This window comes from Lichenostomus cassidix, chromosome 10 (assembly GCF_008360975.1).
Source record: "Lichenostomus cassidix isolate B80296 chromosome 10, HeHo_3.0, whole genome shotgun sequence".
Taxonomy (NCBI): domain Eukaryota; kingdom Metazoa; phylum Chordata; class Aves; order Passeriformes; family Meliphagidae; genus Lichenostomus; species Lichenostomus cassidix.
The window spans coordinates 8,485,483-8,595,366 of NC_139491.1; the positions used below are offsets into that span (position 1 = coordinate 8,485,483).

Genomic DNA, 109,884 nt, shown 5'->3' on the forward strand with positions numbered 1-109,884 from the left:
CAGCCCCGCCCTCAGCCCGCTCAGCCCCGCCTATAGCCCCGCCCCCAGCCCGCTCAGCCCCGCCCTCAGCCCGCTCAGCCCCGCCTATAGCTCGCTCAGCCCCGCCCCCAGCCCGCTCAGCCCCGCCCTCAGCCCCGCTCAGGCCCCGCCCACAGCCCCGCTCAGGCCCTCCCACAGTCCCGCTCAGGCCCCGCCCCCGTCCCGCCCACCCCGGCTGGCCAATCGCGGCTCAGCGCGGTTGCCATGGCGCCGCGGGACGCGCACCGGCCCGGCCATGGCCTCGTACCGCCTCGGGGTCCGCATCGGGAACTGGCTGGAGGACGAGATAGCGCATGAGGTACCGCGCCCCGGGGCCTCGCCCGCCGCCCCCGCACCGGGCTGCCCCCCGACTGCTTAAATCCAGTTTAGACGCGAGACTGTGGGTGCTGGATAACATCTCTGTCCCTCTCTGCTTTGCCGACAGGAACTCCTGAAGGATTTTATCCGTAAGAGAGAAGAAGGACAACTTTTAGTACAGAGATTAGCCAGACTTCAAGAGAATGTTTTCAAGAAGGTAATTTTTAAAGAGGGTTTTGTCCTCCCACCGTGACCCCTCATAGAGTGGCATAGATCTCATTATTGTTCTGCATGCACTAAGAACGCTACGGAATTTAAATGCTACAATACGTCTGCTATCAGGATCAGTTAATTCTGTAAAATAATTTATGCATTTTAATTTAGGTAGAGCTGTCAATATCTTCTGATGGATTTGTTCACTTCGGAGACATTGTGTTGCTTATGAACCCAGACAACAATTCCTCAGGGGACAGGGAACCTGAGCTCTGTGGCGATGTGACTCTGGCAGTTGACATGGAAGAAATATCCCTGTACTCGGATGAACCCCTGCAGCTCTCACGTGGACTTAGTGCAGTCAAGACTGTGGAGCCTCTGGGTCGAAATACTTTCTGTATTGTAAGGTCTGGTGCTTTATTCTGAGTTGTTTTCGACTGTTATTTTAGCTTTAGGTATCTTGTTTTGAGAAATATGCAACCAAGTTTGCTAATATAGAAAGGAATTTGAGTAAATTTAATTTATTTAAGGAAGAGTTTTCAGTAATGCATTAAGCTTGATTCTATGCTGCATATTACCCTGATTAATTCCAAGGACATTTAAGTCAGCTTAGGTGTGAAAACAGTATCGAGTTCACTGTATCATTTGGTAAATTCTGCAGCTGTTTCTATTACTCTCATATTCCAGTTGCAGATAAAACATGTCCAAATATCACTAGTATTAATGTTCACTCTCCTGTAAGCAGAAATACATGCCATTGCTTTTGCATGACACTTGAAGTGCACATTGTTCTGTTGTCCTAAAAAACCCATCATATTCTCTCTCTCAAACATCAATTTAATTGCTGCTGTTTGTTGGAGCTGAAACAGAACAGGGTCATTCTCAATAGTCAAAGGCTCTGCCTTCGATTAAGATATTTTACCTATTTTAAAAGGTAAATAATACAAAATGTTGCCAGAAAGCAACATATAACTAGACCAAAACAGACAAAAAACTTAAATAATAGAAAAACTGATTATTTGAATGTATCTTTTTTTTCCTTTTTACAATTTTAACAGCGCTGATGGAAGTGCAGTGGGCGAACCACTTAGATATGGGCAACACTTTCTTCTTGGGACAACAGGAGGGGTTGCTGACAGAATGGTAAGGCAATGGTAGCATATACTGATCATGTGCATTGAATAGCTCTCTAAATATAGATATATAAAGCTGTACAGTGGTTCAACATGTTAGCTTTACAGAACAGACTCAGAATCATGCATAGATCAAGATAAGTAATACCTGTTTAGAAGGTTTATGCAACTTGCCTGAGGTCAGGCATGCAGACCAAGGGAGCTGTTAGCCAGAAGGACTGAATAAAGGAAATCTAAAAAAGGAAAGAAAAAAGAAAATCACTATTAGATTGTAAATCATGAAAGAATTTATCAAGGATTTTTTTTTTTAACTTTTAATAACTCACTTTACAGTTGGACTTAATGATCCTTGTGGGTCCCTTCTAACTCAGAATAATCTGTGAAACTCCAAAATGTCAAGATTTCCTTTTTTATGAAGATAATCTATAGTAGGAATATAAAGTCATGTACTATTCTATCATTCTGAGGGAGCAGATTTCTATTAAATGGTAACATTCTTTCCTTCTGCAAATTAAAAGCAAATAAGACATTACATGTACATACACATTTAAAATAAATCACCACAACTTTGAAAAAGTTTTCCTTATCAACAACCACTTTGGTGAGATAAAAATATTTGGAATATAAGTTCAATTTTAGATTAATATTCAGTAATCTGCATATGGAATAATTACATAATGAGTTTATCAACAGTATGGAATCCATAGTATGGGTTTTGCCTGCATAGTTTTTGCTGTGCAGACTGACCTGTCAGGAGCCAAGAGGAAAGTTTTTGTGTTCAAAAATATCTTTTAAAATTACATACATCTTGTTTCTTTATATTAATCCTGTCCATAATCTGTATTTTTATTTACAGTCTTATCTGGCAAGTGACCACAAAACATTTCGAGACTTTGCCAAAAAATCTCGCCTTCAGAAAGTATATTTGACAGGTGAGGTTTCCTATTTGACTTGCTGGCAAGCTAAGGCCTTGGATCCGCAGATGCGTCTTGAGTATGAAGGATGTCCAGTTCAAGTAAGAAATTAAAACTGTTGGAAATGTTATGAAAATTTAATTGAAGCAGGGGGAGTACTTAGAAAAAAATGTTGTGTCCATTTTATTCACAGATTTCCCTTATGCCGGTTCTGACCTCTGCTTTTAGAAAGGGGGAGAGGGAAGGAACAATCTCTTTAATTAGGGAATCTGCTTACAGAAAGATTTGTTTCTGGTGTTCATTTTGAGATTAACTTGTTCAGTTTTTCCTCATTAGAAATTTTCAAAGGTTGACAGTATCATGTTGTAAGGGCTCAGTACTTACCTGTTTTTCAGGCTTTTTGAGACACTAAATTACATTTCCAATATTTAGAGATGTGATTAAATAAGAGCTCCTGTACATTAAATGTCTAACAAAATTATCAAGGCATCTGAATAAGTGGATGATTTTCCAAATGTTCTTAACCTTTTGTAAATACAGTATTTTACCATATACAGCAAAATATCACAAATATAACTGTTCCTCTACAGCCTTGAACTAGGACTCATTTACAAGAACCAGCTCACTAACAAACACACTCCAAATTATCTAATTATTACAGACCATCTTTATCCACAGTACTGGTTTAAAAATGTTTGTCAAGTGTCTTCCTTTGTTCTTTTTCTTCTAGGCAGACACTAAAATTATTATCAGTCATTGCTATACTGATCGCAACTTAGCTGTTCCAAGGACCTTCTGTGTCTGGTAAGAACAACTCATAACTGGCAGGAATATGCACAGGGATGTGCCAACATCAGGAATTACTGTAAGGAGCAAGAGAAGTGCTTTAGGAGCACACTGAGGAAATGGAAAAGTATCCAGAATGCCATTCTCCTTTCCCTTATTTTAATTCTTGGCTGTGTGTGCCACTGTGTTGCTGCAGACAATTGGCTGTCTTACTTGTTCGGGGCTTTTTTCATTTTTCATTATCATATCATGTTTTTAATTTTCTCTAGTTCCTTGGTGGTTCTCTCGTTGAATATCTTGAACAATGACAGTTGTTTGGGTTACTTTTGAAGGATTAAAAATATATTAAGAATTGTAAGGAACAAGGGAACTAAATGAAACCACACTGCATAAAACTGTATATGCTTATGTCCATCTGAATCAATGTCTCAACAAATTGAAATTAATCCAACAATTCCAGTTAATATACATGCATTAAGTTTATACTGATTAAGCACTGCTAAGGAGTTCACCAATATTTCCCATTAACTTCTTAACAAGACCTGACTGAGGATATGTATAAGGTTTTTGAGGATGAAGGAAGGTCTGAAAGTTTGAGTCTGAAGAAGTTATTAAGTAGGCAGAGTCTTCCTCAGTCACAGAGGAATGGGGATCAGGGCCTAACCAGCTTGTACATATCGAGTTGGTGTGTCAGGGCCTTATTCTGCTCCTTTTAGCTCTGAAGCTACAAAGGTGGCATTTCTCTTGGATTTCAAATTCCTAAATTATTCATAGGAAACAAAGTGGGTTATTGTGTTTCTTGTAAGGGTCTGAAAGTGCATGGTGATATTTCTGAGCAAGCCAAGAGAAAAATGAGAAAATCTCTTGAACAATTCACAAGTAATGAAGATTTGCTCAATTTGTATATATATTTATTCTTCCCGCCTATCTCCTCTCTTTTAACTTTGCAGGTCTCATTTTGGAAGAGAATTTGAAGTCATTTGTCACAATTATATGAACTCCCACAGAGTTGAAGAAGATAAGAATCACTGGGTGATAATTACAGGAAATCCTGGTCCCGAAGATGGTACGATGTTTGACAGACCCGAAGCTCTCCCAGAAGGATATAAGAGAGATGAGGCTCATGAAAAGACAAAGAATATAAAAGCCTAAGACTACAGCCAGGAGAGGTTGCTGGGGTTCTGATTCTTGTTTCTTTCTTCTTAGATTTTGGTTTTAGAGATGTTTATTTTAAAAATGGAAATGAAAATCTGCCATTAGTAATATTGCATAATCTCATTAACTCTGCAAGGTTATATTGGGGAAAAACTATTAAAATTTGATGAAACACATATCAAAAATTTGTAAATCAGGAAAAGGTTCATTTTCCCATTTTCAGCTTTCTGACAGCAAAAGTTATCAGAATCCAGGAAACCTAATAGATTTTCATTATATTACTGTCTCTCTGAGTATATTGAAGAAATTCTTCCAAAGCCAAACCAGTGTCACAACTTTTAAAAGGGTGAGTGGACAGTTTCCAAAACACTGAAAACCAAACACATGCAAAGCTATCATGGGATACTTTGACATTTAAAGTTCCTCTGAAAGAAAGTTGGTTGTTGAGCTTGTTCCATCCTCCATGTAGCACAATGTTGCCAATTATTAAATCACAAATGAGATTTTTTATGTTGAGATTATTTTCTAATTCATGGATATAAACTGAGGTTTTTGTGTTTGTCCATGTATTCTAAACACTTAAATATCAAGTAATCAACCTGAGCACAGTGATACAGGCTAGAGACTTATAGCAGCATTTTCCATGCATCACCATGTTCCATTTACCTCTCACCCACAGCATTTTCCAATCCACAGTCATTTCTAACAAGTTTGAGAGTAAGGTAAAATTGTCAAAGAAAATCAGGCACCCACAAGTTTCATGAAAGTGAATACCAAAGCAGAAAATGAATATGAGATGCTGTAAGTTTATCCCAGTAAGGAAAACATTGTCGTCTATGTTCTTGCCTAATTAGACAACAGACAATCCACATGAAAAAATATGGCCTTTGAGGGCAATAATTACATCTGAAACGCCCATTTTCTTAAGAAACATAATCAACCAAGCATAAAATGTAAAGACTTGGAAAACACGTGTCCTTACTTCATAGATTTACCTGTCTTGATATGGAAGCTGAAAAAGCATCACAGGGAATCTTTTAACATGACATTCTCTTATATCCATTTAATTGAATGTATATTGATTTCATCTCTTACTGTACCTCAAGCACAGGCTCTTTCTGCACAAAGTGAGTACCCGAGTAAAATACTATAGAGATCTCCATTCTTAGAAGATTCCAAAGATCTTCAAAGATTATAAAAGTAAATTAAAACTTTCTAAGTTTTACCAAAACAAACCCACTAAACTTTCACAAGAGAAGGGGCTGATCCAAACATATCTTTAAGTTCTATTCCTAGATAATCTGTTTGAAGCCCACTGACAAGGCTTACAAAATTCCTGCCTTTATTCAATGTAAATTACATCAGCAGACTGCAGCATCAGCTAACTGGCACTTGGCATAGAGGATTTCAGAGCAGCAGAAAGGTCATGGTGCTGTGACATGCAGGTTTGCTTTGAGGGAGTGTACTGCAGAGGACAGCTTTTGAATCACACTCCTAGTGTGCAGACCTTTACAGATCTATTAAAGATGGGCTATTATAGAGGAAATTATCTTCAGGAACTTTTGCTTTTTCTTTCATTTTCTATACAAGGATAAGTAACATGATGTGTGACATGTTTTTATGGAGGGTCTGTTAATACTCCAACATTCAGAGGTTAGAATTTGCAGATTTTCACAACAGATAGACATAAGTCTACTTATATTTTGTAGATATTAAACTAGTAAAACTTAAATTGCATGAATGCTCTGCAGTGTTTCTACCTTGGCCATTGGGGACTTTTACTGGGAGTAGATGCAGCAATTTCGACTCTTGAGTCTCTTTCCTCTGGGTCAAATGTAGGAATCAAGAAGAGGCCTTAAACCAAAACCATTTCTGAAACAAAGCTTCGTGTGAACTCATGCAGGAATGAGAAGTGTGGGCAGAGTGCCTGGGCTGGCTGATGTTTTGGGTAGGAGTGTTCGCATTTGTGTGGAAGGAAAGCAACGAGGGCTGGACAAAAACAAGTTTTGTAAAGACTGAGAGGAAAAGAAAGAGATAAACAGATATGAGTATGAAAGCAGGTAATGCTGGAACCAGGTGCTGATTAAAAGTGGCTTGGAGGCTTGTGTGTTTTGATCACTCTGCGCATTGGAAAGGATTTATTGAGCTGAAAATAAACAGAATTGAATCAATAATTCCTGATTCCATTAGCAGTGTTAAGCACACAGATTTGTGCAAAGCTCTTATATAATACATACTTATAATTCATCTAATTCACTATAACAAATACAGATACTTATCTATTTCCCAATTTTTCTTTTAAAAGCCGTTTCTTTTGCACTTCATAATATTGTCACACGATGGCAGCACATTTTTCTAAACAGCGCAGTTGTAGCTACATCTGTAAAACAACCTGAGAGATTTAAATCCAGGTGAGTCCTGGGTACAATGCCACAGAAGGAAACCAAGTTAAAACAGGCTCGAATTCTGGGCTAGGATATGTCATTAATGTTATATCATGTTTTTGGAAAATAAACTTAAGCAACAAAGACAGACAGAGCAACGCAGAACATTGTGTATTGCATACAATCAACATCTAAATTAATTACAGCACTAAGTAATTTGCAACCAGAGCATATGGAGGAAATTAGGAGCTTTTTGCTTCACTTTCTATGTAAAGATATGAAACTTGATGTGTGACAACCGATGTATATTTTTATAGGGGCACTGTCATTGCTTCCTCCAGTTTGCTGAAATTAAAATTAAGCACATTTTCACAACAGATTGACATAATTCTGCTTTGATTATGTAGGTATTACACTAGGAAAAAATCAGGCTGTGGACAGTGCACTGTAGGGTTTGTAACTTACCTGTTTGCTGGTATACATAGGATTTAACATAAAGAATTATGGGATTGAATATTACTGGGGAGTATGAACAATCCTTCAGTTGCATGTTAGAGTCACAACATTTTTAGTGGATGAGGCAATGGAGACCTGAACCATACTCCAGACCTGACCTTTGGGTTGCTTTTTCTTTTCCTGTTACTGCTTATCATGAAATATGGGCAGTGATGCTTCCCTTGTTTGCAATGCACTTTGCTTTTTGTTGGTGTATGGCACAGCCATGTATTAAGAAAGCTTTTAATGCTTCTTCCAAATTAGACCCAATATGGATTGCTCCACAAAGTACATTGTGGGAAGATAAAACTCACTTTGCCTCCATTCCACACAGCTCAAAAGCTGTTAGCATGAAGCTGATCCTGAGCTGTTAGTCCTTGCTGAGGGACAGGGTGCATTAGTTCAAATTTAGTGCTTTGTTGCAATAGCTTTTCACAGGCCTGAGGCACAGAAAGTGCTCATATCTGCACGTTTTGCTGTCCATTTGTGTGTTAGCAGCACGATATTGAAGTAAGGAAGAGAATTCAGAGTCAGCAAAGAAAAGCTCACTAGTTAACTCACACTTTGGTAACACTGGAAAATGAAAATCCAGTTTTAAATATGCATTTTCACTTCCCTCTCTTTCACATTCTTCCCCAGCTCATATTTCACATCACATCACTTCTCCTCTGCCATGTTGTCTAGCCTAAACTTACTGATTTACTGTGGTTATAAAGTGCTCTTCTAGCACTCAGCACAAGTTCTTGGCCTCACACCTAATCACATCAGTATCTTCAGAGGCTGCTTTTCTGTTCAGTAATTGTCATGAAGTGTTGTTTTAGCTCAGACAGCTGATAGGGGAGGAAGCCATATGCAGGTTTAGTAACTGGATAAAACATCTAAGGGGAAAAAAAAAGGCACAGAGAACATTACAATAAAATTCCACACAGCAGTGGAAGAAAATATCCAAGCACTGGAAAATTTGGTGGAGTTGGCAGGTAAGAGGGTGATTTTGATAACATCTGTGCCCACTCACCCTAAATTAATATTGCATGTCTGTTGTAATTTGAGTGGGGTGGGTGTGAAATGATCTTTTAAAACCATAGCTGTTGCTTTAGAAACACTTAAGATTTCAACATGAAAACAAAACTAAGGAGGCCACAAAAAAAACTTACAGATGTGAAATGCAAAATACATTAAATACAAGTGGAAATTATGAAATCTCTGTGTCATTTTGTCAGCTACACTTCCCTTCTAATATTGTTCTGTTTTAGGCTTTGTCCCAGGTCTTGCCTCCATTCTCTGCCTTACTTTCCTTGTTTCCTTGTCTGTATGCAGCACAGAGGGGCAAGCCTGGCTTTGTCAGCCTCTGCTTCCTGCTGGTTTGACCTTACCCTGGAAGCTGCAAAAGGGAATCTAATCCTCAACACTTGATTCTCTTGGCAAGGAGGAGGGAAACCTGTCACCTTGCTGGATGTGTGCTATTTTAGCAGGGATATGAGCAGCCGTAAGATTATCAACTGCAGAATTTGCATGATAAGTTAGCATTACTTATTGTAAGAGGGACAACTTGGCATAAAGACAGAGGAAGATCACTCTACTTTAGGGTTTTTCATTACATACCCTCTACAACACTGTGTGTATAGAGTATGTAGTGAAATGATACTTTTCCTAATTTTTTTCCACTGCTGGGCTTATACAAGGCAACATCTTTTGCTCCACAGAAGAGAATTGTCACTGCAGTGCTAGAAAGAATTGCTACAACAGAGGCACTTTCTCTCAAGATATGTCTATATTTTCTGGCAAAGAGGACTCAAAGTACAGTAAAATTGGCACAAACATTTAAAAATGCCTGATGACATTAATACCCACATTCAGTGATGAAATTAATTCGTACGCATGCATCTCTGCTGTAAGTTTATACGAGAAGCTCAGAGAGCTAATTTCCCAACATCTGTTAAATGCTGCTTCATACAATACGTCAAAACAAAACTAAACAGACCATCCAGTTAGAGGCCAGCTAGAATATATGTTTCTATAATGCTGGTCTTGTTTTAATTATAACCTCCTTGGGGCAGGGACCGTATCTTCATCTTCATAATTTTTTTTCCAAATACAAAGAATTACATCAGAGAAGCTCAGTAAGTTATAGCATAAAGCAGTTATTAAAAGTGTTTGTAGGATGACAAGAAACTGAAGTAAACCTGGTGCAACTAATCAGAGATATGGGCACATGAAACCTACACATAAAGCAATGCCAAATAGTAAACTCTTAGTGTGGGCTATGAAGATTCAGCTGCCCAAGTAATTCTGACGTTAATAGGAGTTGCTAGGAGAAGAGCCCACAAACCACAGTGCTGTCCCTGTGGGTCTGACAAACCCACAGAGGGGAATAAGAATTATCCATGGTAGTATTTATTTTTATACATGTATTTAGTTTTTTAATTATATGGCATTCTAGTTAAAAATACCTAACCAACTCTTAGCACGAGTCCCATTTGCAAAAGAGACACCCATCCTAAGAAATTGAAGAGCTGTTTCTTGAGTTTGTTCATGGCAAAACTGTCAGGAATTTTGTTGTAAATGCCTTGGGAGATCTTAGTCTAAGAAGATAATTTTCAAAAATGGTATTTAGATGTTTCTGAACATATTACCTGTACAATTGATAAAGAAATTAAAACCCGAAGCAAAAGGAAAGCAAGAAACTTGTGAATAAGCAGAGCGCTGAACTGAAGTTTGGACTACCTTTCCTTTATAGTAAAACCTCTTAAAACTCCTAAAATGCTGTGGATTATTGTTTTAGGGTCCCTGAAAGATTAAACACAGAAGTTTCTGAAATCCATGTCAGACAGAAACTTCTATCCTTCCTCTCTGGTTTCCTACCACTCCTCTTGCTTGGGCTTTCTGCCTCTTCCATATCCTGAAGAAACAACTGAGTAGTTGTTTGGGGAAAAGTTTAAGGTTCATCAGCTTTTCCGGTCTTTTTGCTGATAATTTTGGCAGCATGAGTTTAGCCAGAACACCCAAGATGTATTATAGTCTCAAAAATAACCAGTGACTGTAGCTTTGCCATGAAAATAAACATGCATAGAGAAATATAAATGAATTGCCGCTATATACACATACACACTGGGAACTTTAATGCTGACACAGAAATCACATTTAGTTCAGCATATGCAGGAGAACAATCTTTCCTCATGTAAGAGTATTAACTGGTTTCTTTTGAAACTCCCTGAACTGATTAGTTCTTTCAGTGTAATCTTTAGTGGTTGGGGACATATTCAGGTCTGATTATAAATGGTTCCATGGCATCCTATGGTAATGCAGAATAACACCCTAGCTATGCTGACTGCTTCACCATGCAGCCTTTTTGCTTATCTGTCTTCATTCCCCTTTCTGCTTTCTGCACATGTCCTCAAAACGAGCTGACCTCAGGTTCTACTCATAGCCTTACAGAGAAATGAAAAATTTGCCTAAAGATGGCCCAACACATGAGCTGTGCTCTCAGTTCTTCCCAAGCCAGGCAGCATGATAATTCTCTCCAGAGCATATCAAGTGGAGGACCTAGATCACTTTATGCTCAAAAATTCATAATTATAACAAAAACAACTTTTAACTTTATTGGCATAAGTTCTGTGATAAGCTCCTAATTTATTTTACAGCAGTTTTTCCAATTTGCTGCCAAAATGGCAGTTGAAATTTACTTTTAAGACTTTCTTACTGAAACACCAGCTTTGGATCAAACCAGAAATTCTGCCAGAAGTCACCATATTATAAGAAATATTTATTACCAATAAAACATTTTTAGTTTTTGAATCAAACTAACTAAGATTAATAATTCAACCAGGTTGCTGTGGTATTAGTTCAATGTATTTTGGGAGTCCCAAGCAGGCATAGTTGAAATCACCAGCATTCAAAATCTTGGACAGAATGGGCAGCTTGAAAGGCAACTAAAGAGTGCCTCCTGCTTTGTTGCCTTGGGAAGGGGAAGCCAATCAGGACAAAAGGGAAGGGCTGAGTATGAAATTGCAAATCTCAGGGACTTCATGCAGTTAACTCTGGCCTGGCAAGCCCTTGAAAAAAGCAGTCAGCTATGGCAAGCACCAAGACAAGCATTGGGGGATGAGGCAGCCACCCATAGCTGCATGGCATCACAAATTCATCTTTATTCCTACTGTGAAGTAGAATCTCTGATAGATCATAATCACTACAATGGGGCTGGGCTAATTTCTTACAGAGATGGTAAATTGCTGCAGCTCAGGTAAGGAGCAGTAGTTAACTTTGTCTTTTGTTTTTATGGCAGCACTGGAACTCAGTGACCATGGTTGAGGTAAAAAACAGAGACCAGCCAAGCCTAAAATCCCCCCTGTTTGAGCTTTCTATCTCTGGTCACTGTTTCAAAGAAAGACAAACCTCTTTTTGTTTCCCTATCTAATACAGGTCATTGTATTCTACTCTGCACTTTTTCTTGTGTTTACCACGAGCCCTTTATTCCTTCATTTACTATAGCTGTGCACCACTGTCCCTACCTGGCACAGCTCCTTCATAAAAGTAGTAAGAAGTTTATTATGGATGTTTATTAGGTGCTAATAGGAAAAACAAAGAAACATTACAAAGCAAATTTTTTCATTGTTCTTGAGTTTGTTGGCTTTTTAAGGTTTTTCATAAAATTTGTCTGCCATTTGCTCTCAAATGGCACCAAATTCCACAGGTTGAAATAATCAAATTAATAATTTTGGTTATCAATTTATCCAGACACAAGTTCCCTGGATCTATGGTTTTTCCTCCACATTCCTTTTTCAGAGACAAATGACAATTTGCTTATGTTAATGTTACATTAAAAGGAATGCATGTAGCTATCTCAATAATTACATGACCTTTGCATGGCATCACATGGATGACCTTTGATAAAACATAGTTTTATTGTTCTCATTGCTTATTGAAAATTCTGGTGCTTCCAGAAGTACTTGAAATTCAACATTTTTATCTGTCTCTTGCTAATTCATATCTAACTATATATCAACTGATTGTGCCGTGTTGGGTGGTTATGGAATTTTGTCCGTAAGTGCTAACTGATTTTAAACAGTGCCACACTTTGGGACTGCTGAATGGTTTCTTCTGAACACTGAGCTTTATACAGCATTCAGAAACACCAACACAAATTCCTGCTTCCTATGAAATTAGCTTAACAAGGATTTGGGGAGTAACCATTTGCACTCCATGGTTGATGTGAGTGACCTTTTCATCCAAGCAATTATTTCTGAGAACAGAATGTTCATTCATCACGGAAAGAATTGAGGCAAAGTCAATTTATACCACACATATGGCCTGTTACATGACACAACCATTTGCTGTTTGGTTTTAGAAGTTAAGCATTACATATAACCCAACAAGCAGTGAAGTTTTTTTGCTCAGCCCATATAACCTACAACAATCGTAGGTTTTCTGCAGTAATATCAGGTTTATCATATAAAAATGCCAGAATTGGTATAAATGCACAATAATAATTTTTCAAGTATATTTGAAGGTATTCTACAAAAGAGAACATATTATCATGCCAGGGTAGGTCAGCAATTTTTGCAAATGAGCAGTGTAATTAAGTGAGAACAATCCTCCTGTGTAACTGTATTCAAGTGAGTATTCATCACCTGGAATTCTATGTGCTTCACCATAACAGCATGCTTGGCAATGATGGACTTCCTGAGGGTGGGACAATGAAGGTGAAACTGAAATGATAAGCAATGAAAGGAGTTCTTAAATAGTTCAGGAAACACATCCATGAAAGAGAAGAACACAAACTAAAGCTCTTCAAAATATATTTAAACCTGCAGAACTATCTCTCCCTGTGGAGAATCCAATATGATATTAAGCTTCTGCAGGGGAACTTAGGATATTTTCCCCACAGAAACTAAAAATGAGCATTACATTTTAGTAGACAAATATAGCCACAGTTATATTCTTTAATAATAGTCTATAAAGTTTTGTGTTGATACATTTCTCCCCTGTTCATTGGAGTTAAAAAGTTTGCTTGAAAGAACATTTTAGAGATCAAAGAGAATTCACCTTTTGCACAGTTAAAAACAGTTTGTCTCATACTGTTATTGGTCCTACTAGTGCCTGATAAAGGCACTAGTTGTGGAATAAAACTTGTATTTGATTTAAGTCTCACGTTTCATTAAGCTATGTAATGTTTGCATGTTGACTACCATCAGGACAGCACATAGTAAATACAATTAATAGCTTCACTTAGGTAAAGAAAACAAACCATTAGTGAGGTGAACTCATTTCACCTGATCTGGCCAATTACTTCATTGCATTCTTCCAGTCCAGAACATTAATGAAAAATATGAGAGACTGAGCAGGCTTTTGAAAAAAAGAGCTAAACAGAAAAATAGCTCCCAAAATTGATTATGAGAGTTTAAATGTTGAGATGAGATTAGCCACTTTGCCAAAACCAGTACATCACTGCTGTGGTAAATTGCACAGAGCAGAATAAACATTCCAGGAAGTTCTAATTACCTTAATAATGAACTTTTATGTAAGCACATTTCTGATTCAAATGCATCTGCCTTCACATTCCAGTGCTGTGAGTTCTGTCTCCTGACGGTGTGTACACAGACAGCAAAGACATCACATTGCAACAATCTGCTGGAAGAAAATGAAACAAATTCTTTAGTCTCTTACTGCAAAACACACTCCTCAGACTCCTTATAATGGCATTCTGAACTCTTCCCACCTTGTTACCATCTGTGCTAAAATGAGTGGGTGCCAGAATTGGACATGGAATGCTCATTTAAGGCTTTATTCAGTAGTAAGGATCCTGTTCTTCCTTGATGCTTTTTGGCACATGCATCCCTTTTCAAGGCTGCATCCAAGACTTCAGTGAGGGTGGGTGGCCTGGGGATAGCTGGAGTTGCATCCTCAAGCCCCACTTCTGTTCTCATTTCTCTTTGCCTGAGCAGCTTGAGAGCAGCACAAGCTGTTCCACTGGGGCCAAGGAGCAGGGAAGGGAAGATGGAGAAGAGACATTTGGTGCATAGAACATGCTTGGGCTCAGAAGTTAGACTGTGAGCACCTGGGAGATGCTTTTCTGAATTCAGCTGTGAGAGAATTATTCCATGCTACTCTGGAGACATTGAAAGAGACTCTTGTGAATTGAGATTTCGATTTTCTCCATCCTGCCATTCTTCTGCTCTAGGTAAACTCTAGCTTTGCCTATAGCTACTCTGGCTGTACTTGCCCCTGTGGAGTTTTAACAGCCAATTGCCATTAAATTCTTTAATAAAGACATTAGAATAATGGATAAAAAGTATAATTTTAGGGGTGTAACCTAGGTGGTTTTTTTAAATGTCATAAAGTGTCTAAGGGTAAAGAATAGCAGAGGACTAAGAAATATATTATGACTCTGAAAGTTGTGAAGACTGAATAAAAAAATACAAGTCAGTGGTTAATTTGAGCTGGGAAAGATATTAACAAGTGGGGATCCTAAGACCTACACCAGAACTGGGGTTAATTTAATCTATTTGCTACTCATCTGGAAAGCAAGCATGCAGTAGCAGACACAGCATAATTGGGAATTATGTGATCATTTAGAAAAGCCATGACTTAAAAAAAAAAACCCAACAACAAACAAAACAAAACAAAAGCCTAAAAGATGGGGACCAAAAAGGATGGAAGCTAAAATTTAGTGTAGGCAAGTGTGAGGTAATGTGTACTAAAAGGAACAATTTGAACAACTCATATACACTTGATGGTTTGCAAAATCACTCAAGAAAAAGATCTAGGCGTTACTGCAGACAGCTTAATGGAAACTTCTACTCAGGGCACAGTAGTGGTCAAAAAAAGCAAACAAAATGTCAGGCTATATTAAAGATGGATTGAAGAATAATACTGGAAAGAGCAACAATACCATTGAATACATCAACAAAGTATTCTTCATCTTAAGATTAGGTTATTTTGCTTTCATTATGTGAAAAGAAATGGGAATCACCTGGAAAAATCTTCTGAAAAAAGAAATTAAATGGGATTTAGGGGCATTGATAAACTATAAAGTGAAAGATACTTAAAGGGTATCAGAATGGTTATGTCCTTCAAATCAAAGGTTTTTTTCTAAACAACTTCTTTGTTTCTCAGTCCTTGAATTTGCAAAAAAGGTTAGCAGGAGTGTATCTATCCCTTTATCCTGAGATAAGTGTGAATGAACTTCTTTTGAGCATGAGGTCTGAATGTAATTTCCCTGCTGCTCTAGAGAAAAATGGATCAGCCCAGTTCCTCACAGAACCTCCCTGCTCTCCAAGCCTAGCCTGCAGAGCCCAATCCAGTGCTGGGTCTTACCCAGTTTAGGCTCAGCTGATTCCTCTACCCAGCACCTTGTGTTCAGTCTTTACCCACCTGCTCAAATCCAGCCTAGCACCCTAACCTGAATTCTTTCCCCCTTTAATCCCTTCCTTTCCCTCAATCCCTTCACTTACACCCCCAAACTACCCTCTGGTGCTTCCACAGTTTCACATCAGTTACCTCCCTGCTCCCCACATGGCTTTTTCCCCTCATCTAGGCAGATTCCCCAGCTTAGTTCCCTCAATGTCAGGATTATCAGCACTGTCAGACCCCCAGGAATTCCCTCCCCTGCAGGACTTGCAGGTACTTCTCAGGCTTTGCAGACCCCCAACAGAAGCTCACGATGCTGTTAATGTTATCAGTTACTATTCACAGTAAACACAAAAAACTAAAATCAGAGGTTAATTTACAGCGGATGAACCTCCTCCTCATGCACACCACCCACCTTGGGGCTTTATCATGCCTCAGTGCACAAACATTAATTAAAGCAGGAGGTTTCTCTCCTAATTACTTGATATGCCAGGTTGAAAGCTGGCCTGTGGATTAAGGACAATGATATATGCCAACTTCTGTGGTTCTTAGGGTAGATTGCTTGCTATAAATACATGTTAGAATTGTAAATTTAACATTGTTTAGTCTGAGGACAAGTGAGGAAAATGGGAAACTCATTTGCTCAGCAGTAGCAGGGTGTGGAGTGTTGTTTTTTTGCTGAGGATTATTTTTATTTTTATTACTAAACTCTTGAGAGCCTAGAGATGTCACAAGGTCCTTTTGCTGTTCTGGGCTGTGAAACCAGGAGAGGAAAATATGAACTTATGCAGTTTTATATAACTTACAAATGTGTTTAGCATTTTCTGTGACAGTGAAGGCAGTCAGAAAATTTAACTGTTTCCTTTGTGAACTTTATTTTGTTTGTCTGGAAGTTTGATCTGTTTCAGAGCAGGGGCAGGACATTTTCCCACATGAGCAAAATAATGTCTAATTACAACAAAAAAAAGGGAGAAAGAAAGAAAAACTGAAGTTATGCTGTGAAATGGCATTATTACCTCCCTAACAGGAAGCATATGGAATAGTAGCATGCACGCAGGTCTGAGAGCCAGGAATAAATCAGTGCTAGTCTAGACATGCTGATTCCAGCTGTGGTCCTGAAACAAGCTGTCAGGGCTAGAACCTGATTAAGTCTAATGTCCATCTGGAGAGGACAATGAATGAAGGCAGAGTAACTATCCCATTTGAGCTGCTGGGAGAAGAAGGGTTACCCATTGTAATCCCTTCTCTCTAACAGACCCACAGGCAGTATCAGAAATCAGGGTGGTACATCCTATGGAATAGTGCCTTATCGCATAGCCCCATTCTGTGCATTAGAGAAAAAGAAGCAGAGGAAATGTCTTCATTTAATCCTGTTTTCCACTTCTTTGTATGGCCCTCATTTATTGTTTTGCTTGTGCTTTCCCCATTGTGGTTATAATTAATGTGGTCAACTCGTATTTATAAGCATCCAGAAGATGGAAAGCCTACGTATTATCTATTTAGGGTAATTACCTCACAAAAGGACCTAAATAAATGTTGATATAATTCCAGAGAGCAAGGCACTACCCTCACAAAAATACCTCCTCTCTCCTCCTGCCTCCACTCAAAACAATTACTCCATCTCAATCGATCAAATATGAACAAAAAACATTTGCACCTCCTTCACTATTACCTTATTTTCACACAGCAAAAGGATCCTAGTTTGTCTGCTTGCTGTAGCCTGAATTCTGCCATCCTCAGACAAAACTCTTCCCTCCACTACACAGACTTTATTCACCAAAGAAAAACCTCCCAAAGCCCTTACAGACCTTATGAAAGACGTTTTCACTCACTTGGGTTAAATGAGCACTGTGTGTTTTCTTTCTTCCTTTTTTTTTTCCTGGGGGTGGCGTAAAAAGTAATAAATGAATCATTTCAACTTTGGGCGAGAAGTTTAGGTGTTGTATTTGTACCATGCAACTACATAAACACAGAAGGAGCCAGTTAACCAATGAATTGCAGGAATGAGAAGCAACGAGATGATCTAAAATGTTTTAACACATTTTCCATATATTAGCACTTGGACTAGTTGTGTTTTACTTTCTTACAACAGACACAAGTCAGTAAAAGTCCAAAAGGAAAGTCTGAGGTTTTATATTTCTGTTTGTGGTACAGGAAAAGGGTTACGATCTCAGTGGTTGCTTCAGTGAAATAACATCTCTTTTATACACATCTGCCTAGCAAGTAGGGCGGTAGTTGGAAATACCCAATCTAAAGCATTAAAGATTTGCTGGCAAATAGCAAGGCATTTTCTGCAGAGGAAAAGTTGTTATATTGAGTAGTCACTTTGAATGCTTAGGAGTTACAGTCATATATCCAAACACTGTGGAGTTACACTGCGTTTATTATTTTCTCAAGTGTTTAACACGCTGGGAATGGACTCTGCTGCATATTTCATATCCAAGAAGGCATGATAATAGCAGATTTAAATAAGAAGATACTTGGCAATGGTAAGTGATATTTTTATAACAAATTATTTATGCATCATACAGTCAGCTCTTTTTACATGTGTGTATGTATTATTTTCAACTGTTTTAATTTCAGAATTTGAAAGAGAAGAATAAGCAGGTAAGAGGTATTTCACAAATTACGTTTTTGTCTGTCTATTCACTGTTATCACTGCTTTGTCTTTAAATGGTCTGAGAAATTTGAAGCAAATTATTATTGTTCAGTGATCAGCATTATGAATTACACAGAGATGCTCTACATGCTAGTACCTTATCTAGGACACTTTTAGTTTGCTGTAAAATATTTCTCCTGTTTCTCTTGATGTATATAAAAGCCTGCACAGTGGACCAGAGACTTTTGTGAGTTCACAGCTTTCTTCAGTTTTGAAGGCCTCTGCATACCTGCAAAATTATAAGAGGCAGAAAAGAAAAAAAGACACAGATCAAATGATTCATTACTCAGAAACATTTTAAGACTACAAAAATCTCACTGCAAATTAAAATTCATAAATAAGATTAATTAATTAATTTCAAAATCAGATGAAAATGAGAGGATATGGGATTTTAATTTTGTGGGGTTTTTTTTAGCTTTTGGGAAGTTTGTTTTTTTCCCAGAATATTCTCTAATCTTTCTTCTCATTTCCACTGTGCTGTGTAACTGAAGGCTATATTCTTTGAATATTTTATTTTTCTGTAAAGAAGCAATACAGAAAAATGTAGTCCTCAATGAGAACTGGATAGGGACAGTATCTAGCAATCTGAAAATACATTTTCAAACTATTTTAAAATGAAACATTAATATCTACTACAGTTTCAGAGCATAGATCCAAGCAAGACATTCAAAAGCAGTATTTACTCAAATCTCTGTATGATCTAGCCTATACAGGAAATCAGTAAATTGCTCCTGAGTTTCAGTCTCAAAGGGGATACGTATTTGTTTAGTCATGTATTATAAATAACATCTGTAGACTGGAAACCCTGCCAGCATTATTAATGCCGAGTTAATAGTGTCCTTTATTATGCGCCTCATTAGTAACTGATTCAAACAGCATGAGCCCTCAGAAAAAGGTGCAGGCTGGTACAGCACACAGAGATTGATGACTTGCTGTCCATACTGCCAGTGGAACCTGGGCTGGTGGAGCTGGTGTGCCCTGAATGAGGCACAAAACTCCTGGCCAGCAGTCCCTTGGGGACACAGTCAGTGCAGGGGCTTTGGAGCAGCCCTTGCTGCTCTCTGCAGGGGGATTGCTCCCAGGGTGGAGGTGGGGACAAAACACTCTCTTCTCCCCCCACTGTACCAGCCTGTGCCTGGGGGGATGTCAAATTGCCTCAGTTATGCTGAAGGACTGACCTGACAGACCATGTTACAGCTCCTTGCTGTTAGAGAGCACCAGCGATGTGATCTGCTGCTTTATTTGCCTCCTGCTGCTATAATATTTATGCTCTCTGTATTACAGTGTGGCACACAGTGCACCCTGTGAAGTAGCTTGCATGCCTTATCACAGGGAATAAGCTTTGTATGCAATAGATTCTGCTTAATAGGAGTGGGGCTGTTGTAGGATTGCATTACTTGACACCAGCAAATTCTTACTGTTCTCTAAGAGTAGTTATTAATTATTTTGTTTATTGTACCATTAAAAAAACCAACCCAACAATAAACATCTAATTATCTTCTAGTAGTTTTCATCTAATTATCTTCTAGTAGTTTTCATTAGAGAAATTCTCACCCCACACATCCAAGAAAGAAGATGACCACAAGGCCATAACCCTCTTTCTCTGATGAGGACAAGAATTCAGAAGTGAGGGAAAGCAAACCTTGGGTCAAACCAGCAGGTCTCCATCAGAGCTGGAAGGAGATTTCCAGGCTCAATCAGAGAGTTCAGTCAAAAATGAGCCGGGGCAGATTTTTACTCCTTAATAGTGCATTAGTTGTGGTTGGTAAGGTTCAGTTATAGGTATTTACTTCTTTGCCCAAGATTAATGCTGAGCCTAAATGGATATTTCAAAGTCTTAACATTTTCCTGATACCAATTTTATACATTTTGTGTCCTTTCTTTTAGCCAGAAATGAGAAAAAAAAACCCCTCAACTTACACAAGCCCCAAAGGTCTGGGTATTCTTGAATGTTTAGTTGAGTCGAGTCTTTAAAGATTCACTCCACGAATAAAAAGACAAGATTTATAATCAGTTTAAAAGGTGTTGAAATAAAAAGGAAAGAACCAGAAAAAGAAAATAATGGGTTATATTGGTGGTTATATTTTTGTCTTGGAACATGATTTTGGGCAATGATTTGGGACGTAAATTCAAGAAGAGGCTGTTTCTTTTGGGAAATCCAAACTGAGACAAAGAAAATAGCATTAATTCTTATGGAGACATTTTCAGGTATTCTCTGGATCAAAACTGAGCACACATGAGAAAAGGACACCAGAAAATTTGACTTCCCCCAGCACATCTCTGCTGCAGAGTCAGGGTCATTCAGTGGCCAAGGACACCAACCCTGCTGTGTGGATGGCATTGTGTGAGTCTCAGCACGCTGTTTTACACCAGCTTTTTGTGTGTATCCAGAGAGCCTTTCCAGAGAGTCAGTTCACAAGACAGCCCTGTGTCAGCAGGCAGAAAGTCTGTCCCACAATCCAGTGTATAGCTGCTCTTCCATGACACCTCTCACTCCATGGTCTTCCTGCTGATGTCCATAAAAATGCTGGGGAAATGATCATAGGGCTTTACTGTGCCATAACAGCAATTGTCAAGCTCTTTTGGACCAACACAGGACTGAAGGCAAATGAGGACACTGTGATGTTTAAAAGAAATGGTAACTAAGCAGCCTAACAATCTGTCTGAATGTATAGCAAGTTTTCAAGATTGGTGTAATAATGTCTTTACATTCACATTTAGTGCTCATTTAAAAATGTAAGCTTTAGCTGGAGTAGGAATGATTTTCATCAGTACAGGAATTACAGGTTAGCATTTTCTCTTCAACAGGTTAATTATACTAGCTAATTAGAGCTTCTTCTGGGCTTGAAAACTGATTCTGTAGAAAAATCAAAACCCAAGATCAGGAATCCTCAGCTGAAATCTCTCAGCCACTAGGTCCAAATTACTTAACATTAGATACTGCTCTGGAGTTGCAGGCTGATTCCAAAACATGGAAGAAAAGTAATCTCCCACAGACACTAAATCCTAGACTTTGGGATGCTACAGCTTATCCCAGCACTATTTCTCACACCTATGACCAAGGTATCATAAGATCTCATGAAGCACCAGAAGCATTGTGTTTTGTGCCTTACCAGGGACCTATTTATGTAATGGATTATGCTGTTTCCTTCACAGGAAACCTATAAAATAACCTCATTTTTCTGTCAACAATGCTGCTGGTAAGTAACATATGTGGTGTGCATTGTGACTAAAGTCGGTGTTAAAAGCTACAGTATTGCCAAAAAAACGAGAGCTGCCATTGGAACTTCATACTGTTATCTTCAACACCCCAAACAAAAACTGTCTGCTCAGCTTCATTCTGATTGTCACAGCCTCAGAGATAAGGTGCAGCAGCAGAAATGAGAAGGGTCCTCGAGGCTTTCCTAATGCAGACTTAAGAAGCAGCCTGTGTTAAGTAGCTTTTCCTCTGCCAAGCTCCAGGAATGACAAATACTCAGAAGTAGCTACTGCTTAAACCTTGTGCTTGAAATGACAACTGTACAAATGTGGTAAAGTCATTTTATTCAGACACAGATATCCAAGAGAAGAGGTTGTGTAATTCATCACCGATCCCTGACAATGCTAACTGTAAAAACAAAGGAAAAAAAAAAATCCCAAACCATAACACCTCAAACTTCTGCAATACCTTCTCTCCCTCAAAAAAAACCCCACCAACAACCCAACCCAAACCAACAAACCCAGCAATCCAGACAGGACCATGCATATTTCCTGTGAAATGCCAACAAGCCCCTGACTTTGGTGGGCCGGAGCTAAGGCTGCTGGAGCAAGTGGTGCCTGTACCAGAGTGCAAAATATGGAGCAAATTCTGCCACTTGTTCTCAGGTGGACTAAGTATAATTCACCTTTTCACTGCTTCCATTCATTCATAGCTGACTGTTCAAGGAGTAAAGAAGGCAGTAGCAATAAATATGACAGAATCCAACATGGATTCACAATAAAAGGATAAAAAAAGGCAGGTCTAAACACACTTTTAACTGAACTCATGGAAAATACAGAGCAAATTTTCATACAATTTCTGTAGGTAAATTCATTTTTCTTTGGCCCTTTATGTTTTTTCCCTTAAAAATCATAGTTTGGCTATTGATAATTCTCCTTTCATTCAACCTAAAGGGCTCTTTATGTCTGCCTACAGTTTAGGGAACTATAAATCAAAAGGAATACTAAGTCAGATGAAAAAAGAGCATTATACGACTGGAAATGCAGAAAGATGAGGTAAAATCATAGCTTTTTAAAATATTTGTTTAAATTTGAATGACACCATACAGGAGAGCTCACATAATGCTCTTACTACTCTGGTGATGCATTAAGTTATAAAATGTGTATCAGTCAATGGTTAAAAAAAAACCAAACAAAAATGATGGACCTTTCCTTCAGTACCAGATATTTAGCAACTTCATAGCCGACATAAATATTTAGTGCTTCTCTAAGCCCAACATAATCACATACACATAACTCTATATACTCACTACAAAAATAGTAAAATAACAAGACAGCCCACAACATTTAGTTGAAAGGGTACCATTCTTGTCTTGCCTCATGCACCCCACCATGGCTACAACCAACACACTTTACACTCATAGTGCTGTACTTTTTTCAATTACACACTCTTATCACAATCATTTACGTAAATCACATGGGCTACCTTTTCTATAAACAATGCATTGTAAGCATAAAGCAACATATTCTTCATGGAGTTCCAGGATATGTTCTCAAGATGAGGTAAAAATACTTTTTATGGGTGTACACTTAGTATCAGACCCTCTTGCATGGAACTATATAAGCAGTATTTTACTGCTCATCTCTAGGGCACTGCAACAAGCAAGGTTAGTAATCACAGCGTGGGAGTGCAAGTCATGAAACACAAATGGTTTTGGCAAGACAAGGTCGAGGAACTCTTATGAATTCACAGGAAAGCAATTCACTTGAAAATAGGCTAGGAGGTTGTAGAGCTGGATACAATCATGAAATAGTCAGGTAATAAAGTTCACAAAAGGAAGTGAATTTTTTCAAAAAGGATCTGAAGCAAAAGGAGGAGTTCCAAACAAATGAAAGCAGTGTGAAGCTGGAAGGAGGGGCAGAAGAAAAAAAGATAAAAGTGTGTAGAAGATAGAGGATGACATCAGTACAGAGATCAATGAGAAAATGGTTTCATGAAGATGTGAAGATCAGAATATTTTTCCTAGTACAAGAACCGAACAAATCTTAGAGGCAACAAATTTAAAAGAATTACAAGGAAGTACATTTATATGCAACACATGAAACTCATTGCCTGTGGATACTCTTGAAATCAAAAGCTTAATGGGAGCCAGAAATGGATAAATTACAGTTCTGTTACACAGGATTCATTTCATATGTAGAAGAAAAAAAAGAAACCTTTGTGCTTCCTGGCGAAAGTTAGGTACTAACTAAAGGAAGGAATTAGAAGGAGATTTACCTAATTTGACATAATGCAATACTTATCCATCACAGGGCAGCTGTAACTTCTGCTAAAACAAGACTATCCAATCACAACATGATATGTCCAAGCATTTTGGAATAACATACAAAACCTCAGAGTGCCAGGCTACTCTACCAATAAGGTACTCAGAAACTCCTCCTGAAAGCAAGCTCTCTCTATCTTGATTCTTTTTTTTTTTTGGGGTTTTGTTGTTGTTTTTTTTTGTTTTTGTTTTTGTTTTATACAAGTTAATTGCTTTGACATAATTGCTACCAGCTCTTGCTGGAGAAGCTGGAGAAGGATACTGGAATAGCTGGGCTTTTAGGGTGACTCAACATGCCAAGTTGCTATGTTTTCGTGGCTGGAAGGGCAGTGTGAAAGTCATGAAACCCAAGACAGAGATGACTAATCCAGCCTGGCTTTGCAGCAATGAGGGGATGGATTGTGCTGTGCAACATAACTGTAATCTGGAATATGGCAAATGTGAAAATTGTGGTGGTGGTTAAGGCAAAAGTAATTTATCAGTTTGCTGAATAATGTAAGGACAGAACAGAAGCTTGAACACTCCAAAAGATTTTCTTTCTTTTCTATTAACGTGAGCAGTATTTGGTGTTGGGTGGAGATCAGGACTGAGGCTGTTCCATCATTATTTAGATCTGCTTTGCCCAGTACTAATGTCCTGTTTAAATTTATATGTTCCTTTTTGGAAAAGGTTATCACCAGTAGCAACAGGCAAAATATTTGGTCTTGAATAGTCTGCATATTTGTCCTCTAGAATCCAAACCTGTGTATATGGAAAATAATTTGGAGAAAAGAGGGATCAGCTCCTGTATCTGCTATGGTTCCAGACACATCCTGATTTTAGTCATGCAAAAGAGAAGAATTGCCATAATTATTAAGTTCAGTGGCTCCTCTCTTTCCTTTATCCACAGCCAACACTAACTCCAGACATCAGAAAAGTTACTCCATTTTATGGTAACTATCTCATGGCAGGAATATCACTCTACCTGTGAATTGCACTGTTTGATTTTCATTCTGTAACAGGAGTTGCTGCCCCTTCTGCATGCTATTGCCTTTATCTACAGATAACATATTTTCAGCAACTCACATCTTAGGGTGAAATCTCTGCCCAACTGAAATCAAAGACAAAACAGCTAACTTCAGCATGCTCATGATTTCTGCCTTCTTGCTCCACACATTCATTATGCTTTAGATTTTAAGTATTTCCTTTTATTTGTTTGAACGCTTTTTACTTTACCACATTCTTTTCCTGTCCCTCACATGAGAAGGAAGTAAAGAAACCACACTGATTTGCCTTATATTTCCTATTATCTCATAAACTTCTATCAGTGCAGTTCCTTTCTGCAAAGGAGAGTCCACATAATTTCAATATTTTAATACAAAATTCCAGCCTCTGATCAGTGTTCATTGCCCTTTTCCTGCTACAATACCTTTGAGCTAAGCAATGAAGATTGACCACAGTATCCAATATCAAAGCATACCATTAATGCAACAAGGCAGGCACAGTAGAGGTTCTCTCCCTCTCTCTCTCCTTTTCCTTATGGCTTCTAAAAACCTGCTTTTCTGTTCACCACTGGGCACTGAACAATTACTGTACAGAGAAGACGGAAAAAACTGCAAAAGGTTAGAGTAAAGCAACATAAAAAACCAGCCCCTCCTTGTGATATTTATGTTTCTGCTGCTGGCCCTGGCAGAAGTCCAGACTTGGAATGAACAAAACTCCCAGTGGCTTAGGGACTACATTATTCAGCCCATAGTCAGGAAATGCAAAAGCATGTGACAATGGGAAGAAATAAAGCAAGCTTTCCAATGCTTCTGAGCTTCCAGCTCAGTCAGCTTGGATCAAAACTCAGGGACTGTTGAGATTTTGTGTGAATGAGTTCCCTATTGCTGAACAAAAACATGTGTGTTGTAGTGAAAGACAGTAAAGTGGTAAACAGTATATGGCTTTGCTTCCTTGTTGATAGTTTGTTTTTACAGTGCTAGCAGTACATATAAAACCCCATTTTATGTACAAGGCCACTGTCCTCTCTCTTCAAATACAGTGACAAACTCTTCCCCAGAATACAAAGTCAGCTCCCTATTTCTCACCCTTTCCAGGAAAGCTACCTGATAATTGTTGATCACTACTCAGTGCCAAGTCTTGGTTCTTCTGAAAGAGCTGGGAAATGTTCCATGTCATTTGTTAAACAGTGATTCAGGTAAAAACTGTGTCATTTAGGGAAGATTTCCTTTGGGGAACTAATATCCCAAAAACAGATGTTAGGAAAATAATGACAAATTTGCTTCATAAACATTTAAAATGCAGAATACCCACAACTGTATTATCAAGGATAGAGTTTTCCAGGGCTCCTGTAGACATTGTACAGAGCAGAGAATTCGTCTTTCCTTTTGCTGCCGGTAGAAAGTCTATTACTGTCCATGTTTTACCTAGAAGTCATACGACCACTAAACATGAGACCCTTTCCATTCAACGTTTTAAACCTATTTTATAATTCCTCTCCCTATTTGGCAAGGTTAGTGACAGAGCAATAAAAATAGGACCTTCAAGACACAGAACACAGAGGGCAGCAGTTGTCTAAGCACTCTCATGTTGACCATTTCCATGACCAGACAGGGTCAGGTTTATGCTTAATTTTCCTGAAAAGCATGACATTTATGGTTTGTGAGAACACTTTAAAGAGGACTGACTATTTCAATAAACTAACATTAACAGTTTCAGATACAATTTTTTTCTTTTACGGATTTTTTTTAAAATTTACAAACTCTCTGTGAATCTTATCACACAAATTCATTGAGAGCAAGCAGGTTCCTGCAGCAAGACTGTTATTTGTCTGTCTGAGCACAGCTGAGGATCGACAGGTGGAGATGGACATGATCTGTGTAATAAAAAACAGTTTTCTGAGTCCTTGATCAGGTGGGATGACAAAGTTGCAGTCTAGCCCATAAAGGGGAAAGTATTTAAGAACTGGGAGGTTAAAGAGATTGTGTTCATGGTGAACAATACAAGCATCTGGCATTCAAAAATGGCACTCATTACATTTTGCTCCTGGAGCAGAATTTGTCTGTGAAACACTTACGAGCTTCATGTTAAAATACCTGGTAAAAAAAATACAAGAAACATGCTTGCCAACTTAGCCTCCATCAGAAAACCTTGCATGGGATTAGCACAGACTCTGCTGTTGCCTCAACTCCTTTCAGGTAGGTTTGACATGCCTGAACCCCATCAATCCTAGGTCCAGAGAGCGAGGGGTGAAAACAAATGACACAATCTCCTTAAATGGTCCTGCCATCTCCGGGTAGCTGGGAGCCTGTTGGAAACAGTTTCCCCAATGCTGCATCCCATTGCTTTTGTTTATCTAGCCTTGCTGACATTTTCTTCAATTAGGAAACAATAGCTCTGTTCCAATGTACTGAGCAGAATTACTGAAACTGAGTCACGTGGCACCAGGAGAGTGTGTTTTCAGTTATTCACTCTGTCTTTTTTTGCCAGGCCTATGAAGAGGAACAGCCTTCTGCAGGAGTCAGGTTTGTCTGCCTCGCTGTTGTAAGTTCCTCCTTTTGAACTTTTATTTTACAATTAGGGTTTTTTTTTAAAAAAAATTAATTCAACTCAACTCTCTGAGTTTCTTACTCTTTATTAGAAAACTTCCAAATTTTTAGCTCTTCCTACTGTGTGGAAATCCTAGACATCTGCAATAGTTCAGTGCTAATAGTACTGCTCAGTAATGAATCTGAGTAAGATCACAAGATCTAGATTAAAATAGAATGCAAGATCTAGATTAAAAGAGGATGCTGCTAGGACTTGGTAATGTAAAGCTTATCTTGTTCTTGCTAGTAAAGTTCTGTCTTTCCTACTTTCTGGTTAACAGCAGAGCATTCGCATTTAATCTGGGAGCTACACCAAATTATTTGTATCTTGTAAATGCTCAGTTTAATATCCAACCAAAAATTTGAACCAAATGGGCACGGCTCAGATCATGTATTTTGTTTGCAGAAGACAGACTGAGTTTGGGCTCTTTAGACTTAAAGCTGGAAAAATAAAGCTTGGGGGAAAAAAAATGAAACAGAGAAGGAACATTTGGTTTGCATTACAAACCACAGACAGCTTCCATCAGGCAAGCTGGAGGTATAAGAATGGCAAAAGAAAATGACAAGCAGCGAGTGCACTGGAGAAAAAGATGAATGGTTTGGAGAATTGACTTTGAAGTAATTGTCCATGCCATCAATATCTCGAATTAAATTTGGTGGAAGATGGCAATGAATCATAAAGCTTCTCTGGCACTTGTGATATTGTATGCTGTGTGAAATAACATTTCTGGATATTTTTATTGGAAAACTTATAGACTATGTTTTTGGTACCTCCTATATTTCTGTCACTCATGCAACTCTGAATCAGCAGCTCTGGAAAGAATGTTGCCTTAGTTAGGATTTGTGATCTAATACTTATAGCAAGTATTTAACTGGAAGTCTGCAGGTCTACTGGGTTTATTTTCACCTCAGCCACTGGCTCACTGTGAGATTAGGTAAGTCATTCAAGGTCAAATTTGGTCTTTGAGTGGATGGAGCTCCTATGGGAGTGGGGGAGGAGGAAACAGCTGATGCAGCAGGGCAAAGAGTTCTCTCTGCATAAGGCAAAATTCCTCAGGAGCATTACGGGGGGATGGGAAAGCAGAATGCACTTTGATGCTTCCTTCACTGTTTCAACAGGTGCTTCTGTGTGTCCCTGCATCCCAGATGTTTAGCAAAGCCAGAGAGGCACCTCTTGGAGATTTAGTACTGATGGCAATTCTCCCTCCTTAAGCTCAACAGCTTCAGGCAGAGCAAGAAAGGGCTTCATTCTAGCATGCCAGTCTCCAGAGAGCTGCATTTTGACCATTAAGCTATCAAGTCCTCTGCTTATCCAAACGGTTAATAGCTCTTGTAAAATTCTTCCTCTTTGGGAAGAGTGTGGTTAATGTTTATACAACATTGAAATCCTTGAATGAAAAGTGCTCTTTCTTTTACTTTCTCCACATAGGCAGGATTGTTTAGATCTGGATGTACAACTCAGGTACATTTGTGACATTGCTGTTACCAGGGTCTGATAGGAATTACCAGAATCACAGAATGAGCACTGATCCCTGTTGCAGATTTTCAAGTGGTGCACATTCCACTCACCTCCAGCTCTGCTGCTTCTTACCCACGTGCAGAGAATAGACTCTTGCAGAAGTTCCACTCACCCCTGCCTCCCTTTCTTTTTCAACCCCACATTCTGGTCTAATGGGCCAGATTGCATTTTTACCTTCATTTAGACATACAGGAAACACAACATCATAGGCTCTAACGAGATTAATTTCCTAATACAGCGGAGATACTAACAGGGATTTCCAAGTTCAAAATTGCAATTTAGTTTGTGCATATTATGGTGGACTAAACCTTTAGGCTTACCAATACTAAAAAGTGCATTTTTAAAAAGATACAAACAAGATCTCCAAACCTTACATTCATGTGCTCCATGTCACAGGAAGGGAGCCTGGCTGGGCAGTTCTCAATCACACCAATCTCCTCATTCATAAGAGAGGCTACTCTGAAAAGCAGAAAAAAGCAGAACCTTCTGTGAATTGAAGGGAATGGAGAATTTGCAAGTTCAGTTTGGCCCTGAAAGCTTCCCTCATGTCAGTGTCAGGGAGGTTGGGAGCCCAGTGACTTCCATTCCACTGTTCCAATCCAGGGGTGTCAGACTCTCCCACAGGAGCAGAGAAGATCCCACAGACACAGAGAGAGGGGCAGAAAGGACACCAGCTTTGGGGAACTTGACATATTCTGGCTACTTTTAAACTTTGCTCTGAAATAATGGATATGCCCTGAATAGATAGGAAAATCCAAGGCATTCCAATAATCAGGCCATGAGTTTCTGAAGCGTTTGGGATTTGTTTTAGAAAAAGAGACATAAGGGAGCAGAGCAATAATAGGACCGGTCTGATAGAAAATAAGTAATGATGGAATGCTGTAGAAGCATTACCCATCAAAAACACCAGAAAGAACTGCACAAATAAACATCCTTCTCCCCAGGACATCCCTGCTGCACCTGGAAATTATTTTATTTTTACAAATTCAAGCAAATTCAGATTCACGCCAAAATGTGGATTTCTCCAGCAACACCATGTTGTTCCTTTAGACAGGTGCTCAGTGGCATAGTATTTATCATCTGCTTTTGTTTTTTCTGTTTATTTGTGTAAGGAAAAAACCCCAAGAAAAATAATCCTGCAGATTACAATGCTTACTTGGATTTCTCATCCGAATCTGGCCTGGTCTGAGTTTGCAGACCTGTGTTTATTGTTGTGGCTGTAAGGAGCCTTTAGAAAATCTGCCTTCTTCCTTTCTGTAGGACCAGTGGAACTTCAGGTACAATGTGCATATGTACCTACCTAATGCTGCATAGAAACAGGGAAACAAACCCAAACCCCAACACAATAACCCAGCTTAGGGCACAATGACAAGTTTCTTCTCTGAATTGTATACCCGAGAAGTGCTTTTCAAATTACATTGATTTTCAGTTTTGTGTCTAACACCTACAGCATCTTTGATTTATGCAAATACTTAAGTTTCAATATGTATTTTCTCTAGAATGGCAACATACAGTATCAGGTTGTGTGAGAAGAATAGAAAAGTTTGAGTAATAAATATGATAAAAAAAGTTAGGTGAGAGAGTCAAAGTGATTAATTTCGACTTCCTTGTTGAATTTTCATCACTGACACATACCTACCAAAGCATTTCTAGAAAGCTTTTTCTGAGAGAGTTTTACAGAGAACCCCTTTGTTATCTTAAAATGCTCATTACATTACTCATTTTATAAAACCTTCAACTTTTGCTACGTTTTGATTGTACATCTTTTTTTCCAATTTATTTTATTTGTATATGCTGAATCATGTGCTGAAACAAACAATTTCTGTAATAGGACACTTTTTGATTGATGTAATGGATCTGTATTCCTTTATAGTGTTCACTGCCTAATCAGATATTCACATCTTAAGTGCTTCACTGGATCTTTCTGTTACTCTTAAATGCACAGTCTTAAGTGAGCTCTGGTTTGCAAAGGTGGAAGTTTTATGGCAGCCTGACATTCCTTACTCTCTCCAGGCTAAGATCTACTTTTGCTAAACCACTTACAACTCAGATGTGCCAGGCAGAGAACTTAGCGTCGACAATTCGATTAATCTACTTTGAATTATAGTGGTTTCATGAATCAAACTTCAGAAGGAGCGTCTTCTTTCCAAATAATATTAGGAGGATAGAATAATGCTTTTAAAGTATCTTCCTTTTCAGTTTGGGATTGCAACATGCAAATTCAGCAGATGCCCAAAGCAAGCAGACAATGGAAGCATCACAAACATTTATTAAAAGCACTCCACTCCGCTTGGGTAACATGGCAGGAGAATGAAAAGGTGAAGGAGAATCTAGTAGAGCTCTGCACAGAAGCAGAATTAGCAAGTCATGAGATATCACGTGGCTGTTCTCAGACTGAAAGGCTCTGTTGATTCGATTTATTCATTAGGGCTTTCCAGTAGCATAGGTTATTAAGTGGGAGAAAGTGGGGTATATTACAACTTACTTTTATATTTCCTTTCCTGGAGGATATTTAGCACCAGAGAAGCGGAGAAAGTTATTGAAAGTATCATGCCACATAAATGGGAGAATGATAGGAAAAAGAGCAGCAGCTCCCTGAAGATGGATCAAAAGAACAATGCTGGGAACAGGAAATCAAGAAAGTTTCGCTCCATTTCAAGATCACTTATCCTCTGCAATGCCAAAAACAGTGATGATGGGTCAAGTCCCGACGAGAAATGCTCAGATCCCTTTGAGATCTCTACCAGCTGGGGTCAAGAGGATTTTGACTGCTGTCCCAGAACACAGCTGCCATGTTCATCAGAGACAGAAGACATCCCACCTGATCCTCCCCGTGTGGTCACCAGTATTCTCCAGTCTAAAGCTGCAGCAAATGAGAACTGCAACAACACGAGAAGAAAGTTCCTCACCAAGGTAGGCAACTCTCGCTGTGTATTGTAATGTTTCCCACTGCAGTAGTTCCTAAATGGATTAATTAATATTTCTCGGGAACCTAGGGTTCTACTTGGCTTTTCCAGAGCCTATGAACCTGCGGTGCTCCTGCTCTGCATAAAAGCATGAAAATATATTGGCTTCCCTGCTGTGCTGTTGCAATCAGCTGATGGACAATCTGCTGAAATCTGTGCCTCTAGGCCACTCTCAGTGTTCAAACAAGCACAGCTGGCATGTTATACCTGCAGTAGAGTATCCAGCTCAAAATATAAGCTTGTCACTGCAGCAAAGTACACTTGTAGTGTGACACCATGATATCTTCTCACAAGCTATGCAAGCATGAATTACATTAATACCGTATAAGATACAGGAAATTCAGTGGGCAGATGCTCTTTCCCTCTGATTCAGGAAGAAGGTAGTGATGGCTCTAAAACCACCAGAGATGACACATTTCCTAGAAATTTAAAAAGACTAAGAGCCTCATGTTACATTGTTATTCTTTAATCTGCTGTGTGAACCCTAACAATCTGAACAATTTTTCAGTCTGAGCAATATATTTTAGATGCCTTTAGAAGGTTCCTTTTCAGCAGCATATCCTAATTTTTCCACTTGCTCTCTACTTCTTGGTGTGATTTGTAAAATGGACCTCACTGCAAGTATCCTCCTGGCATCTCCTTTATTGCATGCCCTTTATCTGTGCAAATAGGCGCTTATGTGAAAGAACTGATGCTTTCACCTAAATTGCTTTTCTTGTATATTTTATTTTATATAACTTCAATATATATTGGCGAAAATTAGATCTCTGTGTCTAAACACAGTGGTACAAGTGCTACTGAAAATGAGAATCTCCCCTTACTCTTGATAAGGACCTCAGCATGCCCAGCATTATTGCAAAGACAGCAGCAGGATGGGTGCAAGGTGGTTCAGCCCTTGGCAAAGTCCCAGCAGGAAGACAAAACCAAACCAACTGGCTATTACATTTTAACAGAAAACAAGACCCTAGTCCCCAAACACACTCAGTCCCCTGCAAAACCAAACCAACTCCTCCTTTTTGCAAACAGTCCACATGCACTCTGCTGGTGTCTCCCTGTGAGTGAAGAAGGAGCTGGCCTCTGTGCACTCCCCCATCTTCTCTTCTTAGAAGTTGAAGCACTTAGGTGTGTGTCAGCTGCCACAGTCTCTTTGCTTGCATACCTCCTAAGTGTTCAGGGCTCCAATAACTGTTGTGATCCATATCCATATGCAACTACTCAGTATCTTATTGCAGACTGCAAGTTTAGATCATTTGCTTTTATAGCTGGCAAGCAGCTAAAATAGGGATCTGGGGAATAGAGTAAGCCCCAAAACTAATGCCTTTGCACATATAAAATAGAATTGCTAAGAGTATAAATCCACTCTAAGGCTGAAGCATCAGTGTCACTGAAAAACGTGTGTCAGATGGATGCTGACATAAATTAGTCAGCAGCTCAGTCCCTCACAGCAGCATTTGGGCTGCTTAGTGCTGCTGTAGACTATGGGTACCATTACATTCCCTCTCCAGAGCTCTCAGAGCAATCTAAACCTCTTCAAATGCTACTTGCTAATCTTCCATACCTTTCAGAGTCATGGATCAATGAGTGAATCTAAACAGTCTTATCTTGGCATGCTAAATGGGATGAACATTGGTAACAGCTGCACTAACCCTGTCCCGTGCTACTGCTGCTGAGGTTTTCCCCCTATAGTGAGAAAGCAGTGATCTCTACCTTCCATATGGCACAAGGCTGTCAGAACAATCTTCCTGTACCACATGTCTTACAAAGCTTAAGCTTAAGACTTCACTCATTAAGAAGTCAAACAAGCATTTTTTCATGTCCCAGTTGTAATTCTCTCTTCCTCTAAATGTGACACTTCAGAAATTCACGATGTGTGACTCAGAGCTGAAGAATCCTTGTCTTTGTTCAAGAAAATCGATTCCATTCCTTCTGTGGTATTCTTGAGGATATTCCACTATTCTTCTGCTTTCCAGCACCTCCAGCCCTAAGTGTGACTCTGGAGGTGTTAATAACTCCCACAGAACCGAACAACTTAGTATTTGCTGTCACAAGACAGGAGAGAAGAATGCTTAAAAGTGCTGCATGATTTAAATGCTCCCTGTGCATTTCTTCTCCAGAGTAAGGGGGAACCTGTAATATCAGTATTCAAAATACAATTTCTTTTTTTCTGTTCAAAACCTTAAGTAACTCCCTGAGCCATACTTTACTGTTTGCATGGGACTCCCCATAAGCAATAAACCATTAACAAATCAAACAGTGTTTCAGGACTAAATAACAGAGAATTTTTTTTCCCCCCTCTCTAATATTCTGTCAGCAGTGAGAGCAGATGAACAGTCTTTCAATTGATTTGGTTTCTGTGTTCCACTATTCACTTATACTGACAATTGTTTGCTGTTTCTAGATACCCAAGGTTACTTTGGTGTCATTTGTTCAGATCACTTACTTTCCAAGATGAGGCATGCTTTGTCTGGTATGGTGGAATGCCAGCTTGTCTAGGTATTAACAAGTAGATCTCCTTTATAGTTTGCTTCTCACAAAATCAGCAATTTTCATGTGGCCTAGGAGGAAAAGAAACCAAAGAAATGTTAAGCAGTATCTGATACCATGAGCACGGATACAGCAAACACTGTGGAAGATGTCTTTGCCTGCTCAGAGACAGAAATCATGCCAGTTGTTGGGAGAACTGGGCAGGAATAAATTATATCAACGCCTATTCTTCAGAGAACAGCAGTCTCTGCTGCATGTGAGAACTGCTTCAAGAACCACTTCTGCTGCTCCAAGAAGCCTTCTGTTACCTCTCCCCTGCACCCCCAATACCCTGGGAAGTGTTGAGAGCTACCAGTGGGGCTGGTAGCAGGGTTGAAATAGCATCTAGAATAAACTAGGATAGAAAAGGACTGACTGTTGATGAAATAAACATGGGATCCGAGCTGACCCAACTGCCTGGCTCTACTTGGTTCTAGAAACTTCTGCACTCCTGCTTCCTTTGGTCCCTGACACCCTGCTTAAAGGAGGGAAAGAGCAAAAGGTAATTTTTCTGCTTTGGTCATCACCAGAATATCATTTTATTAACTTGCCTTTATGCAAACACCCGTTAGCTGGCCCGTTGGTACCAGGACAAGTGCTATGGCAACAGACTGTAATGTCTCAAACACAAGCCCACGGGCAGGATGGAAACACAAAGCCAAGAGAGGAGACTGCATTTATTTAGATATTTATGTGTTCTCCCCAGTTTTCACACTTCTCACTCTCTGTCTTCCCAGCCTTCTTGCTTTTGCTGCCCAACAGCCAGGTCATCCTCAGAACAAGCTGAGAAAGTGGTTGTTCCATTAATACAGTGTATGCTGCAAAATGCAGGCCAGGCAAAGGCTCCCAGGAAAACACACCAAAGGGCAGATGATGGGTGGAAAGGTTCTTCTGGAACATCTGATGTGCTCAATTGTCTATCTAGGGCAAACCTCGATCCCATGCCCTGCAACTTGCATCATCCTTGCTTTGCAGCTTCTGCCATTTTGTTGGTTTCAAAGGGAATATGCTGCTGGGAAAATGAATTATATCTACTATAAATATTTTGAAAAGACCAAGGCATTCGGCTAGGGCACGTCAGTGGAGTGAGTTTATGCCAGAGAGACTCTGGCCCTTTTTCTGTTAGAACTGATGCAGAAAAAAAATGCTTCTTGAAGAAAATCCCCCCAAAATGTATTCTTTTGGAAATCCCAGCCATTTCCCAGTCATAAGACCAGAAAAGCTAAATATTTAAATACATTATTGTATTGCTGCTACATTTTTTTTATTATTTTTTTTCAAACCAGCAGTCAATTAGCTCATTGTCATGCACTTGGTTAACTGAGTCCAAGACCTTACTTGAACTAGCCTTGTATAACATTTCAATTCAGACAATCTAACTACTGTGTCTTACTTTGAAAGTGCACAAAAGTTTTTCAGTTTTCCACAGATGCCATGGTTACCCTTATTTCTAAACAACATCTGGAATTAGATGTTTTGAGATGGGACTCTGGGCTAGAAATGTCTAATGAAAGCATGAAGGAAAAAGAAATCTTTTAAATGGCAGATAAAAAACATCCTCAGAAGCTTTGAATTTTGGAGGACAAAAAAGGGGAACAGGAAGAGAGAGCTGGCCTGGATGTGCAAATTACTTTTCCAGAACGAAGCACAATAAAAGTTAATTTTCTCTCACCTGTGGAAAAAAAGAAGCATTCAAAAAGGCTCTTAAACTGCTTTAATTTTTATCTTTCAGCCAAAGAGGACTCAGTTTAAATACAAGTTTTGCTTTGAGTGGATATTATAATGCAGATTAAAGCTTCCCCAGAGTCTTGAAGTGCTGGGAGACAAAGCAGAGTTTATTCACTGGCAGCAAATACATGTTTAAATACATGTCTAATAATGAAGAGAGACAAGGTTGACCTAGAATCCACCTGCCCCCACACCAAACCTGCCAACCTTCTTTTAGCAAATTTTCAGTACTCACTATGTTCAAACCTATAAATCACCTTTCAAAACAAGCAGGACTCTTTAAAAAGGAGAAGGATGCAAAAATAAATACTGTCTTTACTCTTGGAACCATCAGCAGTATCTCTATGCATAAAATAATCAGAGAGACAGGAAAAAAGATATTAAAGAACTAAACCCAAAGCAAATTGACTTCTGGCACATGAATTGGTCAAACGTTTATTTTTCTGAAGAACAGCTTTTATTAATTTTCTGTCATGTTGCAATAACTTGGATATGAATATAATGATCTATATCCAGAACCCAAAAAATACAGATGTTGACAACATACAGATATTTGCCACATGTCCATGGCCCAATAAAAACTTTATTTTGTTGGGGGTTTTTTAAAGTAATTCACCTAAATGAATTGCAGCAATGATTGAGACAGAGAGCCAATTTGAAATGTAGCCATTCTTGGTAAGATGACTACATACGTAAACAAAAATTGTTCCCAAGATTTTTCTGCAGTGTACAAGGGATTTAACCTCTACTTTCCTAGTGACTAAGTGCATGCAACTTACTGTTCTTGGGAAAAATCTTCATATTAGTTTGGATTTGGTGACATTTCACATGTATGTCCCAATAAAACCGAGAATTTCCAGCCTGGCACGTGTCCCATTGTACAAAATACAGTGCCTTCCCCAAAGGACTCACATGGTGCTGCAATGAAAAACCTCAGAGCCAAACCCACTGCACTCTGTGATGTCTTGTGAAACTGGGCAGAGACATCATTTTTGGACAATTAGTTAGGAGGATATTTATAAACATGGTGAACAGGGTAGCTCTATACTGTGAACAAGTTATAAGAAAGGCACAAGCATGACTCTGCTTTTGACAGAGACAACTTGGGGACAGTCTGAACAGGCCTATGAAAATCTAGAAGAAAATGAAGTGTGGAGAACAGCTCTGCACAGTTGTGTGCGTGTGTCTGACAGGTATCTGTGAGATGATGTGTGCATCTTTCAAGGGACCATTAAAGAAGAGTAAGGACTCCTAAGAAGGGAAGTTGGCAAGTCCAAACGTGAATTCTGACTACAGGAAGAAGAAAGGAAATGACCTTTTTAAACACTGAGTTTTTAATACCATTATTCTTTCACAACAGCCCCAATCAACAAGCAGCTGACAGCTCAAAAATAGCCAAATGCCAGAACAATTTCCTACCTTTAATATCTATCTTAAATTTCTCATGTTTTAAAACAAGCACACTACCTTACTGAAAAAACCCTGTGAGTTTTAATGGATGCTTCATATTTGCAGAATCTGACTTGTAATTTTGTAATCATACCTGAAATAAAGGACAATACAAACAAACAAAAAAGGAAACTCAAATTTTTTGCTACTCAGGATCTCAAATTTTAAGGCATCAGAATGTCAATCTTTATTTCTTTATTTTGTTACCATGGCTAAGACTTCAAAGCACAGTCATAAGATAAAAAAAATCCCCAACATTAATGTAATCCTGATTTCAAGTAAATATTTCCCAAGATATTTATCTTGGGTGAAAAGTAAATATTAGAGCTCCAAAACTAATATTAGAGTTCAAGCAAACTGGTTAAAGATAGAATTCTGTCCATGCTTATATCCTTAGCAACATATTACTCACTAGAAGCACTCTTCATGAACAAAAGAGGCTACGTAAAATTCAGACACTCCTCATTAAAGGCAGACAATCTGGAATGCAAGCAAACCCACAGAGTTAACGAGTCAGTCAATACAAGTATAGCCCTTATCCATTACCTACTGAATTCAGCCTGCAGTGAGCCCAGGGCTCCAAGTTAAATATTTCATTCATTCACAGCCTTAGATTTACTCTGGCAGGTTTCAGAATGAGAGCCAGGCTTCGGCAGTCAGCCTGAGAGATAATGACCTTTATTGACATTGCTGTAAATTTGCAGTTTGTGTTTGCTGTTGGCCAGGTATGATGTGATCCCTATTGATTTGTGGTGAAGGAGCATAATGATTCTCATCCTCAGGGTTGGATGAACTCTGCCTAGGGCAGAAATCAAGCCCTACTGATGGTGAAAGTGACTACACAGCTTTCCTTGTGCTCTCAGAGGACTACAGATTACTGGAAATAGTTTATGGCACTTTGACCAGGGGCCCTGGGAGCAATACAGACAGTTGACCACTGTTATATTTTGTGGCCTGTCCTAACATATGAAATTTGCCTCCCCTTCAGAAATCTATACCTCAGTCATACAAATGTCTTGGGAACAAGCCTGGATCCAGGATACACTGAGAGCCCTCTTCACTTTGTGGAGTATGGAGAGGCTGGCGAGGGCAGAGGAGGTGGGTTCAGTTGGGAGCAGAATGAGTGAATACTTGAATCAGGAGAAATACTAAGCAAATAAAAAAAAAAGTATGCTAACTTTCCGGCTTTCCTCGTCTCTTTAGAATTTTTAGGTGTTCACACATCTGTGCCCCAGGAGTGTATTTCCTACTCAAATATGTTGTGCTCCATGTGCTCAGTTGCTCCATTCTTTGCTTTCCTTATATGTCTCAAAACACTATTTCTGCTTCTGTGCAGCCCTATGTCAATGATTCATAACTGCATTAAAGATATGCTTACAATTGGTCCTCCAGATGCAACGCAGACTACAGCAACTTCAACCAGTCTGGAGTGGACAAAGAATTTTCCACTGCTGCAGACCTCTCTGGTCCCCTGCCCCCACTTAACGAGTCAGCAGCAGGGGTGGAGCTTCTAGTGTTTTGTATACACTTATTTTCCATTCAGACCTCTTCTGTTTTCCAGAGCATTTAATTTTCTGGCATGTGTTTATTTTCCTCCTTGTCTTTTCTTACAATAGTTAGCATAGGCAAAGTTTACCCAGTTACTATGAAAAGTCTATTATCCGCTCTCTTCCTCTCATGCAAAGGGACACTATATTCTAATTTTTCCCTCTTGTAGCCAGAAGCCACTGAAGTCCTAAGGAAAACAACTCTTTTAAAACAGTGACTCTGTAATACCATTGTTCTTTCTCAAATGCACTGTGTTAAAAGCCTGCTCCCGTTCTCCTTGGAGGCAACCTGGTTCTAAGAACAAGATCACTTTCTATATTTCTTTAAAAGGCTCAGGATAAGTGTAAGTACCTTTTAACAGCCTTAGTACGTTTTCGCTCATGCAACCTTTCATCTTCTGAATCAGGACAGCTGCATCTGCAGGCTGTGTACAACATCAGGGAACAGCAGCTCAGGAATCAAGCTCTCGAGGAGTCCGAGATGTGCATCTTTCTGGAAAGGGTTCACAGGCAGCTCTGTGCCTGCTGAAGGCCCAGCAAACAGGTACAGTACACATGGAGTTAGCAAGTTATTAGGAAACCATTTGTTTGCATAGATTTTGCATGACTAGCCTTCTGTGATAAGCTAAGCCTTGAAGCTCAGATCCAGAGAAAAGAAGTGATGTCTGGGAATAATTTCTTACATTGCTTCCAGTTGGAGACACAGGTCAAGATCCTAGAAAAATAAAACTGTGACCACTCAGGGATCTAATGCTGCTCAATTACACTCGGAAATAAAACCTGGAAGAATGAGAGAGTGTACATAACATCAGGTTTTCAAACGGTGATGCCCTATTAAAGGGCAGTGCAAGATGGCACTAGCCCAGCAAGGCCACTGGACAGCAATGTGAGCCAAGGCTCCTGACAAGGAGTAGATGTAGCTTTTGATCAATTTCCAAATGCAAGATGGTGAGAGAGGAGGAATATCTTGCCTGGATATTAGCTATGTGTGGAAAGGCAGCCATTGGTCAGCAGGACTGAGCAGAAGAGAGCAGCAACAGGAAAAACTCCTAGCAGGGGATGGGGTAACACACATCCAGGCATCTCATGGCAGCCCAGGTCAAGGCAAAGGGAGAATTGCATCTGACCCCTCAGACAGTGAGGAGATGTACCACAAGGAATAGGGACATATTATTCTTTGTGAAATGACCTGCAAACTTCCTTGTTTTTTCTTTAAGGAATGACTGCCTGAGTCCAAGGGAGGAGCTGTTAACACTAAATGTACAATCACTGAAAGACCTGTCCAGCAAGGAGGCTGAATCTCTCATTCCCCCAACGACACGGCTAGTGAACATCATGATGGCTAACAAAGTAAGCATGAGCAACTGTGGGGTGACTGGACATTTACTTTAGACAGGAGAGGAATTTGTTCATCAGACATTTGAAGAACAGGGTTTTGCCTTTCCTGACAAAACCCAAAACCTCTTGTGGTCAGACTCTGGTGACTTTCAGCATAGCTTTTTTTCCCAGATAAACAAAGGCTATGGGGAGGCCAAGACCCTGGGAAACTCTAGCAAGGGCTGTCCAACCCCTCCTTTTCGAAACAAACAGCTTGCCAATGTTAATTTTCCATTTAGACTTTGAACAAAGGCAGAAGTGGATTCAAGGGGAGATTCATGAATCCCAGAGAAGCCAGAGAGCAGGTCCTCTAACGAAGTAGTTTTGTGGATCTAGGATCTATGATTAATAGCAAAGGCTTTTCAAGCTAGCTAGCTTGGTGAGAGAAACACTGCAAAATCATTTTCAAAATTCATCTTTAAGGACCTTTGTATTTCTTATTCTGAAGAGTTCCCTAAGGGATTGGAACTGGAAAGCCCTACTAGGATTGTGCTACTTGGCAATACCCCCACCTGCTGTCCAAGAGGAAAATTAGAATTCATTAGGTCTTGAAGTACCTCCAAACAGAATCCAAGTCAGGATTATGGAACAAAGTGTTTGTCTTGGTTGGCTCCAGTTAGATTAGAACACACAGATCATGCTCTGATGCCACTCTTGTGGCTTCCTCAGCCCCTGAAGAATATCACTGAGCAAAAATTTGGCAGTTTGTTTTATTTATATCAGTTTCCATATGCTCTTTGTATTTAGTAAATTTACTAAATTTAATTCTTTCTTTAACTGGAATTCCCTCAGGATCGAAACCATTGTGTCACAGAAACAGGATCAGAAACAGGACTTACAGAAACCATACACATCTAGAAATTATTCTTAACATCACCTGTTATTCAGATGTAATAATTTATTTCTTTTCAAACGGTTCTAAAAACCTGTCTTTAGAAAGCTGAATGTTTCATCTTCAAGTTTTTAAATTCTAGAATTAGTGGTCATATTTTCAAAAGCAACTGGAGATTCCAAGCGGAAGGTATTGATTTTTTTGAAAACACTAAAACATAGTCCTCAGTGGTTTTTAAACACTTGAATTGTATTTTGACTATTTCTGTCCTACCACTTTGTTATAACCATTTTTATAGCAAAATTTTGAGCTTCATTCCCCTTTATCCTCCTACTTATATTAAATAATGAATTTTGCTCCATTTTTTGATTCAGGCTGAAGTCTGTGCAAGCCAAATTAGAAGAAATCTTATTTTTAAGAGTAGATCACTTTGAAAATTTCTTGCATAGCAATAGGTTTTGTTTGTTGGGTTTTTGTCTGTTTTGTTTTAGGAAACACCAACATGTAAGGAAAGGCCTTTGGAAACACAGAATGGTTTTCTGCACGGTAAGGCTGCATGCCAGCGGACTCGCAGTAACTCCACCAGTAAGTCTCAGGGAAATAATCTGTTCTCTTGTAATCCTCAGGGAGTGCAGAGCACAGCCCCCCATCGTGTGATGGTACTATGGTGCTAAAAGAAATCTCATCCAAATTTATTCTGGGATCCTCATCTAAGAATTGCTGGTGCATAACAATCATCAGCTTGCGTAGTCACAACATCCCGCAGTCAGATTTTGTGCATACGATTTACATTTTATGACTTGGGACTTTTTTTACTGTGTATTCTAAATAGACCAACAGTTTTTTTGGTAGGGAATGCTCACTTCTTACTATATTTAGCATAAGTGGTTATACACAAAGCGACAACTCACAACATCAACCACTTCACGAAGAGATTTACAAGGGGAAAAGCATTTCTAAGTAACATTTAGGTGATGCAATGTGCTGCCAGCACAGAGTGTCTAACCTTGCAGAGTAACAGCCTGTCTCCTCGCCCGGCAGGTGTGAGCGCGCTGTGGGCCACGCAGGGCCCAGCGCCCCGCAGAGCTGTGCCCCTCAGGGACCGCCAACCCCACGCCCTCCATGCCACCCGAAAATCGCTGTCCCAGCAGCTGGACTGCCCTGCAGGGAGAGCTCCGGTAAGTGAATCCCCTGGAAAACGCACAACATATCCCCAGCAGGGCTCTCTGCATGACCATGGCGGTGCTTTCCTGCCAGAGCGCATCTCCCCTCAGGCCCTGCCAGGGACCATGGCTGCTCTGCCTCCTTGTGAGGGGAAAGGCTCTGTGCCAGCAAAGCCCATTGTTCCAGCAAAGCCCCACTGCTCCAGCAAACCCCATTGCTCCAGCAAAGCCCACTGCTCCAGCAAACCCCATTGCTCCAGCAAACCCCCATCGATCCAACAAACCCCCATCGCTCCAGCAAACCCTCTTTACTCCAGCAAAGCCCCATTGCTCCAGCAAACCCCATTGCTCCAGCAAACCCCCATTGCTCCAGCAAACCCCCATTGCTCCAGCAAGCCCCCATTGCTCCAGCAAGCCCCCATTGCTCCAGCAAAGCCCCATTGCTCCAGCAAAGCCCACTGCTCCAGCAAACCCCCACTGCTCCAGTAAACCCCCACTGCTCCAGCAAACCCTCACTGCTCCAGGTTCTCCCTCCCCTTGTCCAGCAGCTTTTAGGGTGTCTAAATCCCCAAGGGTGGTTCACACCACCCAGTGCCACCAGCCTCCCCAGTCACCTGTGCTGGCTGGAGGTGTAATTTTGGTGTTGCATACTTACCTCTTAATCCTGTTCCCAATCCCATGTTGAATGGATAATCTGGTTTTCATGTCAAAATTGAGACTCACTTTCTTGCATATGCAGAAGCCAAAATTTTCCACACTCTTTAACACCTGTTAGTTTCACTTTGCTGCATAAAAAGAAAAGTGTTGAACTCTCTCAGATGTGTAATGAGTGCAATTCACTCTGAGCCTGCTGAACTTCATGCATAGTTAGCTTTGTGTAATAACTTCTGTCAGTGCTTAAATTATCTTGTAATACCCAATTCCATGTTGAAAAAGATTTTCATTAAATATTTCACTAAATATTTCATTAAAAGTTCATTAAAATGGGGTAAATCTCAGAGGCTGAAATTAGGAAATCCAGCATGAATTCAAGTTTTTGGGCGGAAATGCCAAAACCAGGTTTGGTATATCAAAAGATAAAGTTTTTAATCACAAGATGAAGAAGAGATTTTGAATGTCTTGATTCTAGTTCAGTTCCTAAAGGCAAATATGATAATACTTGTTCATGTCTCATAATGACCGCAAATGGGACTTTTGCATGGGGAATCAAGTGACAACACAAATATATCTTTCTACACTGTTATAACACTTCAAGAACCAACGTACTAATTTTTCTCCAATTTAGTCCTTGCAGGAAAAATTCAGTGAGCAAAGATTTTCTGAATTACAAATGGCTTATGAAAACTAGAAATACTTTAAAAAAAATCCTTAGTACCATCAGTTATAATGAAGAACATTTCCAAAAAACAAGTTGCTGCAATATGTGTTCAAGGATTTTTGCTTATGCGTAAAAAAATATTGTGGGGTTTTTTTTAATGTTCACAGGCAATTTCAAGGCCATCTAGATCCCTAAGTACAGCGCAACTAGTGCACACATCCTGTGCCTCACAAGCTTCAGTAATTTCAAACATTGTATTGATGAAAGGACAAGGGAAGGTAAGACTGGCTCTTTTGCTTTACCATGAGTTTTACATCATTTCACAAATGTAATCTGCAAAGTGCAGAGAAGCAACTACAGGTATTAATGTTGCCCCTTATGGGTTTCCAATTCATATCCAGACAAAAATAAAAAAACATAATTTAGATACCTTCCTATCTACTCATAATAGTGAAGTGATTGATTGCAACAAACAAAAAGCAAATAATGAGGCGATTCTGCTGAAATTCCCATTTACTCTTACTACTGGAACGTGACTATTTTTTCATGTATTATACTACTCCACTGACAATACTGCTGGTGTAGGTAATGCAGAAGAAACTGCAAATGGACTATTATGAGAATTGAACATAGGGTCTCACACACTGTTTTTTCCCTCCTAAATTAGGGTTTGGGCTTCAGTATTGTGGGTGGTAAAGACAGCATTTATGGACCAATAGGCATTTATGTCAAAACTATCTTTCCCGGTGGAGCTGCTGCTGCTGATGGAAGGCTACAAGAAGGTGGGAAATCCCTCTTCTCTCCCTTTTCCCACTTCCCAAAAAATGACACTGAAAGACAGACTGAAGCTCAAATGAGCCATAAGTGACTTTTACACCTGCATCCATTTTTGCATTTGCAAGACTCCTTTTGAGTGCATGTATGTATCATGGAACTTATTGCACAATACAGTTATAGTAATATAAATTTTCTCTTTTAAAACAGGCGATGAAATCCTGGAACTGAACGGAGAATCCATGCATGGATTAACACATTATGATGCTTTACAGAAATTCAAGGTCATGCCCTCTCCTTCCAGAACAACCTCTGGTTTTACACACAATGTGCACGTGGGCTCAACCCATTCACTTATTGTCTGTTCTTTCCAGCAGGCCAAAAAGGGTCTTCTGACACTCACAGTCAGGACAAGCTTCAGCACACCTCTTTCTGCTTCCAACTGTCAGTCACCCCTCTTGTGTCAGTCACTGAGCTCCAGTACATGCATAACCAAAGAAAACAGCTCTTTCAGTTCAGAAAATGCAGCATTCTCATTAAATCCTACAAAGCCCAATGACAGGGTCATAATGGAAGTTACCCTTAACAAAGGTAAGTGTTGACATTAACTGAGCACTGCCAACAAAGCACTGTTCATTTGCTCTCTGAATGTCTTTCCTCACTAACCTGATTATTTTCTGAACTAAGTTTTTTTTTAATACACCAATTTAGGTCTCTGTGACTGTCAGTGCTAACAAGTTTCTATCAACAGCAGGATTTTGAACACCATCTGTCCTCAAGAGCCAATCATTTGGTTTTATCACTCAAGCATTAGAGTCACTTTCATATCCTTCACATGAAAAAGTAAAGCTCTTGTCAACAACTGCCACTTATTAAGAGCAGATTGTGCAATTCTTACCCATAATTATGCAAGCAGTTAATTTCACTCTTGAAAAGGCTTAAAACCAAATAAAATAAGTATCTATATTTTTTTGTTGTTCTTTCACCTCCTCTCCAACTGTCATTGTCATCTATTTTTAAACAACCACTGGCAAAATGAAATAAACTTTTAAATATGGGAACAACAAAGCAACAAACAAAGCAAAGACTCTGTGAGGTGACTTACCAAACACACAGTATGGGATCTGACAGCAGAGTGACTGTCCAGAGAAAAGAAGGTAAACTCACAAAATTTTTAAGCTGCATTATATAAAACAGAAGGAGGAGTGAAATGATAGTCATATACCCTTAATTTTTCCTAGTTTGTCCCCTTTATTTTAGCTCCTTATTTTTTTCCCCTTCTGTCTCCTTGTAAAGACATTTGCATTCTTCTGTAATGACAGATATTTTGCAAAATAAACTTGTATTGCATTGTGTCTGTGACACTTTAATCACGATGGGGACAAAACCCTCAATAACAACCCCACAATAAAACAATAGAAAGGAACAGAAGAAAGCAGTGGAAATAGCAATACTGAATGTGTAACATTCACAAGACTTTGGTTCTCGTTTGTACAGAAAAAAAAAGTTAAATTTAATTAATTTTTAAAGAGGCTCTTCAGTGGGCTACTTTGACTGTTTTTTATATCTCTTTTTAATTATTATTGATTCTTTCAGAGCCTGGTGTTGGCCTTGGAATTGGGTTATGTAGCATCCCTTACTTCCAGTGTATTTCAGGGATTTTTATTCACACCCTCTCGCCAGGCTCAGTGGCACATATGGATGGGAGACTCAGGTAGGATGAGAAAGACTGTCTGTCTCATTCTACAGGTTTTTCATTGCTCTGTTCTATGGGTTTATTTTTGACTTGGTTGGGCAGGAAGGAATATTGATTTCTAGGGATTTTGGGTTTAAAGCATGTGTGGTATTCTCAAGGTTTGAGCATGTATCTTCAGGATATGTGGGATTTCCAGAAACACAGCAACCCAGTGAAATCACTGCCTCTTGCCCAAGCTGGGCTAACTTTGAAGGTCTTAGACAAGCTTGTAGCAATGCTACTGGAGGAGATTTTCAAATAAGAAAGTATTTAGCAAATCCTAAACATATGGCTTAATTTGGCTTGTTTGAGCATGAGATTTTTTTCTGATACAAGCTCCTGAAATTCTATCATTTCTTGCCCAATAGAAAAACAGATTTGCTGACATGAGCTTTAGTGGGAGTGTAGAAACTCACTTTCAAAGATTTTTAACCAACTAGTAGTGTTGAACATACTGAGAATGGAACAGATCACAGCAGTTTCAGTGAAGTCTTTTTGATTTACTTTTAGGTATTCTGTGACCCTCCTCTAATACTTTAGCTGAAAGAACTGTAACAAAGTACTTGAATATTTGTATGATACAAATCCGTGCCTTCAGTCAGCCTCTGAATGTATGTGGGCACTAGAGCAAAGCAAGGCAGTCTCAGTTTCCATATGAACCAAATTTGGATTTCATCTAGAAAGATCCAGTCTAGCAAATTACCATAGTTTGTCATTAGAATTTTTCTTTTAACAAGTTATTCGTATACGTAGCAGAAATACAACATCCTTTCTGACATTAAACAACACTAACATAAGATAAAGAGGTGAAAAGTGAAGTGTTACCTTGAAAGAAAGGAAGGAAGATGTAGGTGGAAGCAGCAGCTGAGCTGCAGACAGCAGAAAGATCACAAAGTGTGCATAGCTGAACATGCAGAAAGCTCAAAGGTTGCATGCAACATGGCAGATAAAAACCCCTTGACAGCCAAATCATTCCCATTCCATTTTCTGTAACAGAAACACAGGTTTAATCTGTCATCAAAGTAGAGGTCAACCATATGAATTTGCTTTTTGCATATTTTCACATAGGTGAGACAAAGTCAGGAGAAAATATGTTTTGTTTACATCCTCTGTCTTTTTTTAATCTCTTTGTAGGTGTGGAGATGAAATTCTTGAAATTAACGAAACTTCAGTACAAAATACAACCCTCAATGAAGTCTACGCTGTGCTAAGCCATTGTGATCCTGGCGCAGTACAAATCATTATTAGCAGACACCCTGAACCACAGGTAGCTCCATATTGTTTCTGAATTTCAATATGGCACATATTGAGAACCAAGAGGGAGCAAGTGCTAATCTAAAACTGGTGGAAAAATGTTGACTACAAAGGTGCTTTATGATCATTGCTACATACAAACAAACCTGAGATATGCACTGTCTTAGAATAATTTAAGATTTGAAGATTACTGGAGACAGTCTTACATGAGGTTCTGTGCAGTGAATAAGAAAACTATAGAAATAACATTTAAGGAAAACCCCATTATTCTTGCAAGGTTTTTTTCTTTACAAAATGCTTCCTAACACCAAAACTGTATAAATGATTATCAGGTTTAAATTGTTACATAGATTATGCTGTATTTAGTTACCTTGTACTGGTAAATCCAGGACTCCACTTTTAGTGAAATCAACAAAAGAACATTTATCTTTGAAAGGTCCCATTTTACCTAAACAACTACTCTAACCAGCACATCCATAGACATACTTCATATATACTGGAATATTTACAAATACAATAGTGTGCAATTAGCTCACCCCACAGCAATCTCATGAAGTAAAACAGCATAATATTTCCTAGGTGTCTGAGCAACAGCTAAAAGAAGCTGTTGCACAAGCTGTGGAAAGCAACAGATTTGGAAAGGAGAGACACCAATGGAGTACTGAAGGTAAGGGAATTAATGTATTCACTAGCATGGTAATTTTGACTTAAAAGATGCCAAGGATGAGTACTGCTGTATTAGAATCCTTGGCAATGGCCAAGTAATCCAGAGCAGAAAGAAAGAGGAGGAAACCTCAGAGGGCAACCTTTCTAATGTGTCTCCTATGATATGTTACCAGAGTGCTGAGAACAGACCAAATCTGCCTGATTACCAAGAAAAATTTTTTGCAAAAACTTTCACTCACAGTTGCTCATCCTTTCCAATTCACAAACTCTGATTAGAGCTTTACAAACAAGTGTCTGTAGGTGACATGGGTATGACAAGAAGGAACTGCAAAACGAAGGTGATGTCCTAAGGACAAAAAATTTGTTAATCCCTTATTTGTCAGGAAAGGCACAAGCAGTCATTGTTGGAGCTATTTGCCCAGATCAGGTATGACATCGTTTCACAGAAATGTATTGGAATGATACTCCTTTGAGTGTCCTCATATCTTTGAAAGGACCAAGAGGTAACAGGATCATCATCAGTAAATCTATACTGTTGACATATCTTTATATATAGGGAAAACATTATTTTGTGTTCAGGAACTTGGCTGTTGACTCTTCACCCTACAAGACAATGCATAAATCAATCATACCTTTGCATCCACCAAAGATATTACTTAGCTGCAACTTGCACCAGCTGAATCTTAGAAGCAAGCACTTTGCATGTACTGAACAGACATTTCTACCATGTCCCTGATGCAGGTGTGAAGAGGCTGGAAATGAGCTGGCACGGGAGGCACCCCTGCGAGAGACACATGGACAGGAACGCCGCGCCCTGCAGCCGCCGCGTGCAGCGGCTGATGACCCGATCCAGCAGTGACAGCAGCTACAACCCCCGGGCCTCCTGTGCCACTGCTGCTGTGCACCAGCTCACCGACCTGAAAGCAAGAGTGCACAGTGTGGATGTACCAATCACCAGACAGCCTGGCCTGCTGTACTCATTCTGTGCGAATAATTCAGAGAGAAATTCCCCTCCGACCTGTAGTGACGGAGGTCAACCCTTGCAAAACACTAAGAAGTCATCAGAGATCCTTGTTAGAAAACCTAAATCATCTAAGCCCAAACCTCCACCAAGGAAATACTTCAAGCAGGACTGCACGTGTGATGACCAGGGTAACGCAGACAGGAAAGAAAAGTTTGTATCAGAAGTGGCTGCATCACCTTCGGCAAGTGTTCAGGTAACACAAAATTTACAACATTCCTCTTGTGTCTGCATGTTTGTGAGGCAGGGGAAGGCAGAAGGCAAAATGACTTTGCATGATAGCAGGAAGTAAGGCAGGGAAGAAAATGTATACACGTGAGAACTGGGGGAAGAAGATGAAGCTCTTCTGTTTTGAAAATAAGGTGTGTACCTTAGTGAAGCCAGTTTAGAACAACATGTTATGGTCAAACTAAGGTCAGAAGGCAGAGAAGTATCTAAAGAAAACCTTCTCCCATACCAAGGAATCTGAGTTAAAATCCCAGTGAGAAGAGTAGAAAGAATGAATCTGAGTCCCTGCCATTCCCTGTGAGAGTGTGCCACTGGTGGTATCAAGCACTCTCTGGTTGCAGGGTTATGCCCTAGGCTGGGCCTGGAGGGGTTTACAGAGCCTTTGATGCTGGCTTGGTATGGCTGACCCTAACTATTTGTGCCACAGAGTCAAATCATTTCTAAAGTAGAGAAATCATGAACGATTTCTTTGTTTCAGTAGTGGCTTTTTCTTGGAAGAAAACATTATGTACAACAGGTAATCTTGGGCTCAGATACATTTCTGGAGACCAGGAGGTATTAAATAAACCCATTTAAATTGTGGTGCACATACATATTTGCTGATCAGCGACAGTATTTGAAAACACTGCACATTTGTACGTTACTGAATTTCAGTTCCCTGTCTTATCTAAGACAACAGAGCATGTTTCACATTTGCATGAGTGTGAAGGATTGTGAGATCTGCATGTCGAAACCAAATTGTGGTTTGTTTAAAACTGAAACCTCTCTTCCCCACGTTTAGTAATATGCTAGTAGAAATGAACTGTTCTCAGTGCAATACAAAGGAAAAAAGCAAAGAAAAAAACCCACAACCCCCCCAGACAGTTCCCAAGTCGCACAGATCAAGATAAAATTACATGGAGCAGACTGAAATCCACATATAATGGTAACATCCAAGGAAATTGCAGTTTAGCACCTTATGTAATGCCACTCTTTTACCATCCCCTAAGAAGAGCATTAGAAACCGCTGCTAGAAAATCAACTTTCAGAAGGAAAATTCAGAGAAATAAGTACTTGTTGAACTTAGCACTCCCTGCAACTTCTTATTCTTCAGTACTTAGTAATTTTAAATTACAGTGAGAAAAAAGTAAATCTTCAGATAAATAAAATCCATGAAAAATCAAGTTCTGGTCAGGAACACAACTTCCTCTATTAAGACTGTCTATGTATCTGTATACACCCAAGAAAGAGGGTTTCTTGTCAGAATGCATTTCAGATCTTTAAGAGTAGATTTTATTACTGCTTTAAATTTTTTTAAGCTTTATTCTCTCCAAATTTTGTACTAGTCAGTCTGAGGCCTGCATACCACAGTTTTATATGGGGTTTCTGTTTTTTTCCAGATTCATATATTTTTTCAAACTTTTTTTCAGATTCATATTTAGTGTGGTTTGCATAATTACATTCTGACACACTTCTCTTTCCTGTTTGTTCAGCAGGAAGTTCGAGAACCAATGCTAGAGGGACATCAAACTGATGTAACCCACAGTGTCTTTACCACTTCTCCTACAGCATTTGATAAGGAACACACAACTGCTGTTCCAGCGGGCAGAGATCAAGAAAGAAAAGAAAAATTAGGTATGTTTAATTCCATAAACCTTTCTTTTCCATCTAAATATAGTGTTTAGTTTGGATTCTAAAAGGGATATTCAGCTGATTTCACTTTCTCTTTACATGTAATCTTCAAACCATATCTGTAAATTTTGGAGTGAACAGATGAAATTTCAAATTATTGATTTATCTTTGTAAAGAAAAGGAAAGTAGATCAAAAGCAGCGGAAGAGATGATTTATTGTAATTTTTTTAAAATACTGATTATTCTTTCTTAAAAAGGGAAAGTAGACCAAAAGCAGCGGAAGAGATGATTTATTGTAAAAATTGTTAATGGACAGGTACAATACTGCTGCGTTACTTCAGATGAAACTGCTAAATTATACAGAATATCTGATATTAAAGGTTAGTTTTAGCATTTCTAAAGGACATTTTCCTGCACAGTTTCAAGGCTCTAGTGTTGCAATGGTACAAACCATGGATAAATTAGTTTTCTCCTGTGCTAGTTAGAATTAAGGAAACAGTGTTAAGAGATCAAGACAATCCCAAGAGGTCTCTTACAACATAAATGCTTATGTAATTCTATAAGTTGTGGCTTGGATCATTAAAAAAAGGTAAAAATGTTGAATGTTGCCTTAAAAAAATGTTGACACTGAAGCAGATAACAGTAGCTTGCCACTGCACAAACAGAAGTTTGGTACCATGCAGCTCTACCATGTCTAACATTGAAATACTTAATCACCCTTTGATGTAAAAAATATTCCCACATTAGTATCAAGTTTTTACTTATCAGAAAAATCAACTGCAAATGCCTGCAGAAATTTAAGGAAGCATAAATAGCAAAGATCTTCCTATGAGAGTCTTTTTAGAGCAGGAGATATTTATAAATGTAGAAAAGAAAATAAGTTTTTAAAACTAATTTACTGTAACATCAGCTTTTTCTCTAGGCTGCAAACAACATTGCAATTTTAACCTTCTATTTTAGCTGTTGGAGATGACGTCAAGACTTCAGCACCCCAGAATTTCAGGTTATACTTAGAATTTGCAAACACTTTAAATAAATGACCTCGTATTTACGCATGGGAGAGCCTTACTCTTCAGTTCATTTCAGTGTTTGTATTCAGAACTTGTAAATTAAGAGTTATGAATTTTTTAAAAGTTTTAACTTTTTAGAAACTTAAAAAAATTTATCAGAGGTTTGAATGAAATTCAAATTTAATGAACTAAAATTGATGCAGCGAGAATGGATGGAGTAGTAGAAGGAGATTTGTTTATAATCAATATCTCTTTATTACAGGGACTCCACTTTCATCAACACAAAGGCCTGTGCTTAAAAGACAAGCACGGGTAGATTATAGTCTTGATACAACAGAAGACCCCTGGGTTAAAATTTCTGACTGCATCAAAAGCTTATTTAATCCTACCATGAGTGAAAACAACGTCCACTTAGATTTGCAAACCGGTATTGACAAAAACAAAGAGAACCAAAATCGAAGCAGCTCAGAGACAGTTCTGAAGAAATCAGAATCAGAATTAGTCAGTTCAAAAGTGCTAAAATCAGATGAAAATGACAATGTGAAAAAGGGTCCTCCTGTTGCACCTAAGCCCACCTGGTTCCGCCAAAGTCTGAAAGGACTGAGGAAAGCAAATTCAGATCTAAAACCCCAGGGAGAACAAAGTCCTCCCAACCTAGACAGTATTTCCAGCAAAAAGCTGCAATCCAGCTTATCACGTGTGTCTCCTGGAGGATCATCAATAAAACAAAGAATAAGCTCATTTGAATCCCTGAGTGCTCCACAGTCACCTGAAAAAACACCCCGAAAATTGAGCCTAAAACCAACAGTCCAGAAAGAACCTTCTCCCACTGCTGCGGGGGCAGAGGCAGCTCCAGTCTGTTCAAACCAACCCTTCCTCCAACATCATGAAAGTAGCCAACAACAGCCACCTGTGGCCATGGGTACAAAGAGCCTGGATAGATCTTCCTCTCGCAGGGAGGGTATTGCAACCAGCTCTGAGAAAAGCAGCAATGCCAGCACTGAAAATTCATCAGATCCCTCAACTACAGGAGCCATTGCAAACTCCCATCTTGTGTCAGTAGCAAAAGCACACAGCCTAAGGTCACGAAGCTTCCCACTTACCACTGCCCAGGCTTGTGAGATAATGAAGCCATATGATGAGAAGTGTAGCAAAATCTATTCCATCAGCAGCCAGGTGTCATCTGCTTTAATGAAGTCATTGCTTTGCCTTCCTCAGTCTCCAGCCTCTTCTGGAAACAGTGCATGGGAAACTCTTGACACAGTGTCTCAGTCCTCCATGGAGGAGGATGGGACTTCCATCTCCCCTGCAAGTGACAACCATCACCTGGACACTGGGTTCTCCCTAAAGTAAGATACCATATTTAAAGCTCAGTTTTACAGATCAGCATTGGTGAGCAGCTGTGCTGATCCACCGACAGATTAAAGTTTTAAGGCAGCAGCACACAAAAGTAAAGCACAGACTAAGTTAAGAACTTTTAAGAGCACGAAGGTTAAATGACTCCCGTGACTGTTAATTTGGGTTTTAATTTGTATTATATATGCACATGTATATTTCAAACCTCCTCCTATTTAAGGAGCAGTATTTCTAGCATCTCCATGATAAAGCAGATTCAAGTCTCTCTTTGCCTGAGGCCATGAGATTATTCTTATTCTTTTATGCAATGGATTCTGCTTAAGTTAACATGACTAATTTCCATTTGTCCGTATTTATAATATTTATAGGTGTTACCACCCCAATTACATGGTAATAAGATGAAAAGATGACTGCTCCAAAATTGCCTTTTACTTTAGTGGGTATGTTCTTTCACAGTTCAATGTTTCTTTTTTGTTCTTGTCACCATGGGACAGCCTCTCTGAATTGAGAGAATACACAGTGAGCCTGGCAGACAAAGGGAAGGAGGAAGACAAACAGGAAAACAGCTCACCTCAAGCATCCTGTGTGTCAGGGCAGTCAGTCATCTCTCTGCTTTCCCCTGAGGAGCTGGCAAAGCTCATAGAGGAAGTCAAAGCCCTAGATGAAGAAACCTTAAAGGTAGACCTGCTTTTTTTTGTGCATGATTTTCAGAAGGTTGTAGAGTGAATGTGTGTGGTTAATCTTTGCGACTTGATATCATGCTTATGCCCTGAAGTCTCATTATAAAATGCACGACAGAGAAAAAGAAAACATGCTGACTTTCCAATCATCGTGACATACCTTTTGGGAAGATCTTGACTTTATTCCTTTCTCTGCCTAGGAATTCGATGATATTCATGTCACAGTTTTGCATAAAGAAGAAGATACTGGGCTTGGATTCAGCCTGGCAGGGGGCATTGACCTAGAAAATAAAGTGGTGACAGTAAGTAGCATCTTAAAAAATATTCCCAAATCAACTGCTCTATCTAAAAATACATACCTTACTGGCTTTCTACTACAGTGTCTGGCTTTTAGCACAATCGAAGCAGGCAGCTGTACTGATAGGATTGGAAGAAACATGGTCTTAGTAGGTGCTAACAGGTTCCTTCTGCACAGAGCTGCCTCTCCAGGTGTCTGGCAGCGATGTCCTGCTGCATTTGGCACCTTCTCCTCAACATCTCTTGAAAGCCAAGGTAGAACACACAGAAAATAACCAGCAGCTTATTTCCTTGGCAGGAAATAACCAGCATCTTACTCATATGCTGATAGAAGACCATGGATGGTGGTCTGGAGGAGTGGGGTGGGTGAATACACATGTCAGTGGTCTGGAAGTTAGAGATAAAGCTTCACACCTCCATCCTCCCATGAGTAGAGCAGCAAGAGGGTCAGGAAATAGCTTATGCAAGGTACAAACCACAGGTAGCACGGCTTTAGCCATCTGGTACCAGGGCCAAACTGCTTCCCTGACTGCTTGAGGAGGGATGTGCACAGGAAAATTTCTCTGTGCAAATTTATTCAGTCTTCAGTCCTGAAACGTGATAGAAGCAACTTGTTCCTGGCAAAGAATGAAAAATGCACACAGTGTAAAGTATTAATTGAACAATTTAGTGACTTGTCCTTTTTCCCCTCTTCCCTTGTGTGTGTGTGTGTGGTGACTGGGCTCTTCAATAGGTTCACAAAGTATTTCCCAACGGACTGGCATATCAGGAAGGAACTATTCAGAAAGGAGATGAAGTACTATCCATTAATGGAAAGTCTCTTAAAGCTGCAACTCACAGTGATGCCTCAGCAATCATGCGACAGGCTCGACAACCCAGACAAGCTGTTGTTGTCACCAGAAAACCTAAAGATGGAGAAAAAAATCTCAGTGTTTCAATCAGCTCTAGTACATCTTCAGTAGCAAGTGATGCCTCACAAGAGTCTGGTAAGTTTAGAGGCATTATCTTGCAGCCCCCACCTGGTGTTTACCTATCACCTGAAATCCAGGTGTTCGTAAAACCAGCATTGGCTGCATAAATCTGTGAACCATGATTAAGACAGCACAGCTAATAAAACATTCCTGAAATAGACATTTGAAATAACTTTATTGAAAAGGTAATGGATTTCTAAAATAAAAGAACTCCCTAAAAAAATACCCAAGCATCTGTGATTCTCTATGTGAATTTCTGTAGACATACAAAGATGGTTATTATAGCAACACATCTAATTGAAGGTATAATGACAACTCAGGGAACAGTGATCCTTTATTCTAATATTGTTGTTACAAGACTTGTTCTCCATGAAAGAGAATTTCATTTTGAACAAACAATGTGCTATTGTTCAATATAGCAGGTGGCTACATCTGAAACACAGCATGGTCAGAGTTTTGCAGAATATTTCACTTTCAGGATATTTTTGTCTTTTGTTTTGGTTTTCACTTTTTTTCTAAAGCATGATCTGGAGAGCTGTAGCTTTATTTCCATACTGCAAATTAGCAGCCTTGTAGTCAATAACAATTTCATAATTAATATGAAGTCAAATATTTACCATTAATTTTGTTCATTAAACAGATTTTTATAATTCTAGTAAATGTCTTATGTTTCCATTCTCCCATTAATTCAAACACAACTTTGTTTCCCCAGCTTCCCAGAGGGCCTTAAAATGACAAAATCAGAAATTAAAAGTTTTAGTTTTCTCTTTCATTTGGCAGTTTATAGTACCTTTGTAAACAACCCAAAAGTTAATTTTTTGTAACAGATGTTTTAGCTTTTCAGACTATGTGCTGTCCATCTGGTAATTTTCTATTTGTTTCCAGCAACTGGAGATACAATCTGCACTGTAACTCTAGAAAAAACACCTGCCGGTTTAGGATTCAGTCTGGAAGGAGGGAAGGGCTCTATTCAGGGAGATAAACCCATCATCATCAACAGGATATTTAAAGGTAAACACACTTAGCATGTTCCCAGCTCAGGCAGACTTGTGGAGGTCATAACTGACTGCTGATTTATAACTATGGAAATGTTATTTTTTCAAATGCAGCATTATCTTGTTTGGTGCCAGCAATTTGCCTGCTGGGACCAGGTGGTTTATACCAAAGATACTGGTGATCCATTCACTAGTAAGAGAAAGATCTGTTAAAGTGTCCTCCACATAAAGAATTAAAGGAAATTAATTTTCTCTCCCCAGGGACTGCACTGGAACAGAGCAGCACTGTTCAGCCTGGCGATGAGCTGTTACAAGTGCACACAACTGCCATGCAAGGACTCACTCGTTTTGAGGCATGGAATGTAATCAAGGCATTACCTGATGGGCCCATCACAGCCATCATCAAGAGGAAGAATCACAGCTCTGTTACAACCAAGTCATCCAAAACTTTGTAAAAAGAGGGATTAGACTACTGCCAATATTCAAACAAAGGATTTTATTGCTTGCGGGCACTTGGCTGGCACAGCAAGATACTCAGAAAGCACCCATGAAGAGTATACAGCATCTTACAGCCAGTTACAGAGGCAGTTGTGTGGGATGCACTAAGATGTGCAGGAAATGGGCATGATTCTTATTTCAACATTGAGAAACAGATGTTATAAAGCGTGTAATTATAAAATAATGACTTTGTTAATAATGTACTGGTTGTAATAAAATACGTGACAGCTACAGCACTCTCCTATTTTAAGCCATTAACTTAACAAGTATCAGAAGCACCCTGTGCTAAGTTTTCACTGCTGCTCTCCAAGTCCTGTTCTCTGCCTTACCTTCCCAGGAACAAGAAATCTGTCTATAAGCCTCCAACTAAACACTGCCTTAGGGAATTTGTAGGGAAGAGAAAGTGGGTTGGTTTTGTGTGTCAAAACAACAGTTCCTAGAAAATTGCAGCTTTTCTAATAAAAATCCACAAGTCAGGACAGCCAAAACCTGTAAAGGTAACTTTCTACTAGCACTTGACAGAGCTATCTCAACTGCAGCAGGCAAACAGGATGAAAAGGAATTCTCACGGCATTGCAAAGGGGAGGAAGGAAGCTGAAGGTTATGCAGTGGAGGTTTTCCTAACCTTCCTCTGGCCAGAAGTCTCAAGAGGCATACAGCAGGAGAACAACAAGGCCATTCAGAACCAAATCTTACCTTCTAACCATTTTTTTTTTAATGTCTCTGTTAATTTTGCAAGGGAAAGTACCAGTGAGAGTACTTATGAATCCAAGTACTTCTGAATTGAAATGTTTATTCCGGAAATGCTAAACTTGGGAGACAAATCTATGCTTCAAATTCTGCTTCCTATGTGCACTGTATGAAATTCTACCAGAATAACATGTATCTATGGCAAGATGGTCTCATGCACCCACTTGCTCTTCTCCAACCTGCTTCATTAAAGGGAGAGAGAAGTGCAATGGCAGGATGGAAGTAGTGACTCACCAGCTGGGACCAGATGGCTGCTCTGATTATTGTTCTTGGCTGTTCACCTGCACCCTTCTTCGGTTACTTAATTTCACCAGGAAGAAATTAAGGAGCTCAGGAGCATTTTTCCATACACTTAACACAATGTCTCAAAAACAGCAATTAAGAGAATGGGAAGTAGGACAGGCAGGAGAAGCTATTAATTTAATCCAGGCATTGAACTTGCTGTGTCCTTTTCTCACAAGACAACTGCAAATTAATCCTTGAAAGAACATTCTTGACAAGCCATCTGCACCCACACTTCCAAACACTCAATTGAGCTGTCTTTCTCAAAAACTAACCTCTATCTCAAAACAAAAATTTTATTAGTTGGGTAGCAACCAAAGGAGGAGAAAAATGTGAGAAACCCTCCTCCCTAGGTAGTGGGCATTGTGTCAGGGAAAGCTTCTTCTCCATCGTTGCCTTAAATTCAGAGAGATGCTGGAAGTCTAAGCAGCTCTTAGGCTTCCCTGATAGCAGAAGAGGTGTATGAGGAACAATTTCAAAGGATGATTCAGGAAAAACAGTAATATGTAGCAGAAAAAAATATTTATTTCAGCACACTCACACAGGTTTTAATATCTTTGTGTACAAAGGAGACTAGAATAAAAACTATTTCCTTGAATAACTATTCCACAGGGTGAGGTTTACAATGGGAAACTTAGTGTGCAAGTCCATACCCTATACTACATATAAAAAAAATACAGAGACAGAAAGCAGAGCACATTAACCTTGTTAAATAATCGAGTTACCACATTAAAATCACAACCTGCATTTAACTTCCTAATTCAGCAATTATTTTTGCTTTTGTAATTATATGTAATCCATAGTGATGTCCGATGTTCCTGCAGCAACCAGCACCACAGATATCTCCTGAAGATGAACACATCATGGCACACAAAATCAGGTGCTGATTTCCCAATGTAATGTTGGGAAGCAAACCAGTCCTAGAAAAAAGCAATGTCCTCATAGCCTGTCAAGGCAAAGCTATCGAAAAAATTATTTACCCGTTAAAACCTCTCACCACAGGAAACCAAAGAACATTCAAATGTAGTTCAACATGGTCATTTCAAGTGCAGTTTAAAAAATGGCAAGTAAAGTGCTTAATCCTCTTTCTTTATTGCCTCTATGTCGGTTCAGTTTGCTTCATGACACTGTGAAACCACTGGTTTTGCTAGAGAGAGGGGAAAGTGTCTATTTGCCAGCCCACAGACCTGTGAATTAATTAGCACTGCTGGACCTGACTTAGAAAAAAAGCACTTAAGGCATATTTACCATGAATATTTGTGTCTGCTAGAACAAACAAGTGAAATCCTCTACATAATCCCATTCGTTCTGGCTTTCACCATCTGCTGGCTTGGACCCACTGAAGGCTCTTAGCAGCTCTATGCCTGCTGGCAGCAGAAGAGATACATCTTCTGGGGAAGAGGCATTGTTCCACAGGAATCTACAGGGAGCTGCAGAGACCAAACAAAACTGACCTGCACCTGGCTGTGGTGCTATGTGGATTTTAGCAGTGCTTCACCTCACAGACACTGACAAAGAGTGGCCAAGAACAGATCCAGTATGTGCATCTTCTCCCTGCAGTCACCACTGCAGCCTCCATGATTCTTCCCGCTTCTGATGTGGTATTTTTCTGATCATTAAAGTGAAGAATTTCATATTACATAAGAATGCATTGTTCTGCTTGGAGTCAGGTAGAAAACGCTGTTTTAAAAATTTATTGTACTCAGTTCATTGTTTCATGTCACCTTTCTTAAGTATCTTAGCTGATAGAAAAGTCCTGAGGAACCATTTGTATTTTTACTGACAAGCTGACAGGTTGTCTCCTAACCTCAGCTGGTGATGCCAGCAACTCATCTTGTCATGCTTTGAATCTCTTAACAGCTTTGGTCAGGTTACTGTAAAATCCAGATATGCTAGACGGAAAAAAGGAATCCACCACTGTCTGGGGAAGATAGCCACCAAGATCTGTCTGAAAGAAAGTGAGGAGCTGAGTCCTGTCTGGCTCCCTGAAAAACAACAAAAGTGATTTTATTGCCAGTGGTTTAAGAGCATTAAGAACTTTTCCATGACTCTTACATGTATTAGAAGAGATATTTCCAAGAGCTTTCCTTTTTTTAAGGAAATGGATATATTTCAGTGAATGTAGCTACAAAATTAAAGTTTATGTAGGCCCTAATTAGCTACATGAGTCTCTCTGTAAATTATGGCAAATCAACCAGATACTCATTTACCAAAAATTAAGACCATACTTTGTATGTTTTGCTGAATCTCCCCTCAAGACATCAGGGAGAATTGTACCATGATAACAGTTCCTGTAACATTATAGACTCAAGAAACGAAGAGAAACTAATTCATTGCACAAAAATGAGAACAAAAAGGGCATTCAGTCATAATGATTACTGAGAAGACAGAAACATGCCATTGCCAAGAGGTTACAGGTCACATGTGGACACATACACAAACACAAAGGATGAGGAGGGCTTTAGAATTTATAACATTCAAACAGATTATTTCTTACCCTGGCACAGGTATGCAGAAACAGCCACAGGGATAATTAAAACCTCTCACTAAATTTGGCTGAGGAGGACACAGCGGGTGTTCCACATTGGTGGCTGTAAGAGAAAGCATTGAAGGAAAGTGTCATTCTTCCAGAAGATGGGAAGGAGTCCTTGGTACTCTAAGGCTCCAGATAGGAAGCAAATTCACTATTTAAAATGTATTTAAGAAGATCTGCAGTACAACCTTTTGAGCGTGGGGCTGACAAGTGGTCAGGAAAGACCATTAAAAGGAACCACTCTGGCCTTAGAATGGGGAAATGAAAGAAGTGTCAAATTTAGAAGAAATTGTTACTGAGCTCTGAAGGAGGAAGCATCAAGACACTTTGACAGTTTCATTGAGCCCACGTTGTGTGAGGGCACTGCTTTTCTTGAGAGGTCATTTGGGTCACTTCCAACAATTCCATGTCCCTGACACATCGCCTGGCTGCTGACAAGCTGCACTCTAGCAAGTACAGAAATTCCTGGCAAGGCTTTTCTGAACAGGATGGGAAAATGGGACACCTGAACAGTAGGGCAACAAAAGCTCTGACTTATAACAGCTAAACAACAGAATGAAAGTGAAAAAACAAATAAACATCCTTTGATACAGCAACAGCCCCTTAAAAAGCAGCAGTATTTTTTTTATAAACACAATTATTTTCACATACAGAAGTGGCACATTTATTTGACAGCTTCGCTGAAACCTGTGCAAAAAATGTTAAAACAGGATTTAGTCTAAATGTGACTCATTTTAGAAAGTTCTGTAAACTCTTAAAACAACAAAACCACACACTCAAACTACCCCAGAATTTAATAGCAAATTAAATACTTATTTAGTCTCAAAAGCATAGCAAGGGAACAGACCATAGGCCAACAGTATCATCATCAGCTGACTGTTAAGATGATTTATATACTCTGGCAACAGCAATGTAGACAAATAACTACAATTTTCTGATCAAGATCAGGTCAACAACTACTGAACAGCATGTTGCTTAGTTTTTATTTTATGTTTATTTCTGGTAGCTTTTATTTTATAGTTGCTTCCACTAGCTGCTGGTTATCTCCAAACAAAGCATGAAACTGTAGAGAACACAAGTGCCTTACCAGCAGACAGCATTGTCCCATCTTCATATTGCTTCGTTACTACTACATCCACAAATTCCCTTGGTGAAATAATCCTCATGCAAGCTGAAGGGGTTGTGGTTCTGCATACAGAGACAGTCTGGATATCACAAAACAGAGTTATGTCAGTTGATGTTTTCAAAAGTACAGCAGAAAAATCCCTTTACTTTCTGGTACTCTCTTATTTATACTTTCTGAATTCCATCAAGGAGTTCTACTGCATCCCTTGTTGAACAAACTAAATCAGCACAGTCAAAAGGCACTACCATGCACCAGTGAAGGACAGGAGAAAAAGAGTGGTAAGGTGTTGCTTCCACGTTCAGAAAGGACAGATAGCACAAGGGATGGTGAAATGCAAATCTGGCACATCTATGCTCAAAGGACAGCTAAAACCCTTGCCCTCCCCAGGAAGCTAGCAAAGATAACTTTGTGTAGTATACATGGGATACAACTTGATAACACATTTTGATGCACTTCACAAACATTAACACTACCATTTGCTTCTTTGATTGGCTCTCCAAAACAGAAGTTTCTACCACCCTGGAATGTGCTGGCAAGTCTGTGAATTTCAAGTGGCAGGCTGCAGCATTCCTGAAGTTGTTTATAACAAATACTAAATGCCTATAGGATTCCCCCAAGAAAAATAAACTTCCTGGAGGCTTCCATAAACATTTCTGGGACTGGTTGTGTTTGTACCTGGCTACCTCCAAGCACATACACCCACTTCAGATTTGGCGATCTAAATCCAACGCCCTTTTAATTTTCTGACATGCTTTAAAAAAATGGAATTAGACTGTACCACCATAGCAGCAGAAGCTGCTGCTCATACATAGCCCTGCTCATCTGTCATGCTCAAAGTGCAGCATCTCCATTTGAATGACAGAAGCAAAGCACTGGGTGCCAAGGCCAGCTACAGGCAGGGTGTGATGTGCAGGGCGTGATGTGCAGGGCAGAGCATCACTGCTGCCATGGTGAAGGATGGGGCCTGAACTGATGGCTGATGATGTGAACATGTCACTGCTCAGATAAGTCTACGTACTCTCTAAACTTCCTCTGCCCTCTCAAAGAGCTTGCTAAAAACAAACGTGCTTAGCTTGATTTGCAGCATTAACAACAACGTAGCGCAGAAATCTTTAATATGATATACTTACTGTTATACATATATTTGCATATTTTAAGTACACGGTATTTAGCCAAGAATTATTTTCCTTTAAGAGAGATAAGCTATTGTTTTTATATATATACATATATGTTAATAAAATAAATAAAATTTATGGAAAAGGCAAGAAAGAAAACGAAAGAAAAAAGGTTTCTTAATCCAGCATTGTCCAGCTGATCCAGCCAGAAACACAGTACAACTTAGGACCCTTTACCTTCCTGCACGTAACAGCGCCTGTCTCATAAGGCCCAACGCTGCTGAACACACACTGTATTAATCTCACCGGAACAGTTTTTAAGGAACTTACATCATTGATGGCTTCGATGACCTCGAAGTCCTTCACGTTTTGGTCCCACTTGGTCCTGAGCCCGCCGGCCACGGGCTTGATGCACTCCCAGACGTCGGGCGGGCTGGCGGGCAGGATGCCCTCCCCCCGGTACCTGCGGGCGGCGAAACGAAACCAGCCGCGCTGCTCGACCCTGCCTGCCCCGGCAAGGGACAGCACCCCGGGAAAGAGCCGTACTCACAGGTTGCCAGCGAACTCCGCCGAGGGTCTCCAGGACACCGCGACCTCGCTCTGCGGGACGGCAAGCGTTCAGTCCCGGGCCGGGCCGGCTCCCACCCCAGACCCTCCGGGCTCCGCCAGCCCCCCGACCCGCGGTGCTGCGGCAACCCCGCCGCGTCCCCCCGACCCACCGTGCTGCGGCAGCCCCTCCATCCGCCGGGGTCCTGCCGGTAGAGCCTCAGCTGCTCGGCAGCCGCCTCGGCGCGCCCCGCGCAGTCCATGGCGGGCGGGCGGAGCCACCGCGCCGCCTTTGAGCGCAGCGCCGCGCCGTGCCGCCCCTGGGCCGAGGGAGCACCGCCCCCTCACCTGAGGGTGAGCCCGCCCGGCCCGCCGCGCCTCACGGACAGACCCGCGGCTGCCTGGGGATGGGGATAGGACAGCGGGGAGGGGACGGGACAGAGAGGCTGTGGTAACGTGTGTGGGATCGGAGGCGGAGCAGTGTTCCTCACGGATGCGGCCGCCCCCCGCTCGTCATTGGTGTCACCCCAGTCCCACTGACACGGAGAGAAACGAGCAACAAACCAACCGAGCGTCAGTATCCAAAGGAAGTGCAGAATTGCAGGGGTGTGTGAGAAACGGGGGAGAATTACGAAATCACGAGTAGGGAAGCGACTCTTTCAAAGGCCATGGATCCATGGTTTTCCACTGAGAAGCTCACCAGGCTTGTCTGAGGCGCACCAGAAAATGAGTAGAGGATCTGGGATATAATCTAGAAGTCTGACTAGGCTGAAACTAGACTGATGTTGTTACAGTCAAATAACTCCATTGCCTCTGCTGTACATTCTAAAGAAACTCACTATCCTCTCTAATTAACCTTTTCACCTGATTTGTTTGAGTCATAGCATATTCTAACAAGGCACATCAAGATCTCCTACTCTGAGCAGCAGCTCCGTTTGCAGGAAGCTGATTCCCCCCTGAACTTATTCAGGAAGCATCTTCAGCTGCGGCTGTGCCAGATAAAAAGAGCCTCTTCTCATGTATTTTTATCCTGCTTTAATTGAAGTACCCTAAGTACGTGGCTTTTGATTTTCCAGTAGGCAGAGAGTTTGGGTTTTGACAGCATAGCAGTAAGGAATACATTGGAATAACCTTATTTTCTAAAATATGTGACATATCAGTTGTGATTTAAAGCAAGGTACAATGAACAGTAAAACACAAGGCTTTTCCCACCTCGAGTGGCTGCATACACAATTGTTGCAAAAACTACATCGCAGTTACTCTGACAGACCTCAAACAGCAAGTAAAGTACAACTGCACATACATACACCTGCCCAAAACACAATGAGTTTGGAGCACTTTCTCAGACATTTGAGCACACCAGTTCACTAGGCTCAGACATAACTAGATCAACACTGTTTTTTGATTTCTTTTTGGTGAATTTTGTCCCAGCTTTTGGATACTTGTCCTTGCTGTGTATGACCTGGATGTACTGGTCATTGCTGCTGTTCTGCGGATCACTGCTGGATTCAATGGAAATGGAATCAGACTCTGTTAGAGATTGCTCCAGCTTTTGCTTTGATTTTGGTTTCACACGTGGCTCAGGATAGTTCAGGTGCACTTTCTTGTAAGCATATGGAGGCCTGTCCAGGTCCAGCTCAAAACCATCATCCCAGGATTTGTAATGCACTCTGGCTAGATCTTTGCTCATCAGAATGTGGCCATCAGCACGTTCCCCAATGTAAAACCGTGGTGCTGGGCGAAGGTCAGACAGTGAACGAGGGCGGTGGGATCTGCTCATGAATTCTCTCTCAAGTTCTTCTTCATCCTCCTCATCTTCACTGGGATGAGGGGAATACATCTGGTGTGGTGTTCGAACCACATATCTTCTGATGTGGCGTGGATACAACTCAATAATGTCTCCTGATTCCTCCTTTCTGAAATGCCTTTGGAGTCGGGAGGTAGAACGGAGCGATTTTTTGCGGGACTCATTTTCATTGACCAGAAAATACCTGGTGGCATATGGTCTGCATCCCAAAAAAACAGGAGCCCCTGCCCCAAGGGCATCTGAATTTACCTGCCGAATGGCTTTTCTGAAGAGAGGGTCAGAATGAACATCTTCAGTGTGCTTTTTGTAAGTCACTGGTGTGTAGGGCTTTGTTTTGCAGAGCTCACTTGCGCTCCTATGAACAACACTTGGATATCTTCAGGAGGGAAGGAAAAGAGAGGAAATACTGATATCAAATGTAACAATTAATGGAATTGAAACATATTAAAAAAATCACAGCTCCAGGAGTCAAACACGATATTGAAAGAGTGGAGATCATTGTATCTCCACTGTTCCAAAGTTTTAGAACCATTTTGAGAAACATACCATAGAAATTAGGAGATATATTTGGTCTTCTCTAGGAAAAGGTAATGCTATTGTCCTCTCAAGTTGTATTTCCTTTCTGTTTTCTTATTATTATGAGAATTGTTCTTCATCCACTTGGAAAAAATCCCAATAGCTACCTTAAAGCATCCATCTACTGATAGCCAAGACTGGTTGTCTTACAACCAAACCCACACAGACATTCTGCACAGAGTTCCTTCACTCCGTGTTTGTTTTGTTCGTAGAAATGGTATGCTACACAAACTATTTTAGTTATGTGCCTGAGGGCAAGTCTGGTATTTACCTTTGCTTGAGCTGTGTGTAAACTTCATCAGCTACATAATTTCAAAACATTTATAATCCCATCTCAGTTAAGGGAGAGTTAGGGAGATGGTGTCACCAGCAATATCAATAGTACCCGTGAATGACTCTGCTTTAAAAAAATTCTTCTGCTGTCTTACAGCTCCAGTCAGTCTGAATACACGGCTGTTTTGTAAAATAAACACAGGTATGGCATGGAACTGCTGGAATAAATGCCATTTCAAAACCAAAGCAGTCTTACCTGTTTGTGATATGATCGTTTCTTGGTTTCTGTACACTTGACACAGAGGGAGCTGGTGTTAAAGAGGTCGAAGTGTTGGGCGTTGCGTTGGCAGGTCTGGCAACATCAGCTGATGGCACAGTTTGAGGCACAGACTGGGAAATGGTTTGTATTCTGGTGCCTTTGCTCACTGGAGATTCAAAGTTCAAGACACTGCCATTCTTTCGGGGTGTTGAGGACCGGACAGAAGACTCCTGGCTGATAATGTTGGTTTCTTGCTCTGGTCTTTTGTCATTAGCATCCAGATTTTGGATTCTGGCTAGAAAACAGAAATTATTACAGGAACTATCCAGATCTCTAAATTTAGAAATTGCTGCGTAAATGCAGTGGCTCCAGTTCCCCCTTCAGTCAGGGATCCAAGGCCAACAGAATCCCCTGTGTTTATAAAAAAACCAAACAACTGGTGTCACACTGGGAGACTTGGTGATAAAGGGGTGGATCTTCATACGTCATTACATTGCAAACAGAGTATTGGGGACACAGAAAAAACACTGGATGTTGCATTGTAGGATTACAAAATTACAAGCCAATTTTTCTTCTGCCTACCAACCTCTGGATTGCATGCAAAGTCTGAGATTATTTGAATCACCAGAGATGCCTCCCAGGTCACACCCTGTTGACCACAGAAACAGGAGTATACCCAGTCCAAAGATTTCAGGTGAATTCAGGTTTAAACTATGCATCATGTCTTTCAGTGTTGCTAAGATTAAGCCAAACTGAACCCAGAAACCATCTAAAAGGAGGATTCTACAGGAAATGCAGTTTTAAAACTGTAGTTGTGCTCCCCTGTATGTGTGAGAAATCAAGATGGGTTTACATCCAAATGCTTTATTAATAGTGGCATTTCTAAAGGTCACCAGCTTACCTACTGCCATCTGAACCACCTTTTTCTTATCTTCAGTTCTTTCCTAGAATACAGTCAGAAGAATGAGAAGCAGTGAATTGTTATGGATTAGAGAGTAAATCCCCTGCTGTGTAAAGATGAAAAATACAGGAATTGTTTTACATTGTGAAACACTGGAGGTGACTTTAGAGATTTAATTAGGCTCTTACTGTACTGAAACCCACCAAACTACATGTAAAAGTGCTTTGCACCATACTTACTGTTTGTATCTTCATTCTCAGTTGATTGTTGGTGAATTTTAATGATCTTGCAATACTTTGTAGGTAGTAGATTAGCATGCTAGAAGTGAAAGGGGTGATATTAATCACTTCAGTCATTCTTGACAGTTTCTCTTTGAGGGTTTGTAGGTCAAAATGATGTACAAGTCCAGCTGCTGTTCTGTAATATTTCCTTATATTGTAACAGTGGATTACAACCTTCTTTCAAGCAAACACACATGAAAGAAAGAAATTACACTGAAACCACATTTAACAACTGTTCTAATTTGACCTGTGTGTTTTGCAGGTCTTTGCATTGTGTGTGTAACCCAGGGTGCATTTCTAGTTGTTTTGTTTGTTTTGTTTTTTAATTCTGGACAAATCATTTTGACAGATACTGTTTTGTCTTTTTTTCCCCGTCTAAGGTTACAGAACAGAGATACCAGAGTTACAGCTGAGTTTGCACAACCATACCAGTGCAATTTTGTAGGCTGGCTGAAATAACACCTTGTTTACCCTGGCACAGCTGAGATCAGATCCTGGCAGATTATGGTCTGACATAATGGATTGCACTGGCTTTCAGACAAAGTCTTATAGCTAGGCTTCATACCACAAACAATTACATATGTTCTTAGCCATCAGTTTGAGGCAGTCAGTAGATATATACTTAAATTTGTAAATATTACGTGGCTGGGACCTTAGAGGAAAAAGTTACAAATAGGATGTGTTGCTTTGATCTTTCTGATTTGACTGAAAAGCCACTGATGGGACAAACTGCCTTTGTTTGCTGTTTACAGAGGAGAGAAATGGTACAAAGGTACATGCGAAACAAAATACACTTCATAGAAGCAAAGTGAATTTCAAACAGCTCAAAGTCAATATTACTTCCCAACTGTAAAAAATTAGTTATAACCCAAGTAAGAAAAGACTTCTCCTGGAGAGTCTACAGCAAGTTATATGACATTAACACTTAGGAGCAGACTATGATAGTTGATTTATCTTGTCAGAAATCAGGATAACTGAGTACCTTCTTTAAATGGCAGACTGAGCCCTGTTCACTGTTATAAACTGAACTAATGACCATGAAGAAATGGAAAATTTATTTCTGAGGAACTCTTAAGAGGGAAGAAGGTCCCCTAAATTCCCTTAAATTTCCTTGAACCATCAGCACTGTGAGCCTTGACACAATACAGTGAACTTGCTCTAACAAAGGTATCCTAGAACGAGAAATTCTCTTTGACATATCTACATTTGTTTGTCTAGAGATAAAGCCAGTATTAATACAATCAATTTAACCTGCCTGTGAAAACCAAAGTACTTACAATAACAGTAGTAGTGCAGGGAGGACAACCACAGGACTGCTGATGTAAGTAATCACTGTGTTGAACCACGTGGGAAAATCATTTTGAATCGTTTCAGAAACAATATCATATATTTTTTCTTGACCACTATAAGAGGTGTGGGAGGGAAAAAAGGTAAAATTAAGTTGCAAGAAATCCTGAGTGTATTTATGAAACAGTGTTGCAGTGAATAAAAAACAAGCTTGGAGAGTGCTTGAATTGAGCCACAAGACAGTGATGTTTGAGGAGCAGCTCAGTGGCACATTGCATTATGTAAACAGTAACTGAGCTGTATATAAAGCAAATCAACTCAGAACATTGACATATTCACCTTATTAAACCTTAAACTGTAAAATATTCACAGCAGAAAAAGCATTGTCCTACCAACTTTTTAAAATTTATTTACATCTGTAATTTGTATCTTATGGAACTTGATGAGTTCATTGTAAGAGGGGGGAATAAAATCTTTGAAATTTGCATTAGTCTGTTATAACTTACCTGAAGGGGCCACAGCTTAAGGATGGCTTGTATCGAGCAATAGCAAAAATTGTTGGTAACATGCACAAGAACAACATAAACAGCAACATGGCCAAGTAGAAGTTATTGGATCTGCAAGAAGGTGTAACATGTTTCAGATTATACTAATCAGAGGCAAAACCAGAGGCAGCATAAAAGGTGCAAGTCTGTATCTACCTATCAGGGTCAAGATCAACATGTCTGAAAGATCAAAATCATTCTGCGATAATTAGAAAGTCTGAACAGAGCTGGTTTAAACAGACTCTTAATTATCAAAATTCTATTTGTACTGCTTTCCAGATACCACTGCTACAGCCAGAGAACTGTTTACTGTACCCTTTGACAAAAGCTGACCTTACTGCCTGGTTGTGTTGCGGGAGAAAATGAACAGTGGCAGAAGTCAGTTCATCTTCAAAAAATATGTTCGAAATAACTGATTATTAAGAATTAAAGATACCCTAAATTGTTTCCATTTTGAAAAAACAAGCAAGATATTCATCGTGATAGAAGAAAAATGAGGAAATCTGTTGTGTGATGCAACAGACAAAAGCAGATAGTGCATAGCTTTCAAAGAGAGAAACATCAAAAAATAGGACTTGCAACAGTTAACACATGTAGGTTATTGTGCTCTATCAGATTTGTAGGGAAATAAAGCATTTCTGTTAGGCCATAACAGCCATCTGGGAATATTCCCTGACATGTTTTATAGTTCTTGCACATCTTCAACTACCCTGCTTCACAAACCCTCCAGTTTCTCAGTAACTAATTTTTCCCACAACCTTTGCTATCAGTATTGGTGCAAAATTTGATTGTCAGCTTTTAGAGCTAAAATCCCCTGTTATTTTCTTCACATACATGAAAGACATTTCCGCTGCCTGCATTTAACTTACTCCTTATCTGTTGTTCTCATTTTGACTCACCGAGATGCTCTGAAAACCTGCTGATGTGGTACATTGCACGTCAGCACAGCCCAGCTCCTCAGGTACATGAGTCCAATCAGCTTGAGTACATTGAATGCTGGTAAGCAAGGGGAAAAGAAAGCTCCCATCCTAGAAATATCATGTCATGTCAGTGCTCAGTGTTGCCAGAAGCCATTTTGATAACAGTAGAATATACTAAAAGGTACCCCAAACCCCACAACATGTAAACAACTGCTCATTATTAACAGATGATCTCTTAATATAAAAGCCTCCACTGCTAATATCCTACTTACATAGGTTTCATTTAAATCATCAGATTTGAAAATCACTTGTTTTCCAATATGCTTCAACACAGTGATTACTTACATCAGCAGTTAGCAATCAGCCAACAAAGGACAAGAAAAACCACACAAGGACTACATACCAGATCATTCCTTGGTTGTAGACCAAATGCAATACATTCTCTGCAATTTTGAATTCTCCATATTCTGGCTACAAGAAACACAGTGTAAAATGAATACCTTTGTCTTAATCTTGTTTTCAGACCATTTATTAGAAGCATTTGGCTGAATCAGTTTGCAGACAGTACATAGAAGAAACATCCAGATCAAATACCAACTTCTGGCAGGCAGTGGGAACACAGAAAAACCTACTCTGCAGTCAGAGAGTAGTACTAATTAGTACTACTAATTAGTAGTACCAATTCCTCTCCAGTTTACTTCACATCTTTAAGGACAAAGAACAGTCTTCAGTCTTTCAGGCCAACAGCTTCTTGCTAACAAAGTATTTATTATTTATTGCACTGTAGTTTTCTCAGAGGGCTCTGTGCTGTTGGTTACTGTTTCTTTTACCACTATCTACATTAGGTATAGACGTAACAGCTGCAGAAAAGAGGATGTGGGCAACAACTACGTGCCCTCTGTCCCACCTTAGACTGTGGGAACTGCTCTATGATCTCATTTTGTGAAAACCAGAAATTTTTGCACCAGAGGCACGTGAGTAGACTGGAGAAAAACAGTCTCACCATTTATCCTGTGCCCTCCAATTTAAACTCAGTTTGAGCTGTGCCTGTATAGACATGTGCTACCAAGAAATTATTCATCTGTGGAAAGACTTTAAGGACATTCAGCACTGAGGGAAGGAGCCTACCCATTTTCAGCATCTTATTTTGATGAAATAAGGACTGTACTTACAAACTTGCTTTCTAGATCCCAGCACCAGCAATCACTCAAGTATCGGACACACAGTCCACGGAAAAAATCAATCAGCAGGATGCTTGCGACTGTGAAAATCATGTCGATAATTGAAAGCTTTAGCATCTCCTGAAATACACATTGTTCACACATACTGAGTCATTGTGAAAGCAAATGGACTGCATATGGCTTTTTTGCATTTGTGCTTGTATTTTTGGCTCAAGCTTAGTATTCTGATAAAATATGAATTGGCTATAGAAATAATTTCCTTTTAAGCTTTTCCTGTTTGACTTTTCCCTTACTTGACTTTGTTCTGTTAAAGAGAATAAATATAATCAAGCTTCCAGGGTGCCTTTTATTGCTTGCAGCAGTAAAATTCTGGTCATGACAGCATCAAACTTTCTTTGTAATTACTTTCTTTTTAATTTTCTAAAAATTTATCTAGCTAAACTGAAATGGGTTGTTTTTTTCTATTGTACCAAATCTTTTATTAAGCTGACTCTTGTAATACATATTTGCAAAGTGCTTCACACTGAAAAAATCTTATTATTCAGACAAAGCCAAAACCCAATGGCAGAGGATCATCAACACATAAAAGATAGTTGTTTAGTGCTTACAAAAGAATGGAGTTGTCCTATTTTTAATTGAGCTTTAAAGATGTACAATTAAATAGGAAAGATTCAGTTCCATACATCTCTAGGCCATTCTGGGTGAAAAAGCAAATATTCAAAACCCTCTATTTTCTATGAGATTGTGCAAAAGGGATATATAGGGATAGAAGTCAGGCTAAAAACCTTGGAGGGATATTTCACTCCCAGTGATCAAGCAAGAATTTTAATATTCCTCAGTTTGGAACAGGAAGCTCAGTAGGTCAGAAACACACTAAGATCATTCTTAATTTAGTGGTTTAGACCTGACTGTGACACTTACAGAGACCAAAGTCTCAAATGGATCAGTGACACCTTTTGCACTTTGTGTGGTTAAAATTTCTCTCTGGATGTGTTAGTGCTCCTGACAGTCATTCAGAGACAAGGCCACAAATCATGTACCCTTCACATGTAGGGAAGCAAAAAGAGTCATATTAAATCTGCAGATTTTCTGCACCCTAACTGTGGGAACATGGCACTGCCATACAACTGTCCCAATTCCTACAAACTGATGGTATTTTGAAATGCTTTTTCCTTGTCCTCTCTCCCTCTGGAAAAGTGAAGGGCACTTGTTCCTCTAGAGTTTTATTGAGGCAGAATGAATAGAGGCTTCAGAGAGCCTGTACAAATGAGCAAGAGCACAATCTCCTTCTTGTTTCAGGTCTGCATCACCATCTCTTGAGGCAGCAATCTGAATCTGCAGACTGCATGTTGCTACTGATATCTGCTACAGTCCTGTTTCTCTGTATGAGTTAGAAGGATATACCCTGTTAAAAGAGGATCCACATCACACATCTGTACAGATCTGCCTGTGCAGAGCTGAAGACAGAGACCAAAGCCTGGCAAAAGAGCATTTGTGCAACATTAAACATAATGTAGATACTGAACAAAACACAAAGCTTGTATCTGTGGCTATATCACCTAGCATAGCCTTTGCTCTTCCTACACCATCCTTAGATAAATTCTGCAATTTATGCAAAGAAAAATTCTAAAACTGGACACAGCACAACGTAATTTTAATCTTTTGTCAAAGGTGGATTAGGAATAAGTTGATGGCATAATAAAACAGTTACATACTTGACCAACATATGTCTCCCAGCACTGATCCTGTGGGTTCTGGGTGTTAAAGGAAATTGTTTGGTTAACCAGTGAGTCAGACACTGTCAGGCCTTGGGTGCGATGCTCTTCTGATGTGACAAAGCCATTTCTCTTGATTTGTACATTAGGAATAGTTAAATTGTCATCCTTAGAAAGAGTTTTGGTTGCCAAGGAGGTTGTAGAATTACTTGCATTGTTGTTAATGTCAGAGTCCTGAAATAATAAATGTCCCAAAAGCTACTTTTTAACTGTACATAGGTGCAGGTGTCTGTACTTTCTACAGCATACACACATGGGCATTTCTTCATATATTTTCAAGCAGCACTTAGGCAGCTGTTAAATAGCTGTCAGTGGACAGAGTCAGATGGAACGTGTAAGGGCAGGATTTAAAGCTGATTTAGGTAGGTAGAAGTACTTGACCTACAGTGATGACTTTTTTTTTAATAGTTCAGCAGTGCACAGAAATCTATTTATTTTGTTACATCAGCAATCAAATGGATCCAGTTATCCTAAAAGACTAATTAAAAAATCCCTATAAGTAGTTTTAAATGAGCATTGCTATCTAAACTTAACTCTGTAATGTTTTAGTCAATTTCAAATAAATTTTCATCTAGCTTCATATATTTCACAATAAATGTAATTCTGTCTATGAAGTCTGTTAACTTTACACATCAGAAAAAATCAAGTTGAACTTACAGTTACACTCATACTGTCCACTTTATCCAGGAGAGCAATGATTAAACTGTAGAGGTTTCCCAGGTATAGGACAAGAACCCTGAAAAGAGAATAAAATACAGATTACCAGCACTGGTAACCACTGACTTCTCATACATTTTCTGGTTTGGCTGTACTACAACATGAACCAGAACACAGCTCTCCTGTTCCTCCTTTTCTCCCCACATATTTTCTACACTGCATATTGTCCATACCTGGCAAGCTGGAAGCGAAGAGTGGTCCTTGGATGATACATCTCCAGAGCTGCCACGAGTTCAAAAGCAGAGGGTGCAATCATTGTGATCAGTGACACAACCACGCTTACCTATGGAAAAGAATCATGGCATTTTTGTAGCTTTTGTTGTAGATATTCTGTGGAATCTTGAGTGCTGATTGACATAATGATGAGGCACATGGTTTGGTGATTGCTTTTCTTGGAGGAGATGCTTTAAAAGTTGTTATTGATATTAGCAATAACAGTAGTTATGAACCAAAATTATAGATCTGGAGTAACACTCAGGAATCTTTACTCCAGATATTGTAGCTGTAAAGTTCTACTTTATCAATTGAAATTAAAATTAACATGCAGGGAATATGATGAGAGCATCTTCCCCTGAAATGGATGAGTGGCTTTTCCATACCTATGCACTTCCTACTCTCACTCATTCCTCTGAATGGAAATATTCACAGAACATTCAGTATCCCCTGATACTGAATCAATCACTGTTATTGAAGTAGATTCCTTTCTGGTCTGTTGGGCCAGTGTTTGCTCAGCTCAATCCTCGGTGTAAATGTAGATTTGTGATGGGAGAGATGAAGCTTTGTCCTCCCAAAACAGGGAGCTGCTAGAACTGCTGTCTCTGCGAGGAGCACCTGCAGGTCCCTCTGCCCCTGTCAGCTGCACCCACACCTGCCTGCAGAGCTGAGGCAGCAAGAGCACCAAGGCAGATCCAGGCAAGCACCTCTCTGCCCACTCATTCCTCATTTGTCCTGGCTCACCTCTTGCTGTTTACACCTCAGTGCACACAGTTGCTACAGAAAACCCTGACAGTAATCCTGCTGCTAACACAGAGGTGGAATAAAGACAGTATACCTCATTTTTTTCCCAAAGAGTCAGTTCCTTTTTGGTGCGCTCTAACCTCTGGGATCGATCCACGACAAAGTAGATGATGTAAATACTTCCCGCAAGAGAGAGAAGCACAAGGATGTTTGCAATAATTCTTAGGCTTATAGTCACTGCCCTAGGAAAAAAAGAAAGATAAAACCAATACAGCAGGTTGCCTTATGACACCAAGGGTCATTTCTAACATGGTTTAGAAGTACAGGACAAGCAGATTAGCACTGATATCTGCATTGAAACAGTGCTTTGAAAAGTATCTCTTATCTTACATACATACAGGTTTTTGCTTTTCTTCTTTTCCTGCTCTTCCAATATAGCTTCCTTGAAAGAAACACAGCATTACCATTTTAATAATGTTCAGCAAAAATAATGCACATACCTTTCACAGAAATTAATGTATACTAATAAAAACCCATCACATCCTGGAGGAGTAAGCAGATAAATACCACTGTCCTCTTCGATTTGTAATACTGATATGTGAGCTTTAAAAGTGCTGGAGATTTCTGAGAAACAAATACACAGTTAAGCAGATACTCATGCATGTTCAAGGAGGTATAACCAGAGGGTTACATACCAGAGTTTTAGGTAGGATGTGCCTTTAAAATCTGGGTGTCACTAATACAATGAAGTACTGGCAGTTGTCCTCAGTCATTGAAATAACTAAATATCATAGATTATTAATTTATCTTTGGCACAATTTGAAGTAATTTTTGTTCAATGACAATGAGAATACACCAAATTTGGGAAATTACTTTTGATAAAACCACATATGCTCTTAAATTCTAAATGTAAACCATCTGTGTGTATTACGATTTTTTAATACTGGGACACCTGTAAAATGTCCCTCCATTTGTTATGGAGAGATGAAATTATTAAACCATAGAATAATAGAATATCTCAAATTGGAAGGGACCCATAAAGACCATTGAGTCCAACTCCCTGCTGCTCAGAGGAATACTTAAAACTAAACCATTTGACTAAAAGCATCGTCCAGATGCTCATTGAACTCTGACAGGCTTGATGCCATGACCATGTCCCTGGGGAGCCTGATTAATAGCTGATAAAATAAAGAAGAAAGAAAATAAATTGTGTGCGGGAAGGTATAAACCAGAAGAGAGAGATATAAAACTTATTACCATATAAAAAAGCATCTTGTAAAATATGAGATGTTCTGCTTCTCCACATGGATTCCCTGAGGCATAAAACACTTCCTTTGCATAAAAACAATTATACATTCTATAAATTTATATATTTTCCTGCCAAATCAATTGTTAACACAAATTTGATTCCAGCACTCCATGAAATTTCATCACAAGTAAATTTGTTTCTAGTTATCTAACTTCTTGTCACACATACAATGGCCTTACTGGGACAAAACGCCAGCAAATATGATGTGCCTGCAATACCACACAGATGTGATACCAGCCCTCCCCTAGGCAAATAGATCTGTAAATAAATACCAAAACCCAATAGGAAGTGCAAGGGGATGAGAGGAAAGACTTACATGGCTTACAGATTAACAAGTAAATCAACTTGAAATAATTCGAAGGTCAGTTGCTCACCCTGATGCTGTTGACTATGGCAGCAGCTTTGCTCTCTGCAGCCTCAGGGTTTCCTATCAAATAGTCCCAAGCACAGAACAGTCTCCAGCAGAAAGTGTAGTTTTCATCAGAGGCACTTGCTAAACTCATTCTTGAGTTCTTTGCCATTCTGTAAAAAAATAACAGATACTGAACTGCTTCTGGTGTGTGAAGTTGGTAATGGAGAAAGTCACTGGTTTCATTCATGGTTTTCAGATGTTTGTGCACTTAGAGCTACCAAAGGTTTGCAGAAATTGGCGTCACTCTTAGCAGCTTTCTGAAGAATATAAAACAGGGTGAGGTTCAGCTCATGAACTTCACTTTACATCTAGTGCAGAAATGACTCACCATGGAAGAGCATTTCAATATTTACAGTCTTTACAACTGACAAATAAAGGAAATGATTCTCAGTAGAACTGTGGACTTACACCTACTTCAGTTTTACAGTCTCTGGGTAGGCTCCAGCTGGAAGATACCATCACTAAGATCACTGTTAAAGGAATTAAACCTAGTTTGGCATAACTAGTGATTGTGTGCAAGATCTGTTTGTTTGCTGTATTGTTTTCACCCTCAAAACATATGTTATTGTCACACAGAAACCCAGTGCCATTTTACAGACCTTGGGAAAGAGTAAGAAAAGCCCTCCTACTCATCTCAGGTGGGCAAGGCAATACTGCAAAGCACAGGAAATGAAATGAAGATTAATAGCATATGAAAGAAAGGGCATCTGAAAGGACAATGTTAAAGGGAGCTGTACACAGCTAAGCAAAGAGTCACTGAGCTATGTCAGAAGAGATAATCATATCCAGAAACTGCAGATGTGTAGATCAGTGTCAAATATACCACTGACCCTTGGCACCAACCAGGAGGTAGAATAAAAATAAATGAAAAGGGAAGGTTTGACCTCAAAACTGAGAGCTATTACAGGCAGCACTGAAAACATCCCTGGACTGCACTGTGCCAGATAAATAGGTATCCAGAAGGGAAGAGAAAGCAAATCAGGAGAGGATAGAGTGACCTTGCCCTTTCTCCAAGCATTGCACATCTCTGGATTTATGGTCAGCACTGGCAGTCTTGCTCTGTCTAAGTAACTCCTACTTCTGGCCCTTCCACAGTAAAGAAAGCCAATGGGATGGAATAAAGCAATGCAAATGATATTACACCTAGGCTGGAATTTTTATATTTGTATTTCAGTAGACAGGAATAATAATAATGCTCAAAGTGTTACACTTCAAATATGCATTTTTGTCATAGCAATATTTATAACAGAAAAAAGGAGAACAGAAAGAACTTCCACGAGTGTTGGGCTTTAAACTGCACAAACACAGAGCACATCATCATCTGTGCTGCCCTCCTTTTATAGGCTGGGAAATGGAACAGAGGGTGAAGGTGATAACAAGATAGAGGACAATCTAGAGTTAAACTCAGTCTTCCTCCCTGATATTAGCAGAGCTGAGCATGTTAACAGAACTACACAGAATAAATACAGAGGAAGTGGGATAAACACCATTGATGAATGCCTGAACACACAAGCTTATGAACAGCAGTACATGGGAGTAAATTCTTACTTTTTCAGGAGAATGATGAAGCTGTAAGCAAACACAGCCATTCCAACAAGGAAGTAGGCAAGAGGCAGTCGGTATCCAGCTTTCCCAATCTTCCTGTCACGACCATAGTAGCCATAAAACAGAACAGAGTACTGGAGGTAGCCCTGCAAAGACCAGAGCCTGTCACTTAGAGCAATAACCAACAATTAAAACAGAACAGTGACAGTAAAATAATGAGTGGTTTGAGTCTTGCCCCCAGTGACCAGATGGTGTCCAGGTCCTGAGCAGATGCAATGTGCTCCTTGGGAATGGTCTTGCTGACTGTGCTGCCGAACGGTGCTCCAGCCAGGAGCTGTGGGAGAGAGAAAAGGGCTCAGGAGATGGGCTAGAGAGGGGAGGATGATATTTCAGCATTAAATTTACTTCTCCTTAGAAGTTAAGAAATGAAAGTGAATACCTTTTTTCCCCCAGTTTACTTTTTATTTGTTTAAGGGTTATTTGCCTTTTTTATTCTTTTGCTTTGCACAGTGAGAAATAAAATCAGGTATTCCCATGTTTGCTGGTAACATTATTAAAGCACAGGGTATGTGAGGGAAAATAATGTTTATGAATGATTTAAAAAAGTTAACAAATCGCCTTACTTGCATGCAAGAACTAAACAAACTTGTGGCTGTTCAAAACTTCTAGAAAATGCTTTCTAATGGACAAGAATCCAGAGTCTGGAGAGGGAGCCTCTGTTTTTCTCCCTGTAAATGACACTAACAGGACTTGAATGTACTCAACACCCACAACGTCTTTTAAGAATGGGTTCTCTATTTTAGTAATCAGATAAAAACATATTCTCTAAAAGCATTAGGACCATGTTGATAAAATACCGTCTCTAACACTAATAGCAAAATCTGTTATCCTTTGGCAGAGGAAAACCTCTTAATAGGGGAATTTATTTTAAATAATTCATTTTACATTGTACATTTCAAACTGATGCATGACTTTAAGTGTGGTGTTTGTTCCATTCAGAAGGGAAAGTGCAACAGTGAGCATTGCTCTGTAAATATTAACAATGTGTTCTTACCTCTGGGAGGACTACAAATGCTCCTGTCATGATGGTAAGGACAATATTGATTCCAAACAGCCATCTCAGGAAGATGAAGTAAGAGGCAACTCCAGACCCAAAATGACCTTAAACCACAAAAAACCAGTTACCTGACCTGCACAGTGTATAAAAGCTCTTATCATTTATCCATGGAGTATTATTTAAATAATAGGCCAAAAGAAAAACCTCTTTTATGCACAGCATTTGCAAACTGGAGAATTATTTCATTTTCAGAACTGCAATGGGACAAAATTGACTTTTACAAAAATTACCCCCTCAACTAAGGCCATCAATGAGGACTGTGCAGTTTCTAAGGCACCAGGAAAAGGAAAAAACCCAAAGTTTTTCCTTTTCCAAATAAAGCATTCACTGCTGAAAATTTGCATTTAACTCCCTCCCAAATATTATTTAATTCAGTACATTAAAAAATAAACCATAAGACTCAGCATTTTAGCAAGTGTTTTACCATTCAATACCATTAAATATTCATACTTACTCTCGATTTTCTTTATTCTCATTTCCCAAGGAATAAAGATCACCACAAAATTATATGCAAGGCGAATAAACTTCCTCCAAAGCTGAGAAAAAAGCAGAGAAATGAGAAATATGACATCTCTCCATGTAAAAAAAAAATATTAAAAATGAAGCGCTGAGTATTTTGCTCATGTCTTATCTTTTATCACAAGAATTGTCACAAACATTGATGACTAAGGTCTTATTAAGAGCATAATGCCTTAGAGGAAATTTTCTTAGAGGAAAAATAAGCTTTTGTGTTCAACAGCAGCAAATTCAACTGCTGTGTTCTCAGCTCTATGTATTATAGCTGACACCTGCAGAAATCCTGTGCTTATATTTTGTAGAGTCTTTATTCAATCCCCATTTTTCTGCATGGTCAGAGGATCTTCCTGCACACACTGTTATGGGGTGTGCATAAACATGTGGGACAGCAAATAAAATCCACCTGTGCAAAAGTGAGTGCAGTTTTTGAGTTGCTGAGTTAACCCTATAACTTTACAGTATCAAGAGAGAAAATAAATAAATTTGTATTCCAGGCATTCTAGAGTATTTTTAATAGAGCTAGATATTAAAAACCCACCTATATTTGAGGCAGTAACAGTGTCAATATTATATCATGTAATCTAATATCCTAAAATTAAAGAGGGATAAACAACATTTTAATTACTGAAAATATAATCAATCTCTTTGGCCAAAGTTAATTGATATTTACGGTGATATGGGTATTTAATTGCATGAATGGGAAGCATTTTAATTAAACTTCGTTTAATTACAATTAAACAAAGAAATTGTAGGTGCTGGGAACTGCATGGGAGTTGCTGGGGTTGCTACTTCCAGTTGAGAACAGAGTTCACAGGGCTGGGAAGGACTCAAGCAGTTTGTGCCAAGTGCAGTACAGATTTATAAAGAATACAGATGTGAATTCTTTATATTCTGTAAGAATACAGTTGTGTATGTCCACAGTGAAGTAAAATTTGTTAAAATTATAGTCTGATAGCTATCACCTCTTTTCCTCTCTACTATGTACCTGAACAGATAATTTATACTCTTAGAATCCAGAGTAATCCTGGTTTTAACTGGGAAAAAAACCAAACAAAGCAACAACTACAGACAGGTGTAAAATAATTGAACAGAAAAAAGAAAATTGCTTTCAGTGTCAAGATAGTAAAAATGTATTTTAAGTTCAATTTTCATAAATAATATCATGAGTGGATTTTCCAATCACAAACAGTACATATTTTGCAAATAAAAAACAGTTCTGTAAATACATAAACACTCAGCAGCTGCATTATTTTTTTCAGCACATGTTCAACCACTGAGTTCTTAATTTTGATGATGTAGTGCTTGTTTTGCTTTGCTACAGCTATCTCCTTGGTCACCATTCTGTTTTCCAAGAAAAATATGTGGAGACAAAGCTCTTCCAGTTAAAAATACAAACAAAAAAGACACCACACCAAAAAAAAGGCAGCTCATTCTGTTGCTGCTGCTGAATTTAGCCCTAATGTAAAGGCTATACTCCCTAATTAGTGCTAGGAGAAAAGAATAGAGATCCCCTACACTAATGAGTGGTACTAATTAACTGCTGAATTACATCCCTGTGCTGAATGTCTTCAAGCAAATACAATAGAGACAATTAGATTAGACACAAACTTTTGTTCACTGTGAACTCTAAGGTGAAAGCTTCTGGTTTTGTGTAGGAAGAATGATATGAACAAGTACTGAGCCCAGCCTCTGATTTACTGACATTCTGATTTTGCACTTCTATTTCTAGCTAACGTCCTAGGTTCACTTGTATCAAAGGCAAAAAAAATAGTGTTTATTTTAACAGCATTTTTACTTCCACTGCATTTGCCACACATGCAAAGGCAGAACAAGGAAAACTTGCACTTTCTGCATTGGAAAGTGTTCATTGCTCCTGGGGGCCAGCATCACAGAGCAACAGATCCATATGCAGCTCTTCACTTGTTCACATGAATAAAATTCGTGGTGTTCTCTCTATTGCTACAGCCCTGCCTTTTTGAATTAAGACAAATTAGTAATTAAAAGTCTACTTGTTCTGATGACAAAAATATTCTTGACTGCTTAGATGACTACAGCACTCTTCTCTTGGTTGGTTATTAAGTACAATTTCCTGCATATTATAAATTTCCAGAAACTCAGGCCAGAGTCTATTTTCAGTGGTGTAAATAGATTTGCTAAGATTTGATTCAAATTCTGAGTATTATACAAACAAAACCCCTGCTTTAATAATGTATTTACCATAAGCTATTGTAAGATTGTCTTCCAAACGAAAAGCTAGACGCATTTTTCATACTAAGCTATTGAACTGTGGCCCCAGTTTGTTGAAATAGCTCTTCAGAGAATACTGCATGGTGGTGTTGTTATCCCATTTGCACCACCCCCTCTAGCAGGAATCAATATTTGTAGGTTGTCTGAAAAGAAAGCTTATACTGCATTAACAGAAGGACATTCATCCCTCAACACATGAAATTAGTCTGCAGAAATGTAATTACTAAAATTACAATGGGGGGGGAAAAAGGAGGAAAAATAAGCTTTTAACTGCTTTTTTCCTCCTTCTACAGTCCCGAGTTGGAGTATCAGGACTGTACAGCAAACACACACTTCTCTGAATCAGAACTGCAAATGGCTGTTTGTAGGAACAAGAAATTGAGGAGATTTAGGAGAAAGCAGCCATACCTCTGCCCCAGCAGCCTGGTAACCTCTCGTTCTCGTGAGCCTCCCTTCATACTTCAGCACGATCTCCTTCGCCTGCCTGCGCCAGAGGGTGGAGGGTCAGTCTCTGCATGGATCCCCTTGCTCAGGTCTCCTATTGTGCACAACAGCAGCTGCCAAAGTGGTCAAATGCTCTGAAACACAGCCATGGGCTGTCTCACCATCAACCCCTTTGCCAGGCAATGCTTTTTTCTTTGACTGCTGAGCTTTTTACTGATACTTTAAAACCACTTGGAATTTTGTCTGAGAGAGCTCAGCATGCAAGAGTTTGACTGCAGGCAGAGTTTTCTGTTCCTCTAATTTATTTCTCTGTCCTTTTGTTTCAAAGACTTTCTTTTAAAATGGTAGAAATCAAATGAGTAAAACAACAAGATCTCCATTGCAGTCTGGTAATTTCACCTAGATAGTGACACCTCCTCTGCAGGTATGGGGCAGCTTATGAGATGCAAAGAGGTTCATGTTCATCTGCTCATGCACAGTCTTTGACCCCAGCAGAAGGTGGATGGGGACCACCAAGATCTGATCAACAGGAACAAGAAAGCAGCAAGTCACAGACTCTGCCTGAGAGAGAAAAACCTCTCTTTGCTTCCCAGATTACACAAGGGCTTTACTGCTGGTAGAGATTCCTCATGGCTACATCTGAACACCGTACACGGTTTTGAGAGAAAATTTCCAGATGAAAAGGGGAAAAAAACCCTCAAGCCTCAAACAGATCATGAGATGAAAGACCTGACACAGTTTAGACAGGCAGCCCAAAGAGTTAGTCACATGTTCTATACTCGTAAATTTGGGATTATTAATATAATAATTGAAGTCCTAAACTGCGAAACGTGTTATTATAGTATAGTTATTACTATACTGACCATACCTTTTAAACCTACAAGCATCCAGTATTTACTGCATTTACAACATGTAGCCTGAAGATATGACCAGCTTCTCTTCTCATCCTGTACAATTACCTTAAAACGACAGGCTGGTTCTTTTTGGGACACAGTGAAACAATTTAACTTAAAAACATATTATGGAGCATTACCAACAGCCTTTAGACCACTGAATAGCTGATGCTCTCTTTTAGTAGTTAATAGCCAAAGCATGATTTCTTGCTCTCCTTTTTGCTGTGACTCTGCAAAGGGAGCCACAGACATGCACCAGAGACAGCTTCACCTCCAGCCTTGTCCACCTGCTGCCTTCAGCCAGCACTCAGATCTTCCCAGAGCATCCTCACTGCATTTTTCTTAATCATTCCTGTTCACAAACCCTTCCAGCTTGCACTGCAAAGCTCCTGAGGCTGGAAGCACTGTCACAGCCAGTGAGCCTGAAAAGCTCTGAGCAGGCACCTTTACCTGAGCGCCCTCAGCTTCTGCCGCATCGGCCACGGCCGGCAGCGGATGTTGGACATGATCTCCTTCTGGTACTGGATGTTCTGAAAGATCTGCTCTGGGTCATGGCTCTCAGCCTTCTCTTCACCAACATCGTCATCCGAGTTGCTGGCAGCCCAGCACACACCCCACGAGAGGAAAAAGAAGACAGATTATTCCCATTCAGATTCCCAGCAAAGTGTTGATTTGCATAGGATCCAACCTGATAGAGCATTGTAAGAGCAGTGAGCTAGGGAACTCACATGGCCTAATTGTTTTAAAGTGGATTAACAATTTGGATGATTTCCCCATCTCCAGGACATGTCTCTTGCTGCTCAGTCATAAATTATCCCCACTCCTGACCACAAGTCCCAGTCTTTCCTCTCCAAGCATTTCCAGCCATTCACCTTGTACATCATGCTACCAAGACTCTCTGTATATTTTTCTGGAACAAAGTGCTGTCTAAACATTGCCAGCAAGAGCATGTAACATTCATTTATTAATCACACCTTTTATTTTGTGTTTAATAAGGATAAAATTGTTTTTTATTAGAAAGGGGAGAGCAGGTAATTAAATTGTAGTCACTGTTTAATCCTATTCCCTGCTGAGGGGCATAAAGATGTGGAACCCCACATACCAAGAATTACTTATCCCTGTAAAGATTCAGGTGCTTTGATGCAGATTTCTGTGGATGATTATTAAATCATCTTTTCTGATGCTGTCACCACATTTGCTAAGCTACAATGCTTGCAATTCTCTGTTGGTTTGTGAAAGAGCAGCAATATTCATTCTTGCAGAGGCTTAGGTCTGAAAAGCTGTGGTGACTCTTTCTCCCTGAATGACATGAAGGGATCTGAAGTGCTGCAACAGCCACCAGCCAGGAAGTTTCCCAATTGTATTGCTATGTACTTGTTAGGAAAGTTCCCTGCAATTTTGCTGAAAAAGCAGTCTTTCAATCACTGAGAAATAAATCATAACCTAAACCATTCCATGGAAGAATATTTGAGGGACATACTTCATCAGACCACTAATTCTTTGCTGTGCAGTCCTGTCCCTTCAGTCACAGGGGACATTCAAGGGAAATTTGTAATTACACAGGAAAAGACTTCTTACCATGCTATACCCTGAACTCATTTGAGTTACATTAGTTTATGTACAGTGTTTATGTTTCAGTATGAAATGTGACTTCGGCAAAATAAAAAATAATTTAAAAAAAGTGTGAAATACATCTAAAAACACAGAGAAGGATTTTCCTCATGCCCATTCCCATGCTACCACACTGTTCCTCAAAACAGGCTACCTTTTCCAGTCTCTGACACACACTGCCTAAAGGAAAACGAAAAGACAAGATCCCACTCTTGTGCTAGATAAAGCAGACTCACACTGGAGGGGAGAGGAGTCCCTTACCTGTGGGGTGGCTCCTGGTAGGTGTAGATGCCAGTTTGCCTCTTCACCGTGCGCTGCTTCTTGCAGGGCTTGGCAGCTCGGGGCGCAGGGGAGGCTGGCGCTGCTGCCATGCTGGCAGCTGGGATCTGCCCTGCTGGGAGGCAGCTTGCAGCTCGCCGGGCTGATGGCTCAGCAGCAGCCAAATGTTATTAAGCAGAGAGCAGCGAGTGCTGCGAGCCCTGTGGAGCTGAGGATCATTGCCTGGTGCTCCAGCCTGGAGAAACTGCTGCTGCCTGGCAGTGCCTTAAAGCCGCAGCACAGGGCAGCCCCAGCATGGCTCCTCAAAGTCTGGATTGAGGTGGGGAGCAGAGCTCAAAGGTGGGCCAGCTGCAGCCCTGAATTCACAGCCAAATTCCCCTTGATGTGGGGGAGGGATGTCCCTCCAAGTGCCATCCCAGTGCACTGTGCTGGCCACTCTGGGTGGTGATCCCAACAAACTGTGGGTGCTGCTGATGTTTCTGCTTCATGTACTTGGCAGAAGGTTCTCGCTTAGGAATAGAGTCTTTTTTAGGTTTGCATTTTGGCTTTTACCAACAGAGAGACACACAATGTCATTCTCCACAGGGCTTCCAGTTTTCATGGTGCAGAGTCCCCTGACACCCTTTCTATGGTCAGCAGCAACACAACCTCTCTGTCAGCATCTCTGTGAAACTGGACTTGGTTGCCAGGACAGAGTGGGTGACTCCAAGTTCTGCTGGGACCACAGGAGGGAATTTTCAGTGCTCTTCTCCATCACAGAAATGACAAGTATTCTGGTCACATTATTAAAACACAGCAAAATAGACCAAAAATGCTTGATATTAATAGTTCCTGCAGCCATTATTTGATGCTCAGAAAGTGGGAGTGAAAGGAAGAGTTTGCAAAGAGTTTTCATGTGTTCCTAACTTGGTATTTTCTCTCCTTAATAGCTCTGTGCACAGTGCAGCAAGGATTTTGGTTGCATAAATCAATGGCCTGTTGTAGCTAACTTTTGTTTGCAGTGTCTTACAAGAAAGAACACTAAGTTCTCTCTTCTAAATTTCCTCTAGAGAATAGCACAGGCTGCTTTTCCCCTCTGTCCTGAATTCATCTAAAATATTGCCACTTGGTGAGAAATTTTACCTTTTTGCCATCTATTACCCTAGACTTATTTAGTTAAATAACTAGAGGGCTAAGTAGTCACCAGCCTTATCTTTTGTTACAGTAGTGAAAGAGCAAGTCCATTTGGAGCAATCCACTTCATTTTGGAGATGACAAGTAAAGACCGGATAAAGATGATTCCGCATTTCCTAAATGTATCTCACAACAGAGCCCAGAGTTCACTTGCTGTGTCTTGTTTGAAGCTTCCCCAGAAATCTGGGAGTTCCATTAGCACAAAGCCAAAGAGCCCCAGAATTGTAAAGAAATGCCTCTATTCACAGTTCAGCTGTAGTCTGCACCATGCAATGTGTCATATACATGACTTTTAAAGCCTGCTAATACCCAGTTACTAGGTGGGGCTTTTTCTGTGATCTGAACTCTCTAGTTCCAGCTTCACTCTGAGCATCCCTTGCACCCATCTCCCTTAGCCACAATAGAGACTAAAGGCTCTGGACCTCAGTTTCTAGCTTACCATGGATGGACCATAAAAATATTTAATTTTTTTCTGTACTGTGTTTTATTATTTTTCATTTGAAGTGTGTAAAACAGAGGCTGTTAGAGCTCTGGCATCTCAATCTTTCTGTGTCATTTCTAAATCCACAAACCTCTGAATGGCTTTCCTATTTGGCTTCCAGTTCACAGGAGAAAAGAAACATCCTACTGCCCTCTCTGTGTCAGACCATTCATCAAGTGAAAGCAAACAGGCAAAAGGAATAGGTATCAGCCCAGAAACACATCTCCATTAAAAGTCTTATCACCTCTTCCCAGCTGGAAAAACAAAAGAACTATTCTGAATGCCAGGAACACCCTTTAAAGTTTTGGTACTCAGAATACTGCAAACACACCCACACCACCACTTCTTTTTTTACAAGCCGCAAGATATATTTTCAATTATATAATTTAAAAGCAATAATGTTAGTTCAAATGTACTTCCTGGGCTATGGTTATTTTCCTTTGCATCTCAGCCAGTGGCACAGCGCTGGGGACAGGTTCTGCTGCCTTAGCTCATGAGAATAAGTGCTCCTCTAGCCAGGCTAGTCTACCACAGTCCATTAGCTCCTTGCTTATTCCAGTTATGTGCACAAACATCAATCTCATGTTGCAGATAGACACTCACTAAGGAAATTCCCCAGAAGGCAGGTTTCAACACAATAACAGCCTGAATTCCCCAGAGGACATAAGCTAGATCTCCACAAACTGCAGGAGAGAAACACAGCTATTTCTCCTTCTATATTGCCCTTCCTGCTTCATACTTTTCCTTGAGATTTTGGATGTCCTACTTTTCATTTGGAGGAACCGCAGTGGAGAGATTAAAATCTAACATCATCTATAGTTTCTGGATGTTATTCTATTTCACAAATAAAGCAGTATCCTTTAATATGGTGGTGTTACAGCACTACCTAAAGCATTGGAACACTAACATTACTGATTTACATAGATTTAATTGACTGGGGTATCTTAACATGTCAACTAGGCAGATAAATTTCATTTCCTTTTGTTAGGAGAAAGCTGAGAGTCTAAAAAAAAACCAATGGGGCAATTTAAGCCTGACATTTATAACAGTGCCAGTGCTTGAGGCACATACATCATATAAGTTACTACTAAACACTAAAAGCACAATGAGCAGCAAGAGACTTATGAATTTGGAGTCCATCTGACAGAAGGATGCAGGGAAAGCAGAAAGCGGGCTTCAAGAGCTTAGCCCTGAAGTTGGCAACATCCTCTGCTGCCCATGAGCCCTGCAATAGCCTCTTTAAAGAATTCAAGCATTAACTCAGATCACAAAGAGGGTTTTGGTTTGGCTTTTCAGCTCAGCCAGCAGTTGAGCAACCAGAACACCCAGCTGCCCATTTCAATATGCTCTATTGAATCCAGAAACCTGTTTGGGTTTGTTTTAGTCTGAGTGAATACTACAGGGGTTATAGATTTGATTTCAATTGCTATTAACTGGATGTAAAACAGGACATTAGCCTTTTACTGCAAAACTTACAGCTCTCTGTGTGTAATAGGAAGCCTCACATTTGATCCATTGGATCATTTTGCATTTTCAAACACTTATCCAGGAAAGAGCTGGGCTGGTGAACTCTGCATACTGAAAATTCAAGGAAACAGAAGGCTTTATTCTTTCCCATAGAGGTACAGTTTAGATTTTGCCCATCATTCCAGCACTGCAGTTCAGCTCAGGATCTTTTCAAAATCTCCCTGCTTGGGAGGTTCACAAAATTGCTGATCTCAATTTCAAGGCAAAAAAAATCAAGAAAGGGGCAAATTTTCAATTCATCTTTGTAAAAACAAAAAAAACAAAAAAACAAACAAACAAAAAAAGAGACTATTATCCTTCCAGATTCTTCACTACATAAAACACGGGGAAGAAAAGCATTTGGAAACACTGAACAAGATAATTTGTGTATCTTTAAGTGAACTAATTATCAGTAGTGCTGAAAACAATCACAGAGCCCAGTGATAGGTAATGGTGCTGAAGAGCATCCAAGTTTGTGTGAAAACACTGAAACTCCTCGTAACTGGGGGAACTTCACTTTTAGAGCTGAAAGGACTAAGATCCAAAGACACCCCAGTCAGGCTTCAAAGACAGACATTCCAATCTCAAATTTCCATCTCAACTCACTTATTTAGACCCCAGAGATAATACAGATGTGCAGCTGGACATAGGAGCAGTTATGGGATTTCCAGGGTAACAATGCCAAAGCCATTGTTTTCACTTACTGAGCATAAAATTGATCTACTGAGCTCTGGTAAATCATTCTCTCCCCATAAGATTGTTCAGACAGTCTAATTTCATACAGTAGGTTCTGCTCTTCAATTTCACCATGTTCATAACTCTTGCTGACATTTATCACACCTGGATCAAGGGGAATACTCCCATTGTGGTTAAGCTTTCTTTGTGAATTCACATCCCACATAAAAAAAAAAAAAATCCATTTAAAAAGCTCCTCCTGTGAAGTTAAATGATCTTACAGCATCATGAGATGACTATTTTTATTCTTGGATTAGTATCACGACTATTAAAATATTCATTTCTGTGACAGCACTACTCACAAGAGAATATATCGAAATCAGGAAATTTTCAGGAGTGTTTTAGAGACCAATGGTAAGACAGAGACTAAGGACAAAACCCTGATTTTTCAAGTGTTATACATAAACTGCAGCTGCTTCTGCTGTGAGGAAATCTGTATTTTGAGCAGCTTTGCCTACCCAAGAGTGTGACGTGCATCCCACAGACGTGCATTTCACCAGAGACCTTTCTGAAAGCACTGTAACCAAATTATTTTCCAGACTTACGTGAGTCGTTACAAGCCAGACCTAGGAGTCGGTGAAAATGAAGAAGTTAATTTTAGAAAATTTAATAAATAAATTAAAAACAAAGAAATTTCTCAATTTAGAAGAGAGGAAGGGTTCCAGGAACAGACAATGGCAGAAAGTAACTGAATAGCCAGGGCATTCCAGAGTGATTACACTTGGGACAACCTTGCTAGACAAAAGCTTGGGTGGGATGTGTCTGGAGCAGACATCCATAAAAATCTATTTCTAGTTTCCTTGCTTTTTGTAACATCCACTCAATTTCCCAGGTGAAAATTACACCCTAATTCGAGAAGGTTTGGCATTGAAACAGTAAGGTTAGTTCACCTACATTTATTGATTAACATCTTCACAAAGGAGATGATGTTCATAAAAAATGGGTGAGGAAATCCAGAGAACTTTAATTCACTGCATAAGGAATGTTGGTAATTCTATTGCTGCATCACCTAGGAGGTTGTTTAGGTACACAAGAGTTAATTCATTAGCAAACAGGAATCATCATTTGTCCAAGGAAAAGCCACAAACACAGCTACTCAAATTACTGTCTGCAAAGAGATGAGCTTATTCCTCTTGCTCTCCAGGATATTGCATCAACACTACTTGGAAAAGCTGTGTGTACCAGGCTGTGGTTAAATGATCACCTGAATTCAGCACTGAAGACACATTAGTTAAAAAAGTACATCTAGAAATATATCAAGAAACCCCCAAGGGGAAACTCTGAAAGTGTAACAAAACAAAAAAAGGAAAGATTTGGAGACTTCAAAATATTAAATCCTTGCAGAAAACTATTTTTAATATTCTTCAGACAAAGACAGCATGCTAAGTGGCTAAATGCTGCAGTAACTCAATACAATAAAATTGGACATTTCTTCTTACTTTACCCAAAAGATACACCTCTACAGATAAGAATAATGATGATAAGACTGATGTTTATTAAAAGTAGGCAAAATGTTCTTTTTTTATGCAGTCTCAGAAGCACTGGGGTGCCTGAGCTCACTAAATATCAGATGACCTTGAAAAGGCTTGAGTCATGGGCAGTTCAAGCTGCAACCTAAACAGCCATCTTAAATCTTATACATTGCCATGTACTCATTATCTGGATTTTGTACTTTCCTACCACAGAGGGATTTTCACATAAATTATACAGGAAATGAAGCAAAATGCAATTACAGTCTCCAGCAGCTCCAAGGCAGATAGATAGCAAAGGGATGCAGCACAGTTCAAGAGTCAGCTTTCAACAAATGTCACCTATTAGGAAGAATCTAAATGAAACATATATCACTGAGCCACCCACTTCTGAATTATATCATTATCTCATCACTAGGATAAGCAGTTATAAGGTTACAGCGATTTCAAATAATCAGCTTTCAAACAGATTTCTCAAAGGGACTTTTCATCTTTGCTTTTACACATCACCGTTTGGACTTTCACATATACTAGAAAATTCTATTATGCTATATTAAATTGAGTTATCCCAATGAAAACATCTCCAGTAAGGTTAACCCAGACACTTAATAATCCATTAGCACCCTCACTTTTTCAACATAACAAATTTTCTCATAATAGCTTTTCAGTCTCAAAAGGAAAAGACACAGCTTTAGAGCTGCTGAGTGTTCTGAATTGATGGGATTCAGCTGAACAGTGGGAACACTGCAATGATGAATAAAATCATATTTTTGCCCCCAGTGCCTTCAGTGGGTAAATCAGCCCCATAGGCTTTGCATTAACTGCTCATAGCCCTGTTCCTGGAAGACCACATGGAACTCTCACATCTTCAAGGGAAGATCCTTTCTTAACCTGTTTTTGTAAAGTGAGGCTCTCAGAATTTTTTGTTCCTTGAATTTGGGGGGTTTTTATGTGTTCTACCCTCAGTGCAAAAAGATTATGAGAACAATACAAAATGCAGTCTACAAACATTAGGTAAACACTAATAAAATCTTACTACATATATTTCAAATAGTCCTTTTTCCCAGGGTCTCACCATTAAAATACCTTTATCATTATTAATACCTATATTATATATAGGTATTTATACCTTTACTTTTATTAATTATCACTGAGGTTATGGTCATCAAGCATTTGAGCCCAGAAGTTACAAGAAAAGCCTCAAATCACATAAGCAGTGAAGAGACTTTCTCAGTTATTGTGGTAATGATCTCCTTCCTGCCAGCACACATTAAACACACGCTGGTTTTTGTAAGTTCATCTATTGTGTTCACTGGTCTCACGGTGCATTTTATATCCTTTGTAGGTGGAATGTTTTGAGAGAGTTCTTTAATAGCCAGCATGGGCTTTGCTAAATTAACCCATCTAAGATTTGAGATGTGCTGTGAAGATGCATAGGGACACCCTCTAAGGCTCAGCTCGAGCAAAACAGTGTAAATCTTAATAAGAAAATTATGACTCACGACCTATCATTAATATTTAGCTTTTCATTAATATTACACAACAAACTTAGTCTCACTGCTTTTGTTTCACTCCTCTTTCTTGTATTTCCAGCTTATGGTATAATCATTAAGTTCTCTTCTCATTATAGTATTTAATTGTCACAATTTAAAAAAACCCATATATTCTTCTCAAGGTTTTAAGATGTGCATTTTTTTCACAATTTAAAAATGTCTCTAAGATGACACCTAAATGCAAAAAATATATCAACATAATTAAATCAATTTTTTTTAGGTTTGATTAAATGAGTGCAATCTCTTTGCAACTTGTAAATCAGCTTAGCTGAACTAATACTGATTAGTTTAATTGGGTAACTGGTTTAACTGCTTAAAGAATAAAACTAAACCAGCTCCAAGGTAGGAAGCTTTTTATTTCAGCCAAGGCAGACCTTTAGATTTGCATTGTAATTCAAAGCACATGCAGGTGAATGAGGAAACAGAACTACTGAAAGTATTGGTGCTTGGTTTAATTAGTTCTTTCAAGATGTGCACTCATTTCTAAATGGATAATATATCTATCATTAGGAAAGAAAAAGTGATGAAAGGAGTGACTTCTGGGGAAAAAAAAAAGAAAATAGAAAGAACATTAGTGAAAGTTCTCATAAAAAGTCTTACTTTGTATGAGTAAAAGGATTTTCCTTTGAGGCTCCATTTCTATTATCACACAATGAATCTTCTGCCATCACAAACACAGATGTTCCCTCAAGTCTGCACAAATGCCAAAAGCTCTTTGTCTTAATATCCACTCTGGAAGGGCTTCTTTGTTAATGAGAATGTATTAGCAATTTATTAAGTAATGTTCCTGCATCTGCTGCTGGCCCTCAGCCTTTCCCTTCCTCGTGATCCAAGCCAAGCTCTGCACAAGATGAGCCTGGAGGAAGGCAAACCTCATTGTGAGCTTTTTGTGGGCAGCTATCCCAAGGGGAAACAGGGTGAGGACAGCATCCTGCTTTTATCTGTAACACAAATGTACACGTGATGAATTTGGTGCATCCAGGGGTGAGCAGCAGGGTGAGAACCCCTTCACCTGCATGTGACAGGAGGCTAAGAGTGTAATGCTGGAGGTAAACTGGATTTGCTGGCCTGAATTAAGTGCACTGGTAATTAATCTCACCATCAGATGTCATTTCCAGACCTGGGCAGGGGCAAAAGCCATTCCCACCTCTTATTTCACATATAAGCATAAATCACTGCAGAAGTGGGTGCTTCCAGGAGAACTTACAGAACTTGCTGCATCCCTTTTTGCTGGAGGATTCTGGCAGTCAGGCAGCTTTTGGATCGTTTTTTTCCTGCAGAGAGAGCCAAACACTCCACCGTGTGGCCAAGCTGCTCCCCTGTCTGTGGCTGCTCTCAGAGTTAACAGGTCCCTTTGGTAAATGTGTTTTACCTCTAAGAAGATTTAGATTAACTCTCAGGAATGAAACAAAACATCAAAAAGAAGGTGTTTTCAGCTAAAAAAACACCAAAGAAAATGCTCCAGGTGCAGTCACTTATATCTAGTTTAATTGCAGAGCATATGATGGCAATGGGAAGCAGAGATAAACCCAAGAGCACTAAAGTCATAGGAAAGTGATGTAAAAGTCTAGAAACAGTTAAAGCCCCATTCAAAGTCCAGATCAGAGTTTAGAACTCTAAGACCTTTCTTTTGATATGTTAATAAGGAATGAGCAATTAATTAGGACAAAAAAAACCCTATATAATTTGCAAAATGTGATTATTATCCTTCTTCCTCTCTGAGATGTATAAAGTGCACCACTTTTTCATTTAGGGTTGGGGGTTTTTTTCTTTACTTTTTAATATCAGAAACATTAATTTTTTTTCTTAATTCTGGTGAACTTTTAAAGCACTACTTCTTCAGTATAGCACAAATATTCAGTGCCACATTAGATGCTTAGTATCTGGAAGTGACTAGAAAAATAAGTATTATTGTTATTAACATCTATCAACAGAAAATCTAAATGAGGAGATATTTAGGCTCCCATTCAGACCCTACTGAAGGTTTTCAGTAGTTGTTCCACTGCTTGCTAAGGGCTTTGAAAATGTTCTAGTGCAAACAGGGAATCCAGCCATAAAGATCTTAGAAATATTGTTTATAGGACAAGGACTCCACCTTCACTCCATTGGCCATCATGGAGCAGCTGAAAATGTGGGGATGCAGCTTTTTTCAAAGGCTGGTCTAGACCTAGAACAAATGAGTACATTTAGAGAAATAATATCTTCTGCTGAAAGGTGAAGTTCTCACAAGTAATTCGATGTTTTGGATGCAAAAGAGAAACATCCAATTCCGATGAGTAATGTTTCCTAGAAATGTGACTCCATTGTCTAATTTTCATAAAACTAATTTCTTCCTCATAATGATGAATAATAAAATCAATATATTGCAAGTGCCAGAACATGAAATAAGCTTGGCGTGCAGAACATGTGATCTGTCACATTTGGAGTCATTTTTGAAGAAGATAAATGAAACTTACAGTTGAAAGAACACTGACATTTCAACCACCAGAGCATACTTCTGAAAATTAGTTTCTCATGTTATTAGAACAATCCACTGTTTACTTATTGCAAAAAAGTCTCCTTGAAATAAAATTAAGGGGTGATGCATTCAATACTGAGTGCTCTGCTCCTCCTGCACACCCAAAGTAGACAAATTCTGCAAAACATAAGTTTTTAAGCACCAGGTCCAGACATTTAAGTGTTCTGTTTAAGCACAAGAAACTAATCTGATTTTCTTGTAACCTGATTTGAAATTTGTAACATGACCTAAAGTGGAGAAACCAGATCAATGAGATTAGGAGCCTGTACTTCTCTGAGGCAAAAAAAGCCAACAGAATAAATCCACAGACATGCAGAGAGACAAAACAGCTGGGATCTGAGATGAATGTAGCTAAATAAGACTCTATCATTTGAGATGAGGTGTACTGATTTCCTGAATAGTTCCTGAATATTTAACAACAGTGTGATTTTCTGTAGATCAATTAGAAACCAAGAATACCTGAAAAGGTCCAAGTCACTGGATCATAAATCTCCATTTTAGAATGTAAAAATTCTCAAGCACCCATTCCTGATGGTCATATTTTCCCTGTGGCCAGTGCAGCACTTTGCAGGAAATTCTGTAGCGGAAAGAAAAGTCAAGGCATGAAAGCAGTGCCCAAAGCATTTATCCCCTCATTAGGGGAAGTGTCTGCAAAGCACAACTTTATAGAAGTGGGAAATGTAGTGATGTAGCAACCAGAGAGCAACAGGGAGGGCTGGAGGGGAACAGGTTGCATCAGGCCTAATGCAGGAACCAGGATGCTCTAACACCTTATCCAAACCAGCCTGAAAGGAATTCCTAATTCTTCTGAGGCACTGCTGTGATAAACTGCGTGTTGTTTATCAATGTCCAGACCTCAGAATGTGTAAAAGGTCATTTAGCAATGAGTTCCACTGGTTGCTCATAAACTATGTGTGTTCCTGCAAATAACATGAGTGACACATGAAAAGAAATTATCAGGTTAGGAAAATTCTTGAGAGATTCCTAGGAATAGAAGTCATACAGAAAACGTTGAGATGTCTGAAGATTTTCTGTTAGTAACAAGCAGCTTTGGAAACCTGGGTAGCCACATCAATAATTATTACTCCTTTGGTAATTACACTTCGATTTAGTTCTCATATCTCATCCCACATCTCAGAGCTGGTTGACAACTGTTTAATCAATTTATGGTGCTTTTTTACACAAGCATAGGCGGTTTGGTTGTTTAATCCTTTTCATTGCAAGTCCATCTGTTGGGGATAATAGTCTCTGAGCATTTAAATGAGTGCTACAATAAACTGCAATTCCCTGATCAAACAACAAAGAAAGTTCTTAAAAAAAAAAAAAAATCCTTTTCTGTGTATGCATTTCTGAAGCTCAGTGGACAGAAAACCTTCAGTGGGGACCAAAGCCAGAGAACCTTAGAAGGCAACAAAGGCTACACCTTCTGCAGCTACTCAGCTTTTCACAAAGCTTTAATATGAGCCCATGGCAGCCTTTTGCCATGACCTCCCATACATTTAGAACAGTCACTAGTCCTCACTAGGAAACCATTTCCACTCTGCCCACCAGAAGGAAACAAGGTCACAAAGAGACAAACCTGAGGACTGGAATATTCCCACTGTCAAGTGGATGGTTAAACATGGCCAGCTCACCTGGAAATGGTGGCTCCTGGTCAGCTTGCTAAGGATCTGCAGGAATTTCCCCTAAGGAATTCAAAGAAATAATATTCATTGTGATGAACATATTTCTACCTTTGTGTCCCAAACTGCTGGTGAATCACTGGAAACAGAAAGGGAAGATTTCCTGGAATATTTACCAGCACCTGCTGGAGTAAAAGGCTGACTGCTGGCTGTGGGATAAACATAGTCAAAAGGCATTAATAGTTCTTAGAGAAGAATCCATGAAGTGAATGGCCTTTACCTCCATCGCTTGATCCTGTCAGGACAAATCAGCTTGCTTGGTCTCTGCCTTTCTCTAAGCTGAATACACAAAACCCTCAGGAAAACGATGGCTATTTCCAGTGAAACGAGCATCCTTTCTTCCACGGATTTGCAGAGCAACAAACTGCCAAGAAGACATAGAGAGGAAGACAGTGAAACAGTTATGAAAAAGGAAATACCGTCCCCAAGTCGAATTTGGCTGGTTGAGTTGGCAGGATAGGATCAGTGAGGGTATAATCAGAGAGAACAGAAAAACAGAAGGCATCTGAGTTGACGGGAGGAGGAAACAGAAATAGATTGTTCAGCCTTGCAGCCTGTTGGTGCTGCTGTCAAACACAGCCAACCCTTCCCAGGCTGCTGTGGGAAGTCAGATGCTCTGCCATGACACAATAGATGTCACTTCAGCATGAAAGGAACCTTCAAGCAGTGCCCCAGGCTCTGCATGCTCCCTCCTGTAGTAATCTCTGATGACTGGGGAGGGGGAAAAGCCCAGGATTTGACTGTAAATGAGAAATTGCCCACCAATATTTACAGTCACTCCTCACTGGCACAGGCTATAGGACTCTGCTTACTCTGCCCCAGTAAAAATTCATCATGACAAGGGAGAAAAGCCAAGGGATGAGCCTTTCCCTGCCAGGCTGTGCTGCCGGGCAGCTAGGTGCCCCAGCGTGGCTCTCTCGGTGGCCAGGCACAGTGTCCCCACGAGATGGCTGCAGAGGCTGTGCCATCACAGGGAGCATGCAGAGCCCTCAGCTAAAGGGCTCAGAGTCCCTCAAATGCATGTGGCCGCTCCAAGAATTTGCTCCTTTCAAAAATCCTTGTGACATTTGTCAAAACACCATTAAGAAAGATTTAAAAAGAAAAAAATTAAACAATTCCCCCAGTTTTTTAGGGTTTTTTTCCCCTTCCTGTTTTGCATTTTGTTCTGCTCAGATTTTGGCTATATGCTCCACACAATTCAAATCATCAGCATCAGATTTTTTTTTCTTTCTCCTTTTATGAAATAAATCTTTTTTTGGAAGTTCTTTCGAAGCCTCTACAATTCTGTTTTCTGCAATCAGGCTCTTTGTGTTAATTACACTGATTGCCAAACCTTTCATCTTCCCCAGGCCTGGCTGCCACTCACTGCTCCCAGTGCCTGCTCCCTTCACCACCCATTCCTTGTCATTTTGGATTATTTGGCCATTCCGTGTCCTAGCTTGACACCAGCTGTGGCTCTGAAGCTCCAATTCAGCCAAGGAACATATGCATGATTCTAAACACAAGCTCGAGCAGGAAAAGCTTGGCTGCTCACCCAGCCCTGGGAACCTTGCCCTGACAAGGAAGATCAAGAGCACCTAAAGAGCCACCTCAGCCAAGGACTCCCACCCTGAGTGAAGCAGCTGAAATCCAAGCTCTCCCTCATCTGTCTGAGACAGTTTTAGCATGGGTAACCCAAACACTTCAGTCCAGGGAGATCTACATGCACTTATCTTAATCATCATTTGCTGAGGTCTGAAGGACATAACCTTGATTTTAGCCTGGAAACCTCTTCTGTAACAGACATTAAATGTCAAACAACCCAGAATCCCCTTTTAGCCTATATCTAATAACAGCCCTAGTTTGGAAAGTCCCACAGAGAAAAACTATATATTATTTCTCCAAAATCCATCTCTATCCCACCCTTGGTAGAAATCTGGCTCTTTGTCAGGTTTCTCTGCCATGCACAATTGCTACACTTGTTCGAATCCATTAGTTGTGCCAATAATGGAGCAAACTTTTGGTTAAACATTAAATCAAAGCCTACCTATTCCTACCAAGCCAGGCTTTAGGTGTGATTACTTCCAAATTTACATCCTCTTCTTTTCATGAACCTATTTTTCAGACTCATTCTTCTGATGTTTGAACTAAGAATTAATGCCAGCCTCAGCCACAATCTCAGCATAGAAGCCAACTACTTTTGCTGCTGTCAATTTTAATTTTCATCTAGGTCTAACAAAAAATCCTATTTTATCCTTTAAATGTGCCCAACCATCAATCAAAAAAAACCCCAACAATCTACCATCACATATATATTTAGTACATTCGGGTTTTTTACATCCTTTTTTCTGCCCCAAGAGGGAACAAAATTATTCAGTGTCAGACTTCCATGGACCTTGTTCATCAGGAAAAAAAAAAGCTCTGATCTAAATTTTGACCATGAATAAACCTTCATGGCCTCATCTAAACCCAGTCCCTTAATTTTCATTATTACAGTGTATGCAAAATATGTGAGTCACAGAGATATCCCCTTTGGATAAGGCCACAAAGACTTTGTTCTAAGCCCTGAATGTGCACATTTAACCTTCTGAAATCAATTTACATAGCCATTACTAGCTGTTGCTTCATGCTTGTGGATTTGAGGCTTGGCTCTTATTGGAGAGTTGATTGATTAATTTCAACATTGCAAAAGCCTCATTTAGCCAGGGGGACATTTCTGGAGTTCAATTTTCTAACTGAAAACCAACTATAAGACTACATTAAAATTATCTAATTTTGAACCTCCTAACTTTTTCATGAGAACTTGCACTTGGACATCTCTCACATTTATTTTTTAAAAATACTTTCAGTCATTGTGTCACTGAAATTAGACATGTGTATGATTTCCCCCCCTATTTCTTACTATAGAATCTGTAGGGGATTCTCTTGTAGCTGGCTTGCCATTTACAACCTCTAAAAAGTGTGGAAATTAAGAGAGAGAGAGTCAAGAGACCCCAAAACATGGTCCAGAACACACCATGTATAGGTTGAGGTTCTCCAACTGGGCATAAATATATGAGGCAAATGCTAAACCAGGCAAAACTGTTTATTTTAGAAAGATCTCATTACTGAAGCAGAAAGGACAGTTAATCATTTCGCTTCTGTTTCCCTGGGAAACTGTTCCATTAATGGAATTTCCAACCAAGAAAAGTTAGCACTTTATTAATATTTTATTTGAAATTAAATCAAATTATGATCATTTGAAGAAAGTAATATAATTGCAATTTAATCTCTTTTCCATTTTCCCTTCTAATTTAATTCAATATGTGATAAAGAGGGTGAAAATCAGAGGAGTGGATTTTTATATCTATAATGCTTAGTTGTGAGAAAATAGTGGGTAGTAGTAAATATTTGGGGAAACTTTAAATCTTAAAAGAAAACCAACATGAAAACATGTAACACTTTCATGTGCAATTCACAAATCAGCCTTTGAGGTGAAACAAAGTGCACTGCAACATTCTAAGATTTTTAAAAGTATTTATATTTTTTATCTAGGCTTGGGAACAAAGGAGGCTGCAAAAGAAAGATTTCTCAATAAACACACATATATGAAGAAATTGTAACATCAGATGACATATGAGAAAAGAGTTACCTCCCCTGCTCAAAAAATTACTATTTTCTCCCTTTTACAGAAGCTCTGTAATGGCTGATTTTAAAAATCCTGCTAAGAAACATTTTTATTTTATACATATATATATATATGTATAAAAATATGTAACAAGTATTTTCAAATCAGAGATGAACCCAGAGATGAAATTTTTGGAATTTTCTACACTCTGAAGTAGGATTTCTCTTCCAAATGATGACACATGGATTTAAATATTAGTAGTAAATTATTATTAAATATATTATAAATATTAACTTTATATCCATTTGTTTTAAGCCATAAACTATCCTGAATGTATTTCACTTTTTCTAAGTGTGACAATATTATTAGTATATCTGTATATCTTATGCAGTTATGGAAATAACTGGAATATTAAAATTACTATGAACCTGTATGTGTGCCCTAGAGGTGGGTAACTCATAGGATACAAGAAATAGCTGTACATGAAAGAGAAATGCACTCCATCCCTTGTTTGGCTAATTAAGCAGAAAACCAGTATTAGCAGTTTTGAGAAAATCCAAGACAAATGTGAGCATCTGGTATTTTCCACTCATCTCTTCATTTGGGCTTTCTTGGCATATAAGCTGTATTTTTGGCTGATTTCCACTACAAGCAGAGAAGAGAAGAAGTCAAGAAGTGTCCTCACTTTCCCACCATTCATCCTCACTCTTTTCCAAAAAACAGTGATAAGGGCAGAGTAATCTCTATGGGCATCCCAGGCATAGTGGGACATCTGACTTTCTTCTAAAAAATTTATACTATTTATAGTTCCAATATTTTTGACATATTTTCTCTATGCATCAAATTACTTGGGGAGTCTTCACGGCTCTTTTGGCAACTCCTTTTCTTGCTGTCTCCTCAGCTACAAAAGGCTGTTTTTCTTGTCAACCCTGGTTGCATCTGTGGGGAAAAAAAAAAAAAAAAGGCAAAAATAGCCAGAAGGAGATTGCCACCACATCAGAAAAAGAATAAAAATCTTCTCCCTTCCTCTACTAATATTTTCATGTATCTAACATTCTGTACAAATAACTGTATTTTCCTGCGTTTACCAGGAGTTGCAATCATTACTGAAAACAAAAAAAAAATCATGCTATTCATCTTCAAAATGATGGTGTGTGAAAAACATTCAGCCTCTTAGCAGAGCTTATTTGCCTTCACTTTATCAGGAACACAAGTTCACAACAGCTGATGACCAAAATAAATAAAACCTCTTTCTTGCACAGGAGGAATACAGATCTTGCTCACATTCCCTTTAAAGGGCTCAGCTCCAGCCAAGCAAGACTGCAGTGAAATGTAGTTTGGGGTCTCATGTATAACACCAGAAGAAGAAACCACAGCAATATAAATTACAGTTTGATCTCCAGCACAGACAGTTTAATAGGCCATGATTTAGCAAAGCATTTAAGCAAATGTTTAAATCCCATTGATTTAAGTGGGATTTAAGTACATATTAAGTACTTAGTTGAATTGAGGCCATACTGTGAAGGGACTCTTAGAGCAGGGAAAGCACAGTAGGCTTTAGGGATCTTTATTTACAGCTCAGATGTTTAACTTTGCAAATTTGGCTAAGGAACCTGTATAATGCAAAAAGGAGCCAAGGACAGACTGTAAGAACATTTGGCTGCCCAGGGTCACTTCAGGATAATGCAACATACCAATATGGGATTCAGTTTCTAAAATACTTTCATCCTGAAATTTACCACATATAATTTATAATTAAGCTGACTTGTCTTAATGTGTCATTCAGCTCTTCATTGTACATACAGATTTCTGATGCTGCCAAATTTCTTGTGCTCTCATTTATTCTTTTCCCATTTTTCTCTCTCACTTTTAACCCCAACCTTCTGGTTGCAGGGTGAGGAGGAGGCATATGGCATTTGCTGTTTGTCAATCAACTCTGCCTGCAGAACTGGAAACAGAAAAAGATAAAAGCAACAAGTGTTTCATCCTGGAACATGAAAATGTTTTCCCAAGAGGGGATCAAGCCAGATATTTCATAGCAACTAAAGGAACTCTGTTAAAATTACATAATTTCTCTCATAGGTGTATCAAAACTGTGTTGTGTCTATATGGACTTTGCTAAATATTCTAGCTGTAACAAAGCATTATATTGTCTATAGTGGGGCTTCTAGTGATTTCTTTATCTTTTCTTCTTGACCCCAGATATTATACAAGTGATCTAACTCTACTGACACTATTGCAGAAGACTGAACTATTTCTACTTATCTTGCAGAGGAGGAGTTTGCTTTTGGGGACATTAATAACTCTTGCTGTCAGTTTTTCTTTTTGGGAATCAGCCTATTTCCGGAGAGGTCTGGGAAGATTAGCTTTCTTGGTCTTATTATAACTAACAGGAAACAGAACATTATATCATGTCCAAGCACTGCATTTTGTAGGGAAATAAAGATTCAAAACGGAATCACCTAATCATATATTAAAACAGATTACTTGTGAGAGAAGTTCTTATTTAGAGTACCCAGAGACTTATTAAAAACCCTCTTCTTGGTGCTATCTTTATGTCAAGTCCAAATGACAACATGATCAAATCTTGGACATCTGAAAAAAAAAATCCCTTTAGTTTCACTGCTTGGGCTTGACTTATTTCTAATAAACATTTAGTTATATAGATAACACTGTAGAAATCAAAAATATTCATAATTGCAAAAATAAATAATGAGTATTTTCTGTTAGTTAAGAAGGATGAGCAATGTTTTCAAGGTATTTAATTTGTTGTGGGGAAAGTATCCTAGCAAAACTAATCCCTGATTTATAAAATCAATTTTCAGATTTGTGCTGAACAAGTTTGTAATAATGCTAGAAGTTAATCTCACCCTCTCCTGACTCCACCAGGTGGTACATTTGCAGAAAAACATGTTTCACTCCAGAGAAGACACACAGATCCATTTACAGTACAGCCACTGCAATCAAAGTACATAAAACATTCACCCAGCTCAAAAACATCCAAGTGCAAAGCCAGTTTAACTGCATGATAAAATGACTTTTCTGTCACTCTGTGTGCTTCTCCTGGTAATTAAACCCTGCTAAGGAGGTTGTATCAACCACTGCAATCCTGACCTCCCTGAGTGCCTGAGGAGATGAGCACACCAACCATCAGCCCCTCCTGCTCTCACCTGAGTGTGTGCAGAATAATTCCATTACACACACTTCTTTTGGATGTCTTAGCACTGTGCTAATCCCAGCTTGAAACCCAGGACACAGCAGTCTCTGAGCTGAGGCCAAAGGCAGTTCTAATCATTAGCAGATAAATTAGGGAAATACTGAGCCTATTAAAATGAACATACTCAGGAATGTAATTGGATAGTGAATTAAATCATTCCTTTCACACTGATTAAACCAATAAAACAGGATGATGGTTCGTGCTCTGAAAGTGTATTACCTGACATTTCAGCATACAGTCTGTCAGAAAACAAAGAAGAAAGTGTAACTAAGCTTTAGCAACAACATTCAGAACATTATGGCTATTTAAAGAACAGTTGGTGTTTCCACTGTAAATACTTACCTCAAGGTAAATTTTTGCACTACCCAGCATGTAAATATTTACAATGGAAAGAGGCTTAATTTTTCTTCATTCTCAATCATGACAAAACACATTGGCCTCATTCACCTCCTCAGCTGAATCAAATCTTTTTGATAGTAGTATAATGTGGCTGAAAAAATCTACTTTGGGTAAACATTTCAGTAAACAACTAAAGAGGATTGCTTTTTCGGGAAATACACTAGAGGTTTCCAACACTTTTTGTTTTCACATGCAGTCTCTCCAAACAGCTTAAACTCCCAAGCAGTAGAAAGCAAACAGCTCATGTAGCACAGTAAAACTGTGGTTCTGTGCTGGAGGGGGAAAAATAAACAATTTTTCAGTAAAATTTCTGTTCAGTATATTACTGCATCAAACCAGGGTCAGTTTTATTCCAAATTTGTGTTGTAAGTTGTGTATCTTAATAAAATAAATGCCGAAGAGGGGCTTTTCTCATTCAGAAAATACATATCGATTTTGATTAAATGTGAAGTAGGAAACTCAGGAATTACAGTAGGTGTGAGAATCTCATGCCTGTGGAGTTCAAATACTCTCAGCAGTCACACCCCAAATGTCTTTGGGTTTTGTTTGTTTGTTTCTTTAAATTACCATGTAAGAGCTTAATGGCTGAGGACAAGTGTCAATGTCTGTGTTCTACAGGGTAAAACGTGGCACTGATGAGCTCCAACCAGGGCATCTGCACTTGGTTTGAGTCCTGTGAAGAGGTTCAAAAACAATCTCAGCCACCCAGATCTGCCACTGCATCCTGTCCTCTGCTCTCTGCAGAGCTGCCAGCGCTGGGAGTGAAGAACTGAAGCAGCATTTCTGGGATGTGTCTCTTTTCAGACCACAGGAATCCTGAAGCACTCGAGCTAATGCTCCCCAGGCTTTGGAAGATATCCAGCAGCTGCAATGGAGAGATCAGGAGAGATTAATTTCATCTACTGCTTGAGTCAAGTATTCTGCTCCAGGGTAAAACAGCACTTTTTGACCTCACCCTGGTAAGATTCGACTGTTCCTGGTACCAGAGTTATTTAACACAGAGAAAGGCTTCAGTGCAGGCTGCAGAGCAGGCTGGCTGCTCCTTTGCTTTCCTTGGGCTTCTGGCTGTGAGTTTCTCACCTCGTTTGTGTCACCAAGCTCCTGGCAGGTCACTGTCACAGCACAAGGGATGAGACAGCTCCTGGTGCTGTCACACCCCACCCTGTGCCACACTGAGACATGGACTGGGACTCAGCCAGCAAAGGGACTTTTGAAGGAATGTGCTGAAAACCCAACTTGGCCTGGGGAATTGATCAAGGAATCATCCTAGACGAGAAGGGAATTGGGGCTGGAAGGCTCTGAGCAATGTAATATGTTGTTTATTTCTAGCTTCTAGGGGGTATATTATCCCTCAGATAAAAACTAAACTCCTAAGAGGGGAAAGTTATTTGGTAAAATCACCACAATAAGCCAGAAAGGGCTGTATCTTCTCTGCTGAAAAAGCAAAGCTATTTTCAGGCCAACAAAAGACAGTGATTTTGAATTCTCAGCTCTAAACACTCAAGATACTCCAAGAAGTACTTTGAGAACCCCTTAGCCATGGCCAAAAACATAGGTCTTACAGCCATTCCTGTTTCTGTGACATTGGCATTGAGTGATTTTCTACAAATTTCCACAGAAACCTCTGCCTTGTCCTCCTCATCTCCTGACCTGTGTAAGATTACTGAGAAACAATGCCACAGACAACCATTTTCCCTGTAGCTTTCCTCCATTTTTACAGGTTCTGCTTTATGGTTTGAATGTACTGAAGTAGACTAAAAAGGCAATTCCTTATTTGATGTCCTCAGTGCAAGTTGTAGTTTACTTGCAGATAACACAATGTGTCCATCTGAATTACTGCTAAATGTTGCTTAAGAATGTAAAGCAACTAAATTAAACAACTATCCTTATAATCAAAACCACAATAATATCTATAATTGCCTCTTTTTATCTTTTTCTTTTTTTTTCCCCCATAATAGAACAGCCAAAGACCAGGACTTCTCGGACACTAACAAGAATCAAGAACAGAAAATAAGATCAAATATCTTTGTTTTGCCAACAATTTTTAGGCTCAGAGACCAGCAAGTCTGTGGAAAAGTCAATACACAGACTTGTGGGCACCATTATATAATTTCCTGTTGCTTTTCCAAGAATCCCATGATCATTTAATGTGGCACTTGCAGGAAATATATAAAAAGGAGTATTGAAGACAGAACTGCAGCAGTGTGATGACATCAACACAAATGCAAATACACACCATCCAGAGATCATTCCAAGAATGTTATTTAAAATAATCAGCTCTGTGAATCCTGAGAGCCCAGGATGGGTGTGCCAAAGCACCTCTTTGGAAGGCCACTGCCAGCAGGGCACAGAAGGCACAATCCAATAAATGAGGCCATTCTTTGGAAGAAATGCCAAGGTTGATGCATTATCAGAACCTGAAGCACCACCCAGACCCTAGGAGGGCAATGAAAGCACTGAAATGAGCACAAAACCACATGGGCTGAGATATTCAGAGGCTTGGGGAGATGCCCATTTGTTCAGATGTGGCACAAAACACTCACAAAACATCCAATTTTCCTTTGTGCCAATTATTCTATAGAGAAGAGCCTAGAGGCCTGACACCTTCACAGTTATACCTGCATTTGGGCATTGAGGAATGGCCACATTCTCACCCCAGCCCCAGGCAGGGATGTCTGGGAGCTCTTTGTGCCAACCTGAAACTCCCAGGCCACCAAACCAAGGGGGAGAACCAATATTTGCTGCAGCAGAAAGCAGGGGGAAAATCCAGCTGAGGCTGTTTGCATCAGGGTTTAATTTAACCCTGTGCTAGCACAGATCAAACTGTGTTAGTGTCAGCTACCACTGTGAGATTTATTAAAAACGACTGTAAATGGCACCTTAAAACCAAAGTATACCAAAGTATCCTTTGGAGGAGGAAAGTATTTGGGACTGCTAATATTATGCCCAAATACACTCAAGACTCTAAAATAGGCTGTGGACAGTAGATTTTATTAGAATCAAGTTTTAGCAACTTATTTTTAGTCTGTGTCAAGCACTCAGTGGAGGGGAAGAGATCCCCCACCAAGTATTCAATTAGTAACAATGGTCTCACAATTGTATTCCTGCTGCCTGGGACACTCATTACTCATAAAATACTGAGATCTGAACACTGGCTGAAATCACTGTTACTGAGTGTGAAATAAGGCAGCGGGAGACAGTAGGGAATAATAGTAATAATAATAATAAAAAAGAAAGACTTCTAAAAGTTATAAACCACTAAAAAGGAGTCTGAACGTTACAAGGTAGAAAGCAGGAGGGGTTACAGAAATGCCCACACAGGAAAGGTCTCAGGCTTCTACTTTTCATGCCACCTAGCCAAAAAACTTGGAAATCCATAGGTTTTCTTTAGTATGCAGTAACTACATATTAAAATAACATAGGATGGATCAGGAACTGCACTGCCCATCTTGCTGATTTTCAGAGGAAGGTGAGAAATTTGTGAAGGGCAATTATAGGACAAAGAGAACGATATCAACACGTCTGCATAAGAGGAAGGATAGTCATTGTAGAATTTTTTATCCACCTGTAAATATACTCTAAACTCTCACTAGCTCCTCTGACAGTCACTGCCAGAGGTGTCTGCAGGGTGCTCATATCCAAGAATTAATTCCCCACAGGCCCTAAGCTCAGCTGCTTTCCAAGAACCTCATTCTGCAAGCCCTGACAACAAATCTGCACTAACACCACACTGCCCTGGCATTTCCCTCCAGCTCTCGCTGTAGTGTGTCACAGTCTGGATAATCTCAATTAAAGAAAATTATGTTGTTTCTCTTATACTTGATGATTTTCACCTGGTAACTCGGGAAGGCTCTGCTCATCAGGACTGGAAATCTGTTTTCCCTTTGTCTCTGTCCTTGTTACGACCCAATTTCTTTTTTCTGTTGAAGACAGTCAGGGACTCAAGATGGCAATAGAGAGCTGGAAAAGGCATATTCCAGGAAAGTGCTATAAATATCCCTTTTGTTGCTTAATGTGTTGTTAAACCTCTTGCTAGAGAGGCCTTTAGTGTTAATCTGCCCATCAGTCTCTCAAAAATTCCCATCTAAAATTATCAACAAATAGTTTGGTCAGTAGAGAATGTTTATTTGCAGTTGCACAACTCTCAGTTTGCAGAATATTATCTGCTTAAAACGTAAGCAAACAGCCGCAGGCTAGGAAAGCCAGGACTGTGCAAATTAATTCATAACCTTATTTTGCAGTAAATTTAGTGTTGGAAGATTTAGCAACATTTAGCACACTTTGGATATATCATGTGCCTTATGGGCAAATATTTTATTATATTTTTTTTTCAATGGCTGTCAGTAAAAAATATGATTTTAGAAAGGAAATGTGCATTTTTATAAAGAGGAGGTTTCAAGTTCCCCTTGTGGGGAACCACCATGCAATGCAAACTGGATGCAGAGTTTCTGGCTTGGCTTTGAGGCTGCTGTGCAGAACTGCTGTTCCCTGCCAGCTGCTGCCTTCCATCCCAGAGGTGGCAGCCTGGAAATGATGAATGAACTAATTCATACAGTCTTCAGCTATCTGAGTGTCAGAGATATACCTAGTACACATTGCATATGTCTAGATATAAGGACACAAGCTAAATTTGGGTCACTAGCACTGAAAAGCCTCCCGAAAGTAAGGAATTGTTCTATTATCACTTAACACTATTTCCCGTGTTAAATACATCCCAAAAAAGTTTAACATTTTCTACAAGATTATCCTTAACTGGTCTTTGTTCCTTGAAGATCTTGTAATAGTTTACTTCTTTCAGCCTAAGTGACTCTCCTGGCCAGAGAATGTGCTGTGTGAAGGGCTGGGCCAGAGCTGATAAGGGTTTATCCCTTTCCTTCTGTGGACTTCACATCAAGCCTGCAGCTCCTGCCCGGGGAGAAAAAAAATGTTTTTTTAAATAGAAGAGGCTAATTTATGCCTCAGCTCCTGTTTCTGATCAGAGCAAATGTTGAAAGCTTTAAAGCTTTAAAGCTGATTACAAATTAAAATATCTGTGTCCCCAAATGCTTGCCTAACTTCAAACAATTGGCTGCTGAGCAGGAGCTGCAGGGACAGGTGTGCTGAGAACTGACACCTATTTCAAGATCAGAAGAGGGCACTAGGGTTTAAGTTATATCCAGCATAATCCCAGACAAAGAGAGAGGAGGGAAAAAAAACAGTGAAAAGTGTCAGAAATAGTCTTTTGTTATTCTAGTGATTCTCTCTCATAAAGTAAAATGGGCAGAGCTGGAGGCCCAGGGGAATAGGACCTGTGGCAGCTCCAGCACTGCTCAAGGGACAAGTTCTGTCACCAACATTTCCAGCAGAGTCCCCAAACTGTGGGACATCACTCCCAGCACAGCCTCCCCTCTGCCCCACCCTGCTCGGCTGAAGCTTTGCATTTGCTCCTCTGCTGGGCTCTGGGATGGCAGCAAGGCCAAGCCAGCAGGATGGCAGCTGCTCAGAGTGACAAAGAGCTGCCACCCACCCTGCTGGGCACCAGGAAGGGTCAGGAGATGCCCCTCGAGGGCTTCAGAGACGCAGGGAATTTTACCCTGCAGCTCAGCGGTGATAAAAAGCCACACAGCCCCCAACAAAAAACCCCTTTGTGTCTTGTTCTCCTCTAAGCCACAAAATAGAGCAATTGCATTATGATTGTTGGTGGCTATCAAATCTGATGGGGTGTTTTGAAACAGCACAAAATTAACTTTCATTACCCAGGGCTTTGCCACAGACTGTGCCTGTTGTGTGCTCAGTGGGCACATCCAGTGGTGATGGGGACACCACTTGACACTGTGCAGTTACTATCAGCCAGCTCAGCTGTTTTATCTCCCTCTGCCATCACTGGGGAGAGGATTACCTGGAGAAAGAGAACCTAAGTTTTCTCTGGAACACCTTCTGTGGGAATATTTATCACCCCTTTGACTCTAAAGAGGATTTAGGAAGAGCTGCACCACATACGAGTTAAAACCACCATGTGAATATCCACTGTGGATCAATAAACCCATATAAATCCAAGCTGCAAGACATATAAACAGCTGTACTAGCTGAAGCCAAATTATCTCGTGTGATGAAAGATAAATACAGGAGACTGTAATAGGAGAGTAATCAGCACTTTCCCAGGTGTCCTCTCCCAACTCCCAGCAATTTCTGGCTCAGGGACTTCAAGTTAGATTTTCTTTTTTTTCAGTATCCCTTGGTAGATTTTTCACGCATGGATGACTTCCTACATCTTCCTCCAGAGATGTAACAAAGACCCAGGAGAAAATACGGTGAATTGATTTTCCCTGCATTCATTCCCATTGTCACCAAG

The 109,884-nt window shown here is 39.6% G+C and overlaps 4 protein-coding genes and 2 long non-coding RNA genes across 20 annotated transcripts; 2 read left to right on the forward strand and 4 right to left on the reverse strand.

Moving 5' to 3' along the window:
- The first annotated feature begins 214 nt into the window (after window positions 1–214).
- CFAP161 (cilia and flagella associated protein 161) lies at window positions 215–6,711 on the forward strand. Its single transcript, XM_085070483.1, has 7 exons — window positions 215–337; window positions 464–553; window positions 721–956; window positions 1,608–1,692; window positions 2,539–2,697; window positions 3,327–3,400; window positions 4,333–6,711. Exons 1-7 carry the CDS (start codon window positions 275–277, stop codon window positions 4,532–4,534), a joined length of 909 nt encoding a protein of 302 aa, XP_084926609.1. The 5' UTR covers window positions 215–274; the 3' UTR covers window positions 4,535–6,711.
- Window positions 6,712–7,395: 684 nt separating this feature from the next.
- On the reverse strand, window positions 7,396–44,107 carry LOC146432669 (uncharacterized). 14 transcript variants are annotated; one of them, XR_014854287.1, is made up of 11 exons: window positions 43,272–44,107; window positions 42,460–42,614; window positions 41,179–41,293; window positions 39,597–39,769; window positions 38,110–38,177; window positions 35,381–35,529; window positions 34,434–34,552; window positions 29,406–29,488; window positions 18,519–18,650; window positions 13,915–14,043; window positions 11,196–13,121 (listed from the first exon to the last, which is right to left on the reverse strand). It is a non-coding gene; the product is annotated as an uncharacterized LOC146432669 (long non-coding RNA). The 14 variants fall into 14 exon arrangements; XR_014854285.1 differs by having other exon boundaries at window positions 35,381–35,532; XR_014854282.1 differs by adding an exon at window positions 7,396–8,294 and having other exon boundaries at window positions 13,044–13,121; window positions 35,381–39,769.
- Window positions 27,415–57,261, forward strand: IL16 (interleukin 16). 2 transcript variants are annotated; one of them, XM_085070485.1, is made up of 21 exons: window positions 27,415–27,468; window positions 31,539–31,944; window positions 39,652–39,788; window positions 40,462–40,594; window positions 41,945–42,038; window positions 42,495–42,631; window positions 44,102–44,212; window positions 44,602–44,716; window positions 44,919–44,992; window positions 45,086–45,299; window positions 46,305–46,422; window positions 47,578–47,710; window positions 48,277–48,364; window positions 49,105–49,580; window positions 51,085–51,226; window positions 52,496–53,582; window positions 54,084–54,267; window positions 54,470–54,571; window positions 55,300–55,552; window positions 56,423–56,548; window positions 56,794–57,261. In XM_085070485.1, the coding sequence occupies exons 1-21, from the start codon at window positions 27,419–27,421 to the stop codon at window positions 56,985–56,987; spliced, it is 4,374 nt and encodes a 1,457-aa protein (XP_084926611.1). In that variant the 5' UTR covers window positions 27,415–27,418; the 3' UTR covers window positions 56,988–57,261. The 2 variants fall into 2 exon arrangements, with proteins under 2 accessions (XP_084926611.1, XP_084926612.1); XM_085070486.1 differs by having other exon boundaries at window positions 51,088–51,226.
- Window positions 57,262–58,567: 1,306 nt separating this feature from the next.
- Window positions 58,568–63,764, reverse strand: STARD5 (StAR related lipid transfer domain containing 5). Its single transcript, XM_085070487.1, has 6 exons — window positions 63,556–63,764; window positions 63,387–63,436; window positions 63,167–63,299; window positions 61,683–61,800; window positions 60,560–60,653; window positions 58,568–60,047 (listed from the first exon to the last, which is right to left on the reverse strand). The coding sequence occupies exons 1-6, from the start codon at window positions 63,643–63,645 to the stop codon at window positions 59,900–59,902; spliced, it is 633 nt and encodes a 210-aa protein (XP_084926613.1). The 5' UTR covers window positions 63,646–63,764; the 3' UTR covers window positions 58,568–59,899.
- A 638-nt stretch (window positions 63,765–64,402) lies between these two features.
- On the reverse strand, window positions 64,403–87,342 carry TMC3 (transmembrane channel like 3). The gene is made up of 22 exons (XM_085070488.1): window positions 85,217–87,342; window positions 83,795–83,938; window positions 82,416–82,491; window positions 79,699–79,780; window positions 79,182–79,288; window positions 78,363–78,461; window positions 78,131–78,273; window positions 76,545–76,692; window positions 75,260–75,303; window positions 74,956–75,103; window positions 74,078–74,187; window positions 73,845–73,923; window positions 73,128–73,361; window positions 71,404–71,532; window positions 70,635–70,702; window positions 70,211–70,339; window positions 69,273–69,383; window positions 68,757–68,882; window positions 67,438–67,516; window positions 67,199–67,241; window positions 66,295–66,592; window positions 64,403–65,565 (listed from the first exon to the last, which is right to left on the reverse strand). Exons 1-22 carry the CDS (start codon window positions 85,324–85,326, stop codon window positions 64,725–64,727), a joined length of 3,348 nt encoding a protein of 1,115 aa, XP_084926614.1. The 5' UTR covers window positions 85,327–87,342; the 3' UTR covers window positions 64,403–64,724.
- A 16,533-nt stretch (window positions 87,343–103,875) lies between these two features.
- LOC146432673 (uncharacterized) lies at window positions 103,876–108,455 on the reverse strand. Its single transcript, XR_014854182.1, has 2 exons — window positions 108,343–108,455; window positions 103,876–104,418 (listed from the first exon to the last, which is right to left on the reverse strand). It is a non-coding gene; the product is annotated as an uncharacterized LOC146432673 (long non-coding RNA).
- Between the last annotated feature and the right edge of the window lie 1,429 nt (window positions 108,456–109,884).

Excerpts from the sequence above, each read along its gene's own strand:
- IL16 (XM_085070485.1), top strand. The coding sequence starts at position 27,419 with ATGAAGAGGAACAGCCTTCTGCAGGAGTCAGGTTTGTCTGCCTCGCTG. Across the intron at positions 44,213-44,601 it reads TGATGAAAGGACAAGGGAAG|GGTTTGGGCTTCAGTATTGT; the intron begins GTAAGACTGGCT and ends CTCCTAAATTAG. Across the intron at positions 49,581-51,084 it reads CACCTTCGGCAAGTGTTCAG|CAGGAAGTTCGAGAACCAAT; the intron begins GTAACACAAAAT and ends CTGTTTGTTCAG.
- CFAP161 (XM_085070483.1), top strand. The coding sequence starts at position 275 with ATGGCCTCGTACCGCCTCGGGGTCCGCATCGGGAACTGGCTGGAGGAC. Across the intron at positions 957-1,607 it reads AATACTTTCTGTATTGTAAG|CGCTGATGGAAGTGCAGTGG; the intron begins GTCTGGTGCTTT and ends CAATTTTAACAG. Across the intron at positions 1,693-2,538 it reads GAGGGGTTGCTGACAGAATG|TCTTATCTGGCAAGTGACCA; the intron begins GTAAGGCAATGG and ends TTTTATTTACAG.
- TMC3 (XM_085070488.1), bottom strand. The coding sequence starts at position 85,326 with ATGGCAGCAGCGCCAGCCTCCCCTGCGCCCCGAGCTGCCAAGCCCTGC. Across the intron at positions 79,289-79,698 it reads GAGAATAAAGAAAATCGAGA|GTCATTTTGGGTCTGGAGTT; the intron begins GTAAGTATGAAT and ends TTGTGGTTTAAG. Across the intron at positions 69,384-70,210 it reads CAGGTTTTCAGAGCATCTCG|ATCCAATAACTTCTACTTGG; the intron begins GTGAGTCAAAAT and ends ACCTTCTTGCAG.
- STARD5 (XM_085070487.1), bottom strand. The coding sequence starts at position 63,645 with ATGGACTGCGCGGGGCGCGCCGAGGCGGCTGCCGAGCAGCTGAGGCTC. Across the intron at positions 63,437-63,555 it reads GGAGGGGCTGCCGCAGCACG|AGCGAGGTCGCGGTGTCCTG; the intron begins GTGGGTCGGGGG and ends GCCGTCCCGCAG. Across the intron at positions 63,300-63,386 it reads GCGGAGTTCGCTGGCAACCT|GTACCGGGGGGAGGGCATCC; the intron begins GTGAGTACGGCT and ends CGCCGCCCGCAG.